Below are 144,179 nucleotides of genomic sequence, written 5' to 3'. Positions count from 1 at the left end.
GGGGTAGACGGGACTCCTTAGTCGTGGTGAAGACAACCTGTCTAGGAGTAGCATGCTCCAAAATCAATGTGCCCAGCCAGTGGATAGGGTTGAGTGTGGGGTTAACGGCCTCACCTTGTAAAATAAGCATTGTTCAGAAGACTTCTACGAGAAAACCGGATGGAAATCAAAGACGACAAAAGCTTAGGAAAAGGACACGAATAAGGAAAGTGGATATAAACATGGCGACATGGAATGTAAGAACAATGTTGAAACCGGGGAGAATGCAAGAAATAGTAAATGAAACAAAAAGATTTGGATACGACTTAGTAGCGATTCAGGAAATAAGATGGAAAGGGCAAGGATGTATTGAAAAGAAGGATTATAACCTCTATTACAGTGGGCCGGAAGAAATAACAGGACAGTTCTGTACGGGATTAATAGTACATGGGAAATTGAAGAAGAGTGTAATGAAGCTGTTTTTGTGGTAGTTAAAAATAAATGTGATAGAAAGGAAGGTCTTAAAAGTAGGACTGTTAGGCAGTACCATATGGCTGATAAAGCAGGTATGAGGCAGTTTCTAAAACGTAACTATGATCGGTGGAAAACGGTAAATAAAAATGTAAACAGACTCTGGGATGGGTTTAAAGAAATTGTTGAGGAATGCGAAAACAGGTTTGTACCTTTAAGGGTGGTAAGGAATGGTAAAGACCCACCTTATTATAACAGAGAAATAAAGAGACTAAGAAGGAGGTGCAGACTGGAAAGAAATAGAGTTAGAAATGGCTGTGGAAGTAAGGAGAAATTGAAGGAACTTACTAGAAAATTGAATCTAGCAAAGAAGGCAGCTAAGGATAACATGATGGCATGCATAATTGGCAGTCATACAAATTTTAGTGAAAAATGGAAGGGTATGTACAGGTATTTTAAGGCAGAAACAGGTTCCAAGAAGGACATTCCAGGAATAATTAATGAACAAGGGGAGTGTGTATGTGAGGATCTTCAAAAGGCAGAAGTATTCAGTCAGCAGTATGTAAAGATTGTTGGTTACAAGGATAATGTCGAGATAGAGGAAGAGACTAAGGCCAAAGAAGTAATAAAATTTACGTATGATAACAATGACATTTACAATAAGATAAAAAGTTGAAAACTAGAAAAGCGGCTGGAATTGATCAGATTTCTGGGGATATACTAAAGACAATGGGTTGGGATATAGTACCATATCTGAAGTACTTATTTGATTATTGTTTGGCCGAAGGAGCTATACCAGATGAATGGAGAGTTGCTATAGTAGCCCCTGTGTATAAAGGAAAGGGTGATAGACATAAAGCTGAAAATTACAGGCCAGTAAGTTTGACATGCATTGTATGTAAGCTTTGGGAAGGCATTCTTTCTGATTATATTAGACATGTTAGTGAAATTAATAACTGGTTCGATAGAAGGCAATTCGGTTTTAGGAAAGGTTATTCCACTGAAGCTCAACTTGTAGGATTCCAGCAAGATATAGCAGATATCTTGGATTCTGGAGGTCAAATGGACTGTATCGCGATTGACATGTCTAAAGCATTTGATAGGGTGGATCATGGGAGACTACTGGCAAAAATGAGTGCAATTGGACTAGACAAAAGAGTGACTGAATGGGTTGCTATATTTCTAGAAAATAGATCTCAGAGAGTTAGAGTAGGTGAAGCTTTGTCTGACCCTGTAATAGTTGAGAGGGGAGTTCCTCAGGGCAGTGTTATCGGACCTTTATGTTTTCTTATATATATAAATGATATGAGTAAAGGAGTGGAATCGGAGGTAAGGCTTTTTGCGGATGATGTTATTCTCTATAGAGTGATAAATAAGTTACAAGATTGTCAGCAACTGCAACGTGACCTCGAAAATATTGTGAGATGGACAGCAGGCATGTTGATAAACGGGGCTAAAAGTCAGGTTGTGAGTTTTACAAATAGGAAAAGTCCTCTCAGTTTTAATTACTGCGTTGATGGGGTGAAAGTTCCTTTTGGGGATCATTGTAAGTATCTAGGTGTTAATATAAGGAAAGATCTTCACTGGGGTAATCACATAAATGGGATTGTAAATAAAGGATACCGATCTCTGCACATGGTTATGAGGGTGTTTAGGGGTTGTAGTAAGGATGTAAAGGAGAGTGCATATACGTCTCTGGTAAGACCCCAACTAGAGTATGGTTCCAGTGTATGGGACCCTCACCAGGATTACCTGATTCAAGAACTGGAAAAAATCCAAAGAAAAGCAGCTCGATTTGTTCTGGGTGATTTCCGACAAAAGAGTAGCGTTACAAAAATGTTGCAATGTTTGGGTTGGGAAGAATTGAGAGAAAGAAGAAGAGCTGCTCGACTAAGTGGTATGTTCCGAGCTGTCAGCGGAGAGATGGCGTGGAATGACTTTAGTAGACGAATAGGTTTGAATGGCGTCTATAAAAGTAGGAAAGATCACAATATGAAGATAAAGTTGGAATTCAAGAGGACAAACTGGGGCAAATATTCATTTATAGGAAGGGGAGTTAGGGATTGGAATAACTTACCAAGGGAGATGTTCAATAAATTTCCAATTTCTTTGAAATCATTTCGGAAAAGGCTAGGAAAGCAACAGATAGGGAATCTGCCACCTGGGCGACTGCCCTAAATGCAGATCAGTATTGATTGATTGAGGATTTAAACCGATCTCAGATAGAATATGTAAGCTTCGGATTAAGGGGAAGTTTAGGAACATAACTGTTATATCAGCACATGCACCAATTGAATATGCGGATGAGGAAAGGAAGGAACAATTTTATGATGAGTTAGTACAAACCGTTAAAGAGGGACCAAGATAGACATGATTATTATTTTAGGAGATTTTAATGCCAAAGTGGGAATGGAAGAGTGTATGAGACCAATAGCAGGGAATATACACTACATGAAGAATCAAATGAGAATGGTATTCACTTGGGACAGTTTGCAACTACGAGTGATCTTATAATTAAAAGCACCTGCTTTGATCATAAGAAAATACATAAAGGAACGTGGAAGATGCCAGGAAGCACAGTAGTAAATCAAATAGATCATGTACTAGTGACTATGAGGCATGCAGCATCCATTATTGACGTAAGGACGTGCAGAGGGCCAAACTGTGATTCTGATCATTATTAATTAAAAGCAATAGTGAGACAAAAATTGGCAATAGGACAGAGGAGACAACCTACGGAAAGAAGGAAATGGAATTTGGAAAAACTACAACAACCAGAAGGAAAACAAGAATTCCAGTCAAAAACGAATAATACTCTACAGACGATTGGACAAGTACCTGGAATAGAGGAGAGGTGGGCAAAAGTTCAAAAGTGCATACAAAATGCGGCACAAGAAACACTGAGTATAGCTAAAAAGAAAATTAATATTTTGTTTGATATGGAGTGTGAGGAAGCGATTGGAAGGAAGAATGCAGCAAGAGCAAACATATTACAGAGAGATACAAGGTCAAATAGGGAAAAGTATGAGAAATGCAGACGTAAAGCTAATAACATCTGTAAGAAGAAAAAAAGAGAGATGATTAAGAAGAAACTAGAGAGTATAGAGACACAAAGGTTACAGAAGAGGACAAAGGAATTCTATAATGAAATTAATTATTTCAGGAAGGGGTATAAGCCAAGATTGAATGGCTATAAGAATAAAGAAGGCAAGCGATTACAGAATGAAGAGTAAATAAGTGAAAGATGGACCGAATACTTCCGAGAGCTCCTTAACAAGGAAAGAGAAGAGGTGGAAGAAAGTGAAAGGCATATGGAGCAGAGTGGGCCAGAACAATGGATAAATGCCCTCACATTGAAAGATGTAGAAACTGCTATTGCAAAATTAAATAACCATAAAGCAGCAGGAGAAGACGGAATAACAAGTGAACTGATTAAAAATAGTAGTAAAGAAATGCTACAAGAGGTACATGAACTGATTATTAAGATTTGGGAGGAAGAACGGATACCTGATGAGTGGAATACAATAATAATTTTCCCAATATATAAGAAGGGAAATAAATACGAATGCACTAATTATAGGGGAATTACATTACTGAATATCATATATAAAGTATTTTCAAATATACTATTACAATATCTGGCTCCATATCCTGAAGAGAGATTGGATGAAGTACAGTGTGGCTTCAGGCGAAATAGGAGAACATTAGATCAAATATTCGTGGTACGTCAAATGATGGAAAAATGCTATGAGCATAATATAGATCTACATATGTTATTTGTAAATTTTAGACAAGCATTTGACAGTATATACAAGGATAAGCTATATGAATATATGGAGACGATAGGAATACCACAGAAACTGATTAGGATGATCAGAATCACTTTAGGAGAAGTAAGGGCAAAGGTGATGGTGGATGGAAGAATTGGAAATGAGTTTGCTCTTAATACAGGAGTCAGACAAGGTGATGCACTCTCAGCTAATTTGTTTAATCTGGCAGTTAACCAAGTCCTTGAAAAAATAATGGATACCGGAACTATTGTATATAAATCTAAACAAATTTGTGCGTTTGCAGATGATGTAGTGTTAATGGCCAGGAATGATAGATATTTGAAGGAAATGTTTATTGAAATGGAGGAAGCAGGAAAACGGATAGAATTGGAGGTGAATGACAGTATATCTAAGTATATGCATGTGACTGTTATAGAGGGCAGAAGAAGTCAAGATAATCTGAGAATAAATGGACATAATTTTGAGAATGTACGAAGTTTTGAGTATTTGGGAACCATGTTGACAAACAATAATAGAATAAGTGAGGAGATTCATCGTAGATTAATAGCTGGAAACAGGGCCTATTATGCAAATCTTACTTTATTTAAATCCCGTCTAGGCTATTGTCTAAACCTACAAAATTCAAAATATATAAGACCCTTATTAGACCTGTAGTGACATATGGCTCAGAAGCCTGGAACCTTTTAGTTGATGATGCAAATAAATTAAGAATATTTGAAAGAAAGATTATTAGACGAATATATGGCCCAATTCAAGACCAGAATTGTTGGAGGATAAGGATGAATGCTGAAATACAGAACATATTAGACCAGGAGGATATAGTTAGATTTATTAAGGCACAGAGATTGCGATGCCTTGGCCATGTGGAAAGAATGGAGGAAGATCGAATCCCAAGAAAAGTAGTTAAATTCCCGAGTAGATAAAAGACGGCGACAAGGAAGGTCCCGTAATAGATGGAGCGATGAAGTTGAAGCTGACTTCAGGTCAATGAACATCCGCCCATGGAGACCAGCCGCTCAGGATCCAAGTAGATGGCGGACTATCGTAGAAGAGGCCAAGGCTCACACAGGGCTGTAGCGCCGGGTAAGTAAGTAAGTAAGTAAGTAAGTAAGTAAGTAAGTAAGTAAGTAAGTAAGTAAGTAAGCCTATATCTACAGTATATCTCATAAACTTAACACGTTACATACGTGGAAATTGATATTCGTAATCGTCTTTAAAAGTCATGAAACACGTACTTTTTGTTTTCGGAAAATCAACTTAGGCTGGAGATCGAAAATAAATGAAGGAGTTGAATTCTCTTTATGGGGATACTTATATCTTAAAAACTAAGATATGACAGACGTGAAAATAGGTATTTCGAATCTTCTTCAGAAATAAAGGAACCCTTTTTCTTTCGACTTAAAAGACTGTTTCTCACATGTAGAGTTCCATGTCGCATGTTTCAGATTTAGCTCTGCCAGTAGCCTGGTCATCTTAGCCCCAAAAGGCAATGCCACAAACGAGGTTTACAAAGAGGTTCTGGGCTAAATGAAATGCAATTTTTCGGTGAGTTTTTATACTTTAGGGATTTTTAGATAATATCTTAGCGCAGTACTGAGGGACAATATATTTTTTATCAAATTATAAAATCCTCGCGAGCGAAGCCGAGGGTAACAGGTAGTTTTTCAATTATTTGGTGCAGGTCTTTTGTAGGGTGCGTGTCACGCTGTTGCGAGAGATGGCAAAGGCAGGTAATATTTACAGCTGTGCTGTGTTACACTCAGTAGCCTACAATAAAATGCTGCTAGGCGCAACCAAGTGGCAATTCCTCAACATACAGATTGTAAAAATAAAAAATAGACTGATTCTACAAAACCGCCCTGATCATGTCTGTGCAGAGTGACATTAGACTAGATTTTCTGTTTGATGAGTCTGCGGGGCCCCATAAAGGCCTCGCCCGCCTGCATTGCAGGCCCTGTAGACCCTAACATTACGCCCCTGAACGGAGAGTATACAAATAAATGTAATATTTTTCTCTGAAGAGGCCTGATTTGACGTTCATGGTTATATGTGTACACAAAATAATCGTTACTGGAGTGCTACCAAATGTGATATCGTTCATGAAGTACCCTTCCAAGGAAAAAAGAATCAAATTATATAAGGTTTCAGTTTTAAGATACAAACAGTGTTAGGGAGCTAGAAGGAAGAGTTATTTTCCAAAAATCAATTGACAACTTGTTGAGGTAATAGAGAAATATTAAAATTCTCTTCGTAGTAGAAGTAACAGGTTCAAGAAGGCACAGCGAATGTGGAAATAGACGGGAAATATATAGTGGAGTTCATTATGGGTGACTTAGTAATTCAGAGAATTTTAGAGAATTACCATAACGAATCTTTGCTGCCTTGAAGAGGAAACATCTCAAATAAAACTATGTAGAAACAAAGATGGGGCTTCGATAAGTTACTGAAAAATTTCAACAAAATCCATTCGAAACTAAACAAAATTATCTTAGTACTATCATGTTATCCCTGTTAGCTATTAGTTACTAACTTTGCGGTATAAATTGGTGAGAATGGCTCCGTTTCGGTACACCAACGAAGAAGTGGCTGATATGCACCTAGCCTATGGCGCAGCAAATGGAAACGGGAGAGAAGCCGCACTGTTTTATGGCGTCCGGCACTCTAATCGCCACCAACCTCTTCATTCAACCTCCGTTTCCATTGGCAGGCGACTGTGTGGAGGAGGGCGGAATGTGACAGTAGAGCGAACATTTCAGCATCGGTTTAAAAAGTGTCAATATTTGGGCCGACTTTGTTGGTGACTATTTTCTTGGGCCATATGACCTTCGTCTTTACCTGAATAGTGACGAATGCTGCCGTTTCTCGCTAGAATCACTGCCTAGTTTATTGGAAGATGTTCCTTTGGGTATTCGGCAGCAAATGTGGCTGTTTCTTAGTGGCGCTCCACCGCATTTCACTCGTCGAATGAAGTAGGCCGTGGAGGGGGAGTTAAATGACCTCTGCGCTCAGCCAATTAACTCCCATGGAACAGTGGCGTATGCTGAGTCCAAGACGCGGGCTACCACTAGACTTAGGTTACCCCTTCGCGATGGTTGGTTTAGTGAATGTCAAGCCTTTTAAGCGTTTTGAGCTGCAACGAAGAACAGTTGCCTTATGGATAATACAGGGTAAACAGGGGCATTAACCGGCCATTAACAAAAGGCAAGGAGGCGAAACTCCAACACTCCTTATACAAATTACTAAAAACCTAAGTGGGCTTACGGCCCAAAGATACAGAGGTTAATCCCATACTACAAGAGGGTGACTAAAGGAGGAACCTTTAAAGCCAAGACGAGATTTACAAAATTTAGAGTTTGAAAACTTCAGTCACCCAATTGCAAGGTTGAATGGGAGACGGCAGGGGGTCACCAATCTTCTTCCCCCTTACATTACACATTTCCCGATAGGGAATAGAAACAGAGTCCTCAGACTTCGCCAGAAATCCTACATAGGCTATAAACCTCCAGTTTACAAAATTACATTAAAAGAAAACGGCTAAAACCTTCCCCTCAAACTACCCGCAGGCGCTATCACATGTTTAGGTAAGTTCTGCCATTACCTTATATCGCTGGATATACTTCAAGCAGGCCGCGCCCCTGCCTCCTAGGCCTCCGTCAAGTCACACTCCCAAGCACTCGAGCAATTCAGACAAGACGACCCTAAAGTGCCCTGTGTATGTAGTTCCGTAAGGAGAAGCTTCCCGATTAAATGGAACCACACTTTGCTGATAGGCTGGATTCCTGTACACAACCCCGGTTTTGATTGGCTAGAGAACATATTGACAAGCATCTGATATTTAGGTTACAGCAGAGGAGGAACTAGCTGAAGTGTTGACAACTTCGGTACATTAAAAAAAACAGTCTTCAGAAAAAGGCTTACCAATAACCAAAATGATATTTCCTAAGTTCTAGGTTTGTTTTCAGTGCGTGGGAGTGAGCTAGCAAATCGATGTTAGAGCCATCTAACTGTAGAAGACGAAATTCTTTGGGAGTTTACAAGTTCAAGACCATTGCCATAGATGGCCGTAGAGAAGGCGCGCAGTTTAAGTGGCCGGGGAACACACTTCATACACAAAAAACACATCACACTACCATCCACCACAGAAACACGTAATAGTGATGACGTTCCACCACACAGCGTTGGCGTCAGGTAGGGTATTCAGCCGTAAAACTAGACCTAACTACGGTACGGGCTGACTAATGAATTTAGTAACAGGGCAGGATTAATAATGTTACTTTCCTCCTGTGTGTGGGGTCAGTAGAATACACTCAAGGTCGTAAAAGGCGACTAAAAGGGGTACCAGAGGCTTTCATTTTATAGCATTTTCGAGTCTGACATTGCTTCCAGTTACTTGTGTTGGGCTACTCGCTTTCATATTCCTTATCCGACCTCCCTTGGTCAACTGTTGTTCTTTTTCTGTCCCGATGGTATTAGGTTTCCGAGGCCTTTATGGCCCTTTATGGTGGTTTATTTCTTTGAACAATACATTCATTCTAAGCATTGTTGGAACTTTTCATATTTTGCTTAGGATGGTTGCCCAGTTATACTTCCCCTTGAGTCAATGAAAACTTGATAAACTGCATTCCTTCAGACCATTTACAAATGCAACTAACCAATTAAATGATGATGTATATAAAATACACGCATTAGTGTAAGTAACCACCTTGAAATATACTGGTGATTCAAATTTTGCACAATGAATTATGACATTACTTAGATGATAATAGTTTGTATGTAGATACGATATTAAGCTTTTGGGCTTTTTTTCACAGAGAGCTTTGCTCCGCGTCTTCAAAAGTTAATCTCGGTCTGTTCACGAGTAAGACTTCTTTAAAAATGAATGAAGGTTTGAATCACTTGAACTTAAAAATGCTTTACCGTTGTCTATAGTAAGTGGTACTCTCGTTCGCCACTAGATGGCTCCCTGTGCGCAGTGTGAACCATTTCGTGATGAGAATGCGAATTCGTAAAAAATCAGAAAGAAATAATAATAGTCAAAGGACAGGGAAGAGAACTACCTATATACACACTGACTGACAGAGCAAATGCAACACCAAGAAGGAGTGGTCAGAACTTTATGCCAATTGCAGGGTAGACTGACGTCACTGAGGTATGCTCATGATGTGAAATGCGCCGCTGTGCTGCGCACGTAGCGAACGATAAATGGGACACGGCGTTGGCGAATGGCCCACTTCGTACCGTGATTTCTCAGCCGACAGTCATTGTAGAACGTGTTGTCGTGTGCCACAGGACACGTGTATAGCTAAGAATGCCAGGCCGCCGTCAACGGAGGCATTTCCAGCAGACAGACGACTTTACGAGGGGTATGGTGATCGGGCTGAGAAGGGCAGGTTGGTCGCTTCGTCAAATCGCAGCCGATACCCATAGGGATGTGTCCACGGTGCAGCGCCTGTGGCGAAGATGGTTGGCGCAGGGACATGTGGCACGTGCGAGGGGTCCAGGCGCAGCCCGAGTGACGTCAGCACGCGAGGATCGGCGCATCCGCCGCCAAGCGGTGGCAGCCCCGCACGCCACGTCAACCGCCATTCTTCAGCATGTGCAAGACACCCTGGCTGTTCCAATATCGACCAGAACAATTTCCCGTCGATTGGTTGAAGGAGGCCTGCACTCGCGGCGTCCGCTCAGAAGACTACCATTGACTCCACAGCATAGACGTGCACGCCTGGCATGGTGCCGGGCTAGAGCGACTTGGATGAGGGAATGGCGGAACGTCGTGTTCTCCGATGAGTCACGCTTCTGTTCTGTCAGTGATAGTCACCGCAGACGAGTGTGGCGTCGGCGTGGAGAAAGGTCAAATCCGGCAGTAACTGTGGAGCGCCCTACCGCTAGACAACGCGGCATCATGGTTTGGGGCGCTATTGCGTATGATTCCACGTCACCTCTAGTGCGTATTCAAGGCACGTTAAATGCCCACCGCTACGTGCAGCATGTGCTGCGGCCGGTGGCACTCCCGTACCTTCAGGGGCTGCCCAATGCTCTCTTTCAGCAGGATAATGCCCGCCCACACACTGCTCGCATCTCCCAACAGGCTCTACGAGGTGTACAGATGCTTCCGTGGCCAGCGTACTCTCCGGATTTCTCACCAATCGAACACGTGTGGGATCTCATTGGACGCAGTTTGCAAACTCTGCCCCAGCCTCGTACGGACGACCAACTGTGGCAAATGGTTGACAGAGAATGGAGAACCATCCCTCAGGACACCATCCGCACTCTTATTGACTCTGTACCTCGACGTGTTTCTGCGTGCATCGCCGCTCGCGGTGGTCCTACATCCTACTGAGTCGATGCCGTGCGCATTGTGTAACCTGCATATCGGTTTGAAATAAACATCAATTATTCTTTCGTGCCGACTCTGTTTTTTCCCCAACTTTCATCACTTTCGAACCACTCCTCCTTGGTGTTGCATTTGCTCTGTCAGTCAGTGTATTTTGTAGATCGCATGTGATGTCTTGTCATTTTTCTTCTGTATTACAATAGCTCATGTGCGGTGGGAATGATTTTATATGGTCTATCTATCTTTGTTTCTCACGTTTACCCCTGGTCAACATGCAGGGAAGGTTTAAAATTACAGTACTGTATTATTCTATAGCACGATACTGAATCGATGCTTGTAGTCGAAAGGAGTCCAAAATCCAAGTCATCGGCCCCTCAATATGGTACTTATCACCAGAAAAGTAGCACCATGCTCACCAGGCTTGTCACAATGTATTCCTATATTATTACACAGTTCACGACGACTATGGGATTGGAAACTGACTTTCAGATTATTAGGTTTTACCGAGTAGGCCTACATAGGGGTAGATGCCAAAATGATGTTAAGTACAGAACAAAAGTGCGTACTCTACGGTTGTGCTGGCCGCCGTACCGCACTTGTACCTCAAATCCCTGTCAGCAGAACAAGAATGACTGTACCGCAATCGAGAGCATTGGATGTGAAATCCGAAATTTGTGGGTTCGATTCCTACCGGTGTACGTTTAGAAAATCGTGAAATCTAAATATTCAAATGAGTATCGGATTGTGTTTTTTTTCTATCGCTTCTAGTAGTATCACACATTTGTCGCTAAATCCTTAATGAACCCGGTAGATCTACATATAGGGATGGAAATAATTTTCGCTCGAGAATCTCTAGGTCAGCAGCCTAAATCTCGAGACTGTCAACACAGCGTATACAGTCAACGTGAATAGTGCTGCACTCTCTGCGCGCAGGTGCTAATCATAACGTGTGGTAAACTTCTGCCAACAAACGCGTGACTTGAGTTTTTTTTTAAAGGGTCACATACATAGGACGGAAATTTGTAAAATGAATCTTTCTCATTCTAGACGTGAGACACACACACACATTTTTAATAATTCTCACCAAAGTAGAGAACAAACCTCTCATTTTGACATAGAGTAGAATAAATCTATCGTTTCGTTACAGCACTGGGCCCCTCTGTTAATATCCGTGTACTAAAAAGAGTATACCAGTCAAACGAAAATGAAAATCCACAGCCTGTTTCCAGTCATCCGACCGGTTAAGGAATGGAATGAATGAAGCCCCATCTAGCGGCAAGGATAGGAATTGTGCCTGCTGCCGAAGCCTGTCGCACTCCTCTGGGGCAATGATTAGGCTAATGAATGATGGATGAAATGATATTGGAGAGTGTTGCTAGAATTAAATATGACAGGGGAAACCGGAGTACCCGAAAAAAAAAACCTGTCCCGCCTCCGCTTTGTCCAGCACAAATCTCAAATGGAGTGACCGGGATTTGAACCACGGAACCCAGCGGTGAGACGCCGGCGCGCTGCCACCTGAGCCACGGAGGCTCTTTGAAAATAATAACAACTAGCAAAATTATATTAACTAACTTGGAAATAAGGTCCAAAGAGTCTACCAGATAGCTTTCAAGGCCATTTGGTGCAATTGTAAGAGTCGCGCGAGCATCCACCATTTTGTGGTGAAATCGGAGCATACGGTTTCTATTCGTCCTGGAGAAAGTATAACTCTCGACTGCGACCTGATAGCACGTACTGCGAGGCGTCCGTTTCGTCTATACGAGATCTATCGATATCTGTAATAGTATTTGTGAGAACACTTACTTAGATGCATGTGAAGCTTCCGTGGCTCGGGCGGTAGCACGCCGGTTTCTCACCGCTAGGTTCCGTGGTTCAAATACCGGTCACTCCATGTGAAATTTGTGCTGGATAAAGCGGAGGCGGTACAGGTTTTTCTCCGGGTACTCCGGTTTTCACTGTCATCTTTCATTCCAGCAACACTCTCCAATATCATTTCATTTGTCAGTCATTAATCATTGCTCAGAGGAGTGCGGCAGCCGGCACAATTCCTATCCTCCCCGCTATATGGGGCTTCATTCATTCCATTCCTGACCCGGTGAAATGACTGGAAACAGGTTGTGGATTTTCATTTCACTTGCTTAGATGCATGAAAAAAGTGAAATAGTTGTGGGCTTTGTGAAAATTTTCAAAATGTCTCAATATCTTAATTTAAAGAAAGTTCAAGTCTACCACAGACGGAATTGAAAACGCTAACATGTCAGAGCCGAGCACCAACAGCACATGCTTCCCCTAGTGCACTGTCACTGCATTGTCCTATATAGGAGTCTTGAAGTGTTGTCTCAACGGTACACTAGCGCCAGCGTCTTGGAAAGGTGTAGCATTCCAACTGATGAGCCCACTGCTACACTAGGGTGAAATACTGGTAATTTCACAATTGAAAGAGTCTAAAGACTTAAATGTTTCTCAGTTTAAAATATTTTATTCTCCTTAATATACTTATATTACACCTATTGTGAACGTATAGCACCAATAATTTCTCACAAAGGTCGCTTTACACAGGTGGCAAGTCTCTTTAGGCAGAACGCACGGTTTCCAAAGGGAAATCCACTGCTTTGACCACGGAGCGCTTCAGGCTGTCGATACTAGTGTCTCATCTTGCAGAACATCTCAAGTACAGACCACAGTCTGTAATCCAAGGTACTGAGGTCAGGGCTGCAGGAAGGCCAATCAGCTGGAGATACGAAGTCTGGAACATTGGTTCCTGGGTGGTCTTGGCTTTGTGTGCTGGCACTGAATCTTACTGGAAACTCCATTCTTGATTTTTAAAGTGTGTGTTGCTCAAGTGCTTTACTAATGGCTTTAACACTGTCTCTTCGTAGCCTTTCTCTGAAGTTTCCAGCCATTGCTCGCAGAAATGGAGCTCAATGATGCCAGAATAGCTACCAAACCATTTCTGATGGCCTCAGTGGATCCCCTGAGCTGTTACGTGGGCTTCGTGAGATGAGGCACACACCTTGCCATTTTGGACATTAAAAGATTCAACAGTGAGAACTTTTTCACCTGTAAATAAAATTCTCCTGTGCCCATCTCGAGCGTACCTCTGCAGGAGGTGTTTCTATTTTAGATTCCTCTGAGTCTTCAACTGAGCTGCGAGAAAGTGACCGGTAAGCTTTCAACCCAAAGTTACTATGTAACACACGGAATAGTTTTTTTTTTTTTTTTTTTTTTTGAGACAGCTCATGAGCCACGATTGATCATCTCCACATTGCATTTCTGCGAATACGAGCCACCACTTCTTTCACAACAGCTGGAGTTCTGATGGAGCATGGTCTGGTCTTCCTAGTTTGGCCCAGTAATCAAGAGTTGCGGTCTCAGGGAATCCCTTAAGAGTGCAGTACACAAACATTCTACTATTTCTCCTACCTTGTGAAGGGCTATCACAACCACACAGTTCTCATTCTCTCCCCACTCCATATAAACTCTTTAGAAAAACAACCTCTCGCTTCTATGCCTGGACTCTCAATGCCAAGGGTGACTCATGACAGGGAAAGGAAACTATTGCAATAAAAACCAGTTGTACAGTACAGCTCAAAGGTTTGTAACAGTATTTATGACGAGGCTAGGTAAGGTAACTTAATATACCTATACCAATAAGAGAATAGAACAAGGACCAGCTCCATGGTCCAATAGTCAATGTACTAGTATTCGGTTCAGAAGGTCCCGGGTTCGATTCCTGGCCAACCGGGGGATTTTTAACTGTGTATGGTTAACGCCTTTGTCTCAGGAACTGGGTCTTTGTGTTTACTGAACATACAACTCTTCGACACACATCCCACCACACCACCACCACCACCACCACCACCACAAAAACGTGCAATAGTAACTACATCCCTCTATATTGGGCTGGCATCAGGAAGAGCATTTGGCCATAAAACTTGGCCAAATAAACATAAAGTGTTGACTCCAAGAGAAACTGGGGAAAAGGCCAGGAAGAAAGAGAAGAGAATTATAAAAATAAATGTTACTGGTATATGTGAAAATCAAAACCCAGCAAATTCGTTTTAAGTTTTATATAAAACCATTTCATAACAAAATTACATTTAAAAACCCTTATACAATGAATGAGTACAAAATATAACAAATATTTAACCACAACACATCAATGTATGTTCAGCAAAAAGATAGTAACCCTGCACTGAATTTTCTGTATGTATAGGATAAATAAAAGTGAACTCTTTAATATCTGGGATAATTATACTCTCTGGACTTGTACTCCTTCACAAAAACACTGTCACAACATAAAAAATCTTAACTCTGATTTTAATTATATCAGATAACTTCTACAGTACACGAGCTTTAGAATCACAACAGTACAGCAATAATCAAGTACATTTCAAACTAAAATAAATCTAGGAACATTAGCATGCATCCAAATGCATATGTTATGCAAAACTCTGGGCACAAAAATGCACAATGTTTGTATTCACTTGTAAAGAAAAGCTTACAGCAAATAAAATTGTTTACAATATAGCTAGAACTTCCAGACAATATATATAAATTAAAATGAATGCAAGAATCCTATTAGAAAAAGAGCCATAACAACACAGGAAAGGAAATGCAGTTTAACCCTACAATGTCCTAATACAAACATGTGAACTGTTAAACAATAACTGGAAATCGTTTTAAGTTGAGTAGGCTACCATGTTCTTTTTTAAAAGAACAAACGATCTGACCTCAAGGGTATAAGTCTGATTTTTCCTTTACAGTTATGCATTTCATTATCAAAATAGCTTACATCAGTAGTTTATGGAAGCAATGCTTTGTAAAATGATAAAATAAAGTAATGAAAATCTACCCTTTGGAACTTCTCTAAACCCTGATTTCATGGATGTAGTTAGTATTTTTTCCTGATCATTTTACAGAAGCAATTTTTTTTTTTTTTTTTTACCAGTTGCTTTACATCGCACCGACACAGATAGGTCTTATGGCGACGATGGGACAGGAAAGGGCTAGGAGTGGTAAGGAAGCAGCCGTGGCCTTAAGGTACAGCGTGGTGTGAAAATGGAAAACCATTTTCAGGGCTGCCGACAATGGGGTTTGAATCCAGAAGCAATTCAGATAATGAAGCAATCTAAACAAGTTGAAATTCAGCATATATTTACTGTACTGTATAATAACTTTATAGAAGTAATTCTGATTATGAAGGAGTCTAAACAACTTGAAATCAGAAGCATGATTTTTTAAATACTCTATTAAAACAAACAGCTTTTTAAAAGTACCTAATAAGAATATCATACAGTGGGAAAGAAGTTTGTATTGCACATGTAAACTATTAACACTAGAACTGCCGGAGTGGTCAAAATGACCGCTATACATTTTCCAAACTCAATTTTGACTGTAGGATATTGAGCTGCACTTTTCCTGATTAGTGGTCAGGAAAATCCATATTAAATATTATTTATTTTGCATCAATGGATGGGGCATTAGTAATGGGTATACTACTACTGCCGGAGCGGTCATTTTGACCGCTATATTTATTATCATAATAAAATGTTTTATAACACATATCTTCCACTGAGATATAATCATTTACTTATAATTATCCTATCAACAGTGGTAATGTTCAAAAACACAACAATGGATCTCAGATATATTACGAATTGTACAAGCATTATTTTTGCTGCATTTCTGGTAGTGTTATCATTCGTCAGCTTGCCACAGTACAGTAAAAATATCTCGTAAACCATCAGTTGCTGAGTCTATTGCATGACATTCCTGAAGATATGTCTGATGTAGAATGTGGTCCAGATATAAAGGAAGAGAGAAAATGCATACGAAGTTTACTACCAGTCAAGTGATAATTCGCAAAGCAGTGATTCAGATCACAGTGAAAACTGGATTGTTCAGGCTGAAGGTAAGTTGATATTAGTGTTATTATAAACGTAAGCATAACAAGTTTGGTTAAATTCTTTGATTTATACCATATTCGAATTATAATGATGCTTCGCATAGGTTGAGTACTGACGAGTTTTCTATTATTCTATTACAGCCATAGAAACCATAACCCATAAAGCATAGTATCATAGGGGACGCGACAACCAAGGTAAAAGCCTCCCATGGCCAGATAATGCGCTAATAGGTACTTACGGTGTCAGGGAGTGGACTGTAGCAGACTGGGAAGATACCTGGTTGGATTGCTCACCATACCCCCTTGAAAGAAAATCCAGGACTTACTCCATATTAAAAGTGCCATGTTTCTGACGACAGTACGTGCGTGTCTTTTTATTGATAAATAAATATTGAAACTCATAAAGCAATATACAGAAATAGAGGCAGAACTATAATAACGAGTAACCGTACATATCGAGAATGAAAATATAATATATAAGTAATAATAGTAACAACGTAAACGTTTCCACCTTTTCAATACTACAATATATTCACAAAATTACAAATTACACGGTACTAGTTTCGACCCATCTAGGGGTCATCATCAGCCGTATTGGAGCAAAGATCATTTGTGGCGAAATCCTAAGAAAATGTTATTTTAAAGAATAACAAGTGAAATGAGATGTTATGGTAATAGTTAATAATACAAGGAATATACATACTAAGAGGTTTTTAACAAAGAATAAAGTATAAATGGGGTGTTGTAAAAATTATAATCATGGAAATCAGTAAGTTCTTGTATTGAAATGAAATATGGCTTAGGAAGAGGGCTTAAGGTGGGGCTGAAGGGTGCGTGAGAAAGTGTAACTGTCTTGGAAAAGTACCTTTGATTAAATTTAGGACTGAGTTTAGGTTGGCTGCATTATTGTTTCTGAGGAAAGTGATAAATAGATCGAAGAGTATGTTGGGTTTCTCTGAGATTTCATTGAGATTGTGACTGGCATTAAAGTATTGGTCTAGGTGTATGTAGTAATTTTCCATTATGTTGAGTAAAGGGCCCTTGTTTGCTAATACGAGGATGTCCATGTCTTGTTCAATATTGGTGAAATTATGGTTATAATCTTGCATGTGTTGGCCGATGGCTGAAAACCTGTTGTATTTTATTGCGTTAGTGTGCTCGTGGTATCTGATAATGAAGTTTCTCCCGGTTTACCCGATGTAGGTTTTTTTACAGGTGGTACATTTGATCCTATAAACTCCTGATTTTAAAAAACTGCTGGTCTTGTTGATGTGTGAAGTATTGTATAAAACGCAATAAAATACAACAGGTTTTCAGCCATCGGCCAACACATGCAAGATTATAACCATAATTTCACCAATATTGAACAAGACATGGACATCCTCGTATTAGCAAACAAGGGCCCTTTACTCAACATAATGGAAAATTACTACATACACCTAGACCAATACTTTAATGCCAGTCACAATCTCAATGAAATCTCAGAGAAACCCAACATACTCTTCGATCTATTTATCACTTTCCTCAGAAACAATAATGCAGCCAACCTAAACTCAGTCCTAAATTTAATCAAAGGTACTTTTCCAAGACAGTTACACTTTCTCACGCACCCTTCAGCCCCACCTTAAGCCCTCTTCCTAAGCCATATTTCATTTCAATACAAGAACTTACTGATTTCCATGATTATAATTTTTACAACACCCCATTTATACTTTATTCTTTGTTAAAAACCTCTTAGTATGTATATTTCTTGTATTATTAACTATTACCATAACATCTCATTTCACTTGTTATTCTTTAAAATAACATTTTCTTAGGATTTCGCCACAAATGATCTTTGCTCCAATACGGCTGATGATGACCCCTAGATGGGTCGAAACTAGTACCGTGTAATTTGTAATTTTGTGAATATATTGTAGTATTGAAAAGGTGGAAACGTTTACGTTGTTATTATTATTACTTATATATTATTCTCAGTTCAATACGGACCAAAAACATGAAATTCATAACCATCAATGAAAATATAATAATTTCAATAGCGGTCAAAATGACCACATCAACGGTTCTAGGTATATAATATATTCTGACAGTTCTAGTGTTAAACAGTTGAGTTAAGTAGGCTACCAAGTTCCAGAAAATACTAACATTATAGCCTAGACATTTTCATATCAAAGTGTAAACAAAAAAGAAATAAAGAATATTTTTTTAAAAATATAAGCAATAGACAAAAACAGCTGAACCTGAGTCGTATGTGTATCAAGGAGAAGAGCAGATTATGCATAACCAATTACTACTTACAAATTGGGTTTAGATATTATGTCAATTATTTTCAGGAATAAGATAATAGACAGGTTATTTCAGAGATAGAAGTTAACAACATGATTTGTACTTATGATTCATTTACTATATCAGGTTTACAACATTGTTAATAACATTTTTTATTTTGCATACAATTCTTAAAAACTCGTTTAAAATAGAGTTTAGTTTACTAATGACTGTGTGAAGTGTTGCACAAGACGATTCTAAATCTCCAGCTGTTTCAGTTTTATGAGGATTGCAGTCCACTTCTCATATAAATTTTACTTTCTTGTCCAACTTATTACATTTCCCCTGCGTATTCTCCATGGCTGGCTGACAGCAACATAAAATTTCTACTGATAGAGCTGCAGTTTTGATTACTCAATATGGTAAATGTCAGCTGTCAGCATAATTTTAATGTGCCTCGTTTTCATAATCACCTTACGGTTAAAACGGAAGCATGTCCCATGTCCCAAACATATGTCTCCTAATCTTTCTACTTTAGCTTTATGCTGCATGGTCACTTGCCATGACCTTCACTGTACTACAACACACCTCTGATATCTGCAGTTAAAGTCCCACCACCAACAATGCAGACTTAAATGGTCACATTTCTAACTCACACATACTTAGGTAACACCAAGAAATTCATACATCTATGGCATTATTTGATCTCTGTTGCATCCAAATCAACTGTATTCCATGAACAGGTATCTGGCTTGTATGTATCTTTCTTTAAAAGACCCTTGGTCTCGTGGCGGCTGGTGGTTTAAAAGTTCAGTGGTGCACAATTTTTACCATTGATATAATATGATTACAGGCTAATTTTCAAATCTAGACACATCAACAATACTTTTTAATATTAAAAATAAAACAAACATTTTACATTTATATTTTCAGGAATATTACTACCACCCAGTAACATTTTTTTTCATTTAAAAACTCTTTTACCATATTGAAATGAAACACTCTGAGGTAGCCTAATTCTGGTTTTGTATCTGATTTCGAAATTAAACGTCGCGTGGGCCTACCCATTCGTTTCACTTCGGATTTTTCTTCGGCAGTCCGTTGTGGAAACGGCCCACACATTAAAGACTGCACCGAATTCATGATCTGTCAAAATAACACTAACTGATAAAAACACAATAATAAAAACACACATGCTGGCATGAATGTTTACGCAGTGAAATCAATAAGCTACTTAGCTTGTACGCACATAACAAAGCTCACAACTATACTGAAAGGAGTGGCGGTTTTTATTTTCAAATTTAAAGCCATTAGTTATATATCCAGCAGATGAACTTCCATCCAATGTCGCTAGGTGACATCCGTGTTCTATAACAGACTCTCACATTGAGCGCCAACGGTCATAACAATTTGCTAGTAGTTGGTTACGTAGGAGCACGACCAACTGGATCCCTCGCTGCGCTCCAAGGAGCTAGCTAGAGCAACGCATCAAGTCGGCCGTGGTAGGAGGAGCCAGGTTGATAAACCTCCATTTAAGCAACGTATAAGAAGCCATGCCTATCTTTTCCTCTCCCCGCGCACCCCTCTAGCAGCCAGAAAGCACCCCTTGATCAGCCCTGCGCACCCCTCTGGCAGCCCCGGTTTCATCCTACCTCACGTTGACTCTCTGCTGCAAACTTTTCGGCTCCTGCAATGAACTTCTAAGAGTTCCGGCTTGTAAAGTCTTCTGTAGTCAATATTTGCTCTTTCAAGCTCTTGAAAGGTTTGTCTTGTTGAATGAAAATAGAGTAGTTGAGTAATCCAAATTATAAAACTTTATATAAAATAAACATAAAAAATTAATGGGGGTAGCGGAAACCTGCAACCTTATGGAGAAACCGCTCCTGCTTGGTCTCTTCCCATGACCTTCATTACACTATCCCACTGCATCCCTCCGACATCTGCAGGTGAAGTCCCACTGCCAATGAAGTCGACTCTACTGTATCGCATTTCTAACTCACCTGTGTTTTGATCAGAGGAAATGCACATATCGGCGACTTTATTACGTACAAATAAACTGCACTTAACGAAAATGCACACATATAACACCAAATTAAGTATGAAAGAGTTATGTACAAATGAGGATGTTACATTTTGCTGGGACTTGCGGAAATGCACTTTAAATATTAATACAAACATTACTTTCCACTTTAAAACCATATTTTATTTTGTAACATATTAAAAAATAATAAATCTGCATTATAAAATTGTTTCAAATGACAAGATATATCCGTACATACAGAATAAATGGATTAAATATTTTAAAAATTCAATTTACTTTTATATAACTTAATTTGTACATATACTAGGTACCGGTATGATATTTCTGGTGATGGTTATTAAGTGGTGAGATTTACATTTCAGCATAGTTATACACCTCAGGCACTAGAAGTTTCTCACAGTCTTGGATAGATTAGATGCATTCAAGGTTGTAAAATGTATTACACCATCACATAGACTACTTGGTATATTCCCCAGCTTCCAGCTACAACCATCTCTCTCTTCTGAGAAAATTCCAAGGTGTGAGTTTACAACTTGACAGCAGCTATATGTATGTTAACTATCAAAATACAGTCAAAAAATCAACAACTGGGATTCACAATAAAACAAATTACTGTTATTTGAGAAATGAGTATTTGATTATCCATGTTGCGACTAAACAAACAATGCACACTCTTCTATACTCCAAGGATCAGCAGTAGCTTTCTATTGTTTTCCTGCTATCCCCCCCCACCCCTCCAATTTTTGAAGTGTTCTTCATTTTTCTACATAATTAATCACAGCAATCTGCTATGTCATTAACACATTCACAACGGAGTTCAACATTACTTTTCTTCCTCCTTGCCGTGAGTGGAATTCTTCTGTCTTTCAAACTGCTGTGGTAGATATAAGAAAGACACCTTTTTAACAGCATTGCCAGTGTATTTTTGGTGCTTTTCTGCCTCTCTTCTCGTATACTATTGATGGAACATGACAGCTCACATTTGATCTGCCCCGTTTTCTTGTCAAAGCTCCCTCAAATGACAGTCCAGTTTTCCTCAAGAGTATTAATTCATCTAGTGATCATTAAAAAAAGTTGGCAAGATTACAGAGATTTGTACACTAGTAAAGTTTTCTGGCAATTACTAATGGTCTTGGGAGTTATTTCTTGCGGTTATACATCCTTCATAATTGCCCCTAGGTCACGCCATACATATGACTTCTCTTAGAGCTGTGTGACAAGAATTGAATTCCCTGATAAATCCGTTGAGAAGGCAGAAATATATGAATCAGTAAGAAAAAAAAAAAAAAGGGATTACAGAATATATGTGTGTGTGTGTGTGTGTGTGTGTGTGTGTGTGTGTGTGTGTGTGTGTGGACTCCCAATGGTAACACCATTACAAACTTGTTAAAATTAAAAATTCAGGGAAGTGAAATGCTTTTTATTTTTTAAGGGGAGGGGGATAACATGTATCTATTTTGTACAAATAAATGTTATTTTAATATTTCAGGCTTCAGATAATTATACATCTTATGTACTGCATATGCAATTGTGTATCTGAAATAGTTTATCTTAATAGTGCATATTTTGGCCTTACCTCCTGTAAAGGCATATTTTGAAAGTATTCTGCATCTTGAATGTAGGCATCAGCTTCTGCAGGACAATACCGGAAAATTTGACATGTATTTGAGATAACTTAAGTGCTGGAAACTTGTGCATGACTTGTGCTATATTCAAGAAGTTGAGCTGTGCTGGCTACTTCAAGGTAGCCCGTTTGATGGGTAGGTAGCGTGTTTAAAATCAGCAATACCAGCTCTTCATTTAGCCAATTAGGCAAGTACGTTACTGGAACTTTACTTACAGCAAGGTTGTTTTTTTCCCCACTTAACAAACAATAACAGCACTATACCAGACTGAAGCGAGCGAAGTGAGAGTGATTGCATAACATAAGGAATGAGAGCACATAGTCCGCATGACAAAAGTAAGAAACACACCAAAGTACACACCCTCTTTCTCATAAACTAATCGTCCCCTTAACCTGGGATTTATGCTAAATGGATCTTTGAATTATTGTTTCCAGTCCATCTACTCAAAGTTTCCGAGGCAACAATTGCCTTAGTTCTCATAGCATTGTGAAACCACTCATGCAAATACAAGAACTTCACTTTCATTTTGTATAAAATATAGAAGGTCTCCTTTCCATTAGTGAATTATAAGGTAACAAAATAAATAAATATATATAAAGTCAATGAAGGTAAAATACACTCTTTTGAGTTTCTACTGTAAATGCTTTAAACATAGGCAAAAATGCATTATTTTTATAATGCTAGTACATATTTATTTTAATAATAATAATATTAATAATAATAATAATAATAATAATAATAATAGGAGGCCTACATAGCTCATGTGACAGCGCACCGGCCTCTCGCCGCTAGGTTCCGTGATTCAAATCCTGCTCACTCCATGTGAGATTTATCCTGGACAAAGCGGAGGTGGGGCAGGTTTTTCTTCGGGTAATCCGGTTTTCCCTGTCATCTTTCATTCCAGCAACACTCTCCAACATCATTTCATTTCATCTGTCATTCATTAATCATTGTCCCGGAGTGCGACAGGCTTCGGCAGCTAGCACAATTCCTATCCTTGCCGCTAGATGGGGCTTCATTCATTCCACTCCTGACCCGGTTGAATGACTGGAAACAGGCTGTGGATTTTCAATAATAATAATAATAATAATAATAATAATAATAATAATAATAATAATAATAATACAGTATTTGCTTTACGCCCCACTAACTACTGTACTTTTACGGTTTTTGCTGGCGTCGTATTTATATTTAAAGGCATAATTATCTGAAGCCTGATTATGAACATGCTTGAATTTTTCAATAATTCTTAATGAAGTCTCTTAAATCCTTCATTTTTAATAAGAATAACTGAAAACGGAATTAATCGGTCCTAGAGGGAAACAACAATGCAGGTGGACAAAGTTTCTTATCCATCAAACATCTTTGCTTTAAGAATATTACTTGGGAGTTTCATATGGCTATTAACCATTTGTAAAATAGAGAAAAGTGATTGTTAATAATGAAAAGCGCACCAGTCCTACGTATTTCTCGTTACAAAAATATTTAGATTAAAGAATTCATATTAACAACCTCTTCAAATATAATGTGAAAAATACGTTTGAAATAAATATAAACAACATTTGAAGTTGCAAACTCTCCTCCTCTTAACAGCCAATAAATTGATTTTGTTCACTTTTTAAATTTTTACATCCAATTTTCTGAATGGTTCTTTAACTACTGTAATAAACTAGACTCTTGCTAATCTAGTTCAGCCTCTAGCCATGATATTAAATAAGCAGAGATGAGCTTTTATTATACGCTGTTCAAAATCACTATCAACAGCTGTGTTACTACTATTACCTGGATGCCAACAACACATGCAACAGTTTACAATATAAAAATTACATAAAACTACATTTGACAACACATAATCCAAATGGATAGCGAGTTGGGAAAATAGAAGGTTATGCCAAAGAGCGAGAACAATCAACCCTAACATTTTCATTGCAGCAACTAAGATGGTGTTATGAGCCACTTATATTCATCCATTCCAATTTGATGTGCATACCTTTAGCCATCAAGAAATTGCAAGAAAAATGACTGTCCCTTCATGTGGAATTGTTGAAGTGGAATGATTCCTAATGAACCTGAAAAATAAAATTTTCTAGAAGAAATTCTAACTTAAAATATTTCTGGTCTTCTCCATGGCAAAGAAAAATCAAAGGTGCATCAATACTGGAAGTCTCTGATTTCGTTAAGTAGGAATTGTGGCATGTGATGCAGAGAGATTTCTGAGTACAAAGCTACTTTCAATAAAAATAGGCACAAGTTTGTGTTTGAGCACCTGTTACACCATACTGTGATTAAGTGTAATCAAGATTGAATTTCATTGAGAAACTGCAGCATTCTACTGTGGTAAAGTATGTCATTTTTTTTTTGTGTCTGTACGTACTGAACTAAATTTCTCAGGTATACTCAGTAATCAAGCACTCTAATTCAGGACCCCTCTGTGCAAGAAATGGCTGGTTTAGTGAAAGTCTAGCATATAGGCATACTACAGATATTAGTATTATACTATGTTTACGGCTGAGTGGCAAGTGTCTATGGGTCCCACGTTTAATTCACAACTAGTTTGTGGGATTTAAATTATGAATGGTTAATTTCTTTGACTCAGGGACTGGGAGTTAGTGCTGTCTCCAACATTGCTGTAACTCTCACACCACAAATGACACTACCCTCTACCACACGAGAACACTTTCCTCTACACGGCAGATGCCCACTCACACTTACAAGAGCTGCACCAGGCTAGTAATAGGCATACAAAATTATTATTAGTAGTGTTAGAACACTCATTCTGCAGCAAAGACAGTTAACTGGAAATTATCTGAAGTAGGATTAAGATAACAGTAATTTTTCAAAGAAAATCTCCTACCTTTTACTTATTATCGTTGTGCCTACAAAAAACGCTATGTGATAATATTTCAGCTTAGAACTGTAACCAGAAAGGTTCTGTCAATGTCACATAATGGTATTTGAGGTGTGACAACAATATAAAGTACTAAGTTTACCAAAATATAGCTGTTTGGTCAGAAGTGACAACGTTGAAGAGAGATCACCTAGGACTAAGTTTGGTTACCTAGCAGTGTGGGATTATCTTTAATATTGTATTATATGATTAATTAGAGTGAAAACTTGCAAGCAATAAACTCAAATAGCAATGTTCACACAATTATAACCCAATATTTGCTTGATTCAGCAGAGTACGGACAGTCAAACTTCTTACAATGTAGAAATTATGACAACTGATTTCTGATGGGTGACTAAGCTCATACCGCAGTCTAGTAAAATACATGGATTATTTAACATGAGTGATATCACAAATTAAAAAAAAAAAAAAAATCACCACATCATGAGGTACAAATTAATTACAGTATTTAAATTATAATAAATACTCAGACTTTAACATACTGAAAAAGGAATTAAAAGACTGAACATCAGTCTTTTGAACACATTACTTCAACATTGTTTATTGATATGTTAAGTAAACTAACAATATGGTAACTGTACAACTACTTAAAAACTTTCATTTAATCTATAATAAATTATAAAGTAACCCATGAAAATAGAACACATGTAAAAATCATTTCAAACTATTCCTATAGTTATGCAAACATGCCCTATTTACACACATTTAGAGGCACACTTCAACGGCTGATTAACAAATTTACAGGTATTTTGAAAAACTTATCTCTCTGAAAATGTAAATTTAAAGAAAAATTACAAATTCTAAACATTATACTAGCCACTTCAGCAAAATTTAGAGCACTACATTTGAAACAAACATAGCGACACATGTTTAACTGTGTACTTAAACTACTGTCTCCAAGTTTTTCCAAATTCATTTATACAAATCACAAAATCTGTAAGCAAGAAAAATGAAGAAATGTTAACATTTGAAAAACATCAGATAGAACTTAACAGTGCTTCTCTCCACACTTAGTAACAAGTAAGAATTACTGGGAGAATGCAAGTTACCTGGCCTTCACACTAATTGTACATTTTGCAACATGACAACCAATCATTTACGCTTTAACCTGGTAAAGACTAAACACAGTAGGGTCTCGCACTAATCCAAGTCTGTTAATCTGAGCGCTAGTTTTCTACAGCATTTCAATCCCTATTTATTCCCGCCATGTCATCTTACTGTGCTTCCCGCCTACTGGGATCATGCACGCTCCTGTTGTTGCATGTTCTCCCCTCCCTGCCAGTCGAGTATGCGCCTGCTCCCACTCAGTGCTTGCATGTTGGACTTGCTGCATAGAACAGTGTATAGCAGTGCTGTTTTACATTGTTTCATTATGAACAATAAAAGCAAAAGGAAGTTTGTGGCATTAAGAATGAAATTAGAAGCTTTAAAGAGACTCTATAATGGGGAGACAATTAAAAAGCTAGCAGCTGAATACAGAGTTGGAGAAGTGACTGTTGGTGATTAACAACATAACAGACATAACCTAGAAAATTATTCTTTTGGCATTGTTTTTTGCAGTTTAGTCAACAGAGGCAGAAGGGGAGTCCATCAGGTCCACAGGTCCAATATTACAACAAAACACGTTGTTCCTGAGAAATTAGATTTAGATTTTAGATTTTTCTAGGGATCCTGGGGTCATCAGCTTCTCCCATACCAAGTTTCAAATTTCGGAGATTTCTTGAAGTGCCTCATTAACTCACATCTTTTTTCATTTTTAAATATCTATATATACATCGCTCCAGACCAACTTGCTTTTAGATGACGGATAAGCTTGAGCACGTTGAAAAGTGCAGACCTCCACTTCGAGATTCATAACTCGAAAACGGTGCATGATATTAACAAAAGGTTTGCGCCATCAGACGCCTCATTTATTGCTCTACATGTTTGTTTCTAAACCACTTCCTCGCATCTCCATATTTAGGGGGTAAATTGAGTTCAAAAATTTGAATAGGGTGAAATTTGGGTACATTTGTAACGTTTTACATTACTTTTTCCCTACTTGTGTATAAGCTAGAATAATGAAATTTGGTCCACATATGGCCCTTGATCGTGCCAATGTGCAAACCCAACTTTATTAACCTATCATTCATATAAGTGTGTCAAACAATGAAATATACTTGTAAAAATCACCAAATTTACAAACAATCCAGAAATACGGCCAAATCTGACGCATAAGGGAGAGAGATACGACAAAATGTCATAGGACCAAAGTTGTAGATCACTACGAATTGAAGCAATATTCTGCCATCTGTTTTGTGATACGACTTACCGTTTAGCCAACAAATAGCTCAAAAGGAATGTATGCATGGTCATTAAAATTGCCTCCATATTTCGATATCTTTGGGGGTAAAAAGTGAAAAATTTGAACATCTTGGAATTTTTCCGTCAGTCAGGGACCAAAAGCTATAATTTCACCAAATTTCAATTTTCTACCTCGTCTGGCAGGTTGTGCCGTCATCTTGATTTGGGGGCACGGGGGATAAAAATTAGGAAATTCCCAAAAATTTTTAAGCCCACGAAACCTATAGGTTGTCGTTTTGGATAAATTGTACGACTGCGTTCTTATGCTGAGCCCAAAATTTGAGGCCCCCCAGTGTGCCCACGTGAGGGAATTTTGAGAATTTTCGATTTTTCTAGGGATCCTGGGGTCATCAGCTTCTCCCGTACCAAGTTTCAAATTTCGGAGATTTCTGGAAGTGCCTCATTAATTCACGTCTTTTTTCATTTTTAATCGCTCCAGACTGACTTGCTTTTATATATATAGATTACTGTACTGGTGGGGTGAAAGGAAGGGGATCACTGTAAGTAGCTAGGTGTCAATATAAGGAACGATCTTCAGTGCAGTAATCACATTAACAGGATTGAAGGTTACAGATCTCTTCATATGGTTATGAGGGTATTTAGGGGTTGTAGTAAGGTTTAAAAGAGAGAGCAAATTAGACTCTGCTAAGACCCCAATTAGAGTATGGTTCCAGAGTATAGGATCACACCAGGATTACTTGATATGTCAACTGGGAAAGATTCAAAGCAGCATGATTTGTTCTGGGTGATTTCCAACATAAGGGTAGATTCACAGGAATGTTGCAAACTTGTGCTAAGATGATTTGCCAGAGGAGAGATAGCATGAAATAACATTAGTAGATGAATAAACCTGAGTGGAGCTTTTAAACGTCGAAAAGATCATAATATGAAGATAAAATTTGAATTCAAGACGACAAATTAGGGCAAATATATATTTACAGAAAGACGAATTAGGGACTGGAAGAATTTATCAACAGAAATGTTCGATAAATTTTCAAGTTCTTTGAAATTGTTGAAGAAAAGACTAGGTAAACAACTCTATAGGAATCTGCCAGCTGGGTGACAGGCCTAAATGCAGATCAATGATGACTGAGTTGATCGAGTGATTGATCCAACGCATGAATCACCATCAACAGAGTCATATACCCTCACTCCATATGATCACTGTGGTGAGGTTTGGAACTGAATCCAGGCTTTTGGCATGCAATCTGGTGATTACAAATTGTATACCATCACCTCTCCTACTCTGCCGACCAACATTCTCTAGGTAAATTTTTGTGACCAATGGAACTTGAACTGGCTAACCACGCAGTCAGACCATAGAGACTTGACACCTTACTAATCCTGGCCACTAGGCAGGTTGGAAGGAAACAAATGTAATGACTGAAAATGTTCCATGCCCCTAAAACTGAACTTCCGTTAGCTAAAACATGCTTTGCCTCTTCTATAGGCAGGTTGGAAGGAAACAAATGTAATGACTGAAAATGTTCCATGCCCCTAAAACTTAACTTCCGTTAGCTAAAACATGCTTTGCCTTTTCTATGGCCACCGATCTCTGCTAGATGGCATTACTGCTGCAATTATAACTAATTCATCAACAATAGGTAAATAACAGCAAGTAGTGAATAAAGGAATCAATATAAATATGTAATGGATGCAAAACTGACAAAGGAGTCCCCTTAATAAACTTAAATATATTAGTATGGCTAACGAAAATGCTTTTACAAGTGTATTGACCACAGAAAAATATACGGAAGTAGACTTATGCCTAGAAGGTATAGGTGAGCCAAACTTCCTGACTGATAAAGTCAAGATGCTTTATCAAAAATGCTTTAGCTGTCTCCAAGTAAGGGACAGAAGATCAGATTGGTTTGAAACCAAAAGAAGATTCCAGCAGGAAAAGTGCCTTGTCACCATTCCTGTTCACAACTGTCATGGATCGAATCATAAAATCCATCAAAGAACATTGCAAAGAGTCTAAAACTCTAATATTTGCAGACGATGTTCTGATCTGGGGAAAAAATGAAACAGAAGTACCTGAGAAACTAAATCTTTTGAATGGCAAGTTTAAAGAATATGGACTGAACTTCAATAAAACAAAAACTGTTGAAATTACTATAAACAGGAAAGGCACAGTTTCAAACATTTTCCTGGAGAGAGCTCTGTTACAATCTGTTTCTAACTTCAAATACCTTGGAAGTATCACTTCAAACTATAACACAATAAACCAAGAAATACTTTGTAGGACTTTAAAAGCTTCTCAATTTTATTTTCAAGTGAGAAATCTACTCTGGGATGATAAAATACCCCAGAATGCAAAACTGACCATGTTTCATACCTACTTCATTCTAATTCTCACCTATGGACTTGAATAGTAAAATCCAGTCAACAGAAATAAAATTCATTAGAACAATGAACCAAAAGACCAGGAAAGACAAAATTAGAAACGAAGCAAACAGGAAGGAAGCTGGCATCAAAATACCTGTAACAGAGCTTTTAGGAAGACGCAGGCTACAATGGTTTGGACATGTTATGAGGATGGACAGAACGAAAACAACAAGGAATTACTTTGACCACGAAGTGAAAGGGAGAGGCCAGTAAGGGGACCAAGTTATCAATGGATACACACAATGAAATTGGTGGTCAACAAGAGCAATGTCAAGCGGGAGGACATAGAGGAACAGAAACTATACTTTGACAGAAAAAAGTGTCGAGCGCAAATACACTGCAGCTGGGAAACTGGAGCTGGAAAATTATGACAATGATGATGAAAATATAAATAAATGTTAGACCTATAACGCAGATCACTTCAAACTGTCACTGAAGGATAGACTTTTTTCTATTCCTTTTATGTTGCACCGACACAGACAGGTCTCATGGCAAGAAGAGTAGGGACAGGATTAGGAATGAAGACAGCGTGGCCTTAATTAAGGTACAGCCCCAGTATTGCCTGGTGTGAGAGTGGGAAACCATAGAAAACCATCTTCAGGGCTGCCAAGAGTGGGGTTCACAATTACGTTCTCTTGAAGGCAAGCCAACAACATGACCCCAACTGCATGGCTAACTTGTTTGGTGAGGAACAGATCATCGAAAGGATAAACAGGGAGCGATGCAAGTTTTAACATCATCTCTGTGAACTAATGGAAATCATTAAGGATACTGAAACTCCAAATGTTAATCAAAAGCAGGCATCTGAACACCAGCACATTTACTGCACATAATTTTGGACTTGAGACAGGTGTCTGCAAGAAGCCAAACATTTCATTATTTGCTACTTGCTTAACGTTGCACTAACACATCAAAGGTTTTCGGCGATGGAAGGACGGAAAAAGGCTAGGACTGGGAAGGTATTGGCCGTGGCATTAATTATGGTACGGCCCCAGTATTTGCCTGCTCTGAAAATGGGAAACCACGGAAAATCATCTGAGTTGCCGACTGTAGGATTCAAACCCACTATCTTCTGAATGCAAGCTCACAGCTGTGCGACCCTAACCACATGGCCAACTCGCTCTGTATCAAACCTCTGAAGCTAGACCTAGCCCCAGAAACAATTTTCAAACCAGATATGAGATTCCTATTACTGAACGAAGCCCACCTGTTCGAAGAATAATTTGCATGAAAGAAGAATGGGAATGATCTTTCTCAGTAGCAGGTTACACATATACTGTAACATACAAAAAAAAAAAAAAAAAAAAAAGGTAAAACTTTTGTACTTTTGGTCAGCAGACATATCAACAATAATGGGTACATTACCTCTGGCTAAAATATTTTACTTAATATGTTGAAAGTGATACTAGTGGTGGTAGTAAGTAAGAACAGTAGAATACTACAATATCTTTAACACATTCACTGCTGGTAAGACGTAAGCATCAGAGTATGTTGCGAGCCCATGTAGCTGATGCTTATATGGGTTCTTGCATTTAGAACCCTCTAGTGTTAATCCTACATAATTCACAGATTACAAGTTAAGAGGTCATTCTACAATCTCCACCTGAGATTTCCACACAAGTAATTATCTTTGATCCCTCTTCTCTGTCAATAACAAGCAATGTATTAATTCTATCATGAAACAGGGGTACAAGCAAGTCAAAATGCACCTTGGGTGAAAGTTCAATAATCCATCAATTTAACATTTGACACTTGCCCTAGGAGACCTACACATAATGTGAATTTTTATCTTAGAATGTAAGCTGAATCTTCAGGGACATTTCAGTAAAATCCTGATATTATAAGTTAAAAACTTCATTTTTCTGTATTCAACTGAGATTCACAGTTGAAATTCAGGAAAAGTTCAACCTATTCAATACTAAACCGCTGTACAACATTCCAAAGCTCTCTGCTGAATACATGCAAAAAACACACCCACAAATTCAAGGCATTACTTGATAAAAGCTATGCTCTGTATTAGAATTGAATAGGTTGAACTTTTCCTGAATTCCAATTGTAAAATCCTGATACAAATTTTCAACAAAATATTTCCAGTAATTCTCCCAATAATTTATAGGATACTTATTTAGAGTAAAAGTCTTTAAGCATATTAGAGTCTGATATAAAATACCACATAAAAATAGTTTTCATTTATGAGAAGTTTTCAATCATTTTGAAATATATTTGGAATAATATACCTATCTAGCAAAAATTCTCCAGAAACTTACGCCAGCTATTTAGATATCCTGCATCTAAGGAAGCACACTTGAGGAGTACCAGATTTTGTGAACAGGTAGAATGGATTCTAAACCACTGTACAACATTCCAAAGCTCTCTGTTGAATACATGCAAAAAAATCACAAATTCAAGGCATTACTTGATAAAAGCTATGCTGTGTTCCCTGGATCTGTAGAACAGTTTCACTGACAGGGCAACAAAATTTAAAGGTGAGAAAATCTTTCCTACATATTCAACATTCAGACAACATTATTCAATAAATAAATTCAAAAATAAATTCATTCTCTGTATACTGTACAATTCACTCACACATTTCATCATCTAACCCATGTTCATCATAGGTCACTTTCAACAAATTTCTTCTCTTCAACACTAAAGGCACTGCTAACTTCCAAATAACTTCTGGAAGCTAGCTGATTAATAACAGGCATTACTTCTGTGAAGTCTTCAATCAATTGTTACTGCCCAAGGATGCTTTATACGGCCATACTGAATTCCAGTAATTGTCTGTTCTAATAGGTCAAACAAAGGGTTTGAGTCCCAGGTAAGGGTAGGAATCTTGATAGTTTGACCTCTATATGAAATTGTATCAACAGGAGTCACAATGCAAGCTGTCCCAGCACCAAACAGTTCAAGCAACTGAAAAAAATAAAAATACATTAGATTACAGTCAAAGAGGGGAAGTGAAAGGGATGAAGTATCAATCCACGTAAACAGCGGGCGAGTTGGTCGTGCGGTTAGGAGCGCGCAGCTGTGAGCTTGCATCCGGGAGATAGTGGGTTCGAGCCCCACTGTCGGTAGCCCTGAAGATGGTTTTCCATGGATTCCCATTTTCACACGAGGCGAATGCTGGGGCTGTTCCTTAATTAAGGCCACGGCCGATTCCTTCCCACTCCTAAGCCTTTCCTATCCCACCATCGCCATAAGACCTATCTGTGTCAGTGTGACGTAAAGTAAGTTGCAAAAATCCAAATAATCAGATCAAAATTGTAGAACTAGAAATCCTAGTTTACAATTAAAATTTTCTCAGGGAATAAAACAAAAGGCCAAACAACTGAGGAGGGTTATTTTTGTCATGTAGATTACTTACAGTACTACAATGAAATGAGGTTTAGGATTTTCTAGTAAATTACCTCTGATATGAAATGTAAACAAAATAACTTTAACCTATCAAGTTACTACTAAAATGGCTTAAGGACAACAGAATAAACCGGCAGAATATAATGATTGCTCTAATGAATCATTTAACAAATACCATCTTTTCCTACAAGATTCTCATTTCAATCTGTATTATCTTTTAACAGATAAGATCACATCCCAACACCCAATAATAACATAAAGGTAGATGTTTAGTCTTGCTCAAAGCCTTCAGAACGCAAGGGAAATACAGGTAACTCTCACCAAACCAGCCCTCAACCATCTGGTCTCTCGGTAATTTGGCCATCAAACAAGTCCACTGTTCTTTCTTCCTTTCTTTCTTTCTTTCTTTCTTTCTTTCTTTACATTGTCCTTATACATAATTTGTATAAGACAAGGTAAATTCCAAATAAGAATACATACAGTACTATAATATATTTTAAACATTTTTAAGCATTTCAGGTCGTCAGACATGCAAATGATCTTCGTATGTACAATAAATACATAAATTGTACTAAGACAGCATTGGACTTCACACTTACATTGTGTTAATAAGTTTTCAATTCTTACTTCCTAGTTAAGCATAGATAACATAACCCAGCATGATTTTTGTGGCAAAGCATCTGATAAGTGATTCTACCTAAATAAGGTCTTCTGATATCAGAAATGTCATTGCTTCTTTTGTAACACATCTAGTTTTCGTGTTTATTGCCATTTACTATCTGAAAATGCGTTACTGCAGCTCATTGCTGCTTTGTGATAACAGCGAATTAGCTGATATTAGTGTGGCCATGGTTTGCTCTGTTACTATTTTTAGCTCGTGGTAGCAGCAATGCGGTGAAGTCCTGTGATAGTCAGTTGTGTCGTGAGTGTGGCAGAAGTCTGACCTGTTTTTAATTGTCTTGTCTTGTGAAAATGGCAAGTATGTCAGAAATTAGAAGATGTGTGAATAAGCCAACTTCATTCTGTTACGTGTGTGGGTGTATATTACAAAGGGACAGAGCAGGCCAATAACAGCATCGGTGAAACGTTTATATTTATGCATATTTTAAGGTAAAATTAAGAGTCTAGGACAAGTCGTGGGCTCCCCATGTAATTTGTAAAACGTGCCTGACAAACTTACAACAGTGCAGCATTGGGAAACATAAGGTACTTTCATTTGGGATAGGGATAGTTTGATATGAGCCCCAGGGCCATTAACAGTGACTATTACTTTTGCCTGTGTAAAGTAGCAGGATTCGATAAGAGAAACAAGGATAGTACTGTGTACCCGAATTTGAAGTCTGCGATGAAACCTGTTCCTCATGGACCAGAAATTCCAATATCTTCACCTCCTACCAGTTTACCCGACTCTGAAGGTTCCTCAAATTCTCATGACGAGCAAGTTGATATGGATTTTTCACCAGTCGCAGATGCAGCACGTCCACAATTGTCTAAATAGTCGAGTTGAGTAATCTGATAAGAAACCTTGGTCTCACGAAGGAAAAAAGTGAACAGCTAGAACTACCTTTTCTTGGTATAGACATGGAGATAAGGAGTTCAGGAAGTATTTCAAGAAGGAAGATGATCTGACCTACTGCTATGACATTCCATGACTGATAGAATGGCTAGGGAGGGATTATAATCTGGAAGAATGGAGATTGTTTGTAGATTCCTCTAAGAGGAGCTTAAAGGCTGTACTACTTCATAACGGGGCACATTCCGTTTCACTAAAAGAAAATTGTATCACAATGCAACCTGTTTTAGACAAAATCATATCATGAGCACAGGTAGGATGTGTGTAGTGACTTGAAGGTGTGTGGTATTCTATTAGGACAACAAACAGGCTTCACTAAATTCCCTTGTTGTTTATGTTATTTATGTGAATGAGACAGCAGAGCTAGGTCTACACCTTACTGGCCCAAAAGACCAGTTTTGAAACCTGGTGGAATTTTTTTTACAAATGCTGCCTTAGTTTTTGACCCACAAAAAATTATTTTGCCACTGCTACACATCAAACTGGGAATCATGAAGCAGTTTCTTATGGCCTTTGACAACAGTAGTCCCTGTTTCAAGTACACTGCAAGCAATTTTCCACATTAATCATATTCAAAGGTCAAGGAAGGCATTTTTAATGGACTACAAATAAGAAAGCTTCTGAAAGACAGAAATTTTGAAAAGACGATGAAAGCTGTGGAACTTGCTGGATGGATTTCAATGAGAGACGTCATGACGAAGTTCCTAGGAAATGTAAAGGATGGACAGTACAAAATAATAGTGAAAACAATGATGGATCACATGAAAGAGTTGAGGGTGTAGAATGAGTTTGAAACTGCACTTCTTTCATTCTCATCTTGATCACTTTCCGAAAAATCTTGGTGCTGTTAGTGAAGAGATGGGAGAGATTCCACCAGAACATCACGGAGGCAGAAAGAAGACACCAGGGGAGGTGGGATGTACCAATGATGGCTGACTACTGTTGGTATTTAAGCAACTGTAATGATCTCCATACTTCCTACAACAAAATACTAGAAATTCTTTTTCTAGACTCCTCTACAAATATTTTGGAAAATCTTCAAGCTTTTTTTTGCAATCTGCTTTACGTCGCACCAACACAGATAGGTCTTATGGTGAAGAATAGGAAAAGGCTAGGAGTGGGAAGAAAGTGACCATGGCCTTAATTAAGGTACAGCTCCAGCATTTGCCTGGTGTGAAAATGGGAAACCATGGAAAATCATCTTCAAAGCTGCCAGCAGTGGAGTTCAAACCCACTATCTCCCAAACGCAAGTTCACAGCTGCGCAAACCATAACCACATGGCCACTTGCTCGGTATTTCTTCAACCTTTGCTGGTGAATTTTTGCATCTGTACTGCAATAAAACAATATTGAGGAGTTTCCCTTGCTAGGCTAATTATAACAATTATCACCTCACAACATCAAGTAAAAATAAATTAGCTTATAAGGAGAGATTTTCACTTGTCTAATTTTAAATGTCAACATATTATCTTTTACAATCTGAAATATCATCACCGCCCAACATTCAGCGCTGAGTCGTTGGTTGTACAGCCTACTCCATTCCGTAGCAGGATGAACCCAGCCATACACAGAAATTCATGCCTCATCAAACAAATAAAAGCTTTTGGTTTAATTGTCAATGACTGACCAGAACAAAGTGGGACACTGCATCTATGTTAAAAGAGGTACACATGCAATGTCCGATATTTAAGAATTCATAATTTCATTTTTCTTTTTGGTACTGAAGGTGAATAACTTGTTTAGGTTTGAACACAAAAAAAATTTGCAAATGTCTGTTTTCATGTATTAATATTAAAATCCTCCCAACATACTGATCTGTCACTGAGTTTATCTCATTCTCCTCCTTAGCTTCCTGTCCTTGATGCATATTCAAGCGGTGTCAAGTTCTCTTTCCTTTATATATACACAGAAGGGTTTAAAATAACCAGAATATGAACTCTGTTTCTTAAGATCGGTGTAAGCATTCCTGCTGCAAAATAAATTTGTGGTGAGTTGTGAAAAACCCCTTCATAAATTATATATATTATACACAATATTTTATAAAATTATAACTTTCTGTAGTAAATTAGTTATAATAATTCAGTAAAAAGTAATCAAGATGATAATGATGACTATTTATAGGTACCTAACATTAGGTCATCAGCCAGAATTAAACAAGTACACATGATGTGGAACACGATAGATTTCTGTAAGTTCAATATGGCTTGTGAGAGGTTTCAAGTTGATAATCACTGTTCTAAAAACAGAACTAAAAAGGTTCAAAAATGTATTATACTCCTTTTGGTATTTTATCACAATTTTAAACTGGGGTGAGTGAAAACAATGATCTGTTGTTGCTGCAGAATGTTTCACAAATAATTATAACAAAATAGAATAAAGTGGAGGTAAATGATCAGGACTCAGAATTTTAAGTGCTAAAAATGAGAGAAATGTGTGTTTTTTAACTTTTTAAAGTATGTGACAAAAAGTAAGAGTATTCAATTATATTTCAGTTTATTTATATAAACAATATGCAGTATTCACAAAGGAAATTTATGTTATGCCTCGCTGACTACTGAAGAAAACATAGTGAGATTACATCCTCAAGCTGGCTATCACAAATGACCAACGATTATTGCGAAACACTGACTTATATTGGGAAAATGAGCACTCCACGTCACAAGATGTCAGTCTGTGAAATTTATAGCAGGACATGTTACTCACATCAATATCCTCTTTTTGATGCCCATCTTACACACTTGAAATTTTACAAATAGTTTGAAACCCACTATCGTCTTCAAACACACACCTGAATTTATTTTGAAACATTTGTGCTGTAGATCCATTAAAACTTAGGTTTTCTTTCAACATCATGAATATGCTGAACTGTTTCTGACAGAAGGATCCCTCACTTTTCAAATTTGTTAATTGTGCTGCTAAGGAAACACAAGTTGGCAGATATATATTGTCCCCTTCAAATTTGGCCTACAATAAGCATTTATTGTATTTGCGTGAGTATTTCATTAGCGAGAGTGATATTCTTCAGCCCTGCATAACGGGGACAGCTCCCACAGTTCAAAAACCGGTCTTATCGGCAGGGGAGAAATGTATTGATTTTTCTCTACAGAGCGATCAGCTGGCCACGTGACACACTGAGGGAACTGGCCAAGGTCACCTCGACACGCAGCCTGCACATGTGAAATCTCAAGCCGAAGTACTTTCTAGAAATGAACGCTAGACGTCGACCAATTACGGACAATTATAGTGCCACACCCCTTTCCCTGGATATGCATAAAAACCCGTGTTTCTGGAAGAAACGCTCTCTGCTGCTCTGCTCTCGACTCTCTGCTGTACTGTACTCTGCAACTCTGCTGTTCGTCTCTCTGCTATGTCGTTCTGCTGCGGACTTAGACGTGCTGCGAACTTCGACGTGACATCTACTGTATACTTCAAGATGGTTATTTCTTAAAGCAATTATCTGACAGTAAAACCAGCCAACCCTCGTTTATAGTTGGATCAACGAGCTCGGCAGAATTTCTTCACCACAAGTTACGTATTTTTCTAACATTAATTTCATTGTGTGTGTGTGTGTGTGTGTGTGTGTGTGTGTGTGTGTGTGTGTGTGTGTGTGTGTGTGTGTGTGTGTGTGTGTGTGTGTGTGTGTGTGTGTGTGTGTGTGTGTGTGTGTGTGTGTGTGTGTGTGTGTGGAGCATATTTTAAAACTGTTTGTTAGTTTCAGCCTCTACTCTACAAGAAGAGAGAAGAACATCGCCACGTGTTGGAACGAGTGTCTCAAGATGCAGTCATATTGTGAAGAGGAAGCCTGCCACAAATTTATTTGGAATATTGGTGCTACGATGACCTGCTAAAATGTAGGTGATCTTCGTCATGGGGAGATAGCGACCCCGGGCAGATAACTGACCACATGTTCCAGACCATCGGCGAAGATCCAGTTCCATCATTCATTTAAGTGCACTTTAATAATGTTTATCTGTTCATCTTTGTAGAAATAATGCTTCCTTATTCATTAGTGGTAATATTTCTTCTAGTCTTGCAGTAGATTTGAATATTTTCACTCTTCTTTCATATGGGAGATGGTAGTTTTGTCATTTGTGTGTGGATGATTATTGACCTCTATTAGTTTAGCTAGAACGTGTGTGTGTCTTCTATGATAATTCTAGCTGTCCCATTTGATAGTCTAGTGTGTTTAAAAATCATTGTCCTCACTGATAATTAACAATTTAATTTTTGGAAATATAATTTTTGAAAGTCGCGTGGGACAGATTAACGGCATGTTGTGTTACGCCGGATTTCTGTGTAAGTTTCTTCATGTGTAATTTTTGGCGTGTTAGTGTCATCTGATATATTGTCGAACTCCAGTTTCCGTGAATTTTAGATCTCGCACATTTAATAATAATAATAATAATAATAATAATAATAATAATGAAAAATGAAAACCTACAACCTGTTTTCCAGTCAATGACCGGGTCAGGGATGTAATGAATGAAACATATATAGGCTGTTTTTACAATGGGGTCGCCACTCCCAAGGTGATTTATTAATGAGTGATAAATGCTATGAAATGATAATGGAGAGTGTTGCTGGAATGAAATACGACAGGGAAAACTGGAGTACCCGGAGAAAAACCTGTCCTGCTTCCGCTTTGTCCAGAACAAATCTCACACGGAGTCACCGGGATTTGAACCACGGTATCCAGCGGTGAGAGGCCGACGGGCTGCCGTCTGAGCCACGGAGGCTCTAATAATAATAATAATAATAATAATAATAATAATAATGAAATTTCATCTCGGGTTAAATAAATGAATAAGGGTCACGAGTTTAAATATTGCTTGATCTTGTGTGTCATAATGTTAATGTGCGTGCTCCATTAGGATGAATATGGGCCTGGAATATGGCAGATTCTCGTCGGATCATTTATTATATTTTATTGACTTGAGGATGGATTATTTACTGTGTGTTTATGACTTGTGAATCCATTTATTGAGTCTTATTTTAGAGAATATGTGTTGATGAACGTAATTTCTTCAAGTGGAGCACATGTTAATTAATAGACGTGGAGTTGAGTAATAATAATGTCGTGACTCATGAACCATGAAGGCGAATGCTTATATTTGACCTGTTCTATGTGCATTTCTGTAATCGACAAAGTTCTTCAGACATCAACCGCCGATATTATCATGATCAACATTGTTAAATTCATCTTCTTTAATTAAGTGATTATCTAGACTTCATCACATTCCTGTGGGACATAAAAATATTTCTTTGCCAGATACCATCATCGAGAGATTTCAAATATTGGAACTAAAAATCAAAAATTAATATTCAAAGGCTAGAATTCGTTGTAAATAGTATAAATAATTCTCGTGTGCCTTAGTGTGAATGCTGTATGTGTGATTGATGTTATTTCAATGCATTGTAAATGTTTTCTTTGACCATGATTTTGACCAGACCACATGTTCGTCATGTTGTGACCTGATAGTCAGCATCGTTGTTTGTGATGGTATAATTGTTTGAAATTCGAATCTCTAGTGGATTTTATTTGGTATTTAAGTAAAGTGAGATTCAATGTGTCACATGACAGTGAATAAGGAAAGATCATTTCCGTGGACTTGGTTCACTATTTAATTTTGTAAGACTTACGATGTTAAATTTTTTTGAAGTGTCAGATACCAAAGAGTGACTTTACGTTTATTAGACGAAATATTAGAGGAAGATTAAGAGGAATAATTATTGTACAGGCACTGTTGTGCAAAATTTAAGTCCAACGGAGACATTTGAGTAATATTTTTGATAAGAATTTGGTTGAATTAATTTTTCAATTTTATTGAGATAACGCGTTTATTCAGCATATTAAAGAAGGAAAGATTTATTTGAGATAAATATTGGAATAAGTAAATCTAATAATTCAATGTTCAAGATAAATAGGAATTTGACAATTTTCCACTTTCTTTTGATTTATAAAGAATTATATCATTATTGAGAGGAGGTCTTCCGACAAAGATTTTATTTTGTTATTATTTCATTGAGCCAGAAGTAGGCTAATTAAGTCCTGTATACTTACAGAAACGTTGTCAGCCAAGAATAATGGAGATAATTTGCAGTTAAGAGGAACTGGCAGAGAAGAAAAATTTAATTTCTTATCAAGATTGTCAATAAAATTTGTTATTGTTAAAAGTGCTAGTCATAATAAATGTCAGAACCTGTTGTTTTATATTGTGTTACTATCGCTAGTCCTTGTCTCTTTCCCTGCCTTCGAAAATAAGTAAAGCCAGACAACGAATGGTCCACCCTCGGGACTCTCGTTCTCCGGCTGAGCTATGCCCGGTAAGAAGGGGTCAATATGCCATGCCATTTTTTTACACAGTGTCACATAAGACTTTTCAAATGATTCCAATTGAAGTTGCATCATCTTTGTCCAGTTCATTAATTCCTGAGGCAAAACCATTAACATTTTCTGCATGATACTGGACTGCCTGCGAGTCAAGTTCCCCACCGCACGATTACTGGGGTGGGTGGCAGTGGTACGTTGGGATTATTAGTTTTGAATATGCGAATTCTTCTTGGCAACTTAACTATCGTAGTGCCAGAGTCGCTATGAGCGATCCCCAAAAAATGAACGAAAGTTGCCAGCGTCGCTCTGAGAGGCTTCTAGACCTAAAATGGTGCCTAATCTTGGCACGACCATTGAACAGAATTCAAGCTACTGTGTTCTGATAGCATTCTCTTGTTTTCTGTCTATCAATAATCTCAAGTGATGTTTAAAGTTCCTCGACTTATTCATGCACGCCTCATAAAAGCATGGTGTCGAAGTGTAAGAAGAGTTGTGCAAGAAAGGAAATTAAAGAACTATTATATCCAGAGCAGAAAATCTAAGTTCCACTATCTTCTTGAAAGAACTTACCCTCTTTTCTTCATTGAGCTTGATAAGTTCGGCCATAGTTATTCTGCGTTCTTCAACCTGGTATTTCTTCCATTCACGTGATAACTCCAAAATGGAAGCTCGAGTAACTCCAGGAAGAATAAGCCCATCTAGAGGTGGGGTAATTAACTCCTTCTCTGTTCAAACACATAACAAAATATAACCAAATTGAACCCAAATTACACTTGATTTCAACCTTAACATAAGAAAAAGCATGGAGCAATCATGAACAGACAGACCCTAGCTTTAATCATAAATCTTAATTGACAACTCCAAAGCTTAATTTTAGATGGTACTGCAGCACCCAAAAATAAAACACAAGCAAACCAAACCCCATGGTACTACAGCCTTGGCAGGGCTAGGCCTACCAAGCAACCACTGCTCAGCCCGAAAGCCTGCAGATTATGAGGTGACACATGGTCAGTGCAACAAATCCTCTCAGTTGTTATTCTTGAGTTTCTAGACTGAAGTTGCCATCTCATCATAAGAGCTCCTCAATTGTAATCATGTAGATTGAGTGAACCTCAAACCAATATTCAAGTCCAGGTAAAAAATCCTGACCTGGCTACGAATCAAACCTGGAGCCTCCAGGTGAGAGGTAGGCATGCTACCCCATAGAATGCGGGGCTGGCAGCACCCAAAAATAATTTCACAAAATACTTTTTGAAGAAAGAGTTGGTAAAACATGTTCGGCTGAATTATCAGCATAATGGCCTTTAGTTCAGACGGCTTAGAGTTAGATTCTTGGTCAGCCGAGAGATTTGTAACTGCATAATGAGTACATCCCTCCACATAGGGTTGGCGTAAGGAAGAGCATCCGGTCGTGAAAGTGGGCCAATTCTACATCAAGTGCCAACACCAATAAACTGGGAAAAAAGTCAGAAAGAAGAAGGAAAAATGTAATTAAATCAGACAGCAGTAGCACCAAGTAAAATATTCAATGATTATGGACTTTTCTGTTTACAGGACTATCGAAATACCATTTGATATAACTGATTTTTTAAAATATGAATGCTGTTATACACACTGAATTTAGAACTTCTTGACTTCTACACTGTCAGAATATTTTTTGGCTTGGGCTAGCACAGTTCTTGGGTACTAGCAATTTAAAGGTCGCGCCAGTCATGTTAATGGCACCTGGCTGGGTGCTTTGTGCAATCATTTGAGTCCGAGTGCTACTATTCCAGGAGTCCGGCGCTGCACCAGCCAGCTCCTGGCTGAAAGATGTTTTTTTTTTTTGCTAGTGGCTTTACGTTGCACCGATACAGATAGGTCTTATGGCGACGATGGGATAGGAAAGGCCTAGGAGTTGGAAGGAAGAGGTTGCGGCCTTAACGTACAGCCCCAGCAGTTGCCTGATGTGAAAACGGGAAACCACAGAAAACCATCTTCAGGGCTGCCGACAGTGGGATTCGAATTCACTATCTCCCGGATGCAAGCTCACAGCCGCGCGCCCCTAACCGCACGGCCAACTTGCCTGGTCTGAAAGATAATATCTCTCTGCACTGTGATACCACTACAGCATAGAGAATAATCTTCAGACTTGAAGGAACAATAACATGAATTCAGGAGGAGAAGCGCAAAGACAGGTTGGTGGAAATTTCTTCAGTTATCTGGACGAGTCAGATATAAGCTTTGAGAATTTGTTGCCATGTGGCCGACTCCTTGGCTGAAAGGTCAGCGTTGAGGCCTTTGGTAACGAGGGTCCAGGCAACACAGCTATGACAACATACAATGAAAGTTCACTTTTCCACATAGTCTCCAAGAGACTGTAAACATTTCTCAGAACGGTCAACCAACTTTTCGATTTTGGATGCGTACAAATCACCTCCAGCTGGAGACAGCTGCTTTCACCTCTTCTTCATTTTAGAATCGTCTTCTACCGTGATCCTTTTTCAGCTTACCGAACACATGATAATCACATGGTGCAAAGTCTGGACTGTATAGAGGATGTTGCCATACTTCCCACTTGAATTGCTGCAGCAGTTTGGACGTTTGATACGCCGCGCGAGGTGTTGCATTATCGTGCAACAAAATCACACTGGCTCCGAATTTTCCCTGCAGCTTTTCTTGAATTGTCTTGCGCAACCAGTTGAACGTTTGATAATACAAAGCCGAGTTGACTGTCATGCCTATCGGCATAAATTCCATGTGCACCACACCCTCTATGTCAAAGAACACTGTCGCCATTACCTTTCCTGTTGAAGGCCCTCTTTCATGGTGGTAATGTGGTGTGCGTCAATTCCATTGATGTTCTCTTCGTTTCGGTGGTCAAGTGGTGGACCCACGTTTCATCCCGTGACAATTTACTGCAGAAACTAGTTGCCCTTCACAGAATACCGTTCCAAAAATGCCATTGACTATTGGAAACGTTGTCCCTTGTGAACAATGGTTAACACACTGCCATATGAAATGTTCAGCATGCTGGCAATTTCCTGCCGTGTTATGCGCCGATTCTCTCTAATGATTACATCCAGATGGTCAACATTTGCAACAGTATAGGACGTTGCGGGCCTGCCTTCACAATATTTGTTTGCGAGATCCATGAGTCTGGTGTCAAACTGATTACACCAGTTTACAATACCTGGCAAGAAATTGCACGCTCACCATATACAGCAGTGATTTCAATATGAATATCAGTGCAATTGAGCCGTTTAGTCCACACCAATTGCCCTACAGAACGTGTCAGCAGTTGCTGTAGCTTGCTCCGCATTAGCCACAGTCACGCCACACAGCGTGCTCTCATGTCAAGCTAGTGTAACTTACTTTTTGACTTGCCCTCGTATGCCTACTGTCTTCATGGTGTCATTTCACAAAAGTTGTATTTTTTCCCCTCACCTTTCTACTTGCTTAACCACATATTTTTCACCCGTGTCAACAATTCCACTCTCATAGTTCCACCTCTTCACTATTCCAAATTTCTGCCTTTGATATTAGTAGTTTTATTTTCTTTAATAGTGAGGCTGTCTAATCAAGGTAATAAAGGTATACTTGTTTCCCCCCAGAAAAACATAGGTTAAATTTCCCACCAGGAAGTCAATGCATTTCTGGAAAGGCAATAGTCCTGGGGTTCTATCAGTCTGCACCAGAAATGAACACCAGCTTAATTCATAGGAGGAAAGCTGCCTAGCATAGAGCTAAACACACTCATCTCATTAAAAACCGCAATTAAAGATAGTGGAGGGGGTCGAAGGGGTAGTACGTGGTCCTGTGGGTGCACTTCTTAATGATGGGAATGCACTAGCAAAACGCAGGAAATGCCGTTTATTCCTAGCAAGTCCGATACATGCACGTCCACGCCGTGGCCTCTGGGCAACAGGTACATTAAGAAGCTTCAAGGTACAAGGCTAAGTCATGTAAGGGCAGAAAGCGAGTTCCCGATGCTTAAATGGGGACCAATCAGCTAAGGGAACCCTAACACAAAACATCGGTCCTTCAGGATTGTGGGGGTTGGAGCAAGGCTAACAAACTCGCTCCGGAAAACAAACTGTTGCAAAGCCCCAGAATATGCCTCGGAATGGTGGATTTAATAGACGACGAGCTGCGCAAAATCGACGAGTTTGGCGGAGAGCAACTGGGGAGGCCATGACCGGAAAACGGGCCATCGCACCAAAGGAGGAGGAGGAAAGATAGTGGAAATCTGTACCATCCAGTCTGCAAGAACCTTAATGGTTCGTACATAGATGACTATTTTACTGTACCCCTAGATTTTCCAATTTTCATACTCTTAATTTCTCATTTTTTGGAAATGTTGTTATCCTACCTAATTTCAGTTCTTATATTACTATCAAATTCTTCCCCAGTTCTTAAAGAGCTATCACACACGTCAGAAACCCCACAAAACCATGACATTTATAAGGTCGCACTGCTAACTTCTTACATATCGGGTTTTCCTGAATAAAGATCTAAGAATATGTACAAAATTGATAGTGTATCGAGCAGTTGTCATCTCCACCCTGCTCTATGTATGTGAAACCTGGATTTTATATTGCTATGGTATGAAGAAACTAGAACGCTTCCATCTACAGAAGCTCAGATATATTATAAATTTATGAACATCAAATGGGACTACATCCCGAACAACTTTTAGAGTGATGGCAAAGATGAACCGTATACAGGCAACAATTGTTGGTCACCAACTCAGATGGACTGGGCTTGTCCAGTGCATGAAAGATGACAGACTTCCTTGAAAAATTCTGTATAGTGAAATCAGTATAGGCAGGAGACCCAATAGTGCCCCTCTGAAGTGCTATAGAAAATTTACAGGGGGTGATTTGAACAACCGGAGAGACATAACTCATAGTTCAAACATAAGAGTTTTGTTTTTATTTCTTTTTGAAAAGTTTATTTTCAATATAACACAAATTACTTGTAGGTTCCCACTTTTGATCTTCCGTATTTTGTAGCTTCATTTTCGCGTACTGGTTTGTATTGACTGCTGAAAGTTGAAAATAAAGTCCTCTACAAAATACAATGAAAACTACTCAATCATACTTGATCTTACCAGTAAGTTGTGGAAAACACATTGATATTCGGTAAAGGGATCTGGTGCGATATACCACATCTGCTTGCATATAACTCACACTTTAACAAAAAATAAGTGTGAACATTTTTGGTGTGTGATACATGTGAGGTTTTGCATGCAAAAGATCGTATTCCCCCCAAAAGAGTAAAATTTGCATTCTCTGGCAGAGAGATGTTCGCCTTCGCAGACACAAGCCCTTTCGTGTCATGAATTTACGGATCCAACCCTGCCTCACTTTCAGATCCAATAGCTGATTCCTCCTTTATTCGCTAGTTTGTGCTAGTAGCATCTTGTGAGAGATACTAAAGGCATCAGTTCGCAACTCTGTAATGTAATGAAGCAACTCGTGTTCCAGCTCAAAAAAAATACCAATTTTCAGCCCTCTGAATGCTGTACGTGTTCAGTTGGTGGTTTCTAGCGCAGATTTCTGTTTACGCCAGTAGCGACATTAAACTCAGTCACACTGAATTCTCAACTGGCAGTTCTGTTACTATGTTCTTCAGCATATTTTATCATTTTGAGTTTAAACCCAGCCATTTGACTCCCAAGTTCATGATGGTTCATGTTTGTGGGTTACTGTAGTCACGTCCTAGTTCGTGAACCATGGGCAACGGCTGAGTGGCCTAGTAAGTGGTCCTGAGAGTCAGGATACCAGTTGCTATGGAATGGGAGTGGGCATCTCGGACATATTCTGAGTCGTGGCCCTCCTTGTGCTCAGGCGGCTAGGACTATACAATTCACCGGTGGTCCATAACCCGTTAGAGGAGAGATCCTCACTTGGACTATGTGCAAGTAGGGCAGCATCCTGCTTCATGAATTTACCGAGCTCAGAACACTTTAAGCAAGCCTCGGACCTATGGGAGTAATGGAGTCCCACTCCCATTTGACAGGCGAGGGACTCTTTGGAAACAACTTGGCGAACGAATTGGAATTCGATGGGGAGCCATCAATATTAATGGGGCTTATGGAAGAAAGAAGGTAGAACTGGCTGAGTCAGCAAAGAGGATGCATCTGGATGTGCTAGGAGTAAGTGATATTCGGGTAAGGGGAGATAAGGAGGAAGAGATAGGAGATTATAAAGTGTACTTGACGGGTGTTAGAAAGGGAAGGGCAGAGTCTGGGGTAGGGCTCTTTATCAGGAATACCATTGCACGCAACATAGTTTCTGTTAGGCACGTAAATGAGCGAATGATGTGGGTAGATTTGTCAGTGGGAGGAATTAGGAAAAGGATTGTGTCCGTGTATTCACCATGTGAGGGTGCAGATGAGGATGAAGTTGACAAGTTTTATGAAGCATTGAGTGACATCGTGGTCAGGGTCAACAGCAAGGATAGAATAGTGCTAATTGGCGATTTCAATGCGAGAGTTGGGAATAGAACTGAAGGATCCGAAAGGGTGATTGGTAAATGTGGGGAAGATATGGAAGCTAATGGGAATGGGAAGCGTTTGCTGGACTTCTGTGCTAGTATGGGTTTAGCTGTTACGAATACATTCTTCAAGCATAAGGCTATTCACCGCTACACATGGGAGGCTAGGGGTACCAGATCCATAATAGACTATATCTTAACAGACTTTGAATTCAGGAAATCTTTTAGGAATGTACGAGTTTTTCGGGGATTTTTCGATGATACAGACCACTATCTGATCTGTAGTGAACTAAGTATCTCTAGGCCTAGGGTAGAGAAAGTGAAATCTGTCTGCAAACGAATAAGGGTAGAAAATCTCCAGAACGAGGAAATTAGACAGAAGTACATGGATATGATTAGCGAGAAGTTTCGAACAGTAGACAGTAAGCAGGTTCAGGATATAGAAAGTGAATGGTTGGCATACAGGGATGATGTAGTAGAAACAGCAAGGGAATGCCTAGGAACAACTGTGTGTAAAGATGGGAAAAGGCGAACATCTTGGTGGAATGATGAAGTGAGAGCAGCCTGTAAACGTAAAAAGAAGGCTTATCAGAAATGGCTCCAAACAAGGGCCGAGGCAGACAGGGATTGGTACGTAGATGAAAGAAACAGAGCGAAACAAATAGTTGTTGAATCCAAAAAGAAGTCTTGGGAAGATTTTGGTAATAACCTGGAAAGGCTAGGTCAAGCAGCAGGGAAACCTTTCTGGACAGTAATAAAGAATCTTAGGAAGGGAGGGAAAAAGGAAATGAACAGTGTTTTGAGTAATTCAGGTGAACTTATAATAGATCCCAGGGAATCACTGGAGAGGTGGAGGGAATATTTTGAACATCTTCTCAATGTAAAAGGAAATCATCATGGTGGTGTTGCAAACAGCCAAGTTCATGGGGAGGAGGAAAATGATGTTGGTGAAATTATGTTTGAGGAAGTGGAAAGGATAGTAAATAAACTCCATTGTCATAAGGCAGCAGGAATAGATTAAATTAGACCTGAAATGGTGAAGTATAGTGGGAAGGCAGGGATGAAATGGCTTCATAGAGTAGTAAAATTAGCGTGGAGTGTTGGTAAGGTACCTTCAGATTGGACAAAAGCAGTAATTGCACCTATCTATAAGCAAGGGAACAGGAAGGATTGCAATAACTATCGAGGTATCTCATTGATTAGTATACCAGGCAAAGTATTCACTGGCATCTTGGAAGGGAGGGTGCGATCAGTCGTTGAGAGGAAGTTGGATGAAAACCAGTGTGGTTTCAGACCACAGAGAGGCTGTCAGGATCAGATTTTCAGTATGCGCCAGGTAATTGAAAAATGCTACAAGAGGAATAGGCAGTTGTGTTTATGTTTCGTAGATCTAGAGAAAGCATATGACAGGGTACCGAGGGAAAAGATGTTTGCTATACTCTGGGACTATGGAATTAAAGGTAGATTATTAAAATCAATCAAAGGCATTTATGTTGACAATTGGGCTTCAGTGGGAATTGATGGTAGAATGAGTTCTTGGTTCAGGGTACTTACAGGAGTTAGACAAGGCTGTAATCTTTCACCTTTGCTGTTTGTAGTTTACATGGATCATATGCTGAAAGGTATAAAATGCCAGGGAGGGATTCAGTTAGGTGGAAATGTAGTAAGCAGTTTGGCCTATGCTGACGACTTGGTCTTAATGGCAGACTGTGCCGAAAGCCTGCAGTCTAACATCTTGGAACTTGAAAATAGGTGCAATGAGTATGGTATGAAAATTAGCCTCTCGAAGACTAAATTGATGTCAGTAGGTAAGAAATTCAACAGAATTGAATGTCAGATTGGTGATACAAATCTAGAACAGGTCGATAATTCCAAGTATTTAGGTTGTGTGTTCTCCCAGGATGGTAATATAGTAGGTGAGATAGAATCAAGGTGTAGTAAAGCTAATGCAGTGAGCTCGCAGTTGCGATCAGCAGTATTCTGTAAGAAGGAAGTCAGCTCCCAGACGAAACTATCTTTACATCAGTCTGTTGTCAGACCAACTTTGCTTTACGGGAGCGAAAGCTGGGTGGACTCAGGATATCTTCTTCATAAGTTAGAAGTAACAGACATGAAAGTAGCAAGAATGATTGCTGGTACAAACAGGTGGGAACAATGGCAGGAGGGAACTCGGAATGAGGAGATAAAGGCTAATTTAGGAATGAACTCGATGGATGAAGCTGTACGCATAAACCGGCTTCGGTGGTGGGGTCATGTGAGGCGAATGGAGGAGGATAGGTTACCTAGGAGAATAATGGACTCTGTTATGGAGGGTAAGAGAAGTAGAGGGAGACCAAGACGACGATGGTTAGACTCTGTTTCTAACGATTTAAAGATAAGAGGTATAGAACTAAATGAGGCCACAACACTAGTTGCAAATCGAGGATTGTGGCGACGTTTAGTAATTTTCAGAGGCTTGCAGACTGAATGCTGAAAGGCATAACAGTCTATAATGATAATGTATGTATGTATGTATGTTCTTAAAGATCGACCTAGACAAGAAAACTTAACAGAGAAACAACAATGAAACTTGTAGACAGGATACTGGTAATTGTCGACAATACAACAGATGGACGATACCTAATACAGTGATCACTTGACTGCCTGAACAGGGAAACACTCCCAATTCATGTGATCAGCGCTGCCGATCAGGTAGCAATAAGCATATTGACAAAGTGTGTGAGAGGGATGCCCGAGTGTGACTGACTGGCTAGGAATACGGTCTTGGGGCGGGGGTTTGGAAGTTAGGTATTTTTATTACAAGAGGTAGCCTCAACTGTTCTGCAGGTAGAAAGAAATGCAGCTTCTTCTTGTACCGTCACATACAAAGTACCGTAATAGCAGTTGGTACAGTCCCGATTTAATGTAGGCAAATCCACGGAAAACCCAAACTTTATTTTGTGTATTTACCGTATGTCTTTATGACAACATCAGAAATTAATGCGAGTTATGTGTGGGGATTTTTTCTCTGCAATTTCAAATGTTAAAAATGGGGTGCGATATACACGCGGTGGCGAGTAATACACGAGCAAATATGGTAATCCAAATTATAAGAGCACTGTACAGGCGCAGGCCTAATTCGTTGAGATATCTTCGCCGGCGGAGGTCCATCATCTTCCTGCATTTAACACTCCTGATCTTCAAATGCTTCGATTTCTATTTCAAAATCACAACCACCACTGCTCTAGCTATCACTTTTATTGGTATAACCTCCTAAATAACATTCATCCTGCAAATACGATATTTCCTCATCCGTAACACAACCCACTGCTCACCGTGCTGCCATTTCTGTTTACATTGAGTGAGACCTTGCCGCGATAGGTGCGTCACATATTTCCAAAAGTATTTAAACTACTATCCAAAGATCACTAAACATTATGATACATAGCAATATTTCCTAAATACTCTGTGCTAAGAGTGCCAGTAGTTATCTAAAATTCACAGGGAGATGGCAGAGGTACACGCTCCTAAAACACAGGTACGACCTAGTACGATATATATGTAAAACAAAAGCTGAAGATTTTCACCTACTCAATACTGTTTTATGTCTTGCCTTTACTTTGATTTTGACTGATGATAGTCTCTAGTAAGACTGTTTCAACAAGTATATGTACATTTTTTAAGGTTACAACAAACAGTATTGAATAGGTGGAAACCTTTAGCTTTTGTTTTACATTTTAGTGATCTTCAATACGGATTAATATGAAATTTATTACTTACAAGTAGTACGATATATGACGGAATGCGATTTTTTTTTGCTATGTCTTAGTATGATATATTAGGGAGGGGGTTAACCTTAACTGAATGGTGAAAACACAATTTCTTTTTTTTGCAACATGCAGAACATCACTTTATTATCACACTGTTCTTGTTTCCTGGCAATATTTTACAGACATTAAGAACTCAAGAGGTCAGTTTATAGTATATCTGCCGGTAAACCAGGAATGTTATTAATGTTCCAGAACCTTCGGGTGAAAACTGATAAAAGATTGCGATTTCAGGATGCTGTATCTGGGGAAAAACCTCTTCAAGAAAGTTGTCTGACGTGGATGATCCACTGCTGGAAAAATACTCATCTATTGGTTGGTTTTTCTTGTTGTCCACAAGGAATCTGTATTATTTCTGAATGAACCAAACTTTGGAGTGTTTGAAACGAGAACATGTTCAACCTGGACATTTGTATGAAAGAATACAGGACAATGCAAGAGAAACTGAATTGTTCTTTTCTACTATGGGGAATAATGGGCCTTCATTTTCTTCTCATGTGTCTCCGGCTTAACAATATCAACATTTTTATTTCTTTATTTTTACAATTGGCTTTATGTCATACCGACACAGATAGGTCTTATGGCGGAGATGGGACAGGAAAGGGCAAGGAGTGGGAAGGAAGCGGCCGTGGCCTTAAAGGTACAGCCCCAGTATTTGCCTGGTGTGAAAATGAGAAACCACGGAAAAACATCTCCAGGGTTGCCGACAGTGGGGTTCGAACCCACTATCTCCCATATACTGGATACTGGCCGCACTTAAGCGACTGCAGCTTAGTAATATCAACACTTCCGGGTACTGGAAAATGTTGGCAACGTTCCTTAAATGATCACCAGCATTTTATCCCAATATTTAACTACTGACAAAAATTTAGAACCACTTCATTGCAAGAGCTCATTCAGGCAATTTATGAAATTTAAGTCAGGGAAATATGGTACAAATAGAAAAAAATATTTTGAGGTTGAAAATCTTGCAAATTTTCAGAAAACATAGTTTTGTATGTTTAATTAGTTTTGATCAACACTTTTTTTTCCCATTTATTTGAACTAGCAGAACATCACACATTTTGGATAATCTAATGAATTTATTATGTTTTTGTGAAAAATAAGAGAGTTTTGAAGCAACTGGCAAAAAGTATTTCCATTTTCAAATAATTTAATCAATTTAATCATTTCACTTATACAAGTCAGCTACAAGCATTCAGCAAGTGATTTTGGCAATCAGTCTTAAATCTCCTATGAGAACGCAAATCTCTAATGTTGGCAGGGAGGGCATTCCACAGCCAAGCCATAGTGACTACAAAGGAGTGGTTGAAAGCCCTGGAGTGACAGAGATATAGTTAAGAAGAGCCAGATAGTGTACCGTGGTTATGATAGGAGGAGAGGTAATTCAAGTCTGATGAAAAGTAATTCAGTACACCTGAGTTTAGAATGCCATAAAGAAGGGATAATGTGTAGAGACTGCAACGCTCGTGCACACAAAGCCATGACAACTCCCTATAATAAGGTGAAATGTAGGAATCATATCATAGCTTAAATATAAATCTGATATAGATGTTTAAACGCTGTTCTAGCATCATATTACTGTCTTGAGATATGTCCGTAAGTACAGTGCCACAGTAGTCTACAACAGGGGCCTATTCCACAAAAGTATGGTCTTGTACATTACAAGTAAATTCTCTAGTAACTAGTACAAATACCAGATTTTCTGTTTCACAAAAGAATTTTCTACAGTTGTACTTTACTACTCCATACAAATTACCAGTGAATTTTTATGGGTGTGTTCCACAAAAGTACTACTACTTGAACTTACTAGTGAATTGAGAAGTATTCTCTACAAGTGAAAGGACATTAATACATAAATGTACAAGTGCTATTTAAATATGCTTATTTCAGATACATTTTGATAAATATGTGGTCTAGCAGTAGTGATAGTGATGAGAATGAAAACTACCGTCTGTACAGGGAAAGAATACGCTTCCAGTTTAACACTGTATTTCAATACAATGAACGTTTTAGGTTACGCACAATACAAGTGGAAGAACTTTTGATAGATATTGGGTATAGGTTAATACATCCTAAGAACAGAAATAAATCTTGCTTTGCTAAACAACAGTTACTAACAACACTACACTGGCTAGGAAATGGTGGTCTGTACTATTGTATTGCAGATATGCAAGGGATGGCAAAATCTTTGGTCTGTACGTCAATACATTCTGTGGTAGCTGCAATAAATGATACAAAATTTCCTCAAATTGTTCGTTGGCCTGAAAATACTGAACAACAAGTTCCAAGAAGGACATTCCTGGAATCATTAATGAGCAGAATATCTCTTGCATACGTCCAACTTCTCCGCTCAAAAGCTCCATGAGCTTTTCCCAAGTCAAATATTTCCATCAAACCATTTATTTTGTCTTGTTTTTTCAGACTCTCGCTGAATGCACCGAAATAAATATCTTTCCTTCTATCTATTTCCTTCAAAATGAATAACTTCATTTCTCTTGACATTTTAACAATTCATGCAGAGTTTGCAATTTCGTAACAATTAAGTTTGGTGGCCGAATATCGTTATTAGCGGCAACTGATTCCTAATATCAGACCAAGGCATGTCAGACTATCGTAGAACATATGCGAGGATCACGGAAGAACAGAATGGGTGATAACGGAGTAATTTCCTATCATCAAAGAAATAAACTGAAAAATAAAATCGTAGCATCAAGCAATTCACAGGAATAGTAGTTCTTTGAATCTTTTCTGCATAAGTTACCTTAAAATACGATATTACGATAAATGTGGCAAGCATAACCTAATTCAATGAATGGAATACGAAGATAAACAGCTGATTCATGCTATGACGTAGTATGTTTATTGATATGTTGTCACTTGTAAAACTTGTAACAATTCACTTGTAATATACAAGAGACTTTCAATCTTTTGTGGAACAGAAATGTACAGCTTCATACATTACAAGAACCCACACTAGTAACTTGTAATGTACAAGACCATACTTTTGTGGAATAGGCCCCAGGTAAGATTAGGGACTGTACCAGCTGTATTTTAAAATGTTTTGGAAATACAGTAAAACCTCAATGCACTGCTTTTCAAGGCGGAGGGGGGAAAACTACGATCGATGTGGGAAAATGGTAAATGCGGGTGACATAAAAAATAGGGGGAAAACAAAATAATAAAATACGGGTACCGTATTTAGGCATATTTTGTCATGTAAATATAATAATAATAATAGTGGCATGTGGCCACCCAAAGCTGGGTGCAGATCTTTCGAGTTGTTGCGTAATAGGCTATCTATGCGCTTATAGGCAAGATGAATCCTAATGCGTAAGTCGGCGCGCGCACACAGTCCCCAAACTGTCAGAATTAACCAAGGAAAGTTAAAATCCCCAACCCGATCGAGAACCCTTGAACCAAAGGCCAACAGCGCTAACCATTTAGCCATGGAGCCGGACATGCTCGTACTATATATAACGCTATCAAAATATTGCAACCATGATATACGCGATGAAAATAAAAAGCGTGACTTTCATGCTGTTTCGTTTCACTTTTCTTTACATCTTGTAATAACTGAAAACCTTTAAGGTCAGTTCCCTTATTGCAAATTAATGATATACATGGATATTATGGCAATAACCTTTATTTTGGTAAAGATTCAGTACACCCTTCGCGAACAATAGGTGAGAGATCCCACACAGTGCGGCTCGGACGATCTCACAGAGGTTAGAACTCAACATGGCGCGTCTTGAACGATGTCGCAGCAGGCTATGCGAGGCTGCCAACTCAGAAATTAGTTTCAAGACCAGGCTAGTGAAAAGATTATTGGTCTGGCTTGGTTAGGTCCGGCTTGTAACAATAAAATTAGGCAGGGGGGCAACGAAGTGGTCAACAGGTCTCTAGCATCCCACACACTCCACAAGGTACGACGCGATGAATAACCCCGTGACTAATTAAAGACGTACCTGGAGCACGCTGTGACTATTTTAAACTATGCGATTTTCTCATTTTCAGAGAAGCTGGCAGCCCTAGCTAGCCAATAGCAACACAGAAAATAGTGGCACATCTCAGTTTTACAGTGCCTCCGTTTTAATTCATGAAAATAAGAATACTTCAAGGGGCCAGTTAGTGGGTCGGGGAGAAGTGTTGGCGCCAGGAGGCTCATAGTGAGGTTGCGCATGAATAACCTGTGAACAGCACTCCAGCCTACAAGATACTTGCTTAAGACTACCAACTCATAATCGCTCGTACATTCTCGCATAACAGGTTGCTGCTATTATATGCTAGGGTACTGAGCTGTCTCTTTAGATTAAAAAAGTTTGCGTATATTTTTTTACGTTCCATTGAACCATGCGCGAAAATTGTGGCCGAGGACAAATTTTTTTTTACGATCGATGGATGAGGGGACCGAGTAAATTGAACAAAGAATAGAGGAAAACTGCCGTTCCGGGAAAGACACATCAAGGTTCTACTGTATAGTAGAGTAGGATTTGAGAGGAAAAAGAGATTTCTCAACTTTATGGTGTGTATTTGTAACTTGTTCAGTCCAATTTAGCGTCTCGGTCATTATAACATCTAAGTTTCTTAGTGATGTACAATAGGGCACAACAGTATTATTAACATAATTTGGGGTAGATGTCTACTTTATAACAAGTTAAGGTTTCTTTTGCTACCAAATATTAGTCTGAGTTTTGTTAGGATTTACTAACAAGCTGTTATTTTTGGCATAGTCATGGAGTCATCGTAACTCAAAATTTACTCTATCAATGGCTACGTGTATGTCTTGTAGATATGAGTGATAATAAATATGAAGATCATCGACACAGATGTATTGTTCACACTAATGACAAAAGTGGGCCAAAATCTGACCACTGCGGGACACCTATTGACTTGTTATGCCCTCTTGAGTATAATGTTTCCAGTGATACTCGTTGCTGGTGGTCAGTGAGGTAGGAGCTAAAAAAATTTGTTTTTTACAATTTGTTTTATGTCACAACGACAAAGATAGGTCTTATGGCGACGATGGGATAGGAAAATCGTAGGAGTGGGAGAGAAGCGGCCGTGGCCCTAATTAAGGTACAGCCCCGGCATTTGTCTGGTGTAAAAATGGGAAACCATGGAAAACCATCTTCAGGGCTGCCGACAGTGGGGCTCGAACCCACTATCTCCCAGATGCAAGATCACACCTGCAGGCTCCTGACCGCACAGCCAACTCGCCTGGTGCTCTAAGAGATGTCCCATTGAAGTTGAGACTACGAAGTTAGAACAGTAGTAACTCAGGGCTCACTGTGTCAAAGGGACTGCTTATGCTTAGGTCTAGTAGCGTTGCTAGACATATATCGTTGGTCTATTGTATGTGTGATATCATCTGTAACTCGCAGTAATGCTGTCGTGGTACTACAGTGAAACCTCGTTAGTGCGTTCCTCATTAACATGTTTTCCCACTTATGTATGTATGTTTGTTGGGTATTCAGACCGAAGGCTGGTTTGATCCTCTGCAGCTCAGCCAACAGCTGTCATAAATAGCCTAGGTATCACTAAAGAGGCGTACTAGGGAAATGAGGAGTGAGGTAGTTTCCCGTTGCTTTCCTCACCGAGCCAGCCATTGCTATTACATATCAGTCTGCCAAGCCCACTGAAATGCATGAACCAACTGACCCTATGAGCGATATTTTCACACCATTCATAACAGGGACTGGCTGCATAAGGAATGGTATTATTAGCATCACTCATACCTCAGTCACTTTCATATAGTCAAAGCCAAGGATGAGACTGAGACAGGTCAATGAAAGTAACAAATTTGATATAGCCCATACCAGAAGACATAGTGCACTGTAAAATGCCTTTGCTGGCGAGATGTAGTGTTTACAGTGCACTATGTCTTCTGGTATGGGCTATATCAAATTTGTTACTTTCATTGACCTGTCTCAGTCTCATCCTTTCCCACTTAGCAAGTCGCAAATTCGAAATCCCGTTTCTCATTGTATTAAATGTATATAAAAGTACCTCACTTATTGCGTCACGATACGTGATAAGTGAAGTATTTTTATGTACATTTAATCGCGTCACGTCCGCCTCCGTAGCGTAACGGTTAATATCATTAGCTGCCGTCCGCGGGGGCCCGGGTTTGATTCCTGGTACTGCCAGAAATTTAAGACTGGCAGGAGGGCTGGTGTGTGGTTGAAATGGTACATGCAGCTCACTTCCATTGGGGGTGTGCCTGAAAAGAGCTGCGCCACCTCGGGATGAGGACACGAGTTTACTTATCGCGTCACAAATTTTCACTATTACCGCATAGTACCACCACATTTTTCCTAGCCCTGAAAATGTAATTTGTCATCCTTTGTGAAACAAACATGATTTCCAAGTCGGGTAAGAACCGTCGCCACAGTTGCATGAGAAATTGGACTGGCAACCGCATCGTTAAACGCGCAGAGGTCGCGAATGTTGAACTCGCACCTTCAAGTTTCGACTCGATCGATTCGACTTAGTCAAAGTTTTCAAAATGGCGGCCAAAGTCATTTGTTGCAGTAGCACATGGCCGAGTATAACCTCCAATTCATTGTCTAAGAGTGTGACTAGAAAATAATGTTTTATAACACACTGCTCTGAAATAAAAGGCTTCTACTAACAGTTACTTTAGAAAGAGTGTGATCTGTAATAATACCTGAATATTTTTATTGGCCCCTGTGCATAGTTTTCATATTTGTTGTTTGGTGGGTTTTTTTTTTTTTTTACACCATTCAGTGCACTTGTTATTTTATAAGCCCCAGCAGTAAAGGTTTTCATATTTTTCTCTCATGTTTTTCACACCTTTGTAATAATTTCATCCTGAGAAATGGTAGACCGGGCGAGTTGGCCGTGCGGTTAAGGGCGCGCAGTTGTGAGCTTGCATCTGGGAGATAGTGGGTTCAAATCCTACTGTCGGTAGCTCTGAAAATGGTTTCCCATTTTCACCAAGCAAATGCTGGGGCTGTACCTTAATTAAGGTCACGACCGCTTCCTTCCTACTCCTAGCCCTTTCCTATCCCATAGTCACCATAAGACCTATCTGTGTCGGTGTGATGTAAAGCAGCTTGGAAAAATAAAAGGTTTCACTGTACCCGCGGATACACGACATAAAATGCCTTCATGTCGAATAAAATCGTATCTAGTGTTTCCATATCCCTGTCGGGTAGTACTTTTTAGTATATTCAGTAGTATGTTTTATTACTTAACACGTTCATTTTTGTTGTTCCCTGCAGAAACGTCTTAACAAGGTTTTACTGTATATACTTTTCTAAAGCTGGATTGAAAAAGGTTAAGGAGGAAATTATGGGTGAGGTAATCCGTTATTTGTGCACGAATCAAATGCTCTTGCGGGGGTGGAGGGAATGGACACGGGCTAGTAATCCGATGGAGTATCCAAGGTAGTGTTTTTCGGGATTGGCCTTATTAGTACGTCTTTCCAAACGTTAGGGAATACTCCACTGGTTAGGCAGTAGTTGAATATATGAGTAAGTATTGGCAGTACTGCCCCGATGATTTTTAAAATTAATTTTAGAGAGATACTGTCATTACCTATGACATCCGAAGTGATAGAGTACAGCACAGGTTTAACATCATTTGCGCTAACTGGTCACACTTGGAATGACATGCAAAGCTTGTAGGGTTAGCTGGTAATGAAATTGGTCTGACTTTGGACTGAGAAAAGTAATAACGTATCTAGAGGAATTGTGCTCCTCTATGGCTGCCATTTTGAAGTCGGCAAAACTTCGATCAACTCGAGTGATCGAGATGAAACTCGAAAGTTCGAGTTCAACATGCACGACCTCTGCACGCTTAAAGATGCGGACGCCAGTCCACTTTCTAACGAATTTTAATTTTGTGTTCATTAGTAAGGACTTTCACGACTTTGTCCATATCCATAACTAGGCTATCACAAGACAAATATAGTTACAGACGATTATGTTCCTAATCCAGATATAGGCTACCATATCATGTGACAAATATTTGCTACACTTCACTGTACCACTCAACACAAAATAAATTTCTAACTTATGAATAGAATAGTATTTAGGTAGTGTTCTGTCATCAGGCAATACCATACATCAAGAGATTAGCAACAGAATACAGAGAGCTCCCAAATTCTATCACGCTGTACGTCAAATACTTTGGGATGAAACATTTCTGTTAGTTTCCAAGATCAGCTTGTACAAAATATATCTAGTACCTATACTGACGTATGGCCTGGAAGCAGCAACACTTACTGGACCAACAAAGAGTCGTCTTCAGGCAACAGAAATGAAGTTCCTCTGCTGTTGTCTACAAAAAACAAAAATGGATAAAATAAGGAATGTGGATATCCGGCAACAGCTTGGATTGGAAAGAAGCTTGCTGGAGACTAGAAGTGAAGAGATTGCAATGGTATGGTCACATGAAAAGAATGGACCCTCACAGGACTCCTTGAACATACTCTGACCACAATGTTCCTGGGAAGAGACCAAGAGGAAGACCTCACGATGTTTGGGAAAAACAGATATTGAAGGATCTTGAAATTAGAGATGTGAACTGGCGTCGTATATATGAGCAGCATCTGTGGATGGATAGGACAAACTGGAGGAGGCTCGTACACAACCGCACCCGTCTTGCTTGAGCGAAGAAATTATGATGATGATGATGATGATGAATAGAATGTGAAATACAAGCACAAAGAGCCTCACTGTTTTTCAGCAATCTCGCTGCTAACCAGCAAGCAAAACTGAACATTCCTGAGGCTAACGGCTATTACCCGAGTTTGAAATCACATTTCTTTCACAAGGGATAACAAACTACATTTTCAGGGCTAGAAAGAATGTGATCATACTAAGCGGTAATAGCGAAAATTCATGACGCGAACAGATTTAATACGATGAGAATCAGGGCTTTAAATTTACAACACGCTGAGTGGGAAAACATGTTAATGAGGAATGCACTACCGTAATGAGGTTTCACTGTATACCTAAGAGGAGAGTTATTTTTAAATAAAGTATCCCAAAACACCCAATTTATTTATTTACCTTTTATGGCCTTCATTGGATCACTTCAGTCTCTTTAACTTCCTTTTTTCATCAGAAATCACCCGTCCCATCGACCGTTTGTTGATCTTGGTTTGTAGTCTGGTTTGTTTGCGAGTTTCTTGATTTTAACTGTTTTGTTTTCCAAATCGTCTACTGTAATATGTAATTTACTCGTGTCTTCCGTGATTACTGTACTCCATCTAATGTTGCTCTTACTCTTCCATAATTTTTCCTGATGATCCTGAATAGATATCCAAAGAATGAGATTTCTTTCTTCTTTATTGTTCTCATTAATAATAATGTTACTGTTTTTACATCCCACTAACTACTTTTTTTTTTTTTTTTTGCTAGGGGCTTTACGTCGCACCGACACAGACAGGTCTTATGGCGACGATGGGATAGGAAAGGCCTAGGAGTTGGAAGGAAGCGGCCGTGGCCTTAATTAAGGTACAGCCCCAGCATTTGCCTGGTGTGAAAATGGGAAACCACGGAAAACCATCTTCAGGGCTGCCGATAGTGGGATTCGAACCTACTATCTCCCGGATGCAAGCTCACAGCCGCGCGCCTCTACGCGCACGGCCAACTCGCCCGGTCTAACTACTTTTGACGACTGTTCTTGTTCTCATTACCGGTTCTATTTACTTGTAGATTGTTTCATTAGAAGCTAGTCTCAAGAGTCCATTTTCTTGGTAGTTTTTGATCATGCATGTTAAAATTCTTCTTCCTTCAATATTGAGTATTCTGTCTATTTCTGCAGTGTTAGATGTTTTGAAAATGGTTTCACTTGCGTATGTTATTTCTGGTTGTGTAACTGCTTTATAGGGTTTTCATTTTGTGACTGCTGAGATGCCTATTTTATTGTATGTGTTCTTGGCAATATATTGTGCGCTGGTCAGATTATTATTCTATTATGCCATAAAGGCTTTTTGTTGAGGAAATATAATTTTTTCCCTAAATATTTAAATCTCTCAACAATTTTGCTTTTCTGCTGTATGAGATTTTATTTACGGGAGGTGGGTCAGTTAACATGATTTCTGTCCTTTTAAAGAATATTCTGAGGCCAATTTTCTGATCGATTTTTCGTAGTAAATTAACATCTTGTTAGGCTTCCTGAACGTTGTTAGATGGGACAAGGTCTCAGCGAATACAGTGGAACCTCGATTCTGCGTTTTTTGGAGGGACCACGGAAAAAACGTACAACACGGAAAAACGGAAAATCAGGGAACAAATGAACCATCAACAATTTCGCTAAACATCACAAAAATGAAATATGTATACTTATAATCTCACAAAGACCCCTAAATCGAACCAAACTACAGCCCCAATGGGCCTTCCACCTACCAGGCGACCGCGCTCGGTCCGAAGGCCTGCAGATTACGAGGTGACGCATGGTCAGTGTGACAGATCCTCTCGACCGTTATTCCGGGCTCTCTAGACTGGGGCCGCCATCTCACCATTCAATAGCTCCTCAATTGAAGGTAATCACAGAATGAGTGAACCTGGAACCAGCCCTCATATCGAAGTAAAAATGCCTGACCTAGCCGGTAATCGAACCCGGGCCCTCCGGGTGAGAAGCGGGCAATTCAGACCGCGGGGCCGGCTTCAAACATTAATTATCGGTACGAGACTTAAAAATCTCAAAACTTTACATTCTGTTTTACCGGGGAAACTTTGTCAGTTTTGCTATGAAAACTTCTTTCAGTTCAGCAACTTTGATCAGCCAGAGCCAAACTCTTCGAAAAATTTAATACCCGTAACAGCAAGCCAAACAACAATCGACCACAAGTAGTTTTTATTTCTCTAATCTAATAAAATAAAGCACGTTAGATACAAAAGCGCCCAACATGATGGCGAAATCCTCTTTTTTATCTTCCATCGTAATACCTAGTCATTTTATGGAAAACTTGTACCACGTAAATTAGGCCTACATCAGCTTTTCAAGGTTATGTTGAACTGGAGAATATGGTTTTGAATTGTTTCGAATGTAAGTAGCAATCTTCAAGTTCTCACATGCATTAAATTCAGTTCTTCCATGACCTTGAGCTCAGCTGGAAAGTGCACTCGCTGTACAAGTCGGTACGAGTGCGAAATGATACAAAGCTTTAAATGTAACATGCGCAAATAAAACGACTGCGGTTTTTACAACATTTTAACACAAAAACGTGAAATTCCCAGTCTTATATTAGGACGAAAACAGTAATAGGCAATCCCAAAACCTCCCCTGGCTTTATGTATGTAAGGTGCAACATCTGTTCTGGTCTCGATAATATAATCGTGTTACAAGTTATAAATCTCATTTTCCAACCGTATTGGAGTTGAGTATCAAATTATTATGATTAATTGGAAAGGTGGTTCATTAATTATAATAATTTGATAATATAATCGTTTACTACTGTAAATTTGTGTTACTTAAGAAGGAGCAGTTTCGATTCCTGCCTGAAAGTCCAGTGACTATACAGTGCCCTGAGGGAAATGCCGAAAACCTCGAAACACTCGAAAAAAGTAAAAAAATAAACATCAAACCCTGGACATAATGTAGACATTTTGCAAGTGCGAACATTTGACTAAATTTGTTCCATCTTCAAGTAGAGCTGTTGAAATGCGCTCTGTCTCCTTCCAGTTGTTGTGGACACTCTCTGCTTTATGATTTCCATGAATTCTCTGAACAATACCACCTGAATGCGATGCTAAGATGGTCCCTTATGCAAATTCGCCGCCGCTTTTCCAGTACAGTACTTCCTCAAATTACTGCAATGACGAGACGTTATCACCAAGATCCGTAAGTATGCCGTAGCCGTCCTTTCGTGAGATGCAGCTTTTTGAAAAACGTGTGATCGAGGATTTAGCGTTGATGGGACTGAAATTTCTGGACGGTTGATCCGGGAAATCGTTTCTTCGAGGAACGGATAATGCGGGATTTTTACAACGTGATTCAATTAGGATGCTCGCGGGACCACGTAATTTGAACGAATAATACAGGAAAACATAGTTTCCGGGAACGTACAATCGAGGTTCTACTGTATCAGGCAGTTTAAACTTTTGTTCTTTTGGGATCTTCCAATTCTCTTTGGGTTATCCTTGAACACCCGATTAACATAGAAAATATTCGTGTGTTCTGTTCTTAAATTTGGACATGTGTTTGAGGGTTAATGACGTTCACATTAAAAATACAGGACTCATAACTAGAACTAAAGGATTTGCAGTGTTAGTTACTTACATCACTGGATACCAGTAGGATCCGAACTCTGGATTGAAACTCTGATCTGAATCTGCAACATCACCTGCAGTTACAGAATTGGCTTCATGTTCGGTATCAATGGATTCGTTTTCATTGTCCTCCAGATGTACTTTCAGAACTGTCTCCTCAATTTCGTCAACTTCTGTATAATTACAGTGAAACCTCGTTAAAAGACGTTTTTGCAGGGGATAAGGAGAAAGAACATGTTAGGCGAGAAAACGTACTAATGAATATATGAATAAAACTATCCAACAAGGATATGGAAACACTAGACAAGATTTTTTCTGACATGAGGGCATTTCACGTTGTGTATCCGCGGGTACAGTGAAAACTATACGCCTATCTATCATTTCTAAAGATGAGAGGAAAGTATTAAAAAGTGTGAAAAACATGAGAACAAATATGAAAACCTTTTCTGCTGGGGATTATAAAATAACAAGTACCAGTATTCTGAACGGTGTGAAAAACACCAGACAACAAATATGAAAATTTGTGCATAGGGGCTAACAAAAATATCAAAATATTATTGCAGATCACACTCTTTCTAAAACAAATGTAAGTAGGAGTCTTATTTCAGAGCAGTGGATTGCTAAACATTTCCTGGTCACACTCTTAGATGATGAATTGGAGGTTACACTCAACCATCTGCACAGCAAGGAATGACTTTGGCCACCATTTTGAAATGAACAAAAATTCGACCAACCTGAGTGATCGAGTTGAGTTTCAACATTCGCGACCTCTGCATGCTTATGCCAGTCCACTTTGGCAGATTTTAATTTTGTCTTCATTATTAAGGAATTTTGCAACATTTTCCATATCCATAACTAGGCTTTACAGGCAAATATACATCACATAAGTGAAATTCACACGACTGTGTTCCTAATCCAGATATAGGCTACCGAATCGCGCAACAAATATTAGCTACACTTCACTGTACCACTCAACACAAAATACATTTCTACCTTCTGAATGGAACGCGAAATACAAGAACAAACAGGCTCACTCTGCTATTTAGCAATCTTGCTGCTTTAATCGTGTCAGAAACATACATTATACTTACAACTATACAGGACAATAACTAATCTGCAATAATCATTTCTGATGATGGCAGGTAACGATGTGATTTAAGCTCTACATAAATACAAAATTAAATGTGGTGTGACCAATAAACGGCTAATTTACATGCTTCCTTGGTAGCGTCGATCACGTTCTGGAGAGAGCAAGTAGTTGGACATAAGTTACAAACAAGAAGATGGTTCATTGTCTGTTCTTCACCACATAGAGTGGAGTCACAAACAAAACCCCACTTTCTCATGTTGTCTTTGTTCTTCCAACTCCTGAACGCAACCTGTTGAGCATCTTCCGTGTTGACCAGCTTTCCTCGTGGCCTGGAGGAAGTCTTTCGGAAGGTGTCATCCATCCTGCAAGGTAGCTGGATCTGGAACGCCATGAATTCACTCTGAAGTTCGATGATGATTCAGTGAGGCTTTCAGTTGTATGGAGAAAGCTTTTCCTTGATTTGAGCCGTTGGGTTGCTGGATGGTACCCATATAAAATATGGGTCGTCAGGTTCAGTGCTTTAGAGTTCTCCAGTCTGGATGCACACTCACGGCGAATATCTGGAGGTGGGATACCTGCTAGACAATAAACTTTATCAAGTGGTGTAGATTTCAAACATCCTGTAATGAGTCTGCAGGTTTCACTTAAGGCGACAGCCACTTGATTAGCATGACTAGATCTACACCAGACAGGGCAGGCGTATTCTGCTGCTGAATAACAGAGGGCTATTGCTGATGTTCTTAAAAGGTAACGATGCGTCCTCCAGGTTGGACCCGATATTTTCCGGATAATGTTGTTCCTTGCAAATACCTTCCTTTTGGTGTTCAGACAGTGTGTTCTATAGGTTAGTGCTCGGTCAAGAGTTACTCCTAGATATTTGGGAGTGAAGCAGTGTTCTAATTTCTTACCTTCCCAAATCACTTGCAATTTTCTCGCTGTCTGTCGATTTTTTAGGTGGAAGGCACAGACTTGTGTTTATGATGGGTTTGGCTATAGTTGGTCCTTTTGGTAATAACCACTTAGAATTTGTAGAGCATGGGAGAGCTTCTCTTCAGCTAGTTCAAACTTTTCCACTTGAGCTGCCAGAGCGACATCGTCTACATAAATATAGCTCTTTGTCCACTGTGGGCGAGGCTAATCATTGGTGTAGATGTTGAAAAGTATAGGTGCTAGCACACTCCCTTGTGGAAGGCCATTCTTTAAGTTCCTCTATCTCTCCTCCGGCTTTGAAATTCAACAAAAAACCTTCTCTTCTGTAGAAAGCACTCAATCATTGGGTGAGTTCATAGTCCTTAGTTATACTGTGCACTTTACGAAGCAGTATATGGTGATTAACTGTATTGTAGGCTGACGTCAAGTCAACAAAAACTACTCCAGTTTTCATAGCCGTCTTCTATATATTGTGTGAGGTGCAGTATTTGGGAAGTACAACTTTTCCCTGGTCGAAAGCTGGCTTGTCCTGGTATGAATAATGGATCTATCACTTCGGATAGTCTGTCCAGAATCATTCTTTCTAAGATTTTGTATAAATAGCACAACAAAGAGATTGGTCGGTAGTTCTTCAGATCATCTGCGTTCTTGCCAGGTTTGAGTATTACTATCACTCTTGCTTTTCTCCACAGTTGAGGAATTTTACAATATTTGATGCAGTTGTTGAATAAGTCCAAGAGCCACTGCTTACTGACAGGACCAAATCTTTTGAGTTGCATTTATTTTTGCATTTATTCAGCGCTCTATGTAGATCTTCCATAGCAAACCGGTTAGAGACAATGCTGTTTTCCTGATTAGTCGCCTCTTCTTTTTGTTCTGATCCTCTCCCAGCTTTATTTGATTTGCCGCTCTCTACGAGCTGACTAGCTATTTGATTTGCAGAAACGTTATGTACTAAGGTCTTAGTTGTATCATTACTGAGGTGCCTAAGTAACCTCCACGCGTTGTAACTGTTTCTTCCCAAATCCAGCTCTTCCATTAATTTAATCCACTGGTTACGTTTGGATTCTGAAATGGAGGAAATAACACGCTGTCCGCTGTGGATAGTTTCGTCACTGAATGTATCTTTTTTAAAAAGGTCTTTATATTCTTTCAGCAAAGTGTATGTTTCAGAGGTAAGACCTTGAATGTAACTGGTCCTACATCCGCTAGGAATAGCTTTTCTGGAGCAATACTGGACGACTTCCAAGAACTCTTCATATGCCTCTGGAACGGGATCGTATGTTGTAATCCTCTCATCAAGCATTGTGGTGAATTTTTGCCAGTCTGCCTTCTTGAAATTTTACTTTCGCCTGAAATGCACGGTGTGTGGCCGGATTGCTGGTACCAACTGACACATAATTGGGCGGTGTTGTGTGTTAGGAATCGGTGTACAAATTGACTTTATGCTTTGATTAACTAATTTCTCGCTCATAAAAATAAGATCAGGGTTGTATCCATGTTGCCATCAACCACTATTAAAAGATGGAGGAAGTTTATTATCATGGATCAAGGATAGTCGATGCAGTTCTGCCCACTCTAGTACGGCATCTCCATTTGAATCATCTTGAGAATAGCCCCAAACAGTGCTATGACTATTAAAATCATCAACAATAACAGATGGTTTCCGACTGCTGAAATTAGCAGGAGGATTAAATGAGAATACCTCATTGGGAGGCTTGTAGACAGAGGAAATTACAAGGTTACTAACTTCTACAGCAATTATTTCAATGTTATTTTGTTCTGTGATGGAAGTCGTAAGAATCTTAAGATCTGGTTTGGCAAAGATGGCAATACCATACTGGCCGTGAGGTCTTTTGGCCACTAATTTCATTCCTCGGATCTTAGGGCGCCGTTGATGAATGTCCCTATGTGTTTCCTGAACACATAATAAATCACATTTGTGGGTATAACAAAAGTTGTGTAATAGCTCTTCTTTACACATTGATAATCCTTCTATGTTTACAGAAATAATTGTAATGATTGGCTCTGATACGAGCCCTTCCTGATTGTTGGAAAACATCTTATATGAATTGTATTGTTTCTGGAATGCCGACGTTCAGTTAGGTAACAGAAATTCAATTCCGAGTACCTATGCAGGGGCACCATGAACAGGAATCTTGCTGCTAACCGGCAAGCAAAACTGAACATTCCTGAGGCTAACGGCTTGCTCCCCGAAAGTGCAACTTTTCTTTTGAAGTTCATGAAGGCCTTTCCCCGTAATCACGCAACTGTGGCGACAGTTCTTGCCGGAGTTGGAAATCACGTTTCTTGCAGCGATGACAAATACAGTAACATTTTCACGTCTAGGAAAAAAGTGATCATACTAAGCGGTAATAGTGAAAATTTGTGACGCGATAAGCGAGGTATTTTTTATATAGATTTAATATGATGAGAATCGAGACTTCAAATTTATGACTGCTAAGCGGGAAAACATGTTAATGAGGATCATACTAACGAGGTTTCACTGTATTTTCTATCAGTTCATTTCCTTATCTTTCGCATTTACATTTCTAATAGAAGAAAGCAATTTTCAGAGAAATAACTCACATTGCACTCCTCTGTCTATTTCTAAATTACCCTCACAATCTGTATTATTATTATTATTATTATTATTTTGCTAACTACAAATCAAGAGTCACCAAACAGCTGGTTCACTTCCTTCCTCTAAGAATGGCCAATCTCCACACTCTCTCCCTATACCCTGCATAACCTGCATGTAAGCAGTAAGCGGAGTCCAATCCTGTCTGTAAAATGAAGTGTTATTTGCCTGTAATTGAAATGGGTGGTTTGGCGCTAGATTTTGGAACCTTACAGTTTAAACTGGACGCTAATTTTTTTTTTTTATTTTTTTTTTTTTAGTATGGCCTTTCTGTACATCGCTTCTGCAACTGGAATTTCAAGGTAAGTTTTGGCATGAGAGGTGCGATACCTCCCTTGTTCAGGTTATGGGATCACAACTCACTTGTCCACACAGAACTCTTTCCAAATTTACGATACTCTAATTATAGCTTTAAAACAATATAAAATATTATAGCAGAGAAGGTGTACTTTACCTCCTTTGTCATTAACGTAGTAGACAAATACGTTCATGGTACCAATTTCAGTTAAATAATCTTCGTCACCATACAGCCACAGTACCTGCTCCAATCCCTGTTCAAGAGCTTCTTGCTGCAAAATATAACATATTTCCATATAAATAATCTGATACAGCAAGCATTATTTAAATACATTCACAAATTTTTAAATATGGAAAAAATATTAAGAGGCATAACACACAAAGGGTGGAGGTAAGATTAGCGACTGCGGGTTTAAGACACCCTTAGCACCCCTAGGGGTGGAGGTGAGAACAGGCTGAAATATAAAAATAATACCTAACGACCAATATTAATATAGAATCCTAGTACTTTTATAAAGGAAAGAGTACCGTATATACCAGATTGTCAGCTGACCTGTTTTTACTTCTTTCTTGGACAAAGGCGAATGCCTATTTTAGGCAACGGTCACACCCTCTGCTGCCTCTGAGTCCAGGGAGATATGCCATCTAACTAACACATTCTCTCATTCAATTCATTAATTTAATTTTATCTAATTTATCAGATTAACTTCATGGGCACCGCAATGAATTGCAAAAATTTTATACCGGACACAATGTATCTGTGTAACCACATCTTCATGTGCTGTCCTGACAATGTCCAACAACATTTCAGCAGGATTTAACAAGCACCATGAGAGCATCTCATTTATTACTTTGATTGAGGATGAAACAACATCTAACAGTTCCCTGTCAGCTAGTGGTTATTTACAGCAGTGTCCAATGGATTACATATAGCTAACACCACACATATAGATTTGATGACAAACTACAGGATCAACATTTACCAGTTCCCATTTACTATTGAAATATTAATGATCAGCAGTATTAGAACTAACAGTTCTGTGTATATAAATTAATACTTGAAATTATTCTCAATGATGAACATACTCAAGATGTTAGAACCTAGTTCATTTTCAAATTTATTCATAAATTCCATCCCAGTTTTTAATGTCACTTTGTATATATTTGTTTTCATTTGTTTTATGTCAATTGTGTGCATGTACATTTGTTCAGTTATTAGGTGTTTTACATTAAGGCTGAAGATGGCCAGCCCCGGCTGAAACTAGTCCCTAATTAATGTAATTTAGAATATTACATATAATAGTATTGAAAGGTGGACCATTACTACATTAATTTAATAATTATATTGTACTTACAATTCAGTATGGATCAGAACCATGAAGTTTATAACCTATGATTATGAATCTTATAAAACCTAAAAATAACTAAACAAGACGTTAAAAAAAAAACTAAATGGGCTATACAAGACAATATTACATTCTTTTGAAATAGAAGTATCAAATATTAATGAAAGTGAATGTCTTTTAAAATAAACATTATGCACGACTTTTTGAAACGACTTCATGGTTTGGAACTGGACGTGGTTTATAAGTATAACTAGTGCGAGCGAAACAACGTGATAAGATACTATTCCACCAGGGTACAGCACAAATCAAGAGGCAACCCCCTGGCGTTCACTTACCTGTATCTAGTAGGTAAGCCCGCCTAACTTGCCAGCTTCAGTGCATGCTACTGCGCTGTTCACTGTTTAGCTCTATACACATTGTACAACAGACTAAAATTAATTTTTCCTATAAATCAATTTATTATTGCAGGCAGTTTAAGAAGCTTACGCATCTCAGAAGTAGCGATGCCTAAAGGCAAGTCATCTCGAAGTTGGTTGATTCGCCAGTGGATTGGTAACGATCCGGATTTTACTACAGATGGTAAAATTATATTTTGTGAAGTCTGCCAAAAGCAGGCAAGGAATTATTTAACATTCGTCCAATAAAAAAGTCCCTATTACTGTAATGAAAAAACAAGTTTTATAGAAAATTATAAATGAGTTATTATGGGCCCTCATAAGACGAATGCTGCAAAGTAAACCGCGGATGAGTAATAGTACAGTACGCGCAACTTTTAGTGATACAGTACCTAGTTTTACGGCAGTGAGGAGTAAGGAGGGAGCTTTCCCAGTTCCGGTAATATTGCCAAATTATATGGAAAAGAAATCTGAATTCAATCGAAAGTATGATCGATTGATATGAAGTTTGTAAACCTATATTATCTTAGCACGAATTCTCTGAAATATCACTTCTACAATCGTCACTGCTACCTGCAGTACTATTAATTACAATCTCGTCCATGGCTATTTCCATGACACCGTCATGCCTCCAGTATTCCCCTTCCAGTTCTTTCACCTTTCTGCAATACTCCTCCCAATTTGCGGCAGATACTAAATGGAATGCCCCGATGGTGAGTCGTCGAAAGTTTACTGCTGACATGTCTCTCGTAATATTGCATAGTTTGAATTCGCGTTTTTTTTTTTTTTTGCCCATGCCAATTCAATGGCATTCAGATCACAGTTGTACGGGGGAAGACGAAGGACGACGTGATCTGTTTCACCAGCCATGACTTCAACAGCATAAATTTTATTAGGAGGCCTGTTTTCCTCACTTATGTTCAATCCTAACCTATGTTTTGGCTTCACTGTGTAAAACAACAGCAGTACTAGTATGTAAAGTGTACGCCAGACGTCTCACGGTGATGCATAATCGATTCATAGTTTGTTTTTCAAAGGTTGCCAATACAAATCTTGAAGATAACCAAGGTCTACCGATTCAGCACTAGGGTGCCCAGGTATCACTAAAAGTTGCGCGTCCACACAAAATGAAAAGTTGAGCGAAAAGTACATACCTTGTGTCTACAATAAACTATAGTTATTTTATTTACGTATTTTTCCAGGTGGCATGTGACCAAAAATAACATTTTGTGCAGCACAAGGAATCTACAGAACATATTAGCAACAATGCTATGAAAAAAGGAGCAATTTTCCATCGCACCAGCCACTAATTTCCAGTTTTCCTGGCACTTCAACGTTTATGTGAAGCGCTGTTTCAGCAAACGTGCCATGGAGTGCGCTACATAATCCTGTGTTGAAGAAATTTCTTGAGGACATCAGTTGCCGTAAGACACCAGACAAATCCACGTTGAGAAAAAATTATTTGGAAAAGCTGTACGAGAATACTATCGAGGATATAAAAGGTGATATAGGTGATCGTTATATCTGGCTTTCGGTGGACGACACCACAGATAGTTGTGGTCGTTATATCGCAAACGCTGTGGTAGGTAAATTAGATGCCATAGAGCCTGGTAAACCTCATATTATACTGTACAAGATGCTGAAAAAAGTACCATAGCACCATAGCGTGCATGGCTCGAGATGCTCTTCACATTCTTTGGCCAAGAGAAAAACAGGATGACAAGTTTTTACTTCTTTTGAGTGACAGTACAGCATATATGATCAAAGCTGGTGAAGTATTGAAGAGTGTCTACCCTAACATGCTGCATGTAACTTGCATAGCCCATGGCTTCCACAGATTGGCTGAAGAGGTTAGAAATAATTTTCCAGGAGTAAACAGTATTGTTCCTTCTGTGAAAAAGATGTTTCTTAAAGCTCCTAGCCACATTCTCGCATTCAAGAAAATGTTGCCTCAAACTCCTCTTCCTCCCGAACCCATCATCACTCGTTGGGGGACATGGCTCAATGCGGCCATATACTATGCCAATCACTTTGAAGGCATTAAAAACGTTATAAATTCTTTTGATGTCGATGATGCACTCTGCACAGCTCTCACGAACAAGAACGCTGTTTCACTTGCCTTCATTAGGGCACACTTTGCTGATCTTCCTGCAGCTATCGAGCGTGTCGAGTCAGCATCGTTGCCATTAAAAATGCAACAGAAGTTGTGTACTCCATTTCGAAGAAGGAAATACTAGGACCAGTGAGTGCAGCCTATTTCACTCAACCTCACCAAAATTCTACAGCAGAACCCTGGATTTTCAACAATGAAGAATGTGTCTGCAATACTTTAGGGAGAAGAAGTTACTGACGAGGTACCATGGGGACCAAGAGCTATTGCTTCAATGAAGTTTGCTCCAATGACTTCTCGTTGTGTGGAGCATATTTTCCTGCTATAAGAATATTTTGGGAGATAAATGAAAAAGTTTTGCTCTGCAAAATTTGGAAATGAGTTGTACAATGTAACAAGTGAAAACTGTGTTCTGTGCTTCTGAAAATGTTTCTTGATGCATTGGAAGTGACAAAAATTTAACCTATTGTATTTGGGCATAAATATTCTTTATTTTTAATTTCAATTGGTATGATGTGTTTGAAATGCTTTCATTAAGCCATTCTGTCCCATATTTAGAGAATATTTTGAAATAAGTGGTATAGTTTTGAACTAGAGAGGCGTGAAGGTTACAATAAAGTACAAAAAAGTTTGAATGAATAGTATAACTTTAGTAATGATTGAAATGATAATTAAAAACTATTTCAGGAGGATAAAAAACTACAAGAACTATTTTGAGCTATTAAAAAACTAAAAAGTGGTTTTTAAGAACCTAAAAAATCTGGCCCTAGTGATAACCATTGAGTAGGCACATGCTTCAGAATTTTTCTGATCTCTGTGTTGTGTAAAGTCTGAAATTCTCTGAACTTTCCTTTCCTATTTGCACTCCTTTCCAGATAATAAAATATATCAATTATACTTTCATCTATTCACGTGCAAGCACGCCGCACCCTTCTCTGCAGCAAGATTAATTAGGTGACAAGAGCAACCTACGATGATTATGTTACTATTTTCCCGCTTCAAACATCCTGCCACACCATTTTTTAATCCTACCAATACTGGAGCATTATCAGCACCAAGAGCTAGGCAGTTTTTTTTAATGGAATATGGAATTCCTGAAAAGTTGAGAGCAAAAGATTGGCAATATTGGTTCCAGTAGCATCCCCTCCTAAATTAAGCACAGGGAGTAGATAACTCTGAATTTCATTGAGTTCAGGCCTAAAAAATGTTATAACAATATATATTTTCAAGTCGCTTTTATTGTTACCATCAGTAGCACCAGAAAATGCATTCACCTGCAAATGTGATACAATTTTCGCCCTTTTTGCCATGCACATTTCTGGAATGGTAGCCGCTGTTTTCGTTCTAGCACACCCATATCGTTTAGCGATTTCTGAATCAGGAATCATTTTGTGAAACAAAGGTCCCGCGTAGTCGGCACAATTTACAGGCAGGTTATATTCTACGATAAATGACGTAAATAAAGCCTCGGTATTTGTCACAGGATGTACATCTTGGTTTTTACATGAAAAGTTCAGTTTCTGGTTCCTTTCTACACTCTGGATACTCTCCTTATGTTTTTTCATTTGCATATGTTTGATTATATCGCACTTCCTGCCATGCGCAACTGAAAAATGACACCTACATATAGTACAGACTGTGAACATTGGTCCCTTCCTGGATTCACTGAAACACGGAAATTCTTTCCTATAAGCACTTTTAAACACTGCATCATATTTCTTTTCCTTGATAGTTTGGCCAAAACAAATACAGTATTAAGACATACAACACACAATTATGCAGGTCTTGGCCCGGGTAGATGTCTATTGCGTGCTACTTCTGAGGTTAGGTTAATCGCTTGCAACCTTCGAGTATACAAATAGAGAGGGCACTGCCAGCAGAACACAGCGCCAAGATACAAATCAGCTTATGTTGGGCAATTATCGCAAACTGCACAGGCCATCAACATAAGCGGGGAGATTTCAAAAATTTGTTGTCGATAAATTAGGCTTTTTCTATACAATTTGAATATATAACAAAAAGTACGTATTTTTGTTGATGTGACAAGTGAAGTGCACAAGTCTGAAGGAATAGAGCAAAAATGGTCATATCTTGCTCTGCTTACAATTGCAGTCAGAGATTTTAAAAATGGAGTAAGATATCTTTTCACAGGTAAGGATTAAAATCTGTAACTGAAAATACACTCTTGATTTCATACAGTATCTAGGCTGCCAGGGAAAATGAGTATAAATCAGAAAATGACTTGTACTCTTCTCCCATAGATATATATTAACATCTTTACTTGTACCGTTGGGATCAAATGAACCTGGTTAAGTTAATTGCGAAATATTATATTAATTCCAGAATGCGACATGAAAGTGTTAAGGAAGAGGAGAAAAGAGGCAGAAAGAAAGTAAAAAGTGTAGTGAACAAGTACATACTGTTCAATCATCAGTGATTTAGGACAGTATTTTGAATTGCACGTTATAAATTTCAATGTGTCCTCACCTTATTTTTAATGTTTTGTATTTGTGACTGAAGATGTCCCATAAGAGGACGAAACATGTATCATGAGTATAATGTGATGTAGTCTTTTTAATAAAGACAATTACAGTATTGTAAAGGTGGAATTATAAATTCAAATTTCCACAAGTTCAGTATTTCTCTGGTTTTCAAAACATTCCTGATCTTCAGCCTGGAGAAGAATGTTGTACAACTTACATGTAAATATTTGTTTTCTGCATTCTATCACACATTTGTGTATCGACTGGCTGAAGCTGTTTTGGTGAGTTATAGCCTACATGGCTTCCTGTCTTTCATCATATTGTACATTTGTAAGGATAGTTTTTTAATGTTACATCCTATTAGGCTTAACTAACTCTGTTATAGTTTGATATAGCCTGAGCATTTAGAACAGTTGAACAACTTTTGGTGTGTGCTTATTCATATCTGATAGTGGCTGATAACTAGAGCCCTGCATGGATGCGGATAAATCCACGGATATCCGCGAAGTTAGTGTCTTGGTGGATACAAACTGTATGGCAGTGAGGATAATTTCTAAATAATGACGTTCAGTTATTTTCACTTAGGTATACTCTTGCTTCTGCTTGTGGTTAGGCAACCCTTGACTTTGGTATGGGAAAATAGTGATATATAAAGAGCATTGAAACCATAAAGCCATAAATCTGACCATAGCCTAACTAGCTCCTGCCTACAATTAATGGAAGGAAGGAACAAAGGTAAATACGTTGGTAGATGTTGCAAGAGAAAATCCCCCATAAAACTGTGACTGTAGGGGTTCTGGTGCTAGGTATTAGGCCTATTGTATTATGTTAACACATCTATCCGTTTCAATACCTTGGGTGTAGTATACTGTAGTTAAATATTTAAATTATCCACGGATAACCATTTTGTGGATGCGGATAGCCATTCGCGGATGCAGGTGCCAATGAAGGAAGTGCGGATCCGGATATTATTTTGTATATCCGTGCAGGGCTCTACTGATAACCTAGATGATAGGTTGTTCTATGTGCGTCCATGCATGATAGTGGCAGATAACCTAGATGTTAGGCTCTGTAAAAACAATAATTCTCATCATGCATAATTGTACAGGTCTGTGAATAAGTGTGATGATGGTGATAGCTGGTTTTTAAACAACAGAACCTTGAGGTTATCAGCTGCATTAAGTATTTGGTATATTCAAAGTTTCTTTGATGATGATTATTATAGGTACAATGGGGACATCTGCGTTGTTATCGGTCACGCTTCGTGATTTATAAGGCTTAACCAGCATAAAATCGGCAGTATTAGAAATGCATGTTTTGCATGTATGTTTTGTTGAGTTTATTATTTGCAGAACTGTGAAAATATTTTTAAAAATAAGTATTGAAGACAAATATTACGAAGAAAAATTAAACTTGTGAAATGACAAGACAAGTAACTAAAATAGGTCACCGTATCGCTTAACTGATACATGAACACATCTGAATATCACACATATATAATGATACTTAACACTTTTCATACAAAAAGGAATAGAAATGTTCCTACGGAATTGCATTTATCACCATCTTCAATAGTTTAAATCAATTAATCATAAGGAGCACGCTTAAATCGGGATTTAAAAACGGTCCAATAACGGACCATTTATATTGGTATTTTAAAACACTCCTCAATGCTCTTCTTATAGAAGACCGCCTTGTTTTGCCCTACATCAGCTGATCGCTCAGACCTTGATGTTGGTGCCACGTTTGGCCGGTAGAAACATAGGGAGCGCCCTCTCTATCTGTTTTTTTGCTCGAAGCTTGCGACTTCCACTTCCTATTAAGCTCTTTGAGTATTTGACCAAAGAGAATGAGTATTTGACTGTATTATAGACCAAAGAGGAGCACATGACTGGCCACTGTACCCCATACTGCCGTCTGGTTTCATTATTAGAACTACTATCAATCAGCCTTGAATCGACAGAACGAGGAAACGTGTGGGAGTTTAAAATAACATGAAAATGACTGATACTGCTCTGAAAATCAGGAGATCAGTCTCGGTGACTGGGAAGAACGGTGAAAAATCGGGAGACTTGGCACGTCTGTGTACCTATTAGATCGTCTGTAACGTTTCAATTGTGTACATGTTACAGTGAACATGTTTTTTTCAACCATGGCAGGGTATTCATTTCGAGAGCAGGCAGACATTTTTATGTATGGCTGCACGAATGGTAATGGACACGAGGATGCATAGCTGTGTAGAGGTCATTTCCAGACTGAAGACAGCAGAGTCATCCAACCTTTGCTGGAGTTTATCGTCGCGTTGTTAAGACAGGATCCATAGCACCACAGACAGTTGGTTGAGGAAGACCAAGAGTTGCTCGTATGCCTGATCAGGAAGAACACATTCTCCAGTCTGTCGAAGAAGATCCAGGCATTAGCACAAGGCAAGTGGCCATGGCATGTGGTACATCTCAAAGTACAGCATGGAGGATACTTCATGAGCAGCTCCTGTATTCGTATCATTTTCAACGCGTGCAGGGCCTTTCACCTGCCGACGACCTACCACGGGAGAACTTTTGCTGATAGTTTCTTGTACAAACTGCCAATTCATTGTTTGTCTCTTCAATTTTGTTTACAGATGAGGCAACATTTGGAAGAGATGGAATAACAAACTTCCACAACCAACACACATGGGCAGTTCTTAATCCCTGGGCTATACATCAACATCAGTTTAGTATTAATGTGTGGGCTGGAATTGTAGGCAACTGTCTGGTAGGTCCATACCTTCTCCCAGTACGCCTTGCAGGTGCTTCTAGAGAGACTTTATTCAGAACACTCTCCCAGACTTGCTAGAAGATGTGCCCCTGTAAATAAGAAGAAACATGTGGTTTATGCAAGACGGGGCTCCAGCACATTTTAGTCTCATTGTTTGAGATGCACTGGCTGGTATCTACCATGACAGATGGAAAAATAGAGGAGGATCAGTTCCATGGACTGCACGTTCCCCCGATGTCAATCCTTTGAATTTTTATCTCTGGGGATACCTTAAACAATGGGTTTATGCAGCAGACACCCCAAATGAAGGAACTCTTCTTCGAAGTGTCATGGAAAGTTGCAAAACCATTCAACACCATCAGGGAGTATTTGAAAGGGTGCGACAGTCCACGACTTGAAGAGTGCATGTGTGTCTAGATGCAAGAGGAGGACATTTCGAGCATTTGATATGAGTATATGTGTTAAAAACACTTCCTAACAGGCTGACAATGTCGATATCAGAAACAGATTAATATGTCACTTTAAAATGTTCTTTCATTAATAACATTATGAACTTTAATAAATTGAAAACAAAGGATTCTGGGACATACATTTATATGAACTTTTACTTGTTCAGGTCTAAGGAGCCCATCCTTAAAGTTTGTAAAAATATTTTTGAATCACCCTGTATATATAATCTGCTTTATGTTGTACTGACACAGATAAGTCTTCTGGCAACGATGGGATAGGAAAGGGCTAGGAGTGTGAAGGAACCGACCATGGTCTTATTTAAGGTACAGCCCCAGCATTTGTTTGGTGTGAAAATGGGAGATATAAAAAACCATCTTCAGGCCTGCCGACAGTGGGGTTCAAACCCACTATCTCCCAAATGCAAGCTGATAGCTACATGACCCAAACTGCACAGCCACTTGTTCGGTAGCCTTTACTGTGATTGTATAATGCTCATTATGCAAAGCAACTTTATAGTTGATAAGGTTACAAATAATGTACTACTAAGAACTGGTGCAGATCATGAACTGAACTATTAAGGACTGTGAAATGCCCAAAAATCTATTATCTGGGTCACAGGATCATTATCCAAATATCTATCTACTTACCTGAACTCTGATGGTAGGACCATAATTTGAGCCTACTTTTCGATCCCCACAGCCCCCAGGCCAAGCTCGTGTATACTTGGGATCAGCCAATAATGAGATCGCCTTATTACCACTACTGAAGTACGAGCCAACGGGACTTAGAATGACAAAGAGCATTGCTGAATCAGCAGAAGCAACTCCAAGCGTAGGCTGCAACATAAAACCATTACAATTTTACATAAGGTTGGGAAAAAAATTACTAGTTAACCATTTGCAAAAAAGGGTAATTGGCTGTATATTCTCCTTCAAATGATAAGTATTATCTAAGAGAATTAGAACAGAAATGACGAGAGAGGAATAGGCAGTCATACGTATGCTCTGTGGAGCTAAAATAAAAGTACCTTATAACAGAACATAGGGTACATAATGATAAGTATTATCTATGAGAATTAGAACAGAAATGACGAGAGAGGAATAGGCAGTCATACGTATGCTCTGTGGAGCTGAAAAAAAAAAAGTACCTTATAACAGAACATGGGGTACATATTTTCCCTCTATACCAATGAATAATGGGCACGGAGGTGGGTAATTAACAGATAATCTATTTATGATGAAAATCAGACTGCAGTCAAAGTTTTTGACAGAATGAGTTCATAGTTTAAAGAAGCTACAGGGGTTCATGTTTGTGTATTGTGTTCGTGGATCATTTATCACAAATAATAATATAATTAATAATAATAATATTAATGGCCAGATTCTCAGAATGAACAATGACAGCCTCATCAAAAGGACTCTCAAGCTTGCTCTCTCAATGAAAGTCAAGAACAACTGGCTTATTGAAATAGAAAAAGACCTTCAGGAAATTGGCATCCCACAGGAAATTATTCAAGATAGACTCCAATTCAAAAAAGCAGTCAACAACCATCATTTTGCTGAGAAAGTGAATACCAGGACCAATAAATCATGGACTGAAGAGACTTCAATGCAAAAAATGGGAAAAGAAAATGAAGGATTGGAATACATCTAGGAAAAGCATGGGCTTGGTGAGTGGAAAGAGAGTGGTGAATTATTCATTAACTTGTGTGCTGAATATGATCTGGTTATTGAAGGGGTGCTTTTCCCTCATGAGGAGTGCCACAAAGTCACATACATGTCACCTGACCACCGCACACAAAAACAAATTGATCATGTGGCAGTAAGTCGTAAATGGAGGTGCTCACTTCCTGATGTGCAGAATATGAGAGGAGCGTACGTTGGGTCTGATCATCAACAGGTGATGGCTTGGTTTAACTTCAAGATATCCAGAAACACAAGAATTTTGCAGAGGTGATGTATACTTTATGACACTGCAAAGCTGGAGGAGGAGTCAATAGTAGAAGATTTCAAGTTACAGTTGAAGAACTGGTTTGAAGTTTCAGATCTAGAAGCTACTAAAAGAGTAGAAAAAACATGGGAAGCCATTAAAAAAGACTTTAATAGAGACCTCCAAAGAGTCCTTAGGACATGGGGAGTTGCTTAGGAAAGACTGGATCGCCAACGAGACATGAGAGAAGATCAACCAGTTTAGAGAGACGAAGCAACTTATTCTCAACTCTAAGACAGAGTACATAAAAAGAGAGCTCAAGAAGAAATCCAGTGACCTAGACGGGCAAATAAAGAGAAGTGCTCAGAATGACCAATGTAAGGAGGTTGAAGAATACGCAAGCAAAGCCGAAACAGCCACAAGTAAAGGTCATATGAAGAAACTACACTGGATCACGAGGATATTATCTGAAAGGAGTCATAAGCAGAAGTGTCCCATTCATAGCAAAAGAGTGGCTATACTTACTGGAGCATATGAACAATTGGCTAGATGGAAGGAGAGATATGAATTTAATTTTGAATGGTCTGTATTGAACAGTGATTACAATTAAATTAAAAATTAAGAGTAAACAATGCAATGTGCTCCTTTTCCATGTATTCTATTAGTTCTTCTGTCTTACTGTTAAGGATCAAGATATTTATAGCTGTAATCTTCGTTGCTGGTTGCCCACTTTTCACAGTTCCCCCAGGATGAGAACATCAGGACCTGCGCGTCGCTTTTGGGCCAGAGGGAGACACCCTAACCATTTCTGAGGCCTCGACTCACTCTCAATCATTTTATAGGACGATTGGGTCACCACATCCAAAGTCATTTTATATCTACTGCCCAGATTCTTTAAGATCGCCCCTAACTTGGAGAAACAGACTCCTTTGGCAGCTGCCCCTAACACGGAGTGCAGATGCTGCTAGATGGACTTTTGTAGTACAGTATTAGCTCCATCAAGGGACCATCAGCCCTCTTACAGAGTCTCACCTGCCAGAAGCCATTGGATTCTTTAGATTGTACTTGTATTTATCACCAAGTCCAGGGCTGTCTCTCCCGTTATCTCCACTGTACCGAAGTTCACCTTCTCTGCTGTAGATTCCGTTGAGGTCTTCACTTGTAACCCTAAGCTGAGACCCTTGCCACATGTTATACACTGGTTCAGTGCTCTGGGACTCACACAGGCAAGGGCACTATTTCCTGGGTAGGGCTGCCTCCAAAGAGGATATCATATCATCCCAAATTGCATTAAAACAATAACTGAGGAGAAACTAAGCAAGGAGAAGGCTGGCTTCTGGGAGAGTCACAGTTGTGTAGATTTGATTTTCTTTGGATCATCAATGAGCAGAGTTGAGAATGGAACTCTTACTACGACATGCTCTTTGTGGTTTGAGAAGGCATTTGATTCAGTTGACCAGGACGTTATGTGGCGGTTATTACTGAAGTATGGCATTCCACCCAAGATAGTCAGCCTGATCAAAGAGACATACAATGGCTACGAGTGTTGAATAGTTCGCGAAGGTAAACTAACAGAAGAGTTTGAAGTAACCTCTGTGGGAGGGGGTTTATAGTGGAGACTGTTAGATAGATTAGAAGATCTAGATTATGCAGACAATACAATATTTGCTTGCTGATATATACCTTCCAGCATTTAAAGTGAAACTCAAAGAGCTAGAAGTTAAGGCTTGGAAAGCAGGACTCAAGATTAATTCCAGCAAGACCAAGGATATGAGGTTGTTCTGAAATATCCAAAAACGATTTATTCTAGACAGCCAGGAAATTGAAAATGTGGATCAATTTTGCTACCTGGGAAGTATGGTAGGCAAACAAGGTGGGGCGTGATAAGGATATTAAGCCACGCATAAGGAAGGCCAATGGTGCTTTTGTGCAGCTCTATTGATTATGGAGAAACCATACCATATCTCAACGAACGAAATTGAGGATCTTCAAGAGTAATGTCAAGTCTGTCTGTCCTTTATGCATGCAAGACCTAGAAAGTTAATACAGGACTTGCTAAGATGCTCCAAACCATTGTAAACTGGTGTTTGCACAGGATCCTAAATATTCATTAGCCACACATGATCAGTAAAGATGATCTATAGGAAGTGACTGGGGAAACACCTACTGGAAACTAAATCAGACAGGGAAGTGGAGGTGGATAGTGGAGGTGAATAGGATACCCATTGAGGAAGCAGGATGGAGTCATCGAGAACCAAGCTCTGGAGTGGAACTCTCAGGGACAACAAAAGAGTTTGTCCATGGCAGACCTGGAAGAGGTCTGTCCTGCAGAAGGCAAGCAAGGCAGGGAAGTACTGGGGAGAACTTCGTCGGATTGCCTGCAACAGAGTCCGCTGGTGAACATTCATCGAAGCCCTATGCTTCTAAAGGAGTCACAGGAAATAACTCGTGTCAAGTAAGTCAATATCAAGAAGTAGTATCAAAGACTCGTTAAGCATTCTGCACCATCACCTTTATTTTTCATAATTATCAATCTAGCCCGCTTTGTGTGATAATCCCCTATGAATATGCTGCATTTTCCTTCTGTAAAGTATGAGCCCAAGCAGCTTTTTATTTGTGCATACATTTTTTTCTCCACGTTGTAACATTACGTCTACTAGCGGTTTTGTAAAATTCAGGATCCTTGTGGTGACATACAGTATGCGTGCTGATATTCTTATGAATATATATACTGTATATTGTAATAAAGAAATTACTTAAATGTTGTAAAAGAATAGATAGCAGTCAATGACAACAGGACAAGGAGGGTAGAAGAGTCACTCGTATGAGCTGTACACGCAATCCTGATTTAGTGCCAGGGTTCCTGACCCAGCCTTGACCTTGTGCTGTTATCTCCTGTAATACGTCACTTGTGAACAGACACAGAAACTGCTTTCAACATCAGGAATGTCTCGGTAATATTTTATCTCCTACAGTGATAATAATTAGTGTTACCAGACTAGAAATATACAAGAAATGATGTTACGGGATATATTAGATATATTCCTTCCGAGTATTTCCTGTGAACTAACTTTGCTTTAATTTATGTGGTAAAGAGCTTTATAGAAGAATCTTTAAAAAAAAAGTTTTTATAAAGCGATCTATTTTACAATATAAATAAATAAATAAATAAATAAATAAATAAATAAATAAATAAATAAATAAATAAATAAATAAATAAATAAATAAATAAATAAATGTGAGCAGAAAGAGAGAATAGGACATCTTCAGAACTTTTTGCAACAGGTTAAAATATACACCAGTCTAACAAGTCTCTCTTCCTTTGTGAATTCTGCTTGGGACATGTGGATGAAATACTATGGGAGACCTGGAGAGAAAACAAGTTCATTTAAAAACGATACCACCAAAAAAGTCTAAAAAATTCAACATCTGGTTTAATTTTTCAGACAACATAAAACTGATACAAAGAGACTAAACAAAACTACATTCCAACACACAGCAGTAAAAATTACATAACAAAATCTTAATTGTGAAAAATTATTCTGGGACCTATCGTACAATGAACAGTCTGTAAAAATCTATATGTCGTCTTGTTAAACATGGCAGAAACCTGGCTACCATAGTAGGAAACCTATGCAGAAGTTTAAAAGTTGCTTTTCAACACCAACATTCTTTGCGAGCGTGCATCCTGCGAGTGTACTGATGTTACATTTATGAATTCTACACTTTGCAATAATGGTTATTGCTTTGATCATTTTACAGGAGGCTCTTACATGCATTGCCCCTGAAACACTTATAATCCTGACCAACTGTAATGAAGTCACATAAGTCAACAGTCCTATGTGTGTACTGTATATATGCAAATAATCCTTGCATATTTTTTTTATTCAAAATTGAATGGTGAAAATTTAGGGTGTGGGTATTATTTGTGCCAAGGTCTGTACAGTACTCCAGGACTTAGAAAAATCTGGAAGTTGGTATTTTTCTGCCCACTCTGTTGGCAAATCTGCTCCCACCAAAAACTAAGAAACATACTGCGTTATTTATGTAGCGCCAATTTAAGTAATAGCCGGTGAGAGTTCTCGTTATAGGTCTTTCATGGCTAGAAAAACCCACATTAATCGTGCTGTGAGAGGAAGGTAAGATGTAGACAGGAGTTCCATATGTGATTGGAGGAAAAATAAGGCTCATCTTGACATGGACAAGCAGTAACCCCTATGCATTTCGTGGACGAGAAGCGAAGTTTCCAGAACTTGAAAACATGGTACGCAAATATGAGACTAAAAATATTGTTTGGATATGCAGTCACGAGTGAAATGTGTCAACTGACAGGTCTAGCAAAGCAAGAGAGTTAAAAATGGTGGGTTGTAGGGCTAGCCGTGGATGACTATCCCGCATTTCTGAACAAAATACAGTAACTGCACAATGTCTTCCAGCCAATATGAAGAAAATATTGTGATTTTCCCCAGAGCTGTTTATCACTTTGCACCAGTGAAATCATATTTAATTCGCAAATTGGTAATGCAGATCAGATGCATTAATTATACTGTAGTATTTACAGTTTTGAAGAAGAAAAGAAGGTCTGCAATAGTGGGTATGGCACATACTGAGAACCATGTGGTAACGATAGCTTTTTTAATATGGCTCAAAAATCCCTATAGTATTAAACTTTGTAATATACTTTGGTTAAACAAGAACCCTTTCACTGATTCATCCATTACTATGACTAATTTTGGCATGCATTGTTTTTTCAGTCATTAATATTTACAAACTGCAGCGGTTATACTTAATATGACTGATCATTACCCGTCAAATAATGACTGACTGATGCAAACAAACATGCAAGTTTAAAACGAAAGGTGGGAGAACGTGTTTTCGCAATAAGTGCAATATCACCGATGGCAGTTAACCAGTTAGAAATAAAGCCTGAGGTAAATCAACGCTTAATTTTAAAACTAGGTACTGAAATGAAATCAGAATGTGATACTTCAAAATACAGCAATGTGCATAACTGATTTCAGAGATTAGATTCTCTTGTCTATTTAAATTTCAGAAAGGCTTGTTCCCACGCAAATTTATAGCAAAAAGGTGATCATTACTGGGGCTTGAAGTATGTTTTCATGACATACATGCATACTTAAGTAAGGTTAGGCGATGCTGTTAGAGTAAGAAAAATGAAATGTTTGCGACAGAAGCCTAAGGAGTGGTAATATTACAATGGACAATAAAATTGAACGTGCACATTCACATAGCATCGGAATCAGAAAATGACTAACAAGTAAGCCGCAGTATGGGAATAATCCGTGAAAAGGCAAGTTTTGAACTAAATGATCATAGTTTCATAGAGATTTTAATGCCTTTGCTTGTATCTTTCCTGACTTTTATGAAAAATCATACACATTACAACATTCTGGCATGGTGAATACAGTAGAACCTCGATAATTCAAAACCAGTTAATTCAAAATCCCACCTAATTCGAAGAAGCTCTCATTCCCGGAAACATGAGGTACGGTTTTGCATGTTATTTAAATTGTTTAATTTGAAATACGGATAATTCGTAATTCGAAGAACAATGTCTGTCCCATTACCGAAATTCAGACTTTTAATTCAAAACTGCCTTTATATTTAAAAAAACTAGTTTTTCCAGAGTAATTTAAATTCGTAATTTATCCGTGTCAGAATGCGTCTTCCGGAACGTGCTGGGGTAGATTTCAGTACTTTCACTCACTTTGGTGAGTCTACGGTGTGCTTCATAATTGCTAAGTTCAAGTAAAATCTTAATTCTTTTGTATTCAGCGTTTTAAGGAATGCCATAATATCAAGTGGCAGGCAGTGTGCAGAGAAGCAGAATCCGCAAACACCGGCGATGCCGACAGCTGATGAAAAAGTGCGACTCATATAATAAATTCGTGCGCACCGAATAATATTGTCAATGCGGATGAAAGTGCATTGTTTTCTTTTAATGCAGAGCCCAAATAGACTTACTGTTTTATAGGAGGGAAGTGTCAGTCAGTAAATCGTACAAGGGGGGACGGGGGTCATTGCACTGTGTTGCAATGCACATGGAAGCGAGAGACTTCTTCCCCTCGTCATAGGGAAGTTTGATAAGCCACAATGTTTTAAGGGGCGTCGGTCACTTTCCGTGCAAGTACAGGACATCTAAAATGCATTCAGTACAGTAATCCAATGAATAAAGGACTTGCAAAAGAGAGCCAGCCTAATTTGTCCTGGTCTTAGAATCGTGTGTTTTTTCTTTCAATGTGCGAGGTTATGTTTGCCAGTGATTTATCCAAAGCATTTGAAAGGTTTAAACTGTGAATCAAGGTGATTGCATGCATTCATGCGTCTTAGAATACTTTGCGACACGGCAAAGGTCCGCATTTCTGAATTATGAGAGAAGTATCATGGTGGGAAATCGTACAAGGATAGTCACTGTACTGTGTTCTAATGCAGACGGAAGCGAGAGACTTTCTTCCCTCGTCATAGGAAAGTTCGATAAACCATGATGTTTTAAGGTCATCGGGTACTTTCCGTGCAAGTACAGGACATCTGAAATGCATTCAGTTCAGTAATCCAATGAATAAAGGACTTGCTCAAGGGAGCCAGCATAGATTTCTCCTCATCTTTGAATCATGCTTTTTTTTCGTTCGTTGCATGAGGGTTATGTTTGTCAGTGAGTTATCCAAGTGAATACTGTATTGTGAATTTGAATACTGTAAATGCACCTTGTTGGATACATTTTGGAAATCATCTTTTTCCATGGCATTTCAACAGTTTAAACTGTGAATCAAGGTTAACTGCTTGCAGTACAGGGCTTAGAACATTTTTTGACACGGCAAGGGTTGGCATTTCTGAATTACAAGTTGGTGGTTAATTCGAAATAACATAATTTGAAGTCCGATTTTTGTGTCCCAACGACTTTGAATTAACAAGGTGTTACTGTAATTTTTTTGCCATTGTGAATTCTTGTTATAACTGACCTTCTTCTATGGCTGTACAGTTCATTGTAAACCTTGGCCTCTTCAACATCTTCCACCATTTATCTTGATGCAATGCTTAAAGCTCTCCACTTTGTATAGCCCATTTCCCGAAGTTCTTCAGTGTCTCCATCCATCCATCCATCCATCCATCCATCCATCCATCTGGTTCTCTGTTGACCTCGTCCTCTCTGTCAGCCTAGATTTCCCTTTAATATATTTTTAGGTACTTTAGTATCACTCTTCTGTGCTACATGCCTGGCCCACCACAATCTGGCTGATTTCACTATTCTTCTAATATAGGTGGATCTTTATAAATGGTGTACAATTCATGATTAGACCCTCTCGTCCATGCTCCTCTTTCACAGATTGGGCTGATAATTCTTCAAAGTATCTTTCTTTCGAAGGGATCCAGCATTCAGGTATCTTTTGCTGTTTACGGCCAACTTTCAGAGGCATATGTCAGCACAGGCCTTATGTGCATTTTGTAGATGGTTAATTTGGTAGTACGAGTCAACAGCCTTGAGGAGAGGGGTTTTGTTAGAGCAAAATAAGCTCTGTTGGCTGCAATTAATCTCTGGTTAATTTCATAGGTGGTTTCATTTGAGTAGGTGACTGTCTATTCCAGATATTCAAACTGCTCAACTCTCTCAAAGGTGTAATTGCCCACAATGACTGAGGCTGGCATGTTCTCCTTACGTGCTTTTCCAACAGCCAGATATTTAGTTTTCTGCTGGTTGATATTCAATCCTATTTTCCTACCGGCCTTTTCAAGGGCGAGAATGTCTCTTCCATTGCCTTTCCAGTTCTTGCCACTATATATCATCAGCATAAACAAGTATCTGCACTGATCTATAGAAAATTGTTCTCCTATTCAGGAGGTTTGCATCTCTCATCACCTTCTCCAATGGCAATGTTAAAAAGAAGACATGCCAGCGCATGTCTCCCTGCTGTACCCCATTTTGATTATCCAATAAATCAGACATCAATCCTCCTGTTCTTATACTACTTCGTGTCTCACTAGTCATTCTCACCAGCCTTACAAATTTTCCAGGAATTACCAGTTCAATCATAGCATGATATAATTGCTCTGCCTATACTGTCATGTGCTGCTTTGTAATCAATGAAGAGGTGATGGGTGCCAATTCTAAATTTGATTGTCTTCTCTAAAATTTGCCTCAAGATGAAGATCTTATCTATAGTTGATTTTCCTGGGATAAATCCACATTGATATGACACACACTCTCAAAACAATTGGGAGAAGATGGTCAAATAGTACATTGAAGAATACTTTGTATCCCAAGTTAAGTAGTGTAATTCTTCTACAGCTTTCACACTTAAGCTGATCTTTCTTATATATAGGACACACAATTCCTTCTTCTTATTGCTGGGGCATTTCATCCTCATCCCATTCTGAAGTAACTATTTTATTTTGGAAAGTCTGTTCCAATTCACTGCCACCTTGGTTGAGCAGTTCTGCTGGAATATAACCTGTTCCTGTTGCCTTCTTCAATTTCTTCATTGCAGTTCTCACTTCTAGAGTTGGTGGGCCTATATTTTCATTAGGGTCATTTTCTCCTTGCACATCTATTGAGTTTCTTGGTATCATTATGAAATGAGTGTATCAAAGTGTTGACACCACCGTTCACATATCTCTTCATCCTCACTAACGATTTTCCCTGTTGCATCCTCAATTAGGCTAGTTTTGCCACAGAAGGGTTTCTGTGCAACATTTGCCTTTCTACAGAATTTCCTCACCTCATTCCGATTCCTCAGACGCTCCATTCCTTCGATATTTGCCTTCAGCCACTGACTCTTTCTTCTTTGATTGATCTTCATTTCAATCCTCCATTTTTCTTTATAGACTTCCACCATTCTTCTTGTACAATATGATTGTAATGTTCTTCTGTATGCCTTGTTCTTCTCTTGTTATTTCACACTCACTGTCAAACCATGGATATCTTTTATATCTTGCTTCAATTCCCAGCGTTTCATTAGCTGACATCTCCACTGCATTTTTAATCATTTCCCCCTGATATTCAATGCTGTTCTTCAGCATTTTCAACAATCTGTGTTATCCTCTTCTGGTAATGATTTTTAATTTCAGATGATTCTAGAGCTGTTACATTGTACTTAGGTATGTTGGGTTGGGTTCCCTCACTCGTGCCCATACCAAGAAGTGGTCCGAGTCTATATTTGGGCACCTGAGGCTCTTCACATCCAAGAGATCTGACTTGTGCCTCGCATCTAACAACACATGATCAATCTGGTTAACTATGTTTCTATCTGACAACGTCCATGCTCCTTTATAACTACAGTGTCATTTAAAAGAGCGTTAAGGGATACAGCAGGATGCAAGTGACCTGCGCATTTCTGGCCTTTCAGTGATCGTGCTACTACAATATCATTACTAGCTATTATTATTATTATTATCATCATCATCATCATCATTGCTGTTGTATGTATGTCTCACTGTGGTGAAATTTTATTTCAGTTATATTTTGACTGTGTTTAAATTGTGTCTTCTAGTATTAATTATGGTAGTATTACTTATGACTTGAATGTATACTAATTGGTTTAGTGTAAGAGAAGCCCCAATGGCCTTAACTACACCAATAAAGACATTTATCTATCTATCTATTTATCTATCTTTGTGTTGGAACAATGGCGAGCCCACTGCAAATAATATGAATCTCATTCCATTATCATTGCTTATGGTATGTTTGCTGTGGGGTCCAATTATTGGTTTATATATGTGTTCCCTTCCCACCTGAGCATTTAGGTCACCAGTAACTATTTTAATGTCATGGCCTGGGCAGCCATCATATGCTCTTTCCATAAGTTCATAGAACAATTCTCTCTCTTTTTTCCTCAGATTCCTCTGTTGGTGTATGGGCATTGATTAATGAGTAATTAAAGAATTTCCCCTTTATTCTGTATACGAATAGTCTTGGACTAATAGGTGTAAACCTAATTAGGCCTACAATGTGTTTTAACTGGTGGTATACGTCAAATCCTGTACCGAACTTGTACTTCTCCTCACTACAGCTACAGAATATCCTAGGCTTCTTGCTTTTCTAGAATTCCACTTCCAATCCACCTTACTTCTTGCAGAGCTCTGATACTCTGCTTCAGTTTCATTGTTTGGTTCAAAGGCACCTCCTGGGCGATACAGTAAAACCTCGTTAATTTGCAATAGTTGGGACACAAAAATCAGGCTTCGAATTACGTGATTTCGAATTAACCGCCAACTTGTAATTCAGAAATGCCAACACTTGCCGTGTCACAAAATATTCTAAGAGCCGTTACTGCATGCAATTAACCTTGATTCACAGTTTAAAGTTTAAAACTTTCAAATCCTATAGAAAAATAACTATTTCCAAAATGTATCCAATAAGGTGCATTTACAGTATTAAAATAATGCACTTGGAAAACGTACTGACAAACATAACCTCAAACGAAAACAAAAGAAAGCATAATTCAAAGACAAAGAGAAATGTATGCTGGCTACGCTGTGCAAACGCTTTATTCAATGGATTACTGTATAACTCCACCATTGTCCGGTCCCAAGTCCGGAATGGGAAAGGAGGAGGGTTAGCTGGCTTGGCAACAAGCTGTAAAAACTGCTAACACCGAGTGTCGAGCGGCGGTAAATAACTCGAATGCCGCTCAACACTCGGCTACGGACGGATGAGCCCCTTTGGGTGGGGCGATGGTCCCCTCAATGTAGGAAATGACACTGGAATCCATCATCTGTGTTTTTGGCCCAATGGCAAAACGGACGGAGGAACCTCCTTTTTGTGGTTCTCAACGGTCGTGGAGGCGGATGAGGTAATGCCAGACGGACTGGTTGTGAAGGTGCAACTCAATGGTATTTCGAGTCTGCAGCAGTCCGTTGCAGTCGTGGTACTAGAACCTGCACGTTGTATTTCATTTGTACCGCAAGGTATAGTTCCGAGATTATAGTGTGTGGGTCCTTAAACAAAATCCTGCTTATGGCACTTTTTCCTGCTGTCACACCCTTCAACTCAAGTCTAATGGTGATGGGATAAGGACGGTAGAGGCAGGTTTTCGGGTGAAACTGGAAGCCTCTAGTTCGGACCTGCACTTTGGCAGCAGATGTGTGATGGTCGCCTTTGGGACCCCGTGACTACTCAGGAATTCGGTCCTGCATCTGTGTTTGGGCAGGCCTATTTAGGATCACCGCTGCCCACCCTGAATGGGGAAGGCCCCAGAAAATGTGGGCTGAACATCGGTAGTTACACTCTCAGCTGGCTGGGAGGCTGCATCCAACGGGTCAAAAAATGAAGATTACCAAAACTCTAATTATAGGAACCTGGAATGTTTGAACCCTACTTGATTTGAAAGACAATAACAGACCCTGAGAGAAGAACAGTGCTTGACACCCATGAGGTTGGTCAAATGAACATTGATATTGCTGCCTTAAGTACAAACCAGACTGTCCAGCGAAGGTAAACTTACCGAGTTCAGCTCAAGTTACACAATCTTCTGGAAGGGAAAAGATGAGGGAGAACACCGCATTCATGATGTTGGATTCGCTGTGAAGACCACATTGGTGAATGATTATCAGCTAACTCTGTCAGCGTAAGAATCATGACTCTTCAAATCCCACTCTCTGGAGCTAACTCTATGATACTCATCTCCGCATATGTTCCCACCTTGGATGCTGATGCAGAAGCTAAAGACCAATTCTACAACCTGCTAAGCACTACCATCATCAAAGTACCACCAAGAGACAAGCTCTTATTACTTGACGATTTCAACGCCAGAGCTCGTAAAGATCACCAATAATGGGGCAATGTGATGGGAAAACATGGACTTGGCAACTGTAATGCCAATAGTCTACTGCTCCTTGGTTTATGGCTGAGCATGAGCTCTTTATTACTAATACTCAGTTCTGCCTGCCTAATTGCTACAAGAACACTTGGATGCATCCTCGCTCAAAGCACTGGCACATATTTGACTATAATATTATCACCAGGCAATGTGATAAAAAAAGATGTCCTTGTTACAAGGACCACCAGAAACTTCGATGACTGCTGGACAGATCATAAGTTCCTTTCTTGCTGGTTGAGTATCTCAATCTGTCGCAAACCAAAAAGATCCTCCCACAACCTGCCCAGAAAGAAATTCAATACTTCTAAACTTCAAATTTTTTTTTTTTTTGCTAGGGGCTTTACGTCGCACCGACACAGATAGGTCTTATGGCGACGATGGGATAGGAAAGGCCTAGGAGTTGGAAGGAAGCGGCCGTGGCCTTAATTAAGGTACAGCCCCAGCATTTGCCTGGTGTGAAAATGGGAAACCACGGAAAACCATTTTCAGGGCTGCCGATAGTGGGATTCGAACCTACTATCTCCCGGATGCAAGCTCACAGCCGCGCGCCTCTACACGCACGGCCAACTCGCCCGGTAAACTTCAAATTGAATCCATTGCTACAGATTACAGAAATCCAATTTTAAACAAACTGGCTAGTCATCCAGTCAGCAGTCAAAGTACAAATCAGGAGTGGGCCATGCTTCAGAAGGTCATCACTGAGTCAGCTGAGGAAACAATTGGTTTTATGAGGAAAAAAAGACGAGATTAGTTTGATGAAAATAATAAAGAAGTTAAGTGTCTGATCAATGCCAAATGGGAAGCCCATCTACCATATCTTCAAGATCTGTCTTCCAATGTGAAGAAATCAGGCACAAATTAGGGAAATCAAGAATAACTGGTGGCAACAAAAAGCTGAAGAACTGCAAAGACTATCGGATGCCCACGACCTGCAAAACTTCTATGCTGGCATAAAAGAAAATATATGGTCCAATTCAATCTTCACCCGGGTCACTGAAGAGTGCTGACAACCCCATCATTTTAACTGATAATGGAGAAATTTTAGAGCATTGGAAAGAATATTTCTCTGGACTTTTAAGTCGTGCCTCCAATGTCGCTGAAGACTTTCTTCGGAATGGCCCTCAGCAGCTCCAACAACCATGGATGGCAGTCCCACCCATTCAATCAACTAAAACAGAAAGGCTCCTGGACCTGATAATATCCCTGACACTGCTGATGATGAACCATTCTCACAGCAAGAAGTCGAGCGCATTATCCTCTTACAAAATGACAAAGCTCCAGGTTGGAATGGTATATCAGCTAATATAATTAAAAACATTCATTTCTGTTTTCCGTCTCTGTTCACTATTTTTTCCAACAGATGTTTATCCTTAAATGTATTTCCTTCCTCCTGGAAACTTGCAATGGTTAAAATAATACCCAAAGATTTCTCCACTGTTAAATCCTTCAGACCTATCTGCCTATTACCAGTACTTGGAAAGATTTTGAAGAAGTTACTGAGTGAGTAATGTACCATGTATTTAAAGTTAAAAATTTCATTGTTCCGTATTGAAGAATATAACAATTAAAATTGAAATAATTGATAAGGAGATTCCACCTATTCAATACCAAAAAATAAGAAATGTAGTGAATTACATTCAAGGCAGGAGTTGAGTATGGATGAGAAAAATCGAAATGAAGGTGGAAATTATTATTATTATTTTTTTTTTTTTGAGAAAAGATAGAAAACCCCAATTCTATTTTCCATGCCTTACAAAGTTCCTACCCACATTTTCTACCTCCCATAACCCACCCTCCTAACCCACCCTAAACTACCCCTCCTTCATCTCCCTACCTTATTCCTTCCTCAACACCATTTAATCTTCAATTTCTTTCAATCTTTTCTTTTTTCCACTATTCCTCTTCCTCTATTAATTTATTCTATCTTTTCTAAAAAAAACCATTTCCACCTTCATTTCGATTTTTCTCATCCATACTCAACTCCTGCCTTGAATGTAATTCACTACATTTCTTATTTTTTGGTATTGAATAGGTGGAATCTCCTTATCAATTATTTCAATTTTAATGTACCATGTGCATAGTCACAATCTCCTAAGCCAAAAGCAATATGGATTCACGCATCAGAGGTCAACTGAGGGTGCCGTCCTTGATGCACTTAGATGGATCCAACAAATCTTTTCATTAAAAAAGGTAGCTATTTTAATCTCTCTGCATATAAAAGGCACTTTCGATAATGCCTGGTGGCCAAAAACTTTATCTCAGTTAAAGACAAAACAATGTCCCAGAAATTTATAATACAAGCGTACTTTCAAAATCAAAAAGTTACACTTAAAATTGGAACTGCAGCCAGTACCAAACATGTAGTCAACGGGTGTCCACAGGGACCCAATTGCAGCCCTGGATTTTGGAACATTTTGTATGACGACCTTCTGCGGCAGCCTCTCCCAACAGGCTGTGATGTCACTGTCTATGCCGATGATGCCCTTCTAATCGAAGCTGACAATGTACAGGAACTCAATGCACGTGCAAATGCAACCATTGATATCTTTCACAATTGGGGGAGAACAACAAACTCCAGTTCAATCCAACAAAGACCAAAGCTATGGTAGTCACTAGAAGAAAGACAGTGAAAAATCCAAAAATAATGATGATTGGTCACAGAATAACCTTGGAAGATCCTGTATTTAGGGGTTATGCTAAATAAACACCTCACTTTTAGGGCTCATTTCCATAGAGTGAAAAACAATGCCAGCAAATTCATGCAAGATATAACTGTTGCCTGCAGGCTTTCATGGGGACTCAATTCTGACGTACTGCAAGTAATCTACAACACAATTTAATGCAACTTCAAAGAGGATCTGCTCTTCAAATTTCCTGTGCCTGCTGCACGTCCACTGATGCTGCACTTATCACTCCAGGAACTGAACCATTATTTTTTACTGCAATTTGTAGGGCTGAGCTTACTTTACTCAAGAAAAATAGAATCTCATCAGTGCCCAATATCAAGATCACCGTGGAGGAACAGAGCAATTATTTTCAATCTGGACATCCTAGTACCCTTAAGAAACTTGTCAGCGATAGCTGCTCAAGCTCTCATGACTCTATAATATATACAGATGGCTCACGCATACCGGACAATGATGAGTATGACCAAGTTGGGTGTGCCTTTGTGGTATATGAAAACAATCTTGAAATATTTTCAGAACAACATAAGCTTTCTTCAGACTCTTCAGTTTTTCAAGCTGAACTTTGTGCCATAAAGTCAGCACTGCACTAGTGCAGAGATAATGGCAAAAATGCAAAGGTATACAGTGACTTACAAGCAGCACTAAATGCAATAAATAACAAGTATAATTTAAATCCAATAGCTGTTGATATAAGATCCATAATCCAGAATGGCCCTACATGTGTTTATGCTGGGTTCGAGGACACAAGGGATCAATTAGAAATGAGAAAGCAGACCTGTTAGCAAAAGAAGCTGCAAAATCTGCGATGGAAGTGGAAATGATAAATCTCCGATATGTTACCTGAAAAGGAAGCTTAGAAATCAAACATCTCTTCAGTGGAATAACATCTGGATAACAAACACACAAGGATCCGTAACGAGAGAACTGTTCTTTCCTGAGATCCAGCATTGATTCTAGTGCAAGGTGCTTATGCCTAATTTTGTGCTTACACAATTTCTATCTGGCCATGACAAATTTAAATCATATTTCAAGTGATTGAACATCAATGTCTCACATGATTACTTATGCTTTTCTGGATCCTCTCAAACAGTGCAGCATTTAATTTTTGATTGTCCTGCTTTCGAAAGACCAAAATATACCCTAGTACACCTGAACTTTTGTGACACTGAATTGAACAAACCTCTATTTCATAAATTTAAAAAACAATATTGTTATAATAATGTTTTTAACTTTTAACTTTTGCTGGTGGAAGCGCTCAAGTTTTTTGATATCACAGCGATAGTGCCCGCCCCTATACAGTAGCGTGGAAATGACAACAGCTTTGTACACCATGAGTTTGGTATGCAGTTGTAGGTCGTTATTCACGAAGACTGTGCATTAACCGTCCGAATGCTGCATGAGCAGCCCCAATTCTTTTATCAACATCTTGTTCACAGGCACACCATTTAGACAAGATGCTTCCAAGATATGAAAAGTGATCAACCTGCTCCAGTGTTGTGTCTAAAATGGAGATACTGAACCCAGGAAGAGTTAATCCTTGGGCAGGCGAATGGAGGAGGATAGGTTACCTAGGAGAATAATGGACTCTGTTATGGAGGGTAAGAGAAGTAGAGGGAGACCAAGACGACGATGGTTAGACTCGGTTTCTAACGATTTAAAGATAAGAGGTATAGAACTAAATGAGGCCACAACACTAGTTGCAAATCGAGGATTGTGGCGACGTTTAGTAAATTCTCAGAGGCTTGCAGACTTAACGCTGAAAGGCATAACAGTTTATAATGATAATGTATGTATGTATGTTTCATCCACTGCATCTTTAATAAGCTTTCATCATAATGTTCAATCTGTTGCAAATTGTATGTAATTGTTAAACTACGTCCCTAATATGCTTTTGCAAAATAGGATTCCCTTCTATTTTCATTGGAAATTCAATAATAATAATAATAATAATAATAATAATAATAATAATAATAATAATAATAATAATAATAATAATAATAATAATAATAATAATAACATCCCTCTAGAAGTGATACAAAATGGAGGTATACCCTTGAAAACTAGACTTCACACTCATCCTCTTGATATAGGAAACTGTGCAAGTACCTGACGACTTGCCTGAGTCTCAATGTGGTTTCCGAACCTCCAGAAGCACAACAGATATGATCTGTGCTAGACAACTCCAAGAAAAAATGCAAAGAGCAACAGCAGCCTCTGCATTTAGTTTTCTATGATCTGGAAAAAGCTTTTCATTCAGTACCAAGATCTGGTATGTGGAAAGTATCGAGACATTTTGGATGTCCTGAAAGTTATGTGGAATTGGTTCAAGCTCTGCATGATGGCATGTCTGGACAGGTTCTTCATTGGTAACTCAGTATCTGATTCGTTCCCAATCACTCATGGATTGAAACAAGACTGTGTGCTTGCTCCTACACTCTTTGTGCTGTACATGGCTGTCATGCTGCACAAATTATATGCAAACAACTTAAAGGTATGGAGATTAAATTTCGTTTGGATGGAGACCTTTTCAATCTGGCAAGACTTCACTCACAAAGATGTACTCTGGTTACCCGGGTGGCAGAACTGCAGTATGCCGATGACACCGCATCTCCTGCTCTAACACCTGCAGAACTACAACAGTCAGTCAACTGCTTTAAAACTACATGTGATCACTTTGGTCTTGCCATTAATGTGAAAAAAAACAACCCAAAGGTACTTGCACAACCTGCCCAAGGATTAACTCTTCCTGGGTTCAGTATCTCCATCTTAGACACAACACTGGAGCAGGTTGATCACTTTTCATATCTTGGAAGCATCTTGTCTAAACGGTGTGCCTGTGAACAAGATGTTGATAAAAGAATTGGGGCTGCTCATGCAGCATTCGGACGGTTAATGCACAGTCTTCATGAATAACGACCTACAACTGCATACCAAACTCATGGTGTACAAAGCTGTTGTCATTTCCACGCTACTGTATAGGGGCGGGCACTATCGCCGTGATATCAAAAAACTTGAGCGCTTCCACCAGCAAAAACGGAGATACATCTTGAATATCAAGTGGGAGGACTATGTGACCAACACTGCAGTTCTCGACATAACACAGCTAAATAGCAGTGACGCAACAATCATCGCTCATCAACTGAGATGGTTAGGCCATGTTCACCGCATGAGTGATACCAGGTTTCCCTGCCAAATTCTTTATGGTAGACCTCATGGAGCCCCTCTTAAGCATTTTAAGGACCAGCTGAAACACATCATGAAGACAACTGGTATAAATATACAGACATGGGAAGAATGTGCTGAGGACCGTTCACTGTGGCGGAATACCGCATCCACCGCTGTCAACTTGTTTGAAAGAGAACGCCGCAGACATCAAGAGCCCAGGCGACAAGCAAGAAAACTGTTGATTACAACCCTGCCCTCCTACATCCATTCAGTGTGATTTGTGTGGGCGTATGTTTTATGCTAAGATTGGTCTGTTTAGTCATCATAAACACATCCATAAACTGAGTTGAACTGCTCACTTTATGCAGGAAGAAGTTATATATACTTGGATCAACAACTATACTGTATGCATTTTAGAAGCCCTGTACTTGCACGGAAAGTACCCGATGCCCTTAAAATACCTATGATGAGGGGAGAAAGTCTCTCGCCTCCATCTGCATTACAACACAGTACAGTAACTCTATCCTTGTACGATTTCCCGCCATGGCATTTCTCTCGTAATTCAGAAATGGCAACCCTTGCCACATCACGTTCTAAGACCCATTGATGCATTCACAGTTAATACCTTTCAAATGCAATGGAAAAACTATTTCCGAAATGTACCAACAAAGTACATTTACATTATTCAAATAATGCACTTGGATAAATCACTGGCAAACATAACTTCTTGCACTGAAAGGAAAAACACACGATTCAAAGACAAGGACAAATTATACTGGATCACCTGTGCAAAAGTTTTATTTTTTGGATTACTGTACTGTATGCATTTTTCAGATGTCTTGTACTTGCAGGGAAAGTGCCCAACGTCCTTAAAACATCATCGCTTATTGAACTTTCCTATGACGAGGGGAGGAAGGCTCTCGCTTCAATGCGCATTGCAACACAATACAATGACCCCCAGCCTCGTACGATTTCCTGGCTGGCACTTCTCTTCTTTAAAACCATAAGTCCGTTTGGGCTCGGCATCAAAAAAAAAAAAAAAAAAAAAAAAAAAAAAACAATGCAGTTTAATCGGCACTGCCATTGTTTGGTGCGTACAAATTGATTATCTGAGCCACGCTTTTTCGGCAACTGTCGACATTGTCAGTGTTGGCGGATTCTGCTTTTCCGTACACTGCTTGCTACGTGATATTGTTCCTTAAAACGCTCAATACAAAAGAATTACGATTTCACTCGAACTTAGCAAATATGAAGCACACTGTAGACACACCGAAGTGAATAAAAGTGCAGAAACTTACCCCTCCACGTTCCAGAAGACTTGTTCTATCATGACGCGGATAAATTTTTAATTTAAATTACCCTGTAAAATACTATTTTTTAAATGTAAATGCAGTTTTGGATTAAAAGTCTGAATTTCGGTAACGGGACCGACATTGTTCTTCGAATTACGAATGATCCACATTTCAAATTAAACAATTTAAATAACATGCAAAACCGTACCTCATGTTTCTGGCAACAAGAGCTTCTTAGAATTAGGCGGGATTTTGAATTAAACCATTTCGAATTACTACTGTACAGAGATCTCACACTCCAGGTTCCAATATATAAATCTGATTTACAATTTGTATTATTTTCTTTCTTTCATGAATTTTTTGTCCATTATCACTGTCTTTTCCCATACCATGTTTGTCTGCATTAATCAGTCCGGCTTTCTTTTGCTGACATTTCGCAACTTGATTTTTTACAGAGCGGGGTGTCAGTCCTACATCCAACCTCCTTCAGAGGATGGGTAATTTTTAGTCAGGGATTTTTGCCCTTAGCCTTTGGGGAACCAACCCCATATACTACATGGCAACAGCATCTTCACCAGAGCCCCATTAGCCACCCACCACTTTTCGAGATTCCTGCTGGGCCTTCACAGTTAACAAAATGGTCGTGGGGTTGTAAATGAATTATACTGACTTATATTTAACAAAGCTATGTAATTACAAAAAATGGACTTAACAGACCTTCTTTTTTGAAATTTCACTTCTTAAAATTAAATTTAAAAGTTTGTAAATCACCTATAACTGAATTTTGGAGTTGTTTTTTTTTGGTTTGAAATTGAGGGTGTCCTTTGTGAAACGCAAACTCTCTCCTTATACATTAAAAACTCTGCTACCATGCACTTACAACAAATGTATATATAATACGCAGACATACTTACATCAATTCCAATCAGTGTTGGTCTAATATACAAACTGGACTTTTCTGAATGAGGTACCCATTCTTGATCAATACTGACAAGGCGACAAATACACTTAACAAGTTCATCTCCGTCAAAAGTGGGTAGCCCACAACGAATGGCTGCCAAGTTCATTCGTTTCATATTCAAATCCGGACGGAATATTCGTATTCTTCCATCAACTCCTCGGTAAGCTTTCATTCCTTCAAACAACTAAAGAAATAAAATTCACAAATGCTTAAATTCATTGAGAATATCCTTAAAATGCTGTAATTCATGAACTCCTCAAGAGACAGTCAACAATAATGGTTTTCATACAGTCCTACTTACCTCCACAGCATAATGAAGCACTTTAGCAGCTGGATGAAGGGCTATATTTTCAATAGGCAATATTTGAGGTTGATGCCATCCTCCAAGAGATTCATAATAAAATATTTTCAACATATGATCAGTAAAGTATCTACCAAACTTTAAGTCTTTCACATCAGGTTTTGGATGAAGTTGATGAGGTCCTGCTAATCGTACTGACAAGTCAGAAAACTGTTGAGAATACAGTGCAACATACATTAAAATAAATATTTCAACAGATCACTTAAGCAAAAAGAAAACAATATAACAGCCTACTTAAATTTTCATTTTCTTTCATTACTGAATGCAATTATTTCAGGTCAAGATTTCAGAACTAATAATAATAATATTTGTTTTACGTCCCACTAAGTACTCTTTTACGGTTTTCGGAGACGCCGAGGTGCCGGAATTTAGTCCCGCAGGAGTTCTTTTACGTGCCAGTAAATCTACCGACACGAGGCTGACGTATTTGAGCACCTTCAAATACCACTGGACTGAGCCAGGATCGAACCTGCCAAGTTGGGGTCAGAAGGCCAGCGCCTTAACCGTCTGAGCCACTCAGCCCGGCAAATTTCAGAACTAGATAGAAATGGTTTCTTTCTTCCTCAGTAACTTGTCAGGCTGATAACACATGCCTCTGCAGAAAACTAATTCTGGATAACAAATCTTAACCAACATACATGCTATCATGGTGAAACACTGATACCCAAGAGGACAGTGACTAGTTCTGAGATCTTGACATGTGGGATAATCAAGAAATTATATTTCTCACACATATAAAAATATCTCATTATAATACAGTATGTTTACATACACTACGAAAATCACACAAAGGCCTCAGAATGAGGACCAGAATTTCATGCATTTGATACAAATTAATCACATATTTCCATTTATCCATGAAATGCTCACTTTCACTGAACTGCTAAAGAAAAAGAACCTCAAGCCTACATTTGATCATCGAAAGGAATTTGTCTCGTAAAACCATAAGATGCCTTTTTTTTTTTTTTTTTTTTGCATAATACTGTGTAATAAGAAGGGGAATGAATTTCAACAGCATCATCTTTTGCCATTTAATATTCAGTGGCCTCCAAACAAAAGTTTATGGTATACATAGGGCTATAACAGTCACAGTAAGCATAAGTTACCTCTGCCACATATAAATCACTACCCTCTGATATAAATACAGCAACTGATTATCAGTGAATGGCACATCTTACAAAATATAAATGCAGGAAATTATTTATCCAACAACTACCATAATTAATAAAAGCCCTTATCTCAGTTGTAAGTTATACTAAGAGCTGAAAGTATTGTATGTACATTCTGATTCAAGCCCATCTGGTATATTCATAGAACTTTAATAGGCCTACTTAAAGTGGCTCCCCTAATTTTATATTTCAGGGCCTCAGCAGCTTATGGGTTGTTCCTGTAAGGTTTCTGGTTGATATGCACTATAACTAAAAACACATACAGATCAGTATTGGGGAAACAAATTGACCATAGGTCCCTTTGAATCATTCTATCACCAAACATGTTTCTAAAGGCTCACATGAGATTTGGCCCATGGATTGCTGCACCATCTTGCTGGAAGTAGGCAAAGATTAAAAGTACAGCACACATGCACCTTCGTATTATGATGGAGTATATCCTGTACTACATGTGGACTTTTTTGTTTTCTTGTGGTTTAACGTTGCATGAACTTGTAGGTTTTCGGCGATGGAAGGATAACAAAGGGAAAGGAAGTGGATGTGACCATAATTAAGGTAGACCCCCAGCATTTGCTTGGTGTGAAAATGGGAAACCATGGACAAACATCTTCAGGACTACTAACAGTGGTGTTCAAACCCACCATCTCCTGAATGTAAGCTGAAAGCAACGTGACCTGAACCTGCAGCCTACTCGCCCCATATGTGGATTTTAAGTATCACAATGGCAAGTAGTTTGAGAATGTACTTATCTACTAAGGATTCATCACTCACGATTGAAAGAGAAGAATCTATTGCTTTCGCTCCATCCCATAAAGCTTGTAGCATCCAATGACAGAAGATAGCATGGAGGACATAATCTGTGACATATTGAGCAAGTGACTGGTAACACTATGCTTAGAGTATGGTTCCAGTGTATGGGATCCTAACTAGGATTACTTGATTCGAGAACTGGAAAAGATCCAAAGGAAAGCAGCACGATTTGTTCTGGGCGGTTTCCAACAAAAGAGTAGAGGAACGAAAATGTTGCAAACATCAAGCTGGAAAGACTTGGGAGTAAGGAGAGAAACAACTCACCTAAGTGGTACACTTTGAGCTATCATAGAGAGGCGGTGTGCAATGACATTAGCGTTACATGTGATAAATTTCATCTTCGGTTGTATATTGACTTAAACAGGGGCGGCCGTATCTTATGTGCTGAAGTGCTGCAGCACACTGCCTACTGGAAAAATAAATTAGTTTAAAAATATTATCTACAATCAAATACAGTGCATTGAAAAAGACGTCAGCCAAAGAATAGGAAATTATTCAACTCCCCTCACAACCAGGTAACTACTGGTGCGCTCCACGCTGGGTGCTGTGCGGTCACAGCTCAGCGAGAATTTCTAAGCTTTTAGCCAGAAACCAGGAGTTCTGCCTTTTGCGCATGCATGCCCAACTTTTCCGATACAAAGAGAATGTGTTCCGATAGGCTGTGGAGACAACAGCCAAGACATCACTTCACAGCGATTCTTCAGTCGACCACAGAGAGGCAGCACTAGCACTAGTCACACTTGCATTACGACCGAGATGAGAATGTGGCAGCTGGCACCCTCTTGACTCAGCAGTAGTATTTAAGAGGGGATCGCTCAAAGCAAATGGGAAAACAATACTGTAGAGCTGTTCCCGCCAGGTCTTTTAATACCAAAGAGGACAGAATACTATCAACTTGCCTATTCCACAACCACCTTTGTAAATTGATGAAATATAAAAATTGTACTTTTTATGTTGTCAAAATAAGGACATGATATTGTGAATTTCTTTAATTAAAAATGTCTAGTTTATAAATGTCAGTATAAAAACATAACATGTAATTTTGCATTATGACGTTGCTGGTTTTATTTCAATGATGTTGTTAACACTGAGAAGTTATTTGCTCGCTCACACCAAGTGTTTGAGTTTGTGAATATTTTGCCATTGCAGGTGTTATTGCATGTTTAATTATGTAGTTTTATAGTTTTTTATGATGAATGTGTATATGTGTTGGGGTTGTTTGTGTGTTTGTTCAGTGTGGAAAACTAAGTGGAGAGCCTCTTGAAAACCACATACCAGTATGTTTCTAAATATTTTTATTTTTTGGAGTGGGTATGGGTTACACCACACAACTGATTTTCTGCACCAGCCGCCACTGGACTTTAAATTTAGTTAAAAAGGCTTAGCAAAAATTTACAAATAACTGTTCACCTATTGAATAAAATGACATTAGTAGACAAAGCTTGAATGGAATCTTTCAAGTAGGAAGAGGATAAAATTGGAATTCAAGAGCACAAATTGGAGCAAATACTAGTTTATAGGAAGAGGAATTAGAGGCTGGAAAAATTTATCACGGGAGATGTTCAATAGATTTCCAACCTCTTAAAAATCACTTAAGAATAGATTCTCAGGTACACACCTGATATGGAATCTGTCACCTAGGTGACAGACCTAAAAGCAGATCGGAGGTGACTGACTGATGATCGATTTTCCTTATGCACTACCAACACTGAATCAGGGTGTAAAAAATCAAAATCAATAATCTTTTATTTAAATCACATTTTCCGTCAATTTGACATTTTTACTGATCATTTGATATTTTCAGATTGGTGTATGCTTCACTGTTTATTAAGTACCTACCTAAGATGAATAATGATAAATCTGTGTTTTAACCATGTTTTGAATTGGGGTCTTCTATTACAACATATTTTAAAACCAGTTTTTCACCCTCATGACTTATTATTACACCAAGACCGTTTCTAAACTAGTTCTTCATCCTCAGTCACATAGCTTCCCTATTTAAGTGCTTATAAAGAAACACAAGCTTGGAAGCTTTGGCTACACCAAGTCCATTCCTTAACTTTGAATGAACACCACCAAATATAGATGATGCCCTAGCTGTTGAGAGTTGCATAAATTGGTCTATTACCAACTTGGCAATGACATTTTCTTGAGATTTCCCCCACTGCAACACAGACACACTTTGCACCACTTCACTGATGAACAATGTTGGAATGAAGGGTTGAGATTTTGCTCAATATCTCACAAGTATTGATAGAAATGAAGTTTCTGCATATTTTTTCTGGGTAAATTGAAATGCATATTCAAGCTCAGATGTAGGCCTATGTAAAACATATTCTGAGTTGTTTAATTCTGAAATGAAAGCCAGAAAATGTGGAGCAGCCAATGCTTTATTATAATGTTTTTCAAACATCTTACTTTTGGTGTCATTAGCTCCAGATTTTGCTAACACTTGTAATTCTTCCAAGTCATACTTCAGTTTTTTTCCACACTTTCACTACTGTATTTTTCCAATGGTACAGTCACTTCTCTGGATTACATCAAGAGCTAGTGATATTGGTATTAACACATTTAAATTGCCTTCAGCATTTAGCTTTATTTGGAGGACACTAACCTTCCACTTAATGGCACTTAATGGAATACTGTCTCTATTTTCTTCAAAAATAACAAGTGATGGCCAGTTTTTATGTAAGATTAAAGGCAGTCAAACAACGTGTTCCATCAAACGTCTGAATGCAAGATTAATGATTGCCCTCCTTCATTCCCAAATTTTGCATTGGCAAAATGATTATTGCAGACGTATTTCACAATTTTTACTACATGTTCCTTTATGTTTGATGTGTCTTTGGTAAGATCCTGGGAGAGAAAATTCAAAATATGAGCAAGCAGACATATGTAATTACATCAATATCTTCCCTTTGTTTTTAAAGCACTTCTTATTTTTGTCTACTGCTTGCACTGTCTGTAACAAAAAAGCTTCTCACATTACTGAATTTATTGCAAGTTGAATTAAGTAGTCGAGAGAGAGAGAGAGAGAGAGAGAGAGAGAGAGAGAGAGAGAGAGTGTGTGCGTGCATGCATGTGTGCGCGTGCATGCACATGTATATGCATGTTTTCACTGGTCACTGTAACACACACACAATCAACTCATTATGCACATCTGACCATCCATCTAAGCTCATACAAACTGTATTCCCAAATAAATCCTTGAAACACTTCTCTCTCTCACTTTGATAAATTTCTTCACGAATGGGTCCAGCTACTACAGCAGATGATGGTGGAGTATAGCCAGGCGACAACATATTTATGACTCTTCTGAATTATGAATGATTAATGGAACGGCAAGAACAGAATAATGCAACCTGTTTCTAAGTCCTCTTTTTGTTTTTTGCTAGTCCAGACAACAAAGTAACTCATCTGACTTTGTTTAATTTTTAAGAGATAGTCCCCGAGTGGATAGCTGATTTGTAACTAATGATCTCTTTTGTTTTGATGCTGACGGTGAAACTGCTGGATCTGTTTCTGAATTTTGATCTTCATTGCCAGATGTTGCAGTATCATTTTTTTCTTGATTATATTTTGTGCTGTTACATGTCTGAATATGTAACACCATTCTAGCAACTAATCCTTCTAAATCATTTCTAAACCACATGACTTGCATTTTGCTTTCATGCCTTTTCTGCTTGAAGTGGAAGTTTTTTAAATTCTTCCCTATACTGGATTACTCGTTTTAAGTTAACAGCAAATTTCTTGCTACACTTTCACAAGTACAATTACTATTTACTACTACTTAACTCTGTCTCAAATGAACTGGGAGAGAAAGAAAGAAAAGAAATGTGTGAAATAAGTTGGAACAGCCTACGTTTTCTTAAAGTAAAAGAAAAATCCTGGTTGTCGTGCTGATAAAACCAGATGAGCTCTATAGGGAAACTGAAGTAATAGATGGTATTAGTGATCATGAAGCTATTTTTGTGGTAGTTAAAAATAAATGTGATAGAAAGGAAGGTCTTAAAAGTAGGACTGTTAGGCAGTACCATATGGCTGATAAAGCAGGCATGAGGCAGTTTCTAAAAAGTAACTATGATCGGTGGAAAACGGTAAATAAAAATACAAACAGACTCTGGGATGGGTTTAAAGAAATTGTTGAGGAATGCGAAAACAGGTTTGTACCTTTAAGGGTGGTACGGAATGGTAAAGACCCACCTTATTATAATAGAGAAATAAAGAGACTAAGAAGGAGGTGCATACTGGAAAGAAATACAGTTAGAAATGGCTGTGGAAGTAAGGAGAAATTGAAGAAACTTACTAGAAAATTGAATCTAGCAAAGAAGGCAGCTAAGGATAACATGATGGCAAGCATAATTGGCAGTCATACATATTTTAGTGAAAAATGGAAGGGTATGTATAGGTATTTTAAGGCAGAAACAGGTTCCAAGGAGGACATTCCAGGAATAATTAATGAACAAGGGGAGTGTGTATGTGAGGATCTTCAAAAGGCAGAAGTATTCAGTCAGCAGTATGTAAAGATTGTTGGTTACAAGGATAATGTCGAGATAGAGGAAGAGACTAAGGCCAAAGAAGTAATAAAATTTACATATGATAACAATGACATTTACAATAAGATACAAAAGTTGAAAACTAGAAAAGCGGCTGGAATTGATCAGATTTCTGGGGATATACTAAAGACAATGGGTTGGAATGTAGTACCATATCTGAAGTACTTATTTGATTATTGTTTGGTCGAAGGAGCTATACCAGATGAATGGAGAGTTGCTATAGTAGCCCCTGTGTATAAAGGAAAGGGTGATAGACATAAAGCTGAAAATTACAGGCCAGTAAGTTTGACATGCATTGTATGTAAGCTTTGGGAAGGCATTCTTTCTGATTATATTAGACATGTTTGTGAAATTAATAACTGGTTCGATAGAAGGCAGTTCGGTTTTAGGAAAGGTTATTCCACTGAAGCTCAACTTGTAGGATTCCAGCAAGATATAGCAGATATCTTGGATTCTGGAGGTCAAATGGACTGTATCGCGATTGACCTATCTGAAGCATTTGATAGGATGGATCATGGGAGACTACTGGCAAAAATGAGTGCAATTAGACTAGACAAAAGAGTGACTGAATGGGTTGCTATATTTCTAGAAAATAGATCTCAGAGAATTAGAGTAGGTGAAGCTTTATCTGACCCTGTAATAATTAAGAGGGGAATTCCTCAAGGCAGTATTATCGGACCTTTATGTTTTCTTATATGTATTAATGATATGAGTAAAGGAGTGGAATCGGAGGTAAGGCTTTTTGTGGATGATGTTATTCTCTATAGAGTGATAAATAAGTTACAAGATTGTGAGCAACTGCAACGTGACCTCGATAATGTTGTTAGATGGACAGCAGGCAATGGTATGTTGATAAACGGGGTTAAAAGTCAGGTTGTGAGTTTCACAAATAGGAAAAGTCCTCTCAGTTTTAATTACTGCGTTGATGGGGTGAAAGTTCCTTTTGGGGATCATTGTAAGTATCTATGTGTTAATATAAGGAAAGATCTTCATTGTGGTAATCACATAAATGGGATTGTAAATAAAGGGTACAGATCTCTGCACATGGTTATGAGGGTGTTTAGGGGTTGTAGTAAGGATGTAAAGGAGAGTGCATATAAGTCTCTGGTAAGACCCCAACTAGAGTATGGTTCCAGTGTATGGGACCCTCACCAGGATTACCTGATTCAAGAACTGGATAAAATCCAAAGCAAAGCAGCTCGATTTGTTCTGGGTGATTTCCGACAAAAGAGTAGCGTTACAACAATGTTGCAAAGTTTGGGTTGGGAGGAATTGAGAGAAAGAAGAAGAGCTGCTCGACTAAGTGGTATGTAATACCAATATAAATGGTCCGTTATTGGACATTATAAATTTTCCAGCTAGCTCATTCTTGGTTGCCAGCGTTTTGCCCTCGTGTGCTAGGGTTGGTACCTAGCACACCTACCAATACGCTGGCTAGTGCATACCGTGGAGGCCACTGTGTAGGCTAACTGGAGCCACCGGCAGTGCCAATGCACTAAGAGACTTTGTCTCATCACTAAAAATTGATGCCTGCTTGGCCATCAGATGATATAGATGTTGATTCCCATAGGGAATCTGAAATATTTGTCCTGAATGAGCAAATTTATAATACCAATATAAATGGTCCGTTATTGGACATTATAAATTTTCCAGCTAGCTCATTCTTGGTTGCCAGCGTTTCGCCCTCGTGTGCTAGGGTGGGCTCATCAGTTGGTACCTACACAGTGGCCTCCACGGTATGCACTAGCCAGCGTATTGGTAGGTGTGCTATAACTGATGAGCCCAACCTAGCACACGAGGGCGAAACGCTGGCAACCAAGAATGAGCTAGCTGGAAAATTTATAATGTTCAATAACGGATCATTTATATTGGTATTATAAATTTGCTCATTCAGGACAAATATTTCAGATTCCCTATGGGAATCAACATCTATATCATAAGTGGTATGTTCCAAGCTGTCAGCAGAGAGATGGCGTGGAATGACATTAGTAGACAAATAAGTTTGAGTGGCGTTTATAAAAGTAGGAAAGATCACAATATGAAGATAAAGTTGGAATTCAAGAGGACAAATTGGGGCAAATATTCATTTATAGGAAGGGGAGTTAGGGATTGGAATAACTTACCAAGGGAGATGTTCAATAAATTTCCAATGTTTGAACACTTTAACTTGTCAAACACAGCTATATGTCTTGAGTGCCAAAACTCCATAGATTTACACCTATAAACATCTCTGCTATAGCTATAATATAACAGCAGGTTTTTAACACGTTATTTTAATTAGAAATTTTATAAGTGTACACCCTACAGGACTATGATTTTCTTAAATCGTGATTTTTTACCTGGACATGTTCACACCTTTTTGCAGATAGATAATGTATAATTTTATATTCACTGTTATATCATACCTGAAGTATTGTAAGGTTTATTGTCCTCGATTAATTGTTCTTGGCTGATGATGACAGGTACACTGTCGAAACCGGTCCCGAGTGTATAAAAATGTGAAGGTTTAACTGTAACGTAAAACTGTCACATAATATAATGTATTGAAAAGGTGGAACTTATTGTACTTTTCTTTGATGTGAATTTCTTTGAAATCATTTAGGAAAAGGCTAGGAAAGCAACAGATAGGGAATCTGCCACCTGGGCGACTGCCCTAAATGCAGATCAGTATTGATCGATTGATTGAAGTATTACAAATACTTTATATGCGTAAATTAATGTTATCTCCACATAAACGTTACATGTATGTCATCTAATGCTTATTCAATATTTGGGCATGAAAGTCAGCCTTGGAAACAACCCTGGCTACATTATTTTTTATGTTTATTTAGCTGTGACCGTTCTTGCCATGCTAGTGAATTCGCTTAACATTATGAGTTTCTTTTTCATTAATATTTAGTAATTTAGCATTATTAAATACGTTGGTGGTCTTTGTTTTGGTGTTCAGCATGTAGTTAACTGTTGTAAGTGAAAAGTTTCACATACTTACACTTTGAATTTCGAGTTTATGTCTCGTAGTTGCCAACCAGTGCAAATATGATATTTACTACACTCACCACCTGGGGGTTTAACTACTCAACCTCAACTTTCATTCACAGTTCACTCAATCATATTATCATAAAAAAACTTTAGTTAGAGGATAACATGTAAATACTTAGGCCTACAACTATTGTTATCGCTTTATATCCTGAGCTGTGATCACTCTTATACTGTACAACCTCAATTTTCATTCACCATTCGTCCAATCTTATTACCATGCATAATATTTTTACCCAAGATGCATGAAGGCATGCTATAATTAGGCCTTTCAAAAACTAGCGTCATCGTTTCCGACTTAATCACTGCTTACACTTAACCTCAATTTACATCCATGGTAGTTCAATCTTATTATCACAAAGAATATTTAATATTAAACAGTCCTTCGGGGAAGGGGAAACATTTGATAATTACTCATATCGGCAATATTGTAAGCTTTCTCACTTTTAATTTATATAGGCTATATAAAATAATATGTCCTGACTGACTGATTCATCATCGTCGAGTCAAATTTTGAATTTCAATTTGAAATTTGGAGATACATTTATATGAGCATATAGGTGCTCACTAAGGGAGGATTTATGGATATTCCGTCACTAAGTGGGTGAAAAGAGTGGGATGAATTGTTTAAATGAGCATATCTATATCTCAAAAACTTAAAAGTTTACAGATGTAAAAAATGGTATTTAGAATCTCCTTTAAAAATAAAGAAACACATATTTTTGTTTTTGAAATATTCACCTCCAGGGAAGGGTAAAAAAAGGTGAAGAAGTGATTGAATACCTTTCTTGAGGACACTTATATCTTAAAAACAGAGGATGGTACAGACCTGAAATTTGGTATATGGAATCTCCTTTAAAAATAAGGAAACATGTATTCTTTTTGTTTTTGGAAAATCCAATTAATGGGGGGTGAACAAGAGTGACAAAGAGGGGGGGGGGATGAATTAAAAAAATACTATCTACAGTATATCTCAGAAACCAAAATTGTTACAGATGTGCAAATTGGTCTTTGGAATCTCCTTTAAAAATATAGAAATGCATTTTTGGGAAAAATCAACTTGGGGGGGTGGGGGTGAAAAAGGAGTTGAATTATTTTTATGAGGATATATACACCTCAAAAACTGAAGATGTTACAGTTGTGGTAATTGCTATTTGCAAGCTATTTTATAAATTTTTTTTAAAAAAACACGTTTTTTTTGTTTTGTTTTGGAAAATTCACTTAATGGGGAGGGTGAAAGTGAAAGAAATTGAATTATTTTTATGGCAATACATATATTTCAAAAACTGAAGGATACAGACGAGAAAATTGTTATTTAGAATCTCCTTTAAAAATAAACCCTTCTTTTTTTTTTTTTAAGCTTTCGGAAAATCAACTTTAGAGGGGGGTGGGGGTGGGGGTGAAAATAAGTAAAGAGTTGGTATTTTGAATTTCCTTTAAAAGTAAAGAAACATGTATTTATTATCAAAACTTAACATGTTGCAGACGTGAAAATTGGTAGCCTATTTCAAATCTCCTTTAAAAATAAAGAAAGAGGTATCTTTTTTCCTTCCGGAAAATCCACTTAGGTGGGGGAAGGTCTGATAAAGGGGTTGAATTATTTTTATGGGGATACTTATATCTCAAAAACTGGAGAAGTTACCAAACCAAACCCCATGGCACTACAGCCCTTAAAGTGCCTTGGCCTACCAAGCGACTGCTGCTCTGCCCAAAGGCCTGCAGATTACAAAGTGTCATGTGGTCAGCGCGACGAATCCTCTCGGTCATTAATCTTGGCTTTCTGGACCGGGGCCGCTATCTCACTGTTAGATAGCTCCTCAATTCTAATCACGGAGGCTGAGTGGACCTCGAAGCAACCCTCAGGTCCAGGTAAAAATCCCTGACCTGGCCAGGAATCAAACCTGGGGCCTCCGGGTAAGAGGCAGGCATGCTACCTCTACACCACGGGGCCGGCCCTAGGAGAAGTTAGAGACATGGAAATATGTATTTGGAATCTTTTTAAAAAATAAAGAAACATGTTTTACTTTCTTCAACTTGAGAGAAGACTATTTCTCACATGTAGGCCTACAGTTCTACGTCGCATGGTCATCTTAGACCCAAAAGCAATACCACAAAGGTGGTTTACAAAGAGTTTCTGGGGTAAATGAAACTCAATTTTTTTGGCGAGTTTTTAATAATAATAATAATAATAATAATAATAATAATAATAATAATAATAATAATGCTATTGGCTTTACGTCCCACTAACTACTTTTTCGGTTTTCGGAGACGCCGAGGTGCCGGAATTTCGCCCCGTAGGAGTTCTTTTACGTGCCCATAAATCTACCGACACGAGGCTGACATATTTGAGCACCTTCAAATACCACCGGACTGAGCCAGGATCGAACCTGCCATGTTGGGGTCAGAAGGCCAGCGCCCCAACCGTCTGAGCTACTCAGCCCGGTGGTGAGTTTTTATACTTCAGGGTTTTTCATATAATGTCTTAGTACAGTACTGAGGAACGATTACTCTTAACAAATGAAGAAATCCACACAAGCGAAGCCATGGGTAACTGCTAGTTCTTCTATATAACTTAAGCAAGAAAACGTGTTGGGATGGGATTCTGCGTCCCTGAGAGCATAAAATTTTCTTAATTTTTATTTTTAGAATTTGCCTTATGTTGCACCAACACAGTGGGAGTGCAAGTAAGACATGTGGCTATTTGCTTTACGTCGCACTGACACAGATAGGTCTTATGGCGACGAAGGGATAGGAAAGGCCTAGGAGTGGGAAGGAAGCGGCCGTAGCCTTAAGGTACACCCACAGCATTTGCCTGGTATGAAAATGGGAAACCATGGAAAACCATCTTCAGGGCTGCTGACAGTGGGGTTTGACCCCACTATGTCCCAGATGCAAGCTCACAGCTGCGCGACCCTAACCGCACATAACCGTAGCATAATCTGATTCTGTAACCATCCAGAGGTGAATTCCTCAAGGTTTATGTTATATATAAGAGAGAGAGTAAAGAAACTGGAATCAGAGATCTTTTTGCAGATGATGATGTACTGTACAGAATAATAAATGTTACAAGATTGTGAGCGACTTCAAAAAGACCTCGACAATGTGAAATGGATGTCAGGCAATAGTATGATGATAAAAGGGGTTAAAAGTTAAAAGCTTCACTAATAGGAAAAGCCCCCTCAAGTTTTAATCACTGCATTGATGGGCTGAAAGTTTCTTATGGGGATCATTGTAAGTACCTAGGTGTTAATATACAGAGAGATCTTCATTGGGGTAATCACAAAAAAGAATTATAAATAAAGGTTAGAGAACTCTTCACATGGTTATGAGCATATTTAGGGGTTGTAGTAAGGATGTAAAGGAGAGAGCATATAAATTTCTGATAAGACTCCAATTAGAGTTCTCGATTCAAGTAACCCTGGTTAGGATCCCATACACTGGAAAAAATCCAAAGAAAAGCAGCTTGATTTGTTCTGCGTGATTTCCGACAAAACGTAGCATTACAAAAATATTGTGAATTTTGGGGTGGGAAGACTTGGGAGAAAGGAGGTGAGCTGCTCGACTAAGTGGTATGTTTCAGGTTCCCTATGGCAATCGCATCTATATCATCTGATGGCCAGGCAGGCATCAATTTTTGGTAATGAGACGAAGTCTCTCATAGTGCATTGGCACTGCCGGTGGCTCCAAGTAGCCTGCGCAGTGGCCTCCATGGTATGCACTAGCCATGCGTCTGGGTGGGCGTTCTATTTACCAACTGATGAGCCCAACTTAGCACACTGGGGCGAAACGCTGGCAACCAGGAATAAGTTAGCTGGAAAATTTATAATGTCCAAGAATGGGCCATTTATATTGGTATTATGAATTTACACATTTGGGACAAATATTTCACGTTTCCTATGGGAATCAACATCTGTATCACCTGATGGCCAGGCAGGCATCAACTTTTGGTAATGAGACAAAATCTCTCATAGTGCATTAGCAGTGTCGGTGGCTCCAAGTAGCCTATGCAGTGGCCTCCAAGGTATGTACTCTATCCATGCATCTTGGTGGGTGTGCTATTTACCAACTGATGAGCCCAACTTAGCACACTGGGGCAAAAAGTTGGCAACCAGGAATGAATTAGCTGGAAAATTTATAATGTCCAATAACAGACCATTTATATTGGCATTATTAAGTGGTATGTTCCAAGCTGTCAGTAAAGAGATAGCATGGAATTACATTAGTACATGAATAAGTTTGAGTAGTGTTTTTGAAAGTAGGAAAGATCACAATATGATGATAAAGTTGGAATTCAAGAGGGCTAATTGGGGAAAATATTTGTTTATAAGAGGAGGAGTTAGGGATTGAAAAAATTTACCAAGGGAGATGTTGAATGAATTTCCAAATTGTTTGTAATTATTTACGAAAAGACTACGTAAACAAAAGACAGGGAATCTGCCACCTGGGGACTGCCCTAAATGCAGATCAGCGGTGAGTGATTGACTGACTGATAACACAAAATAGTCTGCTCCTGTTTTTCTGTTTTAATGTCAATGAAACCATTCACTACAGTAGCACTGTATGTTTGTATCTCATCTTGGATAATTTTGTCAAACATTCAAGATAGAATGCATGCAAGTAATTGCAAAACTAGATATCTAATGAATCAAACAGTAATAAACATCAAGCATCATTTGCAAATGAACACGAAAAGTAACAAACAGCTGAGTTAGTGACATTCCCACACACCTGTTCATTAGTGCTGGGCAATCGACAAATGATATGGTAATTCCCTCAAGGAAACTGAAAATACTGAATGCTCCAACTGGTTCAATTAAGTAGAAACACAGAAGTAAATGACTGCATGCACATTTGGGTATCTGATATTTTCAATTAAAGTAGAAAGGAAAGAATTGCAGGCTTTGTAATACAGCACAGTGCGGAAGAATCTTGCAAATGATGTGATTTGAAATGACGACGTCTAAAGACTTTGTGGGGAAAAATGTCATAATTTGATATTTGATATCCAGAGACATTTGTGAGTTTTACTGTAGGGTAACGTACTGAAAACCACGTAAGACTGATATCATATACAATCCTTTATTTAAGAGAAAATTAATTGAAATGAATCAATTTATGAAAATATGCACTTCATAATGCAACTGGCCAGGAAATTTACAACTCTTACCTTAAATGATGGCTGTACTTTAAGAGAATACCAACGACCAGGCTTTACTTGATAGACATGAACTTTTCTGGAAAGAAACTATAGATGTGATCAGTCATAAACTGAATTAAAATGACAATTTTTATTACATGTACTACATATTTTACCTACAATTAACTTATTGCTTATCTGTAAAGTAGGCCTACTTGTAATTATCTCGGCACTGATATCACTAAGTCATAAGGTAATAGTTATGCCAATTATCGTAAACAGGAGCAATAATTGTCAAAATAGGTAAGATGCAAGTCAGTAAGCCCGGGGCTAAAAGTCAGAATGAGAAAACGTGCCTGACATTAAACAAAAATCGATTATGAAATGAGTGAAACTTAACTGAGAGTTCCCGTTTCTGTGCTCCACAATCATGTCTTTCAATAACTGAATAATTCTGTGTAGGTGAATATGAATGTTAGTTTCATGCACTTCCCAACTCCATGCTATAGAAAACAAATACAGAACCATGTGATTCACACAGAAATACGATCATTCTGCAAAAAGAAATAAGTGTTATTGAAAACAAGCAATGGGAATTGAACGAGATAATTTGGAGCGTCAGATATTTATATTTCCAAGTAATTTAGAAAAGGAATCAGAGATGGAAGATGAAAATAAGAAAATGAAAGAAAAAATAATTACAGCACGCATTTATTAAAGGACCAAACAGTTCTCATGCAAAGCATTGGTTAAGGGCTTACGAACAGATTCTAATTACAGGCTACATACCTTACGTCGGAAAAGTAACCTTGGCAAACACAACTGAACCATTACGGAATTGAACACTCATACGATGTCACAAATTATTAAGGTAATAATTTATGTCAAGTATTAAAATATTAACATAGTCACTGCTTGCACGTAGTGCAATATTATTATAAGTCACTTCTTTATTTTCGAATTGTAACATTACGAAAGATCTCAAAAGAGCGGATAAATTTCATGAAACCGCTTTGTCAGACCACGAACTCTGAATTGTAAGTGATCCCATGCCCAGCCAGAATAGATAAACACATTTGTGCATATTTCATAATTTCCTTCCCAGCAGACTCGTGCTCGCTCGCGTTTGCTCTCGCAGTAGAGCCAACCTACCGATTCAGAGAGACACTGACCAACACTGACGATTGAACTCGTCTCGACTCTAGAACAGAAAATTTTAAGATAGGCCTAGTAAGATAAATACAATCAGCAGTCGCTATATTTTGAATTCCGAATTCGTGCGAAAATTATATAGCTTTCTAGCTAAAACGTTTTTATGGTTCACTATTCTGTTCTGAGAGAAACGAAACCAATAACCCGCAAGTCACGACTGTGCAATGCACAAATTGAAGACCCCGGTTTCGTGTAGTCAGTTTTTTCCAAGACATTGCAGCCCCCCCCCCCTTTTTTTTTCTTTTAAAGAAAATGATATTTGTTCTTGGCGTAGACCTTTGTAGATCTTTTGCCACTACTTTCACCATATGGCAGGAACCTGCGTGTAAGTGTAATTGCGGAAGTGTAGAGTGTTAAATGTGAGGAAAGGAACGTTAAGGACGACACAAGCACCCAGGCCAGGGATATTAACTATTACAATTAAAAAACCTTGACCGGGCCGGTAATCGAACCCGGGGTCGCCGGGTGACAGGCGTACGCATTGCCCGCTACACCGCGGGGCCGGACATTGTAGGCTACTGTGCTGTGCAAATAAGAACGAGTACGGTAATGGTATTGTAATAATGCAGAAGTAGGTCCATGCTAAGGATTTGAGAGGATAGGGATGCCACGTTTTCCTCATTAATAATAATGTTATTTGCTTTACGTCCCACTAACTACTTTTTAAGGTCTTCGGAGACGCCGAGGTGCCGGAATTTAGTCCCGCAGGAGTTCTTTAACGTGCCAGTAAATCTACCGACACGGGGCTGTCGTATTTGAGCACCTTCAAATACCACCGGACTGAGCCAGGATCGAACCTGCCAAGTTGGGGTTAGAAGGCCAGCGCCTTAACCGTCTGAGCCACTCAGCCCGGCCGTTTTCCTCATTAAGGAAGCGGAGATTGCTGTCAGTGGAATACTGTGTAGGAGGGATACTGACTGGAACGTGATTGAGGATTTAAATGAGACTATGGAATAGATATGTCGTATGTGGGAAAATGGGATTGAGATTTCTAGGTCCTAATGGGTGGGTAGGATATAGGTATCTGCGCTCAGATGGCCTTCACTTAAACCACAGTGGTACGTATGTTAAGATTTGTTTAGAAGGGTTATAGGCTAGGGAGATACATTCAGGGAAACGAGGTGGTCTAGGGAGTGGTGATAAGGGTAGCCTACAGGGATCTGAAAGTCAAGTAGCGATGACATAAAAATGTTGATGTTGAACTGTAGAAGTATTGAAAAGAAAGGAATAGAATTTAATTTAATAGATATAAGCTTACCAGATATTGTAATAGGAGTTGAATCATGGCTGAGAAATGATATAATGGATGCAGAAATTTTCTCACGGAACTGGAGTGTGTATCGTAGAGATAGGATAGGAATGGTATAAAGGAAAGGGTGATAGACATCATCATCATCATCGTCTGTTTACCCTCCAGGTTCGGTTTTTCCCTCGGACTTAGCGAGGGATCCCACCTCTACCACCTCAAGGGCAGTGTCCTGGAGTTTCAGACTCTTGGTCGGGGGATACAACTGGGAGTATGACCAGTACCTCGCCCAGGCGGCCTCACCTGCTATGCTGAACAGGGGCCTTGTGGAGGGATGGGAAGATTGAAAGGGATAGGCAAGGAAGAGGGAAGGAAGCGGCCGTGGCCTTAAGTTAGGTACCAACCCGGCATTCGCCTGGAGGAGAAGTGGGAAACCACGGAAAACCACTTCCAGGATGGCTGAGGTGGGAATCGAACCCACCTCTACTCAGTTGACCTCTCGAGGCTGAGTGGACCCCGTTCCAGCCCTCGTACCACTTTTCAAATTTTGTGGCAGAGCCGGGGGTGGCAGCTAATCACGCTAACCACTACACCACAGAGGCGGGCAGGGTGATAGACATAAAGCTGAAAATTACAGGCCAGTAAGTTTGACGTGCATTGTATGTAAGCTCTGGGAAGGCATTCTTTCTGATTTTATTAGACAAGTTTGTGAAATTAACTGGTTCGATAGAAGGCAGTTCAGTTTTAGGAAAGGTTATTCCACTGAAGCTCAACTTGTAGGATTCCAGCAAGATATAGCAGATATCTTGGATTCTGGAGGTCAAATGGACTGTATCGCGATTGATCTGTCTAAAGCATTTGATAGGGTGGATCATGGGAGACTACTGGCAAAAATGAGTGCAATTGGACTAGACAAAAGAGTGACTGAATGGGTTGCTATATTTCTAGAAAATAGATCTCAGAGAATTAGAGTAGGTGAAGCTTTATCTGACCCTGTAATAATTAAGAGGGGAATTCCTCAAGGCAGTATTATCGGACCTTTATGTTTTCTTATATATATTAATGATATGAGTAAAGGAGTGGAATCGGAGGTAAGGCATTTTGCGGAAGATGTTATTCTCTATAGAGTAATAAATAAGTTACAAGATTGTGAGCAACTGCAGCGTGACCTCGATAATGTTGTGAGATGGACAGCAGGCAATGGTATGTTGATAAACGGGGTTAAAAGTCAGGTTGTGAGTTTCACAAATAGGAAAAGTCCTCTCAGTTTTAATTACTGCGTTGATGGGGTGAAAGTTCCTTTTGGGGATCACTGTAAGTATCTAGGTGTTAATATAAGGAAAGATCTTCATTGTGATAATCACATAAATGGGATTGTAAATAAAGGGTACAGATCTCTGCACATGGTTATGAGGGTGTTTAGGGGTTGTAGTAATGTTGTAAAGGAGAGGGCATATAAGTCTCTGGTAAGACCCCAACTAGAGTATGGTTCCAGTGTATGGGACCCTCACCAGGATTACCTGATTCATCATCATCATCATCATCTGTTTACCCTCCAGGTTCGGTTTTTCCCTCGGACTTAGCGAGGGATCCCACCTCTACCGCCTCAAGGGCAGTGTCCTGGAGCTTCAGACTCTTGGTCGGGGATACAACTGGGGAGTATGACCAGTACCTCGCCCAGGCAGCCTCACCTGCTATGCTGAACAGGGGCCTTGTGGAGGGATGGGAAGATTGGAAGGGATAGGCAAGGAAGAGGGAAGGAAGCGGCCGTGGCCTTAAGTTAGGTACCATCCCGGCATTCGCCTGGAGGAGAAGTGGGAAACCATGGAAAACCACTTCCAGGATGGCTGAGGTGGGAATCGAACCCACCTCTACTCAGTTGACCTCCCGAGGCTGAGTGGACCCCGTTCCAGCCCTCGTACCACTTTTCAAATTTCGTGGCAGAGCCGGGAATCGAACCCGGGCCTCCGGGGGTGGCAGCTAATCACGCTAACCACTACACCACAGAGGCGGACACCTGATTCAAAAATTGGAAAAAATCCAAAGCAAAGCAGCTCGATTTGTTCTGGGTGATTTCCGACAAAAGAGTAGCATTACAAAAATGTTACAAAGTTTGGGTTGGGAGGAATTGAGAGAAAGAAGAAGAGCTGCTCGACTAAGTGGTATGTTCCAAGCTGTCAGCAGAGAGATGGCGTGGAATGACATTAGTAGACAAATAAGTTTGAGTGGCGTTTATAAAATTAGGAAAGATCACAATATGAAGATAAAGTTGGAATTCAAGAGGACAAATTGGGGCAAATATTCATTTATAGGAAGGGGAGTTAGGGATTGGAATAACTTACCAAGGGAGATGTTCAATAAATTTCCAATTTCTTTGAAATCATTTAGGAAAAGGCTAAGAAAACAACAGATAGGGAATCTGCCACCTGGGCGACTGCCCTAAATGCAGATCAGTATTGATTGATTGATTGTAACTTCAGCCGCCATATAAATAACTCAAGGGTAAGTACCGGTATTCATTCTGGTGAAAGAAGAACTTGTAAGCTACGGAAAAGTTAAAGATGACAAAAATGAAATTCTAAGTGTAAGGCTCATCTCTAAAGATAATAGGCAACTTGATGTCTGTGGAGTATATAGACCGGGAAAGGGTAGCGCTGACGCTGATTCAGAATTTTTTGATAAGATTATCAGCTATGTGGGAAACGATATGGAAATGAACGTGATTGTGGCGGGTGATCTCAACTTACCAAATGACAATTGGGAAGGTAATGCGAACGACAGGAAGCATGACCAACAAATGGCAAATAACTTACGATAATATGGGAAGGACAGCTGATTCAGAGTGTGATGGAACCAACTAGAGGGAAGAATATTCTGGAAGTGGTGCTGTTAAAACCAGATGAGCTCTATAGTGAAACCGAAGTAATAGATGGTATTAGTGATCACGAAGCTGTTTTTGTCGTAGTTAAAAATAAATGTGATAGAAAGAAAGGTCTTAAAAGTAGAACTGTTTGGCAGTACCATATGGCTGATAAAACAGGCACGAGGGAGTTTAAAAAAAAGTAACTATCATAGGTGGAAAACGGTACGGTAAATAAAAATGTAAACAGACTCTGGGATGGGTTTAAAGCAATTGTTGAGGTATGTGAAAACAGGTGGTAACCTTTAAAGGTGGTAAGGAATGGCGAAGACCTGCTATGTTAAAACAGAGAAGTAAAGAGACTAAGAAGGAGGTGCAGGTTGGAAAGAAATAGAGTTAGAAATGGCTGTGGAAGCAAGGAGAAATTGAAGGAATTTACTAGAAAATTGAATCTAGCAAAGAAGTCAGCATGATGGCAAGCATAATTGGCAGTCATACAAAGTTTAGTGAAAAATGGAAAGGTATGTATAGATACTTTAAGGCAGAAACAGGTTCCAAGAAGGTATTTCCAGGAATCATTAATGAACAAAGGAAGTGTGTATGCGAGGATCTTCAAAAGGCAGAAGTATTCAGTCAGCAGTATGTAAAGATTGTTGAATACGAGGATAATGTCCAGATAGAGGAAGTGACTAATACTAAAGAAGTATTACAATTTACCTGTGATAACGCCATTACAATAAGATACAAAAGTTGAAAACTAGAAAAGCAGCTGGAATTTCGGAGGATATAGTAAAGACAATGGGTTGGGATATAGTACCATATCTGAAGTACTTATTTGCTTATTGTTTGCATGAAGGAGCTGTACCAAATGAATGGAGAGTTGCTGTAGTAGCCCCTGTGAATAAATGAAGGGGTGACAGACATAAAACTGAAAACTACAGGCCCAGTTTGACATGCAATGCACGTACGCTTTGGGTAAGCATTCTTTCTGATTATATTAGACATGTTTTATGTAACTACTGTATACGTCGGAAGTCCGACTTCTTGGCTGAATGATCAGCGTTAAGGCCTTCGCTTGAGAGGATCTCGCGTTCGATTCCCGGCCGGGTAGGGGATTTTAATCGCGTCTGATTAATTATTCTGGTTCGGACACTTGGTGTTTGTGCTTGTCCCAACACTTTCCTGTTCATATTCATACAACACACTACACTACCAACCACCACAAAAACACTCAATAGTGATTATATCCCTCCATATAGGGCTGTCGTCAGGAAGGGCATACGGCCGTAAAACAGGGCCAAATCCACATGTGCGACACAGTTCGCAGCCGCGACCCCACAAGTGTGGGGAAAAAGCGGTAGAAAAAGAAGTGATATTTCTGCTCTTAATTCAGCACTTGTTACTGTGCAATCTGCTTCATATATCTCTGCTGCTTTAATCATTTCGTCAACTCAAAAAGAAAAATTCCTGGGAATAACCCGTTCTAAGGTCCGTATTCACCAACGTTAGTTACTTTTGCCGTTATCTCAGATTTACAAAACTCGGATAATGTAATTATCTCGGATAACGTTCACTTCTATATTCATCACAGAATTTATTATCTCGGTTTACCAAGAATACGTTTTCGTCTCAATATGAATTTGAACCTTAAATTTTTCGTACTGGCTCACGGAAAACAAATGACTTTGTACTGCCGCCATTATCGAAATATAACCAAGTTTTTAGTTATGTTCGGTGTTTGCAAATAAATTATGTCCACTATAGACCAGAAACGAAGAAAGAAGCCTAATATGACGTTCATAGAGAAGGAATTCTTATTGAATTTGGTGGCAGAAAGTATTAACATCAGCCATCCTGGAAGTGGTTTTCCGTGGTTTCCCACTTCTCCTCCAGGCAAATGCCGGGATGGTACCTAACTTAAGGCCACGGACGCTTCCTTCCCTCTTCCTTGCCTGTCCCATCCCTCCACAAGGCCCCTGTTCAGCATAGTAGGTGAGGCCGCCTGGGCGAGGTACTGGTCATTCTCCCCAGTTGTACCCGCGACCCAAAGTCTGAATCTCCAGGACACTGCCCTTGAGGCGGTAGAGGTGGGATCCCTCGCTGAGTCCGAGGGAAAAACCGACCCTGGAGGGTAAACAGATTACGAACGAACGAAGTATTAACATCATAGAGAATAAGAAAACAAATTATAGCCTACACATTGTATAGCCTACTTCACTCAAAATATAAGGCAATATCCCTTAGTTCTTCACTAAAAATCATAGAATCGTGTACCATACAAGATATAAGCTATAATCGAGAATTCATCTTAGGCCTACGTATGTGTTGGGAATTCCAGGTTATATTCGATCATGGATAACACTGACAGTGTCGAAGCTTTAGGTAACCTGAAATGTGTTAGAAAATCAGTATCACCGTAGTCTTCAAAGTATGTAGCGCGTTCTTTTTTTATTCAGCCAGGATATTTTAGTGCATAATCTGCAATTTTCTCTTTCAGTCTATGAGCTGCCATCTTCAAAGCTTTCTTTAAACCAAGATAAAAGTTTTTACTCGCATTGGTGAATACGGATCCAAAGGGGTCACTATGTTAACATTATCACGAAGGCGTATTAAGGGTTCGACAAAAGGCAAGAATCACTGCCTTCGTAATATACAGGCCATACTGTAGAAAGCGCGCCAAGCCAATCAGCTGATCAATTGAGGCGAGCTAAGCGAATGTTACATATTGTACTTGTGAATGTAATCCATAAGGATTGAGGAAATTCTTAGGATAATTGTGACCGTTGAGAACAAAAATTTATATTTAATTATATTGCATATTTTTTCTTTAAATTTATCACATCAGGATTTACGTAAACAGCTATTATTAAAATAATGAGACCTCATTGTTTAGGTTAGGCATGGTACCGTATCTTCACGTGGTGAGTAATGTAAATTCAAGGGACGTAATAATTCTCGAGTAATTTATTCATTTAATTGTTATCGTGTAAGACTTTTTTGCGGAAATATAATGTGTTACAAACTTATATACAGTGTGTGAAAGTTCACATTTGTCACAATGCTAAGAACTTGTGGGTACCACGCCGAAATACAACTATACAAGTAAATATACATTAATATTTTCATTTTCTCCGTATGGGGGCAGGTTACCTTTATGTAAAACGAAAATACCAACCGAAAAAATACCTGTTACGAAGAATAAAGGTGTATGTTTCAGTCATTTTCCAGAACTGATGATGAGTTCTACTTTTGACTTTCTTGTTACACAGATTTACAGCAGAACATTCTTTTGTTGAGACAGAAAATGTATAAAAGTGGACAGTAACCAATGGAACCTACATATGGTTATTTTTTGGGTTCGTGATGTTGAGTACACGCTGCCTTTTCTCCCCAAAATGAATGCGCGTAAAAACCATTCCTTGGCAGTTTGCGTGAATATGGGAAGTGACTATTTATGGCCATCTAGAGGTATGAAAGTAAAGTTTATTATTGCACGTTTGTTGTCTCCCATATTTGTATTAATTCATAATAGGCTAATTATTTGTTGGGTACATTAACGAGTAAAACACTGAAGCTTTGACCGCGTAGATCGCACTTCAAACCTACTTCTCCCAAAATTACACAGACCTGACTTACGAGTTATGATGCGATTACAGGTTTTAGTGATCTCACATGCGAATATTTCATAATTACAAGGTACAGACGCATCATGTCCTTGCATTAGACGGTTCGGACGGAGGAAACAGTTCGCCTCTTTGCGTGACGTCATCGGAGGTACAGTACGGCCTGTACATCACGAAGGCAGTGCAAGAATAGCCTACTACCTTCCTCAAGTATTCCTCAGGATTCTTAGTTGACACATACTCGTTCTTTGAGTTTGTCTGCCACAGACACGTGAGAGACGGATTTTTTTCACCCATTGAAGCAGCCATGTCACTTGCTGCAATAAAAATGCCTTTTCACTTTTCATCGGTATTTTTTTCATCATATTCAACCTTCCTATTACGGTGCCAATGTAAAACAATGCAGATGATAAATATTGTTTAGGATCTTGCAAGAACTCGCTTATTTTCACAGTATGGGTCAAACAGTGAAAAGCTGTTTCCAAACCAATGACAAATTCACTTCTTCTCAAAGCCGCGTCCTAGGGAACAGCTTTACTTAACTTAATAAGGAATGTTTTTGTTAGGGGCTACCTAACAACGATACCGATGGCGGGTTAACGTCTCACTATCTGGATCACCGCCCCTGGGTGTTTTTGACCCTAGAACCGCACTGTGGTTTCGCCTATGACCCTACCATCCTATGGCCGTCTTTGCAAACGCACCGAATGGCATTAGTTTGCTGTTATTCCCTCTACCTTAAGAGTTTGGGTGATAGTTGGAGTTCCAACAATAGTCTCGCATTTTTCTTTACTTATTGCATGTTACTTATGCGTTTGGGTCACATACGACCTCACAGTGTGGTTTTTAGAACAGTGTATTTTTGTTCGCGTCGTCTCAAAACTCACGAGTCTCAAAACTCACGAATTCCAGGAAGAGGATTAGTAAGAACAAGTTTCTCTACCTGGGTCAGTCTCAAAACTCACGAATTCCTGGAAGAGGATTAGAAGAGTACCGTAAGTTTCTCTACCTGAGGCAGTCTCAAAACTCACGAATTCCTGGAAGAGAATTAGAAAGAGTGCCGTAAGTTTCTCTACCTGGGCCGGTCTCAAAACTCACGAGCAGGGCCAGTTCTTCTTTGAATGGATAAATGTCCACCTTATTAGTGATGGGATAATCGAATACTTTTAATAATCAATAACTTCCATCCGTTTATTTAAACAATCGAATGAATAATCAAATCAATTAATAATCTTATGAGTTTCAAATATCATTCTGTTACATCGCGCAGAATAATCGGATGCGTCATGAATATTTTTTTTCGGTTTAAGTGTGTCGGGTAGATAACCGATTGAAGTAAGCGAATAGATGAACCCTTACGAAAAATAGAAATACGCCTTTTTCCAAATGAATATCCAAATGTTGAAACTAAACGAGTGAATTAACTGTCTAATATCTCTAAATAAAATTCCTTATTCAAGTAAATGCCGCCTTGTGGCCGTATTATGGAACGAAGCCCCAGTACTACCACCTGACAGTTTAACCAGCAGCGAACAATATACCTACTTTCATTTTATGTCGTCCGGCTGCATGCATAAATGTTTAGCATGCTGGCCTTTGGTCCAAGGGATCTAGGGAGTCCCGGATTCGGATTCCGGTCGGGTGGGAGATTTTAACTTTCAATAGTTAATTCCTTTGGCTCGGGGACTGGGTGTTGCGTGCCGTCTTCAGCATTAGACTTCATCTTAGGTATGGCCTCATCCTCACAGACGTGCAGGTCATCTAGATGACGTCAACTCTAAAGACCTGCACCAGACCTCTCCGGAGGCCACACGTCGTTATTATAAATTTATGTGTAAGGGGAAAAAATGCGTTATATTAGCTTTAAGACCACAGCAAAATAATTTTAAAATAATTATAATAATACACTTCTGCCCCTTTCATTCACTAACCATTATTTTTCCCCTGTGGGTAGGGGTGGCAGAATAACATTCACAGTATCCCCTGCCTGTCGTAAGAGGCGACTAAAAGGGCCCCCAGGGGCTCTTAAATTATTTAAGAAGAGACTAGATAAAAAACTGATAGGCAATCTGCAACCTGGGCGACTGCCCTAAGTCGGTGGAAAAACATGGGATGAAGGGAAGCGTGAGTCACCGCTCACATCATCCCTTCTGGAGTCATGTCAGAGATACAGATTTGAGATATACCAAAAAGACTATTTAAAGCTAGTATATAAAGGAGTAAGAAACAAAATCCCTAACTGAGGGTTTACCGTATCGTTCTTTTGTGAAAACAAACTACTGGTTGTCAATGTTTTGACTTAGATGAAGGTTTTCGCTACCTGACGGATTTGTTTTTCAAAATAATGCGAAATAAATGTTACTTTTTCACACAGTTATTTATTCTAGTCCACTAATTTACATTATCTGAATAAAATTATTTAGCCGGCCCTTACCCGAAGGCCCCGAGTTCGATTCCCTGTGAGGACAGAGGATTTTACCTGGATCTGAGGGCTGGTTCGAGGTCCACTCAGCTTACGCGATTAGAATTGAGGAGCTATCTGACGGTGAGATAGCGACCCCGGTCTAGAAAGCCAAGAATAACGGCCGAGAGGATACGTCGTGGTGACCACACGACACCTCGTAATCTGCAGGCCTTCGGGCTGAACAGCGGTCGCTTGGTAGGCCAAGGCCCTTCAAGGGCTGTAGTGCCATGAGGTTAGTTGGTTAGAATAAAATTATTTAACTCATCACTCTCTTCTGTAGTAGTAGGCCAGTTGAGAATCTCACTGTAAAAGAAACTACTTTATGTTCTGCTGGAATGCACTGCATTATCTTCGTCATGTCTTGCAATTTCTTTTGATCGATAGGCATTCTTCCATCTATGAAGGTTCGAGCTTCAACAGTGTATCATTTGTCTCTTGCGTACCTATGTGAAATGAGTAAAATGAGAAATCAGGAAAGATTGTTTTTGATCTTGAGGTAGACCCTACAATTCGACCACTTCATTCCACTGAAAGAAAGTTTTTCTTGAATAACGATGGCCACCAAGTTTTGAAATTGATGTCTGGAGACTGTACCATCTTAACCGTAAATTTCTAGCCTTTTGTGGAAAATATAATCATTTCATTATATTTTCAGGAACGTAAAACCTGTAATTTCGTCTTACAACTCTTTTTACCAACGCAAATGGTCTATCATTAGGTAAATAAGAATGTCCTCTCTGTAGAAAATATAGGTTTACAGTTTTAAATCTTTCCATATATACCAAAGCTAAGATAAATCGTATTACAGTATGGTTACTACTTTGTCCGGTGCAAAAGTCTGAGAAAACATAAAAGTGCTTAACTGTATCAGAAATTTCTTTATTAATGAAGTCTATAATAAACGATAGTACGGCTTCATTTTGACCTTTCCGCCCTTGCCCTTCATGATAATTGTAAAATGTTATCTTGTCAGAATCTATTGATGCCACACTGAACAAATTGACTGTCGACGGTTATAGATAAAACATATTCTTGTACAGGAATTTATAATAATAATGTTATTGGCTTTACGTCCCACTAACTACTCTTTTACGGTTTTCGGAGACGCCGAGGTGCCGGAATTTAGTCCCGCAGGAGTTCTTTTACGTGCCAGTAAATCTACCGACACGAGGCTGACATATTTGAGCACCTTCAAATACCACTGGACTGAGCCAGGATCGAACCTGCCAAGTTGGGGTCAGAAAGCCAGCGCCTCAACCATCTGAGCCACTCAGCCCGGCAGTACAGGAATTTGTGTCAGGTGTAAATTATCCATGAAGTAAAATGCTGTTACTGCAAAACTGTTAATGCATTTTTGTTTAAAATCTTTCATTTGGGAATAAAATTTATTTGCCCTCCTCTTGTGAACCAGTTTTTAATTAAATCACGTTTCGTTTTCTTTCTGACATTAATATCAATTATGTGGCTTAGGCGGCAGCACGCCGGCCTCTCACCGCTGAGTTCCGTGGTTCAAATCCCGGTCACTCTATGTGAGATTTGTGCTGGACAAAGCGGAGGCAGGACAGGTTTTTCTCCGGGTACTCCGTTTCCCCTGTCATAATTCATTCCAGCAACATTCTCCAATATCATTTCATTTCATCTGTCATTCATTAATCATTGTCCCAGAGGAGTGCGACAGGCTTCGACAGCCGGCACAATTCCTATCCTTGCCGCTAGATGGGGTTTCATTCATTCCATTCCTAACCCGGTCGAGTGACTGGAAACAGGCTGTGGATTTTCATTTTCATTCCGTTAGAATCCGAACCAGAGTCCATCGCATCCCGCTATATGGTTGGTAGTTCAGCAGCTTAGCCGCTTAACCACGGAGGCAGTCAAAGAACCTAGTAAACTAATAAACTTACAATAAACGTTCCCTTTGTTCATAAAACTTGACAATATATTGCATTACTCCTTCTTCTTCTTCTTCTTCTGCTTAATCAGTTTACCTTCGAGGGTTATTTTTCCCCTCCGACTCGGCGAGGGATCCCACCTCTACCGCCTCAAGGTTAGTGTCCTGGAGCGTGAGACGTTGGGACGGGGTATACAACTGGGAAGGATGACCAGTACCTCGTCCAGGCGACCTCACCTGCTATGCTGAACAGGGGCCTTGTGCGAGGATGGGAAGATCGGAAGGGATGCACAAGGAAGAGGGAAGGAAGTAGCCGCGTGGCCATAAGTAAGGCACCATTCCGGCATTTGCCTGGAGGAGAAGTGTGAGACCACGGAAAACTACTTCAAGAATGGCTGAGATGGGAATCAAAACCCCCTCTACTCAGTTGACCTCCCGAGGCTGAGTGGACCCCGTTCCAGCCCTCGTACCACTTTCCAAATTTTGTGTCAGGGCCGGGAATCGAACGTGGGCCTCCGAAGGTGGCAGCTAATCACACTGACCACTACATCACAGAGGCGGTGCATTACTTCTGACTGCTATAATTACATTTATATTAAGTTATTTATAGGTTTTACATTTTATTTAAGGTGGGCCCGCATTTTCATTTTGGCAGGCGGGCCCGTGTTACTTTCGTTACGCCCCTGAGAACGAGTTTGGAGGAGTGTCCACAAAAACTGAGAAACAAGCAGTAAAAACTGTTCCTTGGAAAATAATCTAAGGTTGGTCGCAAGTCATCTACTAATCCTTTCCAATCGAGATACAGGACTACGAAAGTAAATTTAGTACACCGCTATCCAGGAGCCAATAAACAACGGTGTATTATTTGGTGATATTTTTCATGTGTACATGCCATTAATTTTTAAATAATTTATTCAGCAAGTACAGCAGTTACAGTGTGTATGATAATAATTATGTGACCCATTTTAGTAGTATTGTGATTACTAAAATGTATATCAAACAAACTCACAGTTTACAAGTACCGGGCGAGTTGGCCGTGCGGTTAGGGGCGCGCGGCTGTGAGCTTGCATCCGGGAGATAGTAGGTTCGAATTCCACTATCGGCAGCCCTGAAAATGGTTTTCCGTGGTTTCCCATTTTCACACCAGGCAAATGCGGGCTGTACCTTAATTAAGGCTACGGCCGCTTCCTTCCAACTCCTAAGCCTTTCCTATCCCATCGTCGCCATAAGACCTATCTGTGTCGGTGTGACGTAAAGCCCCTAGCAAAAAAAAAAAAAAGTTTACAAGTAAAAAGCGACTGTACCCTAATGCTATATTCTGGATCAATATAAAGAGAATGAACATAAAATGTCAACATGAGTGTTTAAATAGTTGCCTAAACTATGCATTTTAAGTGGGTAGGACACCTCCAGAGTGTGATTTGTGTGATAAAAGTGACAGGGTGTTGTTCTAGGGTTAAGGATCATGGCCGTCGTAGGCAGATCACGAAGTTGTTTAATGTTTTAACTGGCCAGTCTTGTAAGAGATTCAATAACTAGCAACTGTCATCGAACGGAAAGGTGGGGCGATGGAGCGAGACTGAAGACTTCCCAACCCTAATTACATGAAACAAACCTTCCTGGCTGACGCGCTAGCCAAGCTATCGTACTTCAAGGTCAGTCCAAGAGACATGGCTAGTCTGCCCATCTCTCGAAGTTGTAGGCTACGTATTTCACCAGGCCGTTCATCAACCAGTTTGTATTTCTGAATCTGGAGTGACCCGCTGAGTAGAGATAAAGTGTAGGATAGCAAAGAGTATGATCAACCATCAAGAAAGAATGAATAAAAGGATAGACATGCTGAAAATAACAAAGCGTTAGAAGGATAAGGCATCAAGAATAAAAGAAAAGGACTCAACTTCTTGAAAAGGAAATGACACAAAAAATATTCTCATACATTCATAAAATGTGACTCTGGATATTTCATATTACACTCTTAACTAAAAATAATAAAAAATAAAAAAAACCTAAAAAATCAACACGTTTATATTTAATATTTCCTACCTTGATCTAGAAATTCTGTCTGAAAAGAACAGCTATTTTAGCAACTGTTCAACAATTCTAGGGCTGATATTTTGGATGACCCATAAATTGCCAAACAACCCCATAAATACAGCATTTGTGCTCTAAAATGACAAAAAATGAATTATAAATAAATTGCATGTTCCAAATTTACTTGGGAAAAGAAGTTTTGTACTTTTTTTGTTATTTACACTAATAATCAAATCAAAATACCTGCACCTGGCGAGCCGAATTTCTTGGACACATCCCGGCATTAAAAGCTATACGCCATTTCATGTCATTGGTAATTGTTACACACATAACTGAATCCAAGTTCCAACGTAAGAGAGATGGTGGTGGTGGTGGTGGTGGTGATTACTGTTTTAAGAGGAAGTACAACTGGGCAACCATCTTCTATTAGCACTAAGGAAAAATATTGAAGGGGGCCAACACTTCAAAAAATGAAGGTATTGGTCAAAGAAAAATAAGGTCCACGAAGGGCGTGAAAAAGAAAGACTCCCTAGGATTCACAAACTAATACCGCCGGGGTCGAAAAGAACAAGAGTTGACCAAGGGAGGTCGGATAGGATAGATGTCAGTGAGAAGCTTAGCACAAATAAGTGGAAGCAATGCCAGGACTTAACTAAGGGTCACTAATCCACGCTCCTAAGTTGAGAGACCCTGGGGTCCCTTTCAGTCATCTCTTGTGACAGGCAGGGGATACTGTGGGTGTTATTATAGCACCCTACCCACAGGGGGTCAACGTAGGAGACTATATATATAATTTTGAATCCAAATTAAGTTATTGCAGATAAATTATTTTGACTGATGTAGTTTCTAGTCCCCTTATTTTCACTTTCCGGTACTAAGTTACAGTATACAATAAGGACTTCGTAAGTTTTCAAAACTTTTCTTCAGACGATTGTTGGCTAAATGAACCTCACATATATTTCATACCTCACCTGAAACACCAGGGTATACTTGAAATGTACATTATCATTGGTCACTAAATCACTATCATCTCCTACTTTTAGTGAGAGTTGTTCTCTGGATAGAACCGTGGATATGAATGACGTCATTGGGCATCCTACATTTGTATTTGAAACTTTCGGCATTTTTGCAATCATGGCCTCACCAACGTATCCAGAAACACCGTCTAAATTGTTTACCATTGTTTTTACTAATCCCAGCTCTGAATATAAAAGAAAAATGGAAATGCTAAAAAAATGATAGAATGAATGGGGATTTTTGGACAAAATTCAACTATGCCTCAAAAATGAAAGAAAGAGTGCTCCTCAGAAATGTGAATGCTAAACAAAATCGTAACAAATATGTCTTAAAATACTCCATTAATTACAACACATGTAAATTCTAAAGCATTTATGTTTCTGTATCACCAGAAAAAAGAAAAGAAATTTGATCACCATCCTAGCCCTAATCATACTATCAGTCGTGTAAATGTGAATTTTGCAGGCCTGCTTAAGAGTAACATTTCAGTGTATTGAATCACCTTCAAAATGACATGTTGCAGGAGTTCTAGGACTGAATCTGTATTTCAGGAACAATTAAGTCACAGCTGTTCCGTAGAGTGGGCAATGCATTTATAGTTACGTGACCTTGAAAATAAGGACACAAAATTGATTTATGGGCGTCTGGACAATGGTTCTTGCTATATGATAATACACGGCCACTTCTCTGTTGACCGAGCGAGTTGGCTGCGTGGTTTCCCATTTTCACATTAGTCAGTCGGAACCCTTTACAATGCCGAACGCAGTCTTCGGTGAAATGTCGGGACCATCGCATGCTCCTGGACTACGGCCTACAAGCCCGGAAAACACTGACATGATTTGTAGCGCCGGCCGTGAAAGCCTCAATAGCTATATCAATTTCTATATCCTCTGAGTATCCTCCTGCCATTATTTCCACGTGTTTGTACTAATAAATCATCCTACCTTCATCTCTGTTACTTCCTGCTTCCAGCGTCACCTGGAAAACCCAATCTATATATTAAAAAATTATGAAAACTAAAGTCAGTCATTCCGGCCATCCTATCCGGTCGATTTCCTTCATTCTTTTTTAACTGAAAGGTATTCATGCACAGATTTGTCATCAGGTACTATAGATCACTTAACTTCCACCTTCCTCAAATTATTTGATTTTTTCAATTTACTGTCTCTTTGAAGCAATCATATTTTTGGTTCTAATTGAGGTACAGGGTTCGTTTTGACCTAAGAACACTCAGTAGATCATGCTCTTTCATTTCAGCCTTTAACTATTCAAATTGGTTCATTCTGAGCAAGTTATGAGTGCACATTAAATTTGACGTCTCATTTCTTCAACTTTTTTCTCATTGAAGCAATTAAATCTTTCGTTCTAATTGAGGTACGCAGTTCGTTTTGGTCTAAAAAAGCTCAGTGGATCAAGCGCTTTCTTTTGAGGTAATACCTACTTACATTGGTAGATGATGAGAATAATTATGAGTACATTTGTCTCCATGACGAAGATCTTTGAAGGACTTTTTAATAGTTCGGCGCGTAGTGTTTTTTTTTTTGCTAGGGGCTTTACGTCGCACCGACACAGATAGGTCTTATGGCGACGATGGGATAGGAAATGCCTAGGAGTTGGAAGGAAGCGGCCGTGGCCTTAATTAAGGTACAGCCCCAGCATTTGCCTGATGTGAAAATGGGAAACCACGGAAAACCATTTTCAGGGCTGCCGATAGTGGGATTCGAACCTACTATCTCCCGGATGCAAGCTCACAGCCGCACGCCTCTACGCGCACGGCCAACTCGCCCGGTGGCGCGTAGTGTTGTTCAAAGGAACGTTTGATTCAATTTCTTTGTGTAATGTATTTTCAAGTGTTTTCTTGACACAATATTACATTCTATTACAGCAGCAGATCAGGTGCTTTATTTCATTAACTCGAAACTTTGCAAATACATCCGTGAGGATAGTAACGAACAACACCATACATTGTACATTGCGTGCGGAGCCAGCGGTAAACTGCTAGTGTTTAATATAACCCAAACTCACAGCAACAGACCGAAAAATCTGGGGAAACACTACTTAATATGTAGTCCGAAAACCAGCGGCAACCACAGCAGTGGACTAACTTCGGAGAAGACCTTGACCTATCGTAAACCAGGAAACGAAGAAAACTTGCATCTTACGAATAATATATCCTGAGTCCACTCAGCTTTCACTTCCATACATCAAAGTTGTTCTGAAAACAGACCGTTGTAAAGTTGATTTCTTTCTTGGAGAATACCACTGATCGCAACTGCGAGCTCACTGGATCACGTTTGCTACACTTCGATTCCATTTCACTTACAATGCTACCTTACTAGAAGAATATACGTCGTAAGTACTTTGAAATTATTTAGGCCTACTTGTTCCAGTTTTGTATTTCCTATCTGACATTCAGTCCTCCTAGATTTCTTCCCACCCGGCGAGTTGGCCATGCGGTTAGGAGCGCGCAGCTGTGAGCTTGCATCCGGGAGATAGTGGGTTCGAACCCCACTGTCGGCAGCCCTGAAGATGGTTTTCCGTGGTTTCCCCACTTTCACACCAGGCAAATGCTGGGGCTGTTCCTTAATTAAGGCCACGGCCGCTTCCTTCCCATTCCTGGGTCTTTCCTATCCCATCGTCGCCATAAGACCTATCTGTGTCGGTGCGACGTAAAACAAATAGCAAGATGTCTTCCCAACTGATATAACTTCAGTCTTGGGAATACTTTTTCATACCCAACCAACTTGTAATATTCTTATTATTTTTCTACCACTTACCACAGCTGTGGGATCGCGGGTGCGAACTGCGCTGCACATGAGAATTTTTCTCTGTTTTGCGGCCAGATGCCCTTCCTTACACAACCCTATTGCTGGAATGTATTCACTAGTGTGTGTTTCTGTGGTTGTTGGTAGTGTGGTGTGTTGTCTGAATAGGAAGAGGAGAATGCTGGGACAAACACAATCACCAAGACAGATCAGACGTGATTAAAATTCCCGACCCGACCGGAAATTTAACCCGGAACTCCCTGAATCGAAGACCTCCACGCTGATCATTCCACCAACGAGTCGAACACCTAATCAAGTTGTAATGTATTACTAAAATCATGCCAGCATGCATCAGGATAGAGAAAATTCTTTTACATATCAATATGTGAGAAAAGCAGTGTAAAAGAACCACTCTGAATATTTGTAACGCATTTATCATTCTTCAGAGCTTCATTTAGGATGTCAAGCATGTAGCCTACAAGAAGTAGGCCTATTATTAAGGGGAGAAAATCAAATGTTCTTTTTCTTTGCAGCTGACTAGACTTTTGTAATCTTGGACTTTTTGCAGGACTAGTATTTAAATTTCAGGTTTGAACTAGTACACAATTTTATAAAAAAAAGTGATCTACCGAAGCCAAAGTAATACTTGCAGGGCCTCCTATATGACTTTAGCTTCACTATGTAGGCCAAATGGACACTAACGTGAAGAAAGCATCTCAAGGAGGATTTATAAAATGTGGGTCCCTAGACTAAGCTCAGTTTTAGGCCCTGTTGATTTTTCTCCCACTGACAGGGTCTTATGTTATAATCTTATAATGGTACTTCGCTCAAACTAATTGCGTAGATAAATCGCTCTGACCGAGCGAGATGGCCGTGCGGTTTGGGTCGCGTAGCTGTGAGCTTGCATTCGGGATATAGTGGGTTCGAATCCCACAGTCGGCAGCCCTGAAAATGGTTTTTCGTGCTGTACCTCAATTAAGACCATGGCCGCTACTTTCCCAGTCCTAGCTCTTTCCCATCCTTCCACCGCCGAAAACCTTCGATGTGTAGTGTGGATTTGACGGGCATCCGGTTGGGAGTGTTGTTGCTGTGTGACGTTGAAGTGAAGAGTGTCGATTTCACCGCTCTAAAGCATGTTTTCAAAAGCTGATCAGCGTTCGTGGATTAAAATCGAGGTTACCCTTGGCAAGAATGCATCAGAATTGCAAATTGTTTTTGACAGGTAACTCCTTTTTCCTCTCCCTGGGTTACCATACGTTGTGGTGTGATTCTTCAAGAAATCATCATATTCAGCTATGATTTCTAAAAGTCCCATCAAGTTTCCATTTTCTCTTGAACAAAACAAGTAGCAAAATGTAATTTTAAAACATCGCTCTGTACTAATATTGCTTGTAATCTTTAAAATATAGATACATATCACAAAAGCACAAGACACTTTTCTTCTGGACTTCCTGGCAGCATGTGATAGGAATATACTCATAAAAATTCTCAGATCAATGTCAGGATTTGGGAAAAACTGTTAAATGTTTATCACTAGGGAAAGGATTTTAAGGTGGAAAGTATGGCCAAAAAAGGGGAAAAAGGTTCTGAAAATACATACAAAAAGATGCAAAAAAGTATTGATAAAAGCACGTTATTAAGGCTTAAACCAGTTGCATGAACTTTCCTTATCTCATTTACTGGGTTCTAATAATTAATAAACTTGCTATTTTGGATTGCACGCAATATTTCAATGTTTTTGACTGTAAGTTGCTGGCGCTTTGAGCTCAGTAATTTTTTATATAGTGAGAGAAACTCCACTCAACAACTATAGAAACCAATGAAGCATATCTTTTCAGCACTCGTAAAGGGAGTTCAGTCAAAGTTGCAAAGGTTTCCACATCTGGATTGTTCTTCAAATTTAATTCGAATTTTTCTTTAGAAAATCCATCAAGGTTCTCCGTAATACTCATCACCTTCTTCCAAACCCTGAATCACATCAGGTAAATACTTGTAGCTATGCACTGTAAAAAGTTCCCAACTCTAGATCTTTGTTGGGCCTGCTTGATGGCTTCTGCGTCCGTTGAGTCTAGGGCACATATGAAGCAATTGATTTTATCAAAATTTTCGCCCAAGAAAATCTGTGAAACAGAGAGAAAAATATTCTGTCTAATTCTTTAAAAATGCAGATAAAAGTGAGGGGAAAAGTGCCGAAGTATGAAATAGAAGGGAAAACGTGGCAACATGTAGTAATCTCACAAACAAAGTGCAAAAAATTGTGTTTATTTCGCTTCATTTTATGTCTCCAAATACATATATTAACCTACCTGTATGAAAATAGCTATATTTTTGGAAAAGTGCTGCACCTAAAATCCCTTCACTATTTATCACGAATTCACTTCACCATCATATTCTCTTCACGTGTTTCAGTCAGGAATATGTCTATAGAACAATATTGAAAATTGACACATTCTCTTATTTGTTCAGAAGCTACATCTTCTGAATATTTTTCCTCAAAAATTTCCGCATATCATATTTTCTAACGTCCTCCGAAGGTGGGAGTTTTTAAGCAATCGAGGTAACCAAAGAGGTTTTCAAGTTCATCGTAAACAACTGTTCTTCTTTTCAATTCTTTTACGCATTTGTCAACTATTATTAGGACTGTATTGATTTTCATGTCCGATTTTCCATCAAATTATACAGGCAAATCACTATGAATCAGTAGCGGAGAATGGGAATTGGAAGTGGGGCGGGGGTTACATACACATCGAAACGTAAATACCGTATAAAATTTATAAAAAGACTACAAAGTTGTAAGTTTTCTGATGCTCTCTGAGCAAATTTCGACAGAGAGGTAAAGGTTGAGAGTTTACCAACTTAAGTGCTGTATTAATAGTTTCTTGAGATTTTGATTCAATACCATACAATAAAACTTTCACCAAAGGAGCAATATTACACATGTTATGTATTACAATTAAATATACTTACGGCGTAATTATACAATTAAAAATCATTTAGTATTTGACTGCAGACTAAGAAACTAACAAACACTGAAGAGACTGCCAGACTGAGAATGCGCGCGAAAAGCAGGTTAATCATATCTCAGTATTCATGGCCTTGGCAAAAAATACACCCCTGGTACCCTTCTTTACAGTACATGGTATACGGTGCTGCACGAGTCTTCGCTACTTGATGTGGTGCTGTGTAGATCTGTTAGCCGCGACGAACGATATTTTGTGGGTATTCCCGCTAATAATTTTATTAATAATTAGAGAAATTAAACGAAAGAATTACCTGATAAGACAACAGGGCTTGTACAAATTGCTGATTTTTTTTAATAATTCCCAGTTTCAGCTGGCTAAAATGGAATAAAAATGTAAGGTTTTCTTCACAAAGTGGAAGGGGGGCGACTGCCCCCCCCCCACCTTAATCGCCGCTGCTGCTATGAATCTCCGATACTATTATTCTTCTTCGTCTTTGCCTTTGTTTATCTAGTTAGCAAAACTCTGCCTGAGATAGTTTCAGCCTCTTTTCTTCATAAAATTGAAATGATTTCCTAAGACCTTCAACATAATTATTGAGTGAATGATAAAAACGTACAGCGTTGTTCAAGGTAGCACTAACACTTTGTAACGCCTTATTCGTATGTTGAACACGCACCAAAACATCAGTCCGAAATATAGCTAAAATGGCTATTTCAAGTCTCACGAAATCTTACGTAACCCGTTAGCTTGGACTTTGATTTCTGGTTTATGGGTAGAATCTTTAGAAATTTATCCTAACCTTTTACGATATGTCTAATTTTATTATTTATCTATGCCCTGTAGGCATTGTCACTCTGTTTCACATTATTTTGAAGTTTCGACCAACGTGAGGGAGAGAGGGAGACCTACTAAGAAATACATACAGTTCTTGAAGAAGCACGAATAGTTCCGTTGTTTGGAGACAAGAGTTGGCTGCTGGTGAACCTACAAAGTTTAACGAGTGTGCTGAGCATAGCGCGAACAAGGGTAATGGCTTGTGAAGACTGAGTTCTAGCTTGCATCCCTGAATGATGAATGTCCTGCCATATTTGATACACTGTCCCCTCATGTCTTCTGTGGGAATGTTTAGCGATGATAGGGAGTTCAAAATATTGTTTCTTCAGTTTACCTGCTATGTGTTATGAATCCATCTACGAGGGTTCCAGTCTCCCAGGCGCAGGCGTGCCTGGGTATAATAATAAGCCGATTAGAATTTGTAGTATTAGGTGTTGAATCGACTGCAACCGAGTAGAACTTTAGATGAATTTCCTGCACTATTAAGCTACCTTCAATACATTTTCTCGCTTTAGATGCCGTAAATACATTCATTGCAAATTGTTTTTGACAGGTAACTCCTTTTTCCTCTCCCTGGGTTACCACACGTTGTGGTATGATTATTCAAGAAATCATCATATTCAGCTATGATTTCTAAAAGTCCCATCAAGTTTCCATTTTCTTTTGAAATAAACATTTCATTGTCTTCTCCACAACGGAATGGTAAACTGCGAATTTTGACAATTTCATGTAAAGCTTGTTCCCAGTAATCACACTCTTGAAAGCACTGTTGATGCAAAGCGGAATCAGTCTTGCCCAAAATACTTCCTCTTATAACATATTTCTTTGTGCATCCTCGTTGTTCACTACGACGTTCATTTTCAGTTAATCGCACTGCGCTTTTCCATTCCCAACATCTTTGTGAAGGAATGACCATCATGGTGAAATACGAGGACTGTAGGTAAAGTACTACTGTAGCAACGTAGTCCAGACAATTGCAGGAGAACGGGCATGCGCAAATAGCATATAGGATTGGTCAGGTGGCGCTATTGCCGATGTGTAGTGTGGATTTGACGGGCATCCGGTTGGGAGTGTTGTTGCTGTGTGGCGTTGAAGTGAAGAGTGTCGATTTCACCGCTCTAAAGCATGTTTTCAAAAGCTGATCAGCGTTCGTGGATTAAAATCGAGGTTGCCCGTGGCAAGAATGCATCAGAATGTTATCGAGGATTACACGAAGCCTGTGGCGAGAATGCATTACCGTATAGGTCGGTTGCACGATGGGTCAAGGAATTTCGTGCGGGTCGGAATGAGATTGCGGATTTGTACCTCACAAGTTTTGGGATATCCTCCGTACTCACCAGACATTAGTCCTTGTGACTTCGACCTGTTTCCGAAGTTAAAGGAACCCCTCCGAGGTCGCCGATTTCCTGACGTGGCCTTTGTACTCCGCGCAATAGGGCGCTCCATCGCTATAATCAACAGAGAACGCCTTGCCAACGATCCCCAACGGCTTCCCGACACTTTGCGTGTGACTATATTTAAGTAATGCAATACAATTGTACTTCTTAGTTCATTAAATATTGCGTTCTATCAATATTGTCACTACTTTACTTACAACCCTCGTAGTTTGCAAGGAATACAGAAATAACTCTCTGTTAAGCCTTTGAGAAATACTATTTTGAAAATAACTTCTATGTTTTACATCCTATTACAAATATAGGTACGTTTTGAAGGCGCATTAAATTTTCCAGATAATTCCTTATCAGAAAATTGCGACTTTATCTTGCTAATTACTGTAAGTATATACTAAATGTTAAGCCGGCCCCGTGGTGTAGGGGTAGCGTACCTGCCTCTTACCCGGAGGCCCCGGGTTCGATTCCCGGCCAGGTCAGGGATTTTTACTTGGACCTGAGGGCTGGTTCGAGGTCCACTCAGCCTACGTGATTAGAATTGAGGAGCTATCTGACGGTGAGATGGCGGCCCCGGTCTAGAAAGCCAAGAATAACGGCCGAGAGGAATCGTCGTGCTGACTACACGACACCTCGTAATCTGCAGGCCTTCGGGCTGAGCAGCGGTCGCTTGGTAGGCCAAGGCCCTTCAAGGGCTGTAGTGCCATGGGGTTTGGTTTGGTTTGGTTTATATACTAAATGTTACTGGGTTCAAACGTAGAACACGATAGGTATGTAATGAACAGGAGAACACGAGCATAATGACTCTTTCTGTTGTCATTTTGAATAAATCAATCACAGTGAAATTGTGAAAATAGAAACGCAAAAATTAGCGACAACCCAGCTTCATTACAGAAAGAATTGTCCACCCGGACTATTTTTGTGGGATTCACTGGGACATTGCAACCCTGCAACTCTATTCCGACCATATTTTCTTCTGCGAGTTTTTCTATTCGTTCATTCTGCGAAAGTTGTGAGGCTTGATCTTCAGTATTAATTAAATGCCTTACTGGTATTTATCTTGTAAAAGTAATTTATTCAACCATGTCCAATATTATCATTTTAAAACATGTGAAAACATTTTAATAATATTGATCTGTCTCATTGGCTTTGACAACATGAAAGTGACTGAGATATCAGTGATGCTAGTAATGCCATTCCTTATGCAGCCAGTCCCCGCTATGAATGGTGTGAAAATGTTTCTTAGGGTGGGTGGAGGCATGCGTTTCAGCTGGCTGGGCAGACTGATATGTAATAGCAACTTTTGGTGCAGTAAGGAAAGCAACGGGAAACTACTTCACTGCCTAGTACGCCATCTATGAGAGCTAATGGTGGAAATGTTGAGGATACAACCAGTCTTTGGGCTGAGTACTGAACATACACTTACAGTAGTGATAATTACTTAGATGCTGGTTTTCCGTTCGAACGGCCAAGGTTTGATTCTTGGTTGGTCCCGTGTTGCAATTTTCATGTGAGAAATCACGTGGTGTTAGGAAGGGCGTTCGGCCTTAAACCCCCGGCCAAAACCCAAAATGAGCCAGGTGGCTCCAACGACCTCAGAAATACCTAGTATGAGCTGAAAAACGTTGTAACTATTTTATTACTATTACAAAAATAAATAGATTATCATTAAAATAGTATTCCTTTAAAGAGCAGGAGTATTACATCCGCCACATTGGGCTGGCGTCAGGAAGGGCACCCAGCCGTAAAACAGAGCCACATCCACATGTGCGTCACAGTTCACACACGCGACCCTACAGGTGTGAGATAAAGCAGTCGTAGCAGAATAATAATAATAATAATAATAATAATAATAATAATAATAATAATAATAATAATAATAATAATAATAATAATAATAATAATAATAATAAGCAGACGTCTTAGAGAACTTTGCACTCTCCAGAATTTATGCGCCTTCAACACTAAAGGAATGTTGTAGAAGAAAACGACTATGATGCACGATTGCTACATCCGTCAATTAATTAGAAAACACGTCTGTATTCGATAAAGAAGGTTTTAAGAACGTATGTTTTGTCACATGTCTCCTTGCGTACGCTACTCTTCTGCTAGTAGCGTCTCCCCACAACCATGATTTATTTACGAAGTTGGCAGCATTGTCCATACATCTACGATAATGTCCAATGCTTGAGGATCATACATTTCCCCACTCATCCCCACTCCTTGGTTGGAGTGAGGAGAGGATATTATGATGAGGGGAAGCGTTATCTGGAATGCGCTGGGTCTTTCACTTTAAAGAAGTTTCTTGATTCTTTCGTATTCAGAAAGCAGATACCACAACCAAGATTTCTTTGTGCTGCGTTCTGCTCGATATTCATCTGGGCTCATCAGTTATTCGAAAAGTGAAGATCTTAAAATCGGAGCTTATAAATCCCTAAATACGAACCTATACGTACTTTTCTTTGCTAACCTATACTTCGGTTATATGCAGTAGTTCCTTTGTTATTTTTATAGCGTAATTATCTTAATACATTTGAAACAAGCTGCTTTAATGCATCCATCTACAATGGGAAGAAATAACGAGTGAATTCTCCGTCCGGTTAGGGTCGCGCAACTATGAGCTTGCATTCGGGAGATGGTTGGGTTCGAATTTCACAGTCGGTAGCCCTGAAGATGGTTTCCCGTCGTTTCCCATTTCCACACCAGGAGAATGCTGGTGCTGTACCTTAATTAAGATCACGGCCGCTACGTTCCCAATCCTAACACTTTTCCATCCCACCGTCGCCGAAAACCTTCGATGTGTTAGTGCGACTTTGATCTAGTAGCAAAATAAATAAATAAATAAATAAATAAATAAATAAATAAATAAATAAATAAATAAATAAATAAATAAATAAATAAATAAATAAATAAATAAATAAATAAATAAATAAATAAATAAATATGAAAATCCACAGCCTGTTTTCAGTCATTCGACCGGGCCAGGAATGGAATGAATGAAGCCCCCATCTAGCGGCGAGGATAGGAAATGTGCCGGCTGCCGAGGCCTGTCGCACTCTTCTGTGGCAATGATTAATGACTGACAGATGGAATGTTAATGGGGAGTGTTGCTAGAATGAAATATGACAGGGAAAACCGGTGTACCCGGAGAAAACCCTGTCCCGCTTCCGCTTTGTCCAGCGCAAATCTCACATAGAGTGACCAGGATTTAAACCACGCTAAATAAATAAATAAATAAATAAATAAATAAATAAATAAATAAATAAATAAATAAATAGAATAACACTATTAAGCTCCAAGAGCGAAAAACTTGATTGTTCGAGCTTTGGCTTCATGAATTACAGCATTGCCATTGTTGTTGATTCATGTTGGGAACTTGGGGCATCTGTTGTCATCTATGCAATGGGCGTGCGCTTATGTGTAATATATATGCGTGTGTGTGATTTAGGACAGTCTGAGTATTCCTTTTTTGTTTGAGTATAGAATAGAGAGAAGTGTTTCGAAACTTGAGATAATAATCTGTAGGCCTACTTATTCTTGGAGTCTACAAGCAGTATACCTTCAGAATTCTAGAGGTGGATTATAATAAAGAAGTAGACATATTGAACAGGATGGATTGCAAGAAATAGGTATCGAGGTACGTATGTCATTGATCAGTAGGCAAGGTGCTCACAGGCGGCCTGGAAAGGATGATGAGATCAACAATGGAGAGTAAGTTGGGAATCGGTGTAGTTTCAGACTACAGACGGGCTGTTAGGACCAGTGGCGTCTCTTGAGTTTTGAGACTAGGGGTTCAATCAAAGGTAACAAAATCTGTTCTTTTGATTTTGGTCCAAGTGCTATCTTTCCCCTTAGCTAAAATCACGTATGGTATGCAGTACGGTCTACTACTTGTGCTACAACCCGCAACCCACGCTCTTCTCTCGTTTATACGGTACTACTTTTTGTATGCGTATAATTTTTTCCGCTAACTGACTGCTTCTGCGTTAGGGACAATGGGAATTTGGCCGATCTAACTGTTTTATTTTGCACCGATCCTGCAGAGAACGTTTAGTGAAGTCAATCTCTAGAAGAAACTTCACGCTGTTAATTCTGTTTTATTAAGGTAAGTCACTTACCACAAACACAAAACGCACAACTACACTATGACATATTTCAATACAATTATATTCACTTAATCGATAAAAAATAAGACGACACGGTAGGATGTACTCTCGAACGTTAGTGCTGCGTGACAGAAGTGTGAATCTTCCCTTAACTTCAGTCGCACTGCTAACGGGCCGGGTCAGGGTACGAGATAGACACGGGTAACCAGCGTCGTGAAGATCTGCTAATTTCAACTTTCGCGGAAAATCGGTTTCGGCCACTTCCTTCTCCCTGCGTCTCACCGCTCACCGCTTATTTATGTTCAGAGAAGAGGCAAACCCACCAAAGAAATGAGAAGGTCCACAGTTAGTGTTTTCCATCGGAAATATGTACGAATGGGGGTGAGGAAAGGGATATAAATTTTACTCAGTCTTGGACAATAATAAATATAAAATTCGAATGTTAATTTTTTTCGAAGTAGGACGAGTCGGGAAATGATGTTGAAAGGAATGTGA

At 39.1% G+C, this 144,179-nt stretch overlaps 1 protein-coding gene across 3 annotated transcripts; it reads right to left on the bottom strand.

Annotated features, from left to right (window-relative positions):
• Positions 1-32,564: 32,564 nt before the first annotated feature.
• Bcat (Branched chain amino acid transaminase) lies at positions 32,565-116,372 on the bottom strand. Of its 3 annotated transcripts, none has more exons than XM_067144411.2 (8): positions 116,077-116,372; positions 115,318-115,395; positions 100,520-100,729; positions 100,172-100,402; positions 78,998-79,186; positions 68,967-69,081; positions 41,888-42,042; positions 32,565-32,972 (listed from the first exon to the last, which is right to left on the bottom strand). In XM_067144411.2, exons 1-8 carry the CDS (start codon positions 116,116-116,118, stop codon positions 32,781-32,783), a joined length of 1,212 nt encoding a protein of 403 aa, XP_067000512.1. In that variant the 5' UTR covers positions 116,119-116,372; the 3' UTR covers positions 32,565-32,780. The 3 variants fall into 3 exon arrangements, with proteins under 3 accessions (XP_067000512.1, XP_067000514.1, XP_067000513.1); XM_067144413.2 differs by having other exon boundaries at positions 115,318-115,384; XM_067144412.2 differs by lacking the exon at positions 115,318-115,395.
• Positions 116,373-144,179: the final 27,807 nt, after the last annotated feature.

The sequence above is a fragment of the Anabrus simplex genome, chromosome 3 (assembly GCF_040414725.1).
Source record: "Anabrus simplex isolate iqAnaSimp1 chromosome 3, ASM4041472v1, whole genome shotgun sequence".
NCBI lineage: Eukaryota > Metazoa > Arthropoda > Insecta > Orthoptera > Tettigoniidae > Anabrus > Anabrus simplex.
Note: the sequence above shows the minus strand (reverse complement) of the source record. Positions and strands in the feature narration are given on the sequence as shown.

Excerpts from the sequence above, each read along its gene's own strand:
- Bcat (XM_067144411.2), bottom strand. The coding sequence starts at position 116,118 with ATGGTTCAGTTGTGTTTGCCAAGGTTACTTTTCCGACGTAAG. Across the intron at positions 69,082-78,997 it reads GTCCTACCATCAGAGTTCAG|CAAGAAGCTCTTGAACAGGG; the intron begins GTAAGTAGATAG and ends TATATTTTGCAG. Across the intron at positions 42,043-68,966 it reads CTACGTTAATGACAAAGGAG|AGAAGGAGTTAATTACCCCA; the intron begins GTAAAGTACACC and ends GTGTTTGAACAG.